Source organism: Manis javanica, chromosome 8, assembly GCF_040802235.1.
Source record: "Manis javanica isolate MJ-LG chromosome 8, MJ_LKY, whole genome shotgun sequence".
In the NCBI taxonomy this organism is placed as follows: Eukaryota; Metazoa; Chordata; class Mammalia; order Pholidota; family Manidae; genus Manis; species Manis javanica.
Window position 1 is genome coordinate 15,316,497 of NC_133163.1, and position 144,179 is coordinate 15,460,675.

The 144,179-nt window shown below is 39.8% G+C and overlaps 2 protein-coding genes across 11 annotated transcripts; one reads left to right on the forward strand and one right to left on the reverse strand.

The window, feature by feature from the left end:
* Window positions 1-10,994: 10,994 nt before the first annotated feature.
* On the reverse strand, window positions 10,995-40,903 carry GPR65 (G protein-coupled receptor 65). Of its 5 annotated transcripts, XR_012133730.1 has the most exons (4): window positions 28,443-32,692; window positions 22,074-22,165; window positions 11,463-11,594; window positions 10,995-11,380 (listed from the first exon to the last, which is right to left on the reverse strand). XR_012133730.1 is itself a non-coding variant. In XM_017658878.3 (2 exons), exon 2 carries the CDS (start codon window positions 35,454-35,456, stop codon window positions 34,431-34,433), a length of 1,026 nt encoding a protein of 341 aa, XP_017514367.3. In that variant the 5' UTR covers window positions 35,457-35,884; window positions 40,829-40,897; the 3' UTR covers window positions 32,936-34,430. The 5 variants fall into 5 exon arrangements, 1 of the variants encoding a protein (XP_017514367.3); XR_005054033.2 differs by lacking the exons at window positions 22,074-22,165; window positions 28,443-32,692 and adding an exon at window positions 40,829-40,903 and having other exon boundaries at window positions 10,995-11,364; XR_012133729.1 differs by lacking the exons at window positions 22,074-22,165; window positions 28,443-32,692 and adding an exon at window positions 40,829-40,903.
* An 11,446-nt stretch (window positions 40,904-52,349) lies between these two features.
* On the forward strand, window positions 52,350-120,591 carry GALC (galactosylceramidase). 6 transcript variants are annotated; one of them, XM_073242013.1, is made up of 17 exons: window positions 52,350-52,834; window positions 62,277-62,345; window positions 62,557-62,620; window positions 64,043-64,156; window positions 66,058-66,197; window positions 68,056-68,094; window positions 72,083-72,213; window positions 85,513-85,668; window positions 88,746-88,870; window positions 90,896-91,023; window positions 102,652-102,741; window positions 103,464-103,550; window positions 105,629-105,779; window positions 107,752-107,932; window positions 111,844-112,007; window positions 113,416-113,492; window positions 118,170-118,641. In XM_073242013.1, exons 1-17 carry the CDS (start codon window positions 52,685-52,687, stop codon window positions 118,185-118,187), a joined length of 1,884 nt encoding a protein of 627 aa, XP_073098114.1. In that variant the 5' UTR covers window positions 52,350-52,684; the 3' UTR covers window positions 118,188-118,641. The 6 variants fall into 6 exon arrangements, with proteins under 6 accessions (XP_073098114.1, XP_036847426.2, XP_073098116.1 ...); XM_036991531.2 differs by lacking the exon at window positions 118,170-118,641 and adding an exon at window positions 118,662-120,591 and having other exon boundaries at window positions 52,380-52,834; XM_073242017.1 differs by lacking the exon at window positions 118,170-118,641 and adding an exon at window positions 118,662-120,591 and having other exon boundaries at window positions 52,648-52,764.
* Window positions 120,592-144,179: the final 23,588 nt, after the last annotated feature.

A 144,179-nucleotide genomic window follows, 5' to 3' on the forward strand; every position in this document is an offset into this window, starting at 1 on the left:
TTGTGGCAGATGAATTTGAGCTAAACCTGTTTGCTCTGGAAGAAGAGGTGATTAGGATGCCCCTTGGACAATTTTGTTTTAACTATAGGACCGTGGTGCTTTTGACAGGACTGTAAAGTGGACAGACTCTGGGGTGATGTTATAAGATAAATCTATTCACTTATGATCCTGGGCCACCTGGCAGCCCCAGACAAGAGATATTTTATCTCTGCCTGAGGAAAACCAGAGCAGAATCTGGATATTGCTTTTGTGTCATGCTTGAATAATTTGGAGTATTAGCATTTGAACTGGCATGCATGAGTCTTAGCTTGTTGATTAGTGGAACAGATTCAATGTTAGAAATCCTTTGCTGGATTTCAACTTCTGCCTTGTAAGATAAACTGTAATGAGTGATTTGAGTATCTCTTAGTTTCTCTAATTGCTGAATGGAAAGCACATCTGATTCCCCAATGAGCATATAGCGCCATGACTCCTAGGTGTGAAGACTCTGTTGCCAGTCCCTGGGTTGAGAGGCAGATGAATTCACTCTTCAGGGGGGGCAGACTGCACCATTTAGTCACCAACTGTGGGTGGCAATATGCTACTTTCTTCTTAAGAAACTCTTCTTGAGAATAAACATCCCTCAAAGCCAACACAACTCTTGATACACTTTTTGTTGTTGTTGTGTTTAAACAACAGATGCCTCTGATTTTAATAGGTGGCTGTTTTGATGGGACCTGTCCTCTGTAGGTGGCTGTCATGAGGTGGGCAAGTTTTGTTCTGGGGATGTTTGTTTATTGAGTGGAAGGACTCAGGGCTACTGGTATGCGGACTGAGGATGGGAAGCAGGCCCAGGAAAGATAAATTGCCAAGTATGAAGTGCCGAGTCACTGCCATCGGATCCAGCTAAATCGAGGATATTGTGAAGGCACATCTGTATGTACCTTGTGTCTCTACCTTTTCAAGATTTCATTTCGGTTTTCAACAGCTGACTTGGAAACAGCTTTTAGTATCTGTTATGTCAGATGGACAAAGGACTAAGAAGATCATAGTATTTGATAGAGTCACTTTCTTGGTTTCTACTAAAGCCAGAGCCCCCTTGATCATCAAGTCAGCCCAGGGCCCCTGAGTGGCGCAGGTTAGTTGTTAATTCCATACTGTAAGAGTGAATCCTGGCTCCATTTTTGGAAAGGCAAACATTTTAAAATTTGTTGTTTTGACTCCTTGCGATGGCTTTCATAGTCTGTCGGGGAGGCACCTTCTCTGTAAATGACAGTGGTGAAAAATGAGGCCTCTGTGTGCACCCTAGAGAAGCTGATTCTTGGAACAATTTATCAAGATGTTACTTTTAGAAGGGTCTTAACTCTTCACATTCAGAATTCGGTAACACTGGGTCACTTTTGTTCAGCCTGATGTCATCCACTTTGGAATTTAAAGAGTTGGGGCCACATGGAAAGGGCACTGGCTGAGGAAATAATTCTTTCAAACTAAAATACACTGATTGAGCATGAATTTGAATCTTAATACCCCTACAAAGTAGCTGAGTGATAGTGATATTGTGTAAGATTTTAAGCTCTATAATCTATAGTTCCCTTTAAGGTAAAATGAGGATAAAAAGAGTACTTTCCTTTTAGGATTTTTATATGAATTAAATGAAATAACAGCAGGTTCTTAGCTCAGATCTTGGCAAACAATAAGCCCTTGGAAAATATTGGCTATTATAATGATGGCAAGTAACAATAGAGGAAGGAGAATCTATCAAATTCAGTTTCTTATAGCTCAAAGAGCTGGTAAAATGACTGTTTTCTTACTAAAAATTGTAGATCATAAGAATATTTTGGGAAAACGTATAGCCTCAACTTGGAAGACTTCAGTTTATCATCTTATAATAACAGAAAACGAAAAAGGTCAAATTTTAATTTTCTAAGAATTATTCCAACATTGGAATAAATCATTGAATATAACTTTCCCAAGGGTAGAATATGGTAAGAGTTTATTAAATAGACACATCTTTGTCTTTTAGGCATTCATTAGAAAATAGTCATTTTAATATGTCTAGATGTCCGTTTTTTCCCAGACTTTTTAACATGAAGCAGAGCTTCTCCCTCCCATATCTGCTACTGTTGAAACTAAGTCTCTGCATCTGTTTTGACGTAAGCAGAATCCCATGCTTTATTCTTGTTATTTTGAATTATGACTCATGTTCTCTTGTTCCTTAAAATTATTGTCTCAGGGTTAGATTTCCTGCAAATTTTGCTTGTTCGCTTGTTTGGACTGATAGTCTTTTCAGCTCCTGTGAAGGGCAGTGTTTTATTACCCTGCAAAGTGTAAGTCCCCAAGATATACAATCCCATCTAGACAAATTCCAGTGATGAAGGGAAGAACGTGGTCTAGTGGAAGACCCAACTCTGCAGTTGCCAGGTCTCGTCTGACCCAGATTCCACTTTGTCCATCCCCTCTCTGAACTTAATTCCTCACGTGTAAAACGGGAAGAGACCAAATCATATACATCTGAAGCAGCCAGAAGATGCCCCCGTTTATAGTGAAAACTCTATACATGTTGTCCCTTATTGTTAGGATGATAATTGTGCCCCTGATTATTGTAAATCTGGTAAGGTTAGTAAGACAACATTGTGCTACAGTAATGTGTACAAAGCAACTAGCACAGTACCTAGCTGCAGAGTAGGCGCTCAATAAGTGATGGCTATGAATATTATCAATAATTTACTGCTTGCTGACAGACACTTTGTAAGGGTGGTCCTACGTAAGTCCGTGAGGGAAGAGGAGGAAGGAGTAAGCCTAATATGTCAATATTGCCTCTTTTAGGATTTTGAACAAGGCCGCCTCAGCTCTCTTGCAAGAGGTTGATGACAATGATGATGACAGTGATAGCTGGCATTCACCGAGACTTAACTAGGCTAGGACAGACGTGGTGCTCCGTGTGTTCTCTCATTTGTTCCTACTAACAAATTTATGAGGTGAGTACTAGTATCACCCCCATACCTTAGCTTGTGCCTCTCCCAAACACATCTTGAGACAAAGAATAGGTACAAGGAGATTATCTGGCAGGTACCATCAGGAGCATGGTGAGGGACTGGAAAATGACACGAGAGAGGGAGGGGGCCGGGGAAAGGTGAGAGAGGGAGGGAGTGCTGCTGTGGGCCCCTGGCGTCTGGAAGCACAATCTCCCAGCAGGCCGCTGGATGTTACAGTAAACAAGACCACTTGTATGTCTATTCCTTAGCGCCCAGACCCAGGTGTTCTAACCATTGGGACATGGTGCCATATAGTGGTGATTAATTTAGGGGGCTTATTATATCCTGGCACACACGGTATCATCTCCAATCCAGTGCCGCAGCTGTGCATTCAGAAAGCTGTCCCATTGCCCTGAGGGTGTGGGGCTACTGATCTCAGCCCAAGGGCTCACTGCGGATACCCTTTGTTGCAAAATGGGTTCATTGGTATGAAGGGAGAAAATATTCCTGACAAAGTCCCCCATGGCCCCTGCTCACTGTATCCCTTTTGGGTCCAGGTTAGGGGGAAGCATCACACTGTACATCATTACTACCTATTGTCAGAATTCACAAAGGAGAATTTGACTTGGCAGCTGGCTGCATATAGGAAACAATTGCACAGGTGCCTCTAGTGGAGAAGAGGTGTGAAGGTGTGAATGCAAATGAGAGTGGGTTGGGCAGAGGCATAGGCATGGGGTGCTTGGCCAAGAGGGGGGATGCTTGATGCTGTTGGTGAAGAGTCCAACATAGGGAGTCCAGAGGAGGAATATTACTTATTAAAAAACAAACCCTGATACTCAAGAATACAATTGTAAGAATCTTTGCAGCCAGCACTATTCTTGAACCAAACAAAGCTGAAATAAAAAGGAAAATTTCTTAATTCATCCTAGAATTTTGTTGCAGAAAGGAATCATGTAGTCCAATTGTTCTCATTTAATAAATGAGAAAAGTGGGGATGGGAATATGGAACACAAAGTAGAGCCTATTTTAGGTACTTGGGCGAAAGTTGAGGAGGGAGGAGTTTGTGAGGACATGAAATCATCAGCTTGTGAGGTTTCCTGAGTCAAGGGATGAGGTTTACAGAACAGAGGATGGGGACTGAGCAAAGCTCAGCACAGACGGAGGCCTTATTCTGGGCCAGCCAGAATGCTTGGGACATCAGATGGCAAATGCAGACTGTTGTCACAGAGGGGGCTGGGCACAGGGGCTCATCATACTATCTGCTTAGTGCACTTGTGAAACTTTTAATAATAAACAGAAAAGCATTTGGGGCAGGTTTGTGGGGTGAAGTCGAGGTCAGCATACATCTAACTAAAAATGAGAATGCAGTACAGTTATAACTCAGGTCTGCACAGGGCATTAGGGAAGCCCAGCAGAAGGGCATCTAACCCAGTCTATGTTCTGTTGGGGGATGGGACAGTCTTTCCAGGGGAGGTCAGGACAGAGGAGTCTTGAATGACAGCACAATGGAGTAGACAGAGCCTGGCTGTGGAGTCAGCTAGATCCAGCTTCAAATCTCTGCCCCACCACTGACCTGGGTGAGTTATTTAACCTGTAAAAGAGAGTTCTAACACCTTTCTTACATGGTTCAAGACAGGGAGCTGGTGCAGAGGCAGTGTAAGGGGCCCATTCAGTACCCACTCCAACTCCTCTGTAGTTTGCCTCCAGGAACCACAATTCCTAAGCTCTCTTGTAACCTGGTTGCAAGGTGATCCAGGTCTGGTCGAGCATTTGTACTTTTGTAGGAATAGGGAGGCAGAAGTGAGCAATGTGGCTGCCACTGGGTGAAGGGAAGTAGCCTCGTGTGGCAATTGCAAATGTGGGGACATCCAGTTCTTCTGGGGTAGCTGGGGAAAAGCTTTTGGTGTCTAGTTCTTTTGTTGTAATATGGGTTCACTGACTTGAAGGGAGACGTCTGTTCAGGGTACATTTCTTCACGTCTCAAGTTCAAGAGAGCCAAGGAGGAGCCAAACAACAGCGCTCCAGCAGGGCCATGGTACGGGCACGCATTGCTCTTGACTGCTTTGTTCCTGGCTTTGAGCCTTCCAAACTGGGCTTCATGGCCCTCCCAAAGATTGTATTATTCCCCAATACCTGATACCAAATCCCTTTTTGTTTTCTACCACTAAGAACCCAGAGAGATGCCATGTTTCTTCCCCTGCACCCCTAAATCCAACCTATCCCCAGGTTCCATTGATGCAATATTTTCAGTTTGTCCACTTCTTTCCCTCTGCTGGTTCCCTGGCTCAGAATGCTACCATCTCTTGCCCAGATCCCATCCATAACCTCCTGGTGGCTCTCTCCGACCCCAGTATCACCCCCCACTCCAAATTCATTCTCCACACTGACACCAGAGGCGTCTTCCTAAAATGCCAATTTGCTCATGACACCACCTGGCAAACACTGCCTCCCCCCAACACACACTCTAGGCTTTAGCCATATGGGGTCACTTTCTATTAACATGAGTGTCCAGTTGGTCCTTTTACCACCAGGCCTGTGTGCGTTTGCTCTTTCTACCCAGAACACTCTTCTCTTCCTTTTCTAGGAGAACTTCTGTTCATCATCACTTAACTTGGGTTAAGTGGTATCTGTTCAGGAAGAGCTGACTTCTCCAGTTATGGGCCCTTATGCTTTTTCAATATCTCCAGATATATTGTACTAGCTCTTTGTTGATCTGGATTCCTTCCTAGACAAAAAGCCCTACGAGGGCTGGGATCTATTCTGTTTAATTGATAAGTATGACTCCAAAATCTGGCAAACATGTGGGCACTTGATAAGCACTAATTAAATGAGGAATGGTCTCAAATGCCCCAGTAAGTAAGGATTGACCACTGTTCATGAGTTTTGGCAGCTTAGAGGTCACCAGTGACCTCAGTAGGGGCAGTTTCAGTGGAGAAGTGACAGCCAGCTCCCTTGGGGACAAGGAGGAAGTGGACATGGCAAATCCATTGGTTTATCCCATCATTTTTCCCTCTTTCACTGCCCAAGATGGTCTGATGAGGTCAGTGGCAGGACAGGCTCTGGAAGCAGCAAAGTATCAGATGTCTGAGATTTGTGAGAAGAGGGCAATGCCCCAAAGGAGGACAAAGGTACTAAGGCACCCACTTGAGGCTGAGCCCCTGATACTTTGAGGGGTCCATTAAACCATTTCAATTTCAATTTCTTTCCACATAAAAACAACAACAAAGAAGACTATAAATCATAATGAATCTGTAGTAATGAATCCAGTCTGTATTCATTTTTATACCAACACAGTCATAAAATAGAATGTTAATGTTATTTTTAATATTATTTACTGAAGTGCCCAGGGCCCGTGAAAGTTGTAACGCAGTTCCGAGCAGCTTTGCTGACTTCGTGAGCTAGTCCAGTCTCCCCTTCCTTTGTCATGAATTGGGTCACCCCGTCTCTCAGCCTCCCGCCCCCACGTAGCCGGGCCTCTCACGCACTTCCTGGATTAGCCGGGTAGGGGGCGATCATATCCTCCAATAGCTGATACCTATCGCCAACAGGTCTGGAAAGGTCTTATCAGAGGTTCCAAAGATACAGTTTTACATGATTTTCACAAGATACAGAGTTCAGCATTTGGGCATGTCTGTTTCTGCTCAGGGTAAAGAAGGTCTACAAGGAAAGATACCACCTTCCTCAAACTGGCGAGAGAGAGAAGACCCAGCCAAACTGCCAACGCAGCACAGTTTCTGGAAACAAGAAGTGCTGACTTGGTTTGGTGAAGTAATTACCAACTACCATAAATCATTAGACAGATGAAGTAACCTGGGGAAAATACAAGGGCACCCTGGGTAATGATTACTTCCCCTTCAAGGGCACTGAGAGGAGGAGCAAAGAAAACTCATCAGAGCACATTTTAACTTGCAGACTCCTCTCCCAGCAAGTTTTGTTCTAAGTAGAGGTTTAATTGCCCTAGACAATGCAGAATATCAGACGGGGTGTTTCTCAACTTTACAAGAATCTTAGTATGTTAGGGGTGAAGTTTCCCTGAAGCCCTTGGTATATGGTGGTAGGGGCGGGGGTTGTGTTGAGGGGAGAGGTCACAACAAGGACTTTGTCTTCCGAGGCTGTTCCTTTAGGAAACCACCTCCAGCCAGCACACAGCAAGGTCCCAGTTTGCGAGATGGCACCAAAAGCATGCATGCCATCCCCCCTGCCCAACCCTTCTATGGTACAGAGCAAATATTCCATCTGATTGGATATTCTGCAGGTGGAATTTATCATATTAAATCATTAATCCATTCATCTTCTTAAGCTCCTTCAAAACTCTAGACATTGGTGATTTAAATGAATAAAACTCCATCCCTGCCTGCAAGGGCCTAAAGTCTTTTTTCATAGCCCAAAGTCTTACATATTTACTTGTTTACCCCCCACCTGACCCCTAGCCCCAATAAGATTATAATCTCCATTAGAATGGGGACTTTGCTTTTTTCACTGCTTTAAACTGAGTTTAGAACAGTGACTAGCATTGCTGAGTACATATTTGTTGCATGATTTTGCTGAAAAAGTGAAATTATTTCATTAGAATTCTTGATCCTGAACAAACTGCTAAAAAGAAAACTCCATGAGTTCTATTCAAAGCAGTTTTTATTACCATTTTTCCAAGAATTTGGGTTTGAAAGCATTTATAAAGACATGGTAAAATTAACATGGAAACATCAACAGTTTTCTTTAATAAAAATCTGATACAAATATAGAACGGGGTATTAACGAGCTCTACATAAACCTCTTATAAGTTATTCACCTTGAGGAATTTGAGCTTCCCTTGAACTAGCAATTGCCTTTAGTAACTTCTAAATAGCATTTGCCAGCTCAATAATGCAATATGCCTTTTAGTTGTTTATGATATTAGTTCCTTTGCACAAGGCTAAATTCCTTCCTAGGAAAGATTAGTCTGTTTACAGTAATCTCTGCACATGTTCAAAGCAGGTTGACGTGCATTGACATTTAAAAAGAAAACAGACTTGGGTTCTGAACCAAAAGGAATGAGCCATATGGCTTTGTAAAATGATCTGATAGATGGAGTTCGGTCCTAAGAGCCGCAGGAACAGGAAGTTACTATGTGGAAGTAAGGCCTCTTGATGGCTGGGACTCCACTGTTAAAGAGTCAGTCCATTGGGTCTCAGAATGTCAGTCTTTTGAGTTTTCCCCTGTAACTGGAGGAAAACTGAAACGCTCTAAGCCTTTATCTGCTAACCATAAGCCCTGAGAACCCAGATAAGATTATGAATTAGCAAAGCAGGGAGATGTATGACAACAGGGAGCTGGGGGGACCTTGAGGTACAGATGCTCATGCCAGTAGCAATTTTTAAAGAGGGATGCCAAGTTTCGGGTTTTTTATCTTTAAAAGGATGACCATTTATCTGGGTGTGGGGCTGAGGTGGGGGTGGTGGGGGTGCTTGAGACTAAGTTTGTAGGGCAGTTTACATAAAATAAACAAAGCATCTATTGTTTCTGTCCAGAAGCGGGAATGAAGTTACTGATGGAAAGCATATAGGAGGATTAACTAGAGCTCCCCTAGTTTCTATCTTGGTTCTTCCCCAGCTCAAGTCCATTGCTGCCCTGTGAGAAGTGGGTCCAGTATTGTCACAGCAACTGCATTTTCTAAAGAAGCTGAAAATGCTAATTTTTATGGGAAGTATCCTGGTAGTGGTGATGGTTTAGATTAGGTAGTCAGAAAAGGCCTGTTTGTAGAGTAACATCTGAGTAAAATCTGGAGGAAATTGAGAGACTGAGCCACAAGATAATGGGGGCAAGAGTCTTCCAGGAAGGGGAATGGAACAAGCTGGGGGAAGATGGATGGAGACCAGGGAGGAAGAGAAGCAAGGAGACCAGGACACTGAAGGGCAGACAGGCCAGTAAGGGCTCTGATGTTGCTGTGACGGGGATAGCTTGGGAAGCCACTGACAGGCATTAGCCAAGAGCAGAGCAAACCAACAGAGAGATTGTTCTGGCTGAAGCTGTGAAGAGGAATTCATAAAAGGAGCAAGAACAGAATCACAGAAAAATAATCAGAACTGGATGAAGTTCAGCAGTAACAATGTTACCCAAGTAGCAGTGGCTTTAGAAAACAGTTGATTTCTCTCTCACCCCGAAGTCCAGGGGTCTCAATCCAGTTGTAGATGGCAGCTCTGCTCACCAAGTCCTCAGGGACTCAAACACCTTCCAACTCATTGCTCTAAGGACTCATCGAGGCCATGAATACAGACAGAAAAGAGGAAACATAAGGAGTCATCTGTGTACCAAGAAGCAGGATGAGGAAAAGATAGAGGAAGCTGCAAAGGGTAACTTACAGCTCTGTCTTGAGGAAGGTTCCCAGAAGTTCCGTAGTTTCTTGGACATTTCTGCTTAGATTTCCTTGGCTACACCAAGCTGTGAGAAATGCTAGGGAGTCTACATTCTGGAAGACCAGGTACTCAGCTAAAATTGCTATTAGTATAGAAGGTGGAGATACAGATTTTGGGAAGGAGTAAGCAGTTTTGACCACAGGAAGCCATTGTAGTAATCCAGGTGAGAGACTATGGTGATGGAGCCGGCAAGAAGTGGTGGGATTCTGCATGTAGTTTGAGGTGAAGGGCAAGAGAATATGCAGACGCACTGGTTATAGGGTGTTAGGGAAATTGAATGGTCAAGGATGCTGAAGGTTTTCGTTTAAGCAGTTGAAAAAGGAAGCTACTTCAATGGAGCAGGCTTAAGGATAATCAGGAGTTTGATTTTTGGGAAAGTTAACTTTGACACTCAAGGGCAGAGCTCAGGAAGGTAGTTGGATATACAAGCCTGGGGTTGTAGGGTGATGTCTACCTTAGAAATAGAAATTTTGGATCTGTCTGCATAGATATGTCATTAAAAGCTGTAAGTGTGGATAGGAAGGAATAAGGAAAGATACAGGGCCCGAGGCAACATTTAGAGGTTGGGGAGATGGAGGAACGGCCGTAAGAAAAGCAAAGAACCATGAGAAAGGGGTCCCTGGAAACCAAGAGCATAAATATTTCAAAAAGGATTGATATATTGTATCAAATTATGGTTGAATGAGGTGAAGATTAATAATTGACCATTGTGTTTGGCAACATGAGGCTCATCGGTGACCTTGATATGAGTGGTTTCAATGAGATGGTTGAAGAAAGCTTGCTTAGAGTGGACTCAAGAGAGAATGAAATTAGGGAAAGGGAGACTGTGTGTAGCCAGTTTTTTTTTCAGAGATCTATCTATAAAAGCTAGCAAAGAAATGAGATAGCAGTTGAAGTAGGGCATGGAGTCAAGGATTTTGTGTTGAGATATGTTGCAGCATGTTCTGTGTGTTAATGGGAAAGATCTAATATAGAGGGAAAATTTGATGCAGGAGAGAAAGGAGAGAGTTGCAGCAAGATTCTTGAGTAGATGAGAGGAAATGGTGCCCAGTGCACATATGGAGCTTTTGGCTTTAGAAAGGAGCGCAGATAATTCACCCAGGAGGAAAGGCAAATTACATGGGAACAGATGCAGGTAGGCAGTAGAGGCAGTGGTGGGAGCTAATGGCAGTTCTCTCCAGATTGCTTCTCTTTACTTAACTGAAATAGAATTCAAGCTCATCAACTGAGAGTGAGGAGGAAGAAGGAGGAGCTGGAGATTTATGGAGAGAAAGGAAAATATGAAATAGCTCTGTAAGAGACTGGACCAGTGAATGAAATATGCAAATGTGATGAGACTGCTGGACAGCAACATGGACCTAAATTCAGCAGCTATGAATTTAACGTTTGTGAGTGTGGAAGTAGGTAAAGAGTTGGATGTCATCAGAGTTGGAGATAAGGAGAGACACAGAGAGGGAGAGAGAGAGAGAGAGGTGGTGGGAGAGGGAGAGAAGAGACTGAGTGCACTTATTCAAGGGAGTCAGGAGAGATGAAGAGACTGTGAAATCTAATCTGGTCATGAAGAGATGGGATGGTAGTGAGAAACAGCGCAAAGGTCTTGGATCAGCTATAATCTTTCTTGGAGAACTTTTCAAATTGTACAGAAATAGATATTGCTACTTTTTAATATGAAGTGTTAGAGTATGCTAAGATACAATTAAAATAAAACCCAAATTTCAGTGGCATAAAAAACAAAAGGCCATTATCAGAGGATTCACATTGATGGCAACTTTCCTCCATACAGTCACTTAAGGGCCCAGGTTGGTAGTGCCTCTGCTGACTTCAATATGTGACATCTGGGGGTCATCCAAAGCCTTGTCACATCAGTCGGCCAGTAGTGAAGAAGGGGATGGAGGGACAAGGTGAGATGCCTTTATGGGCCATGCTTGGAATGGCATGTATCCTACCACTACATTCCACTAAAGAGAATTTAGTTGCTTCTTTGCAGGGGTGCTGAGAAATGAAGTCTTGCTGTGTGCCTGGAATAAGAAGACACTGGGTTTTGGTAGACAGCTAGCAATCTGTATCATGATCAGCCCCTTTAGCCACCATCATCCCTCACATAAAATATACTCACAAGCTCCTTAAGGAGAAAATTCCAAATTTCATCCAGTTACTACATCTGTCTCAAAGTCTAGGATCTTCAGGAGATGGTGAGATCTCTGCTTCAGGTTCAGATATGTTTCCTGAAGGTCCAGCATCCTGTGAACTAAAAGACAAGCTATCTGTACTCCAACTGCCCATCTGATATACAAAAATGGACAGGATCACCACATTAAAAACTCCCACGGCAGTTCCTGGTCCCAGCAATAAAGGAATCCCATTGGAGACGTACATGAAGACCCTGACGTCCAGAGAAAATGTCTACAGACTCTGGGTCGGTCCTCTGCTAGGAACTTTCTTGTCCACTGTTTTTAGTAGCCCTAGGCTCTGTCCTTCTGGAGAATATTCTTGTCCATTATCTCCATGGCCACATATGGGGTAGATATTGTGGAGTATTTTATTAGGAATTGTACACCCTTCAGAGCCCACTTGAGGCTTGTGCATGAGAGTAATTTTACAGATACAAGCTTGTGGTTTCTGAGCAATACAGTTTGCTAGACCTTGATACGCTACTGACCTACTTGTCTCCAGTTAGTTTCACATAGTAGCAAATAAGCCCCAAGTTCTTTCCTAGGCCTGTCCTAGACTCTGCTTTTCTTGATCAGTCTGTTCCACCTCATGGAATCTACAATGACGTCTGAAAGATAGGCTTGGGTGGCGAGGCAGCGTCCTGAGTAATATCTTTGATGCCACTGGTCTGGGTCTCCCTTTTTTTTCAGTTTTTTATGATCTGCACATCTTATCTTCTAGTATCTGCGGTACAGAAACCAGTTTTACCAGCACTGAGAAGTTCTGAATTTTTAAAGTCTTTTTATTCCGTTCCACTTTAGCTGGTGAACCAGTCACTTCTTGCCTGAGTTCATCTCTTTCTTGTAATACTTTGCTAAAAGAAATAATAGCAGCCAACACACACATTTATTTCCTTCTCTTTCCAAATGCTTTCCTTAAAGTGACAGACTTACTAGGTTCTTGGTCTGCCTTCAAGTTATCATATATGATAATTTTGTTTTATTTTTTTCTGTGCATATTCTGGGGCTCTAGCTTTCCAGACTTTGATATCCATTTTGTTTTCCTTCCTTCAGCTTGAACGCCATGCATTTTAGGTGTTGGTTATAGCTCACTTTTGGTACTGATTTCCATATTGATTAGGGAAGATGATAAACAAATGGACACCTAAAATTCAGTGTTTTATATAAAAACGTGTTCCTGTCTCATGGAGGGACTTAAGGTCAGAGCCAACGGCTAAATGAATAAATTCTTTTTAGGGATTAATGATTAGAACTAGTTATAACAAGTACCTCATAAAGATAAAACTATTCAATTTCATCTGATTTGCAGCAATGGGGATAGATGAGAACTATCTTCTGAAGGTTCTTGGTTTTTCCATTTCTTGGGATTTCCTTTGTTTTGACAAAATCACAAGATAGGATTTGAGAAAAAAATCATGACAGTGAAGCTATTTTAAAGGAGAAAACGGTGTACCATACATCTCAATTTATATTTCAGAATAAAATGATAATGCTTTGCTTATAACATGATTTAAGGTCAGCCTTAACCTAAATATGCTTTTGAAGAACAAAAGAAATGATTTTTCCCTAACTCTGTACTGGGCTGAAATGGTGGTATCCTCCATGTAGTGTTATTTATATTGAATAACTCAGACTTTGGGAAATACCCTAACAGCCATCATGATAACTGTGTTGCTCTGAGGTCAGATCACCCCCTGTAGGTGGAGGTGAGTGTTTTCATGTAAGGAAACTGATGTGAAAGGGTGGGAAAATGGAAGGCTAAAGAGGCTTCAGTCTTTGGCTGTGTTCGATTTGAACTTGTTTTTCTCTCCTGGAAGAGCAGAACCGAGAAAGGAATGCAAAGGTCAGATTTTGGCTTATGATTCCCCCAAACTAACTGTGGTAAGGTAGGGGCATGGAATGTAGCATCATGATTAATTTTCCTGCCTATGATTAAAAATGCTGAGATATAAATAGTATAGTAAGAAGAGGAGGGACTCCGTCTTAAGGCTAAGATTCCATTTTAAAAACCAGGGAGGTAGGAGATAATTGCTAACATATTTTACAGTAATCAGACAGTAACTGACTCTATCTTAAGGCAGGGCAACTAGTCCTAAATGATATGTCCCCATTGCTTGAGGGTAACCACTCACTATCTTGGAGAAGAATAGTATCAAGAAATTCCTTGTGTTAAGTTTATCTTAGCAGAATATCTAGAGGACAGACTGTGGATGGTGACACAATGTCTTTCACTGGAGAAAGATATCATGTGACCACATGTCAAGCCTATGTCCCCTCCCCCACCCCATTCTTGAAAGCCTTAAAAGACATAATCATAAGCCCTTAAGTGCACCTCCTCTCTGAGGTTGCTCACACTCCCCTTTTTAAGTGTGTACTTTTTGCTTTAAATAAGGCCTTCTCACTGCTCAACTTCTTGCATTTTGTCTCTGTGCTCTTCCAGTAGTAAGTGTCTTTGTTACTTGGCTATTTCATACAATTTTGAGACTTAAGCAGAAATCTTCATTCTCTCTGTCCTACTTTAGAAAAATAGGGAAGGGCTACTAAGATCTCTGATGTGGGCTTGCAAGTTCCTGTTGCCTGGGTGATCTGGACAGGACTGCAGCTGTATGATCTTTCTCTTTAGTAGCCTGCCCCCAAAATATCCTTTCCTTCTCTTTGGGAAGTTGTCAGACCATAATCTCACTCCATCTAGTGCTCTGCGGCTGCCCCAGTTCCTGGGGTGGCAGGAGCTTAATTCCCATCCCATGCAGATTGAAGCAGATACTGGACGCCAGGTGACCCTGGCTTCAGGAGTTGGCAAGGGATCTGCCCTACACCGTGCAGGAGTTCAGTGAGCTCTCCCTTCCTCTCTGCTGCCTGTACAGCTGCTGCCATTCACTGCTCCTCTCGCTTTAATGAATTCCTTCCTTATCTACACTCATCAGACCTGTTCAAGAATTCTTTCTCGATCTGAGTCAAGAACCCTCCCCTGTCCAAGTTGAGGTTTCACCGAGTGCACAGGGGGAGACCTTCCCAGATGCAGCTGCCTGACAACATAACTAATTTGGGGAACACTTAGTTATGTTTCAAATGGTAGTTCTATCATACCCTAAACAACCAATAAAGATTTCTAAAACCTTTTTCACTGTAACCATGAAAAACAGATACTGAAAACTCTATGATGCAAAATTATACTTTAAATTGAGTTATTAAAAGGCAAATATTCTTGTAACCACCACCAAGTCAAGAAATGGAACTTGGTCAGCTATGGCAGAAGCCTTCTACATACTGGAACCCTCTTTCCTAAAAGTAACCATATTCTTGATTTTCACTACAATCACTTCCTTTTTAAAAAAGATTATTTCACCATTCGATTATGCTGTAATTACACTGCAAGAGCATATAACTGTTACACACTATAATCTTTCTTGCCTACTTAACTTCATTTCAACTTAATTCTTTAACTATATGCCAGTGTTTTCCTACTGATGTCTCAAAATGTCTAGACTTTGTTCTCCAGCAGATTCAAAAAAGTTAAGGGAAAAATATTGCCTAAATTCTTACGTGTCAATTAGTTTGTTTGAAACCTTTGACATTGGAGGTCAGTTTGACTGGTTATAAAACCTTTGGCTCACGTTTTTTTCCTTGAGTATCTTAAACATATTCATTTTCTTCTGGAGTGTTGTAAAAGTCTGACAACAGCCTAATTTTCTTTTCTTTGAGTCACTTCATCATCTCTCAATGCTCACAAATAAGTTTGTTATATACAAAAGCCTGCTCTTAGCATTGCTTTGGGAATTATGAGAGGGTCATGTCCAAACTTGGAGGGAATTGAGAAGGAATACATTATGAGGTGGTAAGAGGATATCTACCTGGCTTTGGGGAAGCAGTGGTTTACAGCATGGACTGCAGGAGCAAGTGCATGAGCCCAATGTGCCTTCTATATACCAGTATTGACTCATAAGACTGTATAATAAAATAGAGGCCTCAATCACAGTACCAAGCAAAAACAAAAAAAAAAACAGTTTTTTAAAAGAAATAATCCAAGACTTCTGATTTAAGTCACTGTCCATCACTGTAGTAAGATGCCACAGAGTCACTACTTGTCTTCTCTGTGCTACACTGTCTTCCCTGTGACCCCCACACACCATGTGTACTAATCATAATTCTCCTCAATCCCATTCTCCCTCCGTCCTCGTCCACCTTCCCCTCCCCCTCCCCTTTGTAACCCTAGTCCCTTCTTGGAGTCTGTGACTCTGCTGCTGTTTTGTTCCCTCAGTTTTGCTTCATTGTTACACCCCACAAATGAGGGAAATCATTTGGTACTTGTCTTTCTCCGCCTGGCTTTAATAACACTAATTGTTAATATGACGGCTGATTCATAATAGAAACTTAAACAAATTTCCTTTACCTGAGAAAGGAAACCATTAAAAATCCAAGAGCAAATATTATACCTAACGGTGAGACCTGACAAGGATGTCTATTAGATTCCAGCTTTATTCAACATTATTTTGTAAGTCCTAGTTAGCACAGTAATATAGGAAAATAGATAGAAGTTAAAAGGCTAGGTAAAGAAAAGTTAAATTGTCATCATTTGTGAGCAAAGTCAATATCTATATAGAAAACTAAGGCTATTGAGAGACAAATAGCTGGAACTAAAAAAGAGACTTTGTCAAGGTTTCTAGGTACTAGATTATCTTACAAAAAATGAATTCATGCTTGTATATCAACAACAAAGGATAAAAATTTAAAAATACCACTTAAAGTATAAAAAATCTGTAAGTGACAATCTAGAAGTGACCTAGCAATAAATCTAGTATAGAAATCAAAGATCTTTATGGAGACTATGATAAAACTTTATTGGAGGGTATAAAAAAAGAGATTTACACAAAATAGAAACCTATGCTAACTTCCTGGGTGAAAAGTCAGAAACATGTAAAATTTCCTAAAATGTATCCATAAAACTCAGTGCAATTCTAATTAAATTTCAACCAGGGTTCCTCACAGAAATTTATAAATTGGTCCTAAAAGTCCAATGGAAGTGTAAAGGACCAAGAATAAAAAGAAAATTTTGAAGGAGAAAAATGAATTAGGGGAGGCAGACTCTCCTTACCAGATACAAAGATTTATTATAAAGCTTGCATGGTAATTAACACAGTGTGATAATCGTGTAGAAATAGGCCCAAAGGCTCAACAGAAGAGGAGAGAGAATAGATACAGACTCAGGTGCAGGCCAGAACTAGGACACGTGGGAAAAGTGGCATTGCAGAGGGAAGGAGGGATTCAATAAATGGTGCCCCAAATGTTGGTTTCTCATGTGGAAAAATATAAAAATTTAAGTTGAGTGTTACCATACCACTCATTAAAATAAGTTTCAGACAGTGTTCTAAGTATTAATCATAGGTTCCCCAACTTAAGGAAGTGGCATACTTGTCACCTACATGATGATTTATAATCGATGACATGAAGAAACAGGGCAGAGAGGGTCTGAGGTTGAAGGACCAGCATTTGCCCAGATGCAGAAAGGAGCAAGACATGACAAAGGAGGCCCGCGTGATGGAAACTTAGGGAATGGGGCCAGGTGGCCAGAGTTGAGATTTGATACAGTATTAGGGTCACTTCAGACCTCAAAGGTCTTGTGAGCCGTGTTAAGGGGTCTTAGAATCTCTCCTAAGGGCAAGAGAAGCCAAGAGTTTTCAGCAAGTCCTGATCAGACTTTTTTAAAGATCCCTCCAGCTGTTGTGTGAAGAATGGATAAAAAGGGACAGGAGTGGACATGGGAAGGCCACACTGGAAATTTTATCAGTTGTGCGGGGGCTTGGATTATGGAGGTGGCTGTGAGATTACAAGAGAACCATGTTGGAAGGATTGACCTCAAATGTGGAAAGGTCACAGGAGCAAACGCATGTTTTGTTACAGTTCTTCCCATCATTTTACCCAAGAAGATTAAATCTCCAAAGGCAATGAATCTCTCAAAAATTGCTAAGGCCAACAAAAATGACTTTTGGAAACCCTACTGTTCTCACGTATACTCCAACTCTCAACGGGGAATTTGAGCTCCCTCAGTGAAATAAACCCTGCAGAGTTGTTACACCACGTACAGCCTTTGGGGGATAAACATCCACAGAATACGCACGATGCAGGCTATCAGCTTGTTTTGAAAAAGTCTTGTTTCTAGAAAACAGATATTGAAAGGGAAAACAACATTTTTAAATTGTTGTTTTAGATTGAAAAAAAGGGAAATTTAAAATGTATCAGTGCTAACTCATCTGCAGGCATACCTTGATTTGTTGCGCTTTGTAGATACTGTATTTTAGGAACTTAAGATCTGTGGCAACCCTGGATAAACTGAGCAAGTTTAGCAGAGCCATTTTCCCACAACAGTTGCTTAGTGCGTGTCTGTGTCACATTTTGGTAATTCTCACAAATTTCAAACTTTTTCATTATTATATTTTGGTGACCTGTGATCAGTGATTACCACTCGCTGACAGCGCAGATGATTATTAGCATTTTTTATCACTAAAACATTTTTAAATCAAGGTATGTTCATTATTTTTTAGATATAATATTGCACATTTAATAGACTACAGTGTAGTGTAAACATAATGCTTATATGCACTGGGAAACCAAACCATTCATTTGCCCTGCTATATTGCAGTGGTTTGAAACAGAACCCACAGTATCTCTGAGGTCTGCCTGTATTTGTGTCTCTGGTCATTGCTTGCAAGAATAGCCATGTCACCGGCCATCCATTCATAGGCCTGTAGTAGTGTGCCCCAAAAGGACTCTCAGGAAGTGTGGGTTTTTGAGGTATTTCATGAGCACATGCAGATCATGCCAAACGCCTCCCTCTTGGAGTGGCACCATGGCTCGTTAGCACATTAAAGGCTTTGGAAGTCCTTTTACTTCATCTGCCAAACTTCTCTGACCAAGGCACACTCTTTAATGTTTTTCATTTAGCATCCTTAAAATTAAAAGTTGCACAGAACACCCTCTGGGAGGTGCTGGTTCACGATTGCTCACCTGGCGCTTAGCTCTCTGGAGGGGCATTTTTGCTCACCATGGCTCTGTGGAGCCTCGTCAATGTGCTCTAGCTGTGAGCCCACTGCCATGGTGACCTCCTGACATCAGCAGAGTCTTTTCCGTCACAATGTGACAGTTTCTTTCAACTTCTTTTTGCAATTCCTGAATGTCTAAATTAATCCCAGTGGTACCAGCCATTACCAGGGTTGAGACCCAAACCTTGGCAGAGACATTCCTGGCTCTCCAGCTTCTGATTTCATACTGATCATGTCACCCAGGCACCTTAGCACTTGCTCTGTGTCAACAAGATGTCCTTACCCCAAGCGCAGGGGGTTTAGTCCACCGGCAACTCGGAGGTTCACAGCAGGCCACGTTGCCTGGCTCCTTTCCCGTCCCTCTTCTTCGCCTTCACTTCTCTAGTCCCTCACAGGCCATCTAATTCCTCTCCTTGTCATATTCATGTGATTTTGGAAACTACTTTATTTTGAGTATATTTTTGGGAGGAATCATATTTTACCCCAAGCATCAAATACTTAAAAGGATTTCTACCATGTAATGGCATGTTCCTACAAGAATTTTGATTACAGGTTCCCATTTCATTGTTTTTGAAACTGCGTATAGATAAAAAAGAGTGGGAAGATGCCAATAATAGAACTTGCTCAATGAATGTAGGTTCCTCTTTCCCTTCCCCTCTCTGTTGGTCAAAAGTCCCATAATCAACTCTGGTTGCACATTACAACTATGTGAGGAGCTTTTATAGTACAGATATTTGGGCCCTACTTTTAGAGAGTCTGGTTTAAATGGTGGAGTCCATGCACCAATTTCTCAAGCACCCCAGGCAACTCAGTTGTACATGTCAGAGTAGGGTTTCACTGATATAGAACACGGAATCAATGGAGGTGAAAAATGCCGTCAGTTACCAAATCATGAGAAAGAAGAAGTGCTGAAATATTCCACAAAGAACTGATACACCTGATCACCACAGCACCTAGGGAGTTATTCACCTGATCACCCACAGCTCTTCAGATACACCTCTCTCCCCAGAGGCTCAGAAAAGCATAACAACAGAGTAACTTACCTCTGCTCCTGTCCATCAGACTCCAAGCTTGTGAGAATGGGAAAATAATTCTAGAACTTTTAGGCAGTTTGCCTATAGCTGTCATTAGTTAGATGTTACACTTAAAAGTTTACTGCCTGGGATAAACATTCAACCAGCTCCCATACAGTCAATACAGGACATTAATAAAAACCACTAGCAATATAGCCGGGAAATAATCCTACCCTGATGGTTTGATTCTGAGAAAACATGCTAAAAATATGTGCTTCTGAGAAGTGCCTGGCCTTAAGGCTTAGGTTATCTAAGAAAAAGACCTGATTTGTGGTCTACAGGGTAAGCATTGTACATCTACTTTGCATCTGAATAATTTCACGATATTACCTTGTGCCTAAGTAATGATTTAAAAAATACCCTGTATTGTCAATTTCTGTACATACTAATGTGTAGAATCATCATTACTTATATCCTTTGTTAGAAAGCATAGGTAACCTTGTGAAAAAGCTCCCTTCTCCACAGCACTTTCCTTCAGAAGAACTGTGTTTCCCAGGCAGCTGTTCTAAACTTGGGCTCAAATGAAACTCTAATAACTCTTTTCTGGAGTTTTACTCTAGGATTTTCTTTTCATTGACAAATCCTAGGTCCATTCCTCATACCTACAGTCTTAACCTAGGATCCCTTGGAAGCACAGCGTAAAGCAAAGAGCTTCAGTACAATCCAGAGATCAGGAGTGAAGGATAAAGAGAAAGTCGGAGAGACCTATGGAGAGTCAGTGTGAGGATATGTTACTGAGCAGGCTGCCACTGGTTGTGACCAATGGCTCAGTTCTGTGGGTCCATCCCCTGAAAAGACAAAAACAACTCAGTGCTGTCCACTGTTCAAGGCAGCGATAGGAATTACCCAGTAGGGAGCTCATGAGCAGTTAACTTGCTTATCCATTTTGGATGGATGATTGGTCTAGAGTCTGTAAGAGACAGGATTGGAAAACTTGGGACAAGAAAGTCTTGGGAAGAAGTAGATGGACCTATGGGGTTTAGCACAAAGTGTGTAGGATTATTGTCCACGAGAAAGAATCACCGGTGGGAACGGGTGACTGACCTTGTATATGTCAGCCAGTCTCTCTCTTTGACAGCCTTTGTGCTGGACAATGGGCCCAAGAACAGAGAGGTCATGTGGCAGAGATAGAGGCTCCGTGGGCTCGCTCCGATCCAGCTGGTGCCACTCTTCAATGCCCACCCTGCCTGCCGGCTGCAGAGACCGCAGAGATCAGCCAGCCTTTTGGTAGCAGATTGATTACAACAGACATCTTCCCCTTTTGGGGGATGGAAATTTGTCCTTAATAAGAGCTGATACCTGATCTGAGTATAGGTTTGTTGTTATACATACAGAGTTTATACATAATTGCATTGCAACAACCATGGTCCAACAAGAGCAAGGCAAGTAAGGGCTCAGACTCCTCAGAGATGAAGGGAAACGTCGCCCCACCAGGACACCGGCCCCGCCCGCTGTCCTCTTGGACACTGAGACAAGAATAATCTGCCCAGAGCATACATGTGATCATGTCATTCACTTGCTTAAAACTTTTTAATGGCTACCTATTGACCTCACTATACAAGTCCAAGTTATTTATCGGAGCCAGGAGACTAAGATGTAGCTTCTTTCTGTCCTTTATCTTTTGCCACTTCCTCCCACACCGTCAGCTCTAACAACACTGAACTACTTTCATTTCCTTAAAATGGAGCCAGGCCTTGTGTGAGCTGCCCCTTAGCCTGAAATGCCCTCCTTCACTGGATTAGTGTCTCCTCAGCCTTCAGAGCCCAGCAATTCTTGGATTCTTCCTGGATCAAGATCGAGCTAGTAGTGGTCATGCCACCTGCCCTTCTTAACTCTTACTGTAACACTATGTTGTATTGCTTGTCCTGGGTTCCTTATCAGACTATATAAGCTTCCCTAGCACTTGACAAAAATTAGGGGAAAGAATTAATAAATGAATCAAGTGCTTTTCTTTCTATTAAATTATTCTCTATCCTTATAATATCACTTAAAAAAAAGATGGATGTACTTTTCTCATGCACTTCCTCAATGGACTTAAAACATAAAATGAAATGGAATATGAACAGCATGAAATTGAGAAGTTTACCAGGGGGTAAAATTTATATCATTGGGCTTCTTACAGTCATCGTTTAGAAAAATTAAATTCCATATACAGATTCTCAGTCATTTAGCATTCTCCTTCTACATTTTTGTATTTAAAATACACTATGTTGTATTTTTACCACATCAATGTATTGCAAAGCTGAATACACTCCCTCTTGACCATTTATCTCATTGATGGCCTTGAATTTTATGTGATCCTAATAATTAGCATTTAGACTTCATAATAACTGACAGGACAGCAATTTGATACTGGTAGTCCCTTCTCAGTTGTTAACTGAGTCCTCAGGGGCTAGTGGCAGTCCCTTTCCCAGCAAAGTATCTGCAATTTATCTGCAATGCGTACATGAGTGTCTCCTAAAATCAGACGCGCCAACTCCCTCTGCATCTTGACTCAAGTAAGACGCTCTCCTCAGTGGAAATCAATCAGATTTTATCCTAAGAGAGAAAGAAAGAAAAAAGCCACTAGAATAACATGCAAACAGGCTTTAGGGCAAAGTGATTAGGGTTATAGGCTCTGGACTCAGACATTTGGGTCTAAATTCTTGTTCTGCTCTTAGCTTCTTTAGCCTTCAGTCCTCTCATGTGTACTGGAGATGATGACATTTACTTCACGGGACTGTTGGGGAAATGAAGGAAAATATTGTATGTAGAGTGCTCAACACATAGTACATTCTCAATGTACTCAATGGCAGCTATCGCTGATGAGTTCCCAAGAAACTGGGTCCGTAAGGGAATCTGGTCAAAAGAGTCACAGGAACCTGAATATTTAGAGCAGGATTGGGAAGGGGGGCGACAGGGAAGGAGGAGGTGAGAGGAGAAGAGAGGAGTGTGGCCTTTTTCTAAAGTAGGTTTTTTTTAAATCAAACCAGGACTTCCAATCTGGTGTTTGGAAATCTAGGCAATCATCCGAGGAGCTAACAGTGCAGAAATGAACTGATAAGACTAGTTACGGTATGGAAAATAATCTCAACAAACTGCAGGGGAGAGATAGCAGGAAGGTCCGTGGCTAATCCACTGCTTCTAAAGGACTTTCACAACACGTGGGGACACATTTTGTGCGTCTGCCCACTCAAAAATAGGTAATAAGCATGGTGACTCACGAGTCAGCAGAAAACCTGGTGAACTTTTTTCTTTTAGCAGTAAGTAGAATCACAGTAAATAATTTCATTAATGCAAGCCTGAGGTAAGCTGGAGATTAATTTATCATTAATTCATTTCAACTTGCACATGGTAAAAAATACTGACACACGTAGAATGAGTCAAATGGGCTTTAGAACTTTTCCTGATGTAAGAATTACAAAAATTCATGCCCATAAGTAAAACATATTAATATATTTCTTAGGCTTACATATTCAGGTTGAAGTAATTGATATAAAACGAGTACCTTATCACTCCACAGACACTTTTATATACAGTATTTCATTTGTAGTGAATAACAAATACCATTAGATGGGCAGGGGAAAAATATATATTAAAGTTGAAGAAACTCAGTCTAGGAGAAGTTATGATTTGTCCAAGTTCACATTGCTGGTAAACAAAGGAACGGGTCCTGTGAGCCCAACCCAAGCAGCCCTAGTGGACCTCACTGACACTGTTCTACGTATGTGCACAATGGGTTTTTACTACAGATGTTTACCTGACGATAGTGCAATACAGGCATTTAGACAAGAGCATATGTTCACACTTTTTGTGGCCATTTCCATGATTTGGCCCATGAGCTGAGTATCAATTTAACTGAGAAACTGAATATTTAATCCTTTTTTGGACCCACTCTTCACCCTTCTCCATCTAGCTTTGAGCCCGGAGAGGATGACCTTTTGAATCACAGTGAGATTCCTCTCCTCTGGATTCCTGGTGGGGTTCATCCAGCAGGAAGTTCCGGCAGGAAATTAAAGGACCAAAGGAAGGTATTGGTCCATTTCCCCAGCTCCCATTTTGAAGCTGTGTCCTTACTAAAGGTCACAGCGTTGGCCTAGCCACCCTCCCCTGACCGTCCTCTGTGACTCTAGGTGCCTTCAGGGCCAGGGGTGTCGGGGTGCCCAGAAGTTACAACCCCCATGCTCTGCACCATCCCTGTGGCTTCCTTATACCCTGCCCTCGCCTTTGCAAATATCTCTTTATTAAACTCTCCTCAGATTTCTGAATGTGAGTGAGTCCTCTGCTGTCTGCCAGTATCCCTCCCGATACTACCTTCCAGAATGAACATTGTAGAAGGCATCTGTTGTCTTTGGAAAGAAGTCCAATTTTTCTCCTTTTATAAGATTAAATAAACTAACATCTCTCTCAACTCAGAATAAGACAAGGTGTGTATCTGGTGTCACAGGTGTATGTGGACCACACAGCCTAAAGGGAAGAAGTCATAGGAACAGACTCCTTTCCCTCCTTTTGGGAACAGCATTCTGGTTTTCCTGGGAGAAGCCACCTTCTCTCCTTTCAGCCTCTGGGGTCAGGGTCTTCAGGAGCAGGTGTGGTCTTAGGAGGGACCTGAGAACTCTACACCTCTATCGACAGCGACTGGTTTAAAGTGCGGAACAAAGGCAGAGAAACCAGAATCATTTCTTTTTTTTTTTACTTTTGTTGACTTTTGCCAACATTATCACGAAGAGATTCTCTCCTCCCATTGGATTCTCTAAGCTGTGGCATCTAAGCCTGGGGATACCAGTAGCCTTCTCTGAAAAAAGCCAAAAAAAGCAAACGGTGCAAATGGAAGATGCAAGAACATGGTCCTGGCAACATGTTTTGAGCATTTGAATTCAGCCATACCTGAAATTTCCCCTGGACTTTTCTTCTTTGGACCAAGAATTTTTTCTCTGACAGTTTTTCATTTGCATCCAGAAGAGTGTGCAATAAAGGATAAACTCCTCATCTGGGAGACTTGAAACTTACTTCAGCCTCGGTCATTTAGAAGTTGTATGACCTCTAAGTTATTTTACCTCTCTGGCCTCAGATTCCTTGTCTATAATAGGAAGATTTTGTACTAGATGTTCTTCAAATGCAGCTCCATATGAGCTACATACACATGGAGGAGAAACAGGAGCCAATCTTCCAACTCAGCTAGAACAAAAGTGATGCCTCCCAGTGAGTTCATTCTTTGGTCCCAGCACACTCAGAACAGCAGACAGGCAGCCCTGCTCTCCACCCAACAGAGGCTACTGCAAAGAAATAGCCCACACAACCAGCCCTTGTTAGCCCCTTGGTGTCCCTAGGAGATATTGTCTCATCTCACCCACTTCAAATCAATTAACCAAGTGCATCATGTAATTTTCATATTTCTCTTCAAATCTAACAAGCACATCAAATGACCAAGTAAATACTCAACACCTACTATAAGTAAGAGGTGGTGCTAGGTACTGTGATTATGAGTCTTGGGTCTTTATGAGTATCCTCCTTGCAAGACACTGAATTCATTTTCATCAAATGAATGCCAGAGAAACAAATGAGTTTTGAAGTAAAGAGGAAGAAATTTCTTTGGAAGAGTGTTTAACCCTCCTTATTCTCATTCTCCGAGCCCCCAATGACAAGGATGTTGTTCAGGGGCTATTCACAGTAGCTTTATTTTCTGCTATTGTTCTCCAGTGGATGAAATTTTATCTTACATAAACTAGGCTTGTGTAAAATGAATGTAACAGCATAATCCTGAACAATTTGCCAAATGTTGAATCATGAGGTCACATTTTTCCATCCTACATTTGGATTTGGGAAAAAAACTATCATCATCTTGCCCTGAAAACCCCATTCCCACTGATGGTGGAAAAAACCTTAAATTTGTGCATGGAAGTTATTTCAGTCTCTGCTAGCTTAAACAGCTTTTTAAAGATTTGTTTAGTATATTTTAGATAAGTACTCAGTCAAATTCAAGATTCATGTCCCCTCTTAGGATGCTTCTTAGATATGCACGAGATGGTGCCTTCCGTAGCGTGGTTCCTGGGTGGAAAGCATATCTTAACCTGTCCTCTTTGTGCTGAGGAAAGGGGTGACATCTGCCTTCGGGTCCTGGTGCTGTCCTCCGGACCTCTCTGGCCTTTGATAAGATGTCCGTCCCGTCTTTTGGACATCCTCCTGGCAGAAGCTGCTGACCTCTATAGTCACCATGTCTTGTGTTCTGGTGGCCTTGGGGGGGGTCTAGTGGTTCCCCCTTGTGCTGGTCCTCACTAGAATGGCACATCTTCCAGGTTTCAGCAGCCACCTCCATCCTGCCCTGGGTCTAGGTGGTCTGCTCTGCAGCCTCTGCCATAGGGTCACGTTTCCCCCCAACACTAATCCATCATAGGCCCACTGGCCTGCCTTGCTCTTCCTGCCCTTCCACCTCTGGGAGTGTGTGAAAATGTTGGGATACCTTTTCTGTACCACACCAGCTGAATTTTTCCCCAATATCTTTTTGCATAAGCATGACATAACAACGCGTCTATTTTTTGGTTCTGTTGCAGTTTCTCCATTTTGGAGCAGGAGGTCCCTGATGGTGGTCTCCTCCTGGAGCCCCAGACAGCAAATGGGGCAGGAGCCCTTTCTGCTTCTGGCTTGCTTCCCTGACTTCTCTTGCTCTGACCTAGGGGTATGTCCTCTCTCTTTACCAGCTTTCTTTATCTCATGGCTCCCTCCTAAAATCAGAAGGTGTATCTGGATTCATCTTTCTGCCCAATGGGGCACCACCAAGTAATACCTTCATTTATGAATGAGGACTTTTTGATGCCTCCCTCCTTTTTCCTGGGCGATAAACTGGGCTTTACTGATAGAAGGGCTTTAGGAGAACATCATGTCTATAAGAATAGAAAGTGTAACCATTTAATATCTTCCTATTATGATTCCTATTACATCTAGAAAATGTAAAGCTCTATGCTTGTTTCTAGGAAGGGAGATGAGTATGGGCTTAGAGGAGATGCACAATAGCCCAGGGTTTCTGCTCTCAAGTAACTTGACGTGGTGGAGGCGACACAGATTAGCACCACTGGCTAAGGCCGGCAGAAGAACCCAAAGGAGCCCAGGGCCCAGCTCTCTGTTTGAACAAGCTCTCCGGGTGACTGGTATATGACCTCTATGTGAGAGTCTGAGAACCATGGCTCTGGACCCTAAAACTGTGCAACCAAACACCTGGATCTGGGCTTGGAAGCACTGGCATTACCTGGGAGTTCGCTAGAAATGCAGTAACTCAGTGTCTACCTCCGTTTAGTCAATTAGAACCTTTTAAACCAAGACATGCAGGTGATTCTTAAATAACATAAGTTTTAGAACCTAGTGATTGGACCTATAGTTAACCTGGTTGTAGGTCACAGATAGATAGGATTATTTTAAAGAAAAGAATGTTTTCTTCTCTATTTCAGTAGGCCACATCTAGATCAGAGCTTTACATCTGAGAGACAATGATCAGACTACGATGCACTGCACACACGAAAAGTGGTTTTATTTTTAGTTATTGGTCTACTTCCTGAATGACCAACCTGCTAGGTAGCAAGCTGCAAAAATTAATTTTGCTTGTGAATTAAAAGATGGCTCCATCTCTTCCTGTGTAAACTGTCTCACTGGGTTAACTTAACTACCTTGGGATAGATGCTGTATCTTTCAGATGTACTCCACCTATCCTAGCTCCTCCCATGATGCTTCTTGGGTTGGGAGAGGCTCTAATAACCTTCTGGTGGCAGGGGGAGAGTCAGGGTTAAACTGGTTCACATGGCATTCTGTACAAATTAGGAAAAGATGTGTCTTCCCCAAGACACTTCCCTTGCAGTGTTGGAATTGTGACACTAGTTTTGTTAGGACACTTTGCTGCAATATACTTAAAACTACCATAATAAATGTGCACATCTTCGATGTCTGTGAAATGAATGGTGCCCTGTGGACACGGATTTCTTGGGCAGTGCTCAACCTGCACAACTATGCTTATCCCTATTCTGGTACCACATTGATGAATTTTCTACAAGGATGAATGAAAAGGGGTTTCTCCTAGAGGCTTGCAGTTGCCTGCAGGGAAAGCAGATCACTAGCATTGACTGTTCTCCCTCAGCCAGCCTGGTAATGCTCCTCAGGCCATGAGGTTCAACAGTAGCCTCTGATGTCCTCATTCTAACTATTCCTTGTCTCCTCCTCACAGCCCACTGGGGTCAGGAGGCCAGGCATTTGCACTTTCTTGCATAACAGGAGTTTCATTTACATCACAACTGAATCCTCACTTCCCTTGGCTTACAGAAAACTCCAGATATAAGTCATCCAGGTCTGGTTCTTAATATGAAATGGGAGCCTAAGCGATTTAAAAAATCCTTTCTCCATAATGTCTGGCTTTTGAGACTCTGCTCACTAGTGACTCACAAATAATATTGATTCCCTTTTTTTTTTAGCTACAATTAACCCTTTTCCTTAAGCATGAAAACATTGCTTCAGTGAAAGGGCCCCTCTGGGCAGCAGTATTTTCTGCATCTGCAAACATATCAGGAAAGCTTTAACAAAAATTGTATTAGTTTACCTTTCTCTTGAGGGACCTTACTGAAGCTGTACAAAGAAGCCCAGAGACTCCAACGTCTTGAATTTTTCCTAACAGTTTCCTGATGTGAGAGCCTTGCTGGGCACTTTCTGAGTCCCAGGACGTAACAGGAAACAGCTTAAGCAGTCGTTTTGTTACGGGTTAATGACCAGGGCAGCTAACTTCATGGGCGAGAGGTGTCCTCACGCCCTCTCCGTCATACCTCTTCGGCCTGATTCAACAGTCTCGTCTGTAACTTACCTCCCTCTTCTGTGATACATGTTCCACCAGGAGCCTTCGGGGTTCAAGAAAGAAAACTGATAAAAAGTACACGGCGTTTTGTTTGGTCCATGTAACCACAGGGACGTGATGAGGTGACTCATCACGTAGAAAGACCCGGCTCAGTGCTCTTTGTTTGATTCCCTGAGTTCTTCTTTCTTCCATGTGTTGACTATTTTGTAATCACGGAACGACCACAGAGATTCTGGGCATCTCATTGGCCTAGCGCGTCATCCAGAGCCTTTGTCCCAGCATTCCAAGCAGGTTAGGTCACATGTCCACCTCTGACCCAATCACTATCACTGGTCCAGGGGATTGGCCTGCTTTGAGGGACTTGCTTCAGGTACAGGCTCCAGTCCTGAATCCAAGAACCACATCAGGGTTTCCAAGTTAATCTTCAGGAGGTGTCAATAGTCTTGGAGCCAAGACCAGAAATTTTACAGTAATTTTGAGAAGGACCCTTTTAGGAGGACGTTTACAAGTTCAATCACATATCTAAGAAGGATCAATTAAATGATGAGAACTGAAGGCAGTATTTTTCATAGCATTGGCAATTAAAATCATTGAAGAGGGATTTGTTGATTGTATTTGATTTGAATTTAATTGAGCATACATCTTCTAGACCACAAAATTTTATTTTCATTCTAAAACTTGCATTGGAACAATGATATGGAGACTTTTCTAGCTCATTCCTTTATTGGCTTGCTTTTTGAATATCTAATTGCAACAGTATTTGGGAAATTGTAATCTATTTGTTAAATGTATAAATATCCACTTGTGTTTCATAAGGGGCTTAAGAAAATTACAGGCAGAAGAAAAATAGATTATGGCCTGTTATAAGTTTAATGAGATGCAAATGCTATTAAATTATGATTACATTACTTTTCTTTGGGGAAGAGCAGATTTAAACAATTCTAAATAACATGTAATTTTTTAGTGCTGAGATCTAACAATAATAAATTAGAAATTAAAAATCACACATATTGAATTACATCTTGACTTTCATAGATAATAATTTCATTGTAATAGACCAAATTGCAGACTGCTTATAGCTCAAATGTTCTATGTTTCTCATTATGTGAAAGGTGGCCATTATTTTTTTTGTATGGGTAAAATAATGAAATAAAGACAAATCGTCCAAGTTATATCGACAGTCCTTCAGAAATCACACAATTAGCTTCTTACAAGTGGACTGACCAGTTTTAACCAGTTGGGAAAAAAAATCCACTGGAATGGCATAGGGAGTTTAAGCCAAGTGAAATTATCTGATGATTACTGAGCTTTCTAGGGAAATAAATGGTACAGACTGGATCTCACCAGTCCCCTTCATTCATTACCAGTTCCTGGGGGAGATATTTTGTCTCTGTAATAGAAAAACGTCACCCTAAGTTGCTCTTTGCTCTTTGGGAGTGGCAGCTGGCCAAGAACTTCAAGGTCTGAATAGGACATGATCGCCACCTAGTGGCCACAGACAGGGCCCCGTGTGTGATTTTTCTTGGCGAGTATCAAGTAAATGATGTAGTAAAAAGATCTTTGGAGAGAAATCTTAACGCCCGCATCACTTCCCCCTCATCCAAGTTTGATCCGATTTTGCCATTGTCAGCTAATTCCTGCAAACATTCAGCTAGTGCAACTAAATAACATGAACTTAATCACACTGTTCTCCATCCTGAAGCCCAATGAAGCGCCAAAGAATAAAATAAAAATAGTGGTCAATGTTTTTTGACTTGAATGGAATCAAGTGTTTATGCTATGAACAAAGAATAAAACAGGACATTCCTACTTTCTTTTAAATTAGCTTCCTATTATTTTTCCCCAAAGGTGTCTGCCCAGGAGATGCAAATAAAACATTTCAGTCAGAATTGCATTTTTCCAGAATGGTCAAGGAGTGAAAAAATGCAGATACAAGTTTTCTTCCTTGGCAGCCACTTCTGCTGGGAAGGAAGAAAGGAGGAGGGACAAGCAGGGAGTAAGTATCTTAACAATGTCCCCTGGTTGCAGATTTAGTGAACAAGAAAATGAGAACACCCACATGGTGCATTTTTCAAAAGTTAAGGAGGCAATACATGTTACCTACTAGTTGGCATTCTACTAGTTGGTTTAGACATCTTATAAAGCAATACAAGCATATGCTAACAGATCCCAGGGATTGTTGTCTGTTTGTTTTTGTGAGACGGGGCAGGTGGTCTTTGTGTGTCTGTGAATATGTGTTATTTGCGTGTGGGTGTCTCTGGTGGAGGAACAGGCCTTCTGATTCATTGGCAAGGTTACCCATGGATCTAGACAAAGAAGTCCATTATCACAAAGGCCTTCCTGGGTCGGGTGTTGTGTTTCCATAGCAACCCGTGGGTGGGTTTAGCCAGAAAAGAACAGGGGCCCTACGCAGAAAGGACAGTGATGACAGCGATGGCTGGGCAAAAGGAAGCCCAGGGAAGATGAAAGTGTTGTAATAAGAAGTGCCTATATGGCCTGCACCAGAAATTCTCTTTTAAAATTAGTACTAATTAAAAATAAATAAATCACATTCACGAGGTTAATAGAGGCAATTGGCAAATAATTGTTTGATCATAACATTAAAGAATGGAAATACAATGCCTTGGGGAGGACTTTCAGCTCACACTGAAAAGAGAAAAGGGAGTAAGTCAGGTTGGGGAAGCAGATTTGCTCAGGATGTTCCTGGGGAGAGGTACTAGATAATTCGAACCAAATGGGGTGGTAATTTTTGATGTCTTTTAACTTCTCCTTCACCCATGAAGCCTCCCTTGACTAGGTAAGGAGAATGGAGGTTTTAAAAACCTGTTACGAGTCCTTTTATTGAGATGTCTATCCAAGATGTCAGAGTTCGTTAAAATTAAAAATAACATTCGATATAAGGAAATAAAAAGTCAAAGATGTGTACAATTTAAAAAGGGGTATCTGTCTGTTTATGGTCATGTCCATAGCACGCGTCTTCTTGGAGCTGTGAGCTCCTGGGAACGGGTGCTCTCGAGAGCACCCCGGGACCAATGAAGGGCCAGAAGTTACCTGAGTGGGTGCATTTGCCCATTGGGAGGAGGCTTCCCCAGCAGCGACATGCTGGAGCCAGCTCACATTGCTGCACCACTACCCACAATGTCCCTCCTTCCAGGGACTTCTCTCTCTTGCCCACTAATCCTGATAAGGATGAGAGTAACTAGTAATAATGAACATTTAGAAATCTCATCACCATTTACCAAACATCTTCACCTCTACTTGTTGAACGTAGTTGATACTACTATTGGCCCTAGAGGAGCAACCACATTTTTTGAGGTCAAACAGTTCACCTGTGGATGATGAGTGGTGTTCCCATCTCCCTCTTCTGACAACAAAGTCCTGGGTAATAATAGCTACAAGCTCCTATTCCTTCCAAAAGTGCTTTCAGTTTTATGGGTACCTTTCACCACCGACCTATAAGCCTTTTGAAACTCAAGGATTCAGTTTCCAATGTTGGGACTGTAGATTATTTAAATCATGTCTAGAGTTCTTTGCCCTAAATAATATGAGCACCCTCCCGACATGGCTTCTCCGTCATTGGCCCTGCTCTCCGAGGGTGGATAGGCTGCTCAAAGCTTAGCCACGTGGTTCAGTTTGGAACATATCTCACAACATCCAGAATCAACGGTGTTGCTGTTAACCATTAAGTAGAACATTCTTCCTAAGGATGCCATGAGTTTGTATTTGATGCATCTCATCATATAACCAGCTGAAGAGTCCTACTCAGTTTTCTGCAACAGATCAGTTTAATTACTATCTATATGCTTTATTATATTTTGAAATATTAATTAAATAACTATCCTTTCCCCCTTCATTCTGATCTAAATCCAATGACTATCCTGACTAACTCTGCATGCATAATGCATATATGTCTTTTGTATTCCTAGGGAAAGGAATGATGGAAATGTTTAAAATATATATGTGTATATATGTGTGTGTGTATATATATAAAGCAATAGTAGTATCTGCTTTCAACAAATAGAGGTGAAGATGCTTGGTAAATGGTGATGAGATTTCTAAATGCAAAAGCCAGAGAATGCATGTGGCCTAAATACAGCCTCAAAACAAGATGGTTTTCTGTTGTATACCCAGACTGTTACAGAAGGTTTAAAAGAAAATGTGGTCAGTTTGTGCACTCACTAATTTTTTGGTGTGTTTCTCAAAATTCATTATTGAAAGGATATTAGTCTTTCTTATTATTGGAACTTTTTGTTTTCTAATGTTGAGGTTACCAAGTAGTACCAATACATTTGCTATCCGATCATTTTGGGGGGAGGAGAAAGAATATATATATATATATATATATATATATATATATATATATATATATATATATATATATATATATATATACATATATATAAAGGCATAGCAACTCTGTAAGGGAGTCAGGATTCTTGGCTTCCTGACCTGGCTCTACTTCCAACTAACTGGGTGATCTTGGGCAAGACACTTAACCTGCATCTGAGTTTCCAGATGTAGGTGAGGTTGTTTCTGGATCTTTTACTTTTCAAGTATTCAACTCAAGGCTGCCATTAATTTATGACTAATTAATCAAACAGTACAAACAATGTAGTTACTCTTCATTTTAATAGTGTATCTTTAGCTTTTTAGCATAGGTAAGTGTATCTCAGAGTGTCCAAACAGATTCTATTAACTCTCTAGAAACTTTGTGACCAGAAAAATGCAAAGACCAGAGAATGCACATGGCCTCAAATATGGCCTCAAAACAAGATGGTTCTCTGTTGTATACCCAAACTGTTACCAAAGGTTTAAAAGAAAATGTGGTCAGTTTGTGCACTTGCTGATTTTTCAGTGTGTTTCTCAAAATTCATTATTGAAAGGATATTAGTCTTTCTTATTATTGAGATTGTTTGTTTTCTAATGTTGAGGTTACCAAGTAGTACCAATACATTTGCTAGCTGATCATTTTGTGGGGAGGAGAAAGAATAGATAGGAAACCAATACTCAAGAGAAGGATAAGAGTTGGGTGAAAAATCTTTAAAAATTGGTTAGGAAATCTTTACCTAATGCATATTTAAAAGTAGAGTAATTTCCATAACGATAAAATAAAAATTTTAAAGAATATATTATTTCAAATTCTTTAGTTATTCTAGGTCCAAAAAGAAGTCTCTGACTATAGTTTTAATATAATAAATGCCTTTTTTGTCAATAGTATGTCCTTTTGCCTAGACATTAACCTTCTGATAATTTCAACTGTGTTGTACTCAACTATAAATTTAAAAACTCAAAATGAAACAAAAATACTATGATTTGAAAAAAAATGAAGGTTTTTGAAAAACCTTTTACAAAGCTCACGTGCTTCATATCATGGAAGAGATATTCAAAATCTCATTTGGAGCCTGTTTATTTTTACTTTATAAAGAGGTCTAACAAGCTCAGTGACATGTTTTCCAAACTGATGTAAGCTTCATAAGGCTTCCTGAGACCATTTCTTTTGTAACTCAAATATTTAACACAAAACCTAGTATGTAGAGTGTGCTCAATAAATATTTGTTAACTAATGAGAAGATTAGAAGCAGTATTAGTTGGTAAGGTGGTGGGAGATAGGCACAGACAGTTGGAGAAATGATAGCTGACAGCTTGAAATGCATAGAAAAAGTGAGAAAAATCATGGGCTCCGGACCTACACATAAATCATAAAAATCATGCATCTTACTAACCTCTGAGGGATGATGGCATAGATACAAATGCAATTTCCATCAACAATAATGATCCCGAGTCATTAGGAAAATATTAAGTTTTGTTTAATCATCATTTAGTAAAAGTCAGGGATCTATACAATGTACCTTAAAAATATTTTTAAAAAATTTCCATATGAGAGTATTAAAATGTTCACTCATTTGGACAACTTAGTCCCCTCCCTTGCTGGATTTCTTTTTCAAAATGTAATCTTGATGGTATGATATTGTGTACCTTAAGGAAAATCCCCTGGTTCTATTCCAGGATGTCTAATTCGACACTATCTTTTGTAGACATAGAAAGTATGTTTTTACCTTGCCTTGGTGACTTATATAGCTTCCCAGTACAGAATTTTAATATATTCCACATATCTGATCTTCCTGTCTCAGTTATAAAACAGTACAGAATTGGATCAGCAATACAATTTAAACTTGTTAATGCAACTGTGATTCTATACAGTTTATAAGTCTGCTTCCCAGACTTGCTGTGGTCAAACATATGCTCGTCAAAGTTCACATTATGCTCTAAAATGCTGCGAATCAGTAACATCACATGAAAGGGAGTGAAGCACAAGATGAAAGTCAGTGTGATGCTAATAAGTAGTTTTATGATTCTCTTCCTTTCACTGTTTTCTGTGGCTTGATTACGTCGCACAGCTTGGTAGACTTTCCTGTTGCAAATCATGATGATGACCAAGGGTACTGCATAGCCTATAAACGTCCTAAACAAGTTGAGCCTGATTTGCCATTTCTCCAAAGGGTATTTGTCATAGCATAAAGTAAAATTGGACTTTCTGGCACCACAATATTCTACCGCTGTTTCATCTTCCCACAATATGATAGCATTAGTGATGGTTTCCAATACCCAGATGGATAGGCTGACCATGAATGCAAATCTTCTTGTTCTCAGAAAAGAAAACTTCAAAGGGTAGACAACAGCTAAATAGCGATCAACAGCGATGCAGGTGAGGAATGCTGTACTGCTATAAAAGTTCATGTACATGAAGAAAGAGCTTACTTTGCACAAGGCAGGAGAGAAAGTCCAGTTGTCTCTATTCCAAGTATAATCGATCCATAGAGGGAGAGTTAATGTATACAGCAGATCTGATAATGATAAACTGAAGAGGTAAATTCCTAGTTCATTTTCTTTCTTTGCCTGCAGGAAAGACACACATAGAGATCCAATATTGGTTGGAACACTGGCTATAACCACAAAGATGTAGACAACTGGGAACAAGTAGTGATCCAGTTCATGCTGTTCTCCGATACATGTGCTGTTCATTTTTTCTTCTGAAGGTACATTTGTTCCTACAAGGTAAATAGCAAAGTAAATCTTGCCTTGTTGTAGTTTGTTTTCAACATCTCATACACTTTTACCAGGATGTCTTCAATTTTTCTTTGCTTTCAAAAGTTCCGATTAATTCATCGATGCTTTTAAAGGGTGGGTGTAGATCAATTTTCAGATGTCAGTGGTGGAAGTCAGAATCCAGGCTCCTGGCAGTTAGCTGAAGTGGTCAGTTGATATTGATGAGCAGAAGTCAATGTGCTTATTATCACAGAATGCTGGTGAGAAATTTTCAAGGATCAACTTTCATATAGTGTTTTCCCAATTTGTTTTTCTTCACGAAATTCAGAGGAGATTGGTGCGAACATGAGTATAGAAAGCTTTACTTTCACAGAGATTGACATCTTTTTAAAATGCCTTTGTTTCTGTAATGAAAGATGAACTAGAACAGTTTAGATGTTTAAAAGATACACCATGATTTTGAAGCAATCTTCTTTTGTTTCATTTATTAAAGATACCACAATGCATTAAATTACAATGAAAGTGTTTAAAACGGGAAATTATCTAATTGATTTCCATAAGTGAAATCAAGCTGATAATTTTTACCTATTTCAAATATGATGCTAAAGTAGAGGGAATTGTATTTCTCATTGGATATGATCCTAGACACAAAGCTAAGGTTAAAAAGTCATTTTAGGCGCTAATAAAAAAGCGCATTCAATTGTTTGTAATCAGCAAAAGATTTTGGGTGCATGAAAAACTGCAGTTATATGATTATATTAAATCTCATGTGCAATCGAGGTGTAAGGCAGTTTCAAAGTCAGCTTATTAGCCAAGAAAATGTCATCAGAAGAAATATGATAAGGTGAAGTATTTTAAAATATAGCAACTTGCTGAATCTTCATAAATAATTAGGCAATACTACCTGTTGTTTTTTCTGTGTTTCCTTTGTGGGCTAACTCACTTAACCTTTCTCACTCTTTTGTGAAAGAGGGCAGCGTGTTGTCAATTCTGGGTAAAATCTTCCGTTGTGGGCTGACTCACTTAACCTTTCTCACTCTTTTGTGAAAGAGGGCAGCATGTTGTCAGTTCTGGTGACCATCAGTTTCCACCTTAATGCCTGATTGTTTATTGGGTTAGTTTCTTTTTAAAGGTCTGATGTAGATTTGCACAGGAATAGAGAATCCATCGTTCTCTTCATGCTGAAGTAGAGAAGTACTCTTGCCTATATCCCTCTGCTAACAAGGCCTGGTGGAGCTTTGAATGGTTTATCTGCTGGGGGATTGTCACAGAAAGCTTCATAGAGCCACTCTGCAGGGGAAGATCTGCCTTCTTCCTGTGTGTTGTGGGTCTAGCGGCCATCAGACCCAACCCATCAGTGTGGTTGAGCCCAGAACACAGGAGACCTGCCACCGCAGAGCACAGGCATTCTGCCAGTAGGGTAGACCTTATCCTGAGTACATATTATATGTCACTCTTAAAACAAAAAGGAGAACTATAATTCTTGAAATCTTCTAGTTTTATCACACCTAAAAATGTGAACAAAATGTGAAGAACAGCCTTTCAAATCATTAAGTGAACCTTCCAGAGAGGAAAAAAAACAAGTGGTTGCTGAGATGAGGGCCTTCAGTGAAAGGAGAAGCTCTGCATGTCTTGGAAGCATGTGGATCTGGAGGAGTTAACCAGATTCTCTGAAACTAGGGACAGAGTGGGGCCCCTGCAGGTGGGAAGTGGTCTCAGCTATCCCACACATGTCAGCATCTGGGGACCCTTGCCATCAGGCCAAGGGTTAATTAGAAAATAAACAAAATAAAATAACAAGCTTTACAGATCTCTGCAGGCAGCAGGGCAAGTTGTCAAGTTCCCTGTCTGAGCTTTGTTTCTGTGAAGAGCTCTTGAAAAAAAACCCCATAAACCCTGAGTACTCATGGCCTGTGGTTGTTCCTCACCTGGGACTGGGGTCTAAGTCTACACTATTAGCTGGGTCTTGAAAACTTCCGACCAACAATGAATTCACACTGGATCTATGCGCTCAACTTCATTAGTCATCAGGCAAATACAAACCAAAACCACAATGAGATATGCCTACACACCCGCCAGAATAAACAGAATGAAAAAGATAAAACATATCACATGTTGGCGAGGATGTAGCACAATGGAACTTATCTACCATTGGTTGGAAAACTGTTTGGTAAGTATGCGTTCCATATGGTTCGGCAACTCCACTGCTAGGTCTATTCTCAAAAGAAATGCATACATATGTTAACCAAAAGACATGCGGTAGAATTTGAGTATTCACACTTAGACTATTTGTAATAGTCCTCCAACCCAAATGCCCACTAACAGTAGACTAGATAAATAATGGTATTAACACAATTGAAATCTATACATCAATGGACATGAACAAATTATTGTTACATGCTGTAACTCAGTTGAAGCTCAAAAGCACAATGCATTGAGACAGAAAAAGGCAGGCACAAAAGAGTATTTACTATCTGATTAAAAACCAGGTTAAAAAGTTAATCTATGCTGTCAGAAATCAGGGTAGTGGTCCATTCATTGAAGGCTTTCTATGTACTGGGCACCATATTTAATGGCATGTATATTCGTTATAATTTCTATCTCCCCACAACTCTGTGCTGTTTATTATAACCTTATGTCACCAATGAAGTACCGAGCCACATACTAAGTAATAAACCCCAAATCAACTACCTAATCTTTCAAATTTACAATCCCAGGTTGTAGCACCAAAGCCTTAAGTATTTTTGTCTTCTGCCTTTTGTACAAGACTCTTAGTATTTTTTCTTCTGCCTTTTGTACAAGAAATCTGAGGTATTTTTGCAATAGTGCAGACTCGGTCTGTTGAGAGGGAAGAGAATATTTTCTTTCCAGCTAAATAGTATAGTGCCAGCAGATTAGCACAAATCTCCACCTATAATATCAGTTATAATTAAAGAAAATGACCTGAAAATAATCATTTCTGCAAAGCAGATATAAAATAACCCCACATTATCTAGAAGACGTCATTCTTATGTTCTCTGTTAGAGTACATGGGCTTCAAATAGACTTGTAAATAACACCACCTCACAACATGTCCTCACACTCAGGGACAATGTGTTGTTAGGTTGCCATATGTCTGTCAACATCTTTGAAAGGTTAAAAGTGTTTCTTTTCAGTAAATTAAAGTGGATAATATAACAGTATTACTTAGGCTTTTATTTTTCCTACACTCGATTTTAGAAATACATGGCTAAGATGAGAGAGTATCCTGCTACCACACTAACAGAAAACTGTCTCCCAGATTTTAGAGTCATGAGTCTGAATTTTGAAGAGTCTATTGTTCAGTTCACAAATCCTCTGTGAATTGTTTTAAAGTTGAAGTTAGTCTTTCGTCACTCATAGTAATGAAGAAAATGTGAATAAGACTGTGAGATACATAATATATATATATATAATGACAATTAGGAACAACTACTGTGAATTTCTCTTCCTTCTCAACAAAAAGTCGCTCTGAATTGTTGCAAACAAACATGGGGAATGTAATTATTAAATATTTAATTGTTATTAAAAAATAAAAGAGGAATCAGACAGCTGTTACCTAGGAGGAGGAGCCAGGTAACGACTGGAAGAGGATTATGCTGATTACTTCAATCAAATTTTGAGAAAATTATTTTTAGGACCAGTGTAGAGAAATTTGTATATTTAAAAATTTGATTTTTACCAAATGCCAGAAGAAGATAATCCACAGTATATTGATTACTTCTGAGAATTTGGTAATGTTCTGTTTCTTGCTGTGAGTATTGATTCCATGACTAAGTTCAGTTTGCCAAAAGTTATAAAGCTGTACACTGAGGATATGTGCATTTTTCTGCATATGTTATATTGTGATTAAAAGTTAAAAAGTGAAATCAAAAGGCCCTATTGAGATGAGATATGGAGAATCTTGACAGTCAACATCTGTAGTACCTACAGGTTGAGCATAATGTGCCTTCTTAAGAAATGATATTTTACTTCTTTCCTCATATATAAAAAGTCACTTACAGAAGCAAAACAAAACAAACAGTAAATAACATAAATATAAGCATGTCCTGTTTATTACATTTCACTTTATTGTGCTTCACAGGTTTATATTTTTTACAAATGGAAGGTTTCTGGCAACCCTGAATCAAACAAGTCTATGAGCACCATTTTTTGAATAGCATGTGTTCACTCTGTGTGGCCATCTGTGTTTTCTTACTTCTCTGTTTCAGTTTTTCCTGGTGTAAGTTAACATCTGGGTCATAGAACTGTTGTGAGGATTAAATGAGATGAAGCAAAGTACCTAGCACATGGCACATGGTAAGCCTTCACTATATGTTAGTGGGTATTACTGTTTTAACGGCAACACTGTGTCCTTTGTGCTGTCACCTACATTTCCTGAAAGGTGGTCATCTTTGGCCATCTACCTCGAGCACAGCAGAGAAGCTGGAGGCACTCAGGGTATAATTTGTACAGGAACATTTCACATATGATACCAGGCTCAGCAGATAATAGGTGTTCACTTCATTTGTATGAATCTGAGATTTTAATGGAATATGCAATTCTATTATTCATACATCTTTTCAGAGATTATTTTGACTACTTTAATCAAATCTTGAAAATACTATTCTGAGAACCAGTGCTGAAAAATGTGCATGTTCTTAATTTTGATTTTAATTTTTACCACATGACAAAAGAAGATAATCCACAGCATATTAAAATACATCTATTCTTAACTAGCTACTAAAATAGTACAAGTCTCTGATGACAAAGATCAAAAGATAGGTTTTCCTACAGTGTTAGAAGAAATGTTCAACTTCATTTATCAGTTTAATAGCTACTTATTAAGACTCTACCATGTGGCAAACAATATGAAAGACACTAAGAATTACTTATTAATACTTATTAATACTGGAAATATCATTTCTAAAATTCACATTATTTCTGATGCTATAAAAAGTAGCACTTAGACCATTGTATGAGGAAATAGTGCCAGATAGCGTGATGGCCAAAAGATGGTAGATTTCTTCCTAAACACTTCAGTTTGCCAATGTACTGTTTCCTGAAGAGGAAATAGAGCATGAACAGTCCTCTTTTGTATATTGATAATTTTACCTATTTCTAAATGTAAATTTTGACATCCTCTTACCACTGTTGAATGAAAAGGAAACCACGTGTCATCCTCATTTCTCTTTCTTTTATAATGCTTTGATTTATATGCATTTATACAGTATTTTAAATATCACATTTATCACACTACACGTATTAAATTACATAAAATGTTGCAAACATTACAATCAAGCAAAAGTATGTTATCTACTTAAAAATTTATATTTTAATCTTTTACTTACCCATGTTTCTTGGGGTGATGATTTTGTCAACTGAGGAGCCAGATAAATATGCTTGCAACAAGATGAGAAACCAACACTGTGGAGGGGACAGGAAATTGCACTCATATTTCATCATCAACCAATGAGGAAGTAGCATCTCAATGAAAAGGATGTACATTATCTAACTTTGAGCAAAAGAAGTCTCCTAAATATTTTTAACGTTTTTATCATTTACTGTAGTATTTAACTCACTCTTCTCTTTAATCACAGTTGTATAGTGATATTTCATGTGCTTTATTTAATAGAATATGTACTGGAATTTCATTTATTCATTTTCCCACTTAGACAATCACTTACTCCGTCAATACATTTACCTATTATACTCTTAGGGCATTGTGCTGGGACATGAATAGGACCTGGCTGTATCCCATAAGGAGCTTATCACCTAGTGAAGGAGGATGAAACGTTCAATAATAACCATGCTACAAGAGCAAAAATGGATAAGTACTCCAAGAAAGGTACAAAAAAGAGAGGATGAGTCATTGGATCTATGAGGTAGAGAGGGCGTTGTAGATGGATTCAGGGTGGATTCAGGGTGATCGACTTCCTAGGAGGAAAACAGAAAAGGGGGAATGAGGGTTGGGTATCTAATGAGCATGTTTCCTTGCTTAATGGCAGTGATGGTGGGGTTAACATAGTCAACTTTGTAAAGTCTTTTTTTGTTGTTGTTTTAGGGGACCAAGGGGATTAGCTATATAGTATTTTGCTGTAAAATCATTTTCTCCTTTGAGTCTCCTCTTGGGATAGAGGACAGAGATTGCTAAAACTGTTGAACAAACTGGCCTAGGCAAATCAATAATTTTATGAAACTTGAAAATTTATTTGAGAAAGACATGATATAATCTAGACTTTTAATCTTGGGGTTAGTCTGGATATAATAGTGTGAAAAACTGGGAGGATTGGAGGCATTTTAAAATGGAGCTAGAGTGGCCACTGTGAGAAGCTGCCTTAGTCGCCTTTGTTTGAACTGGGCCAAAACTTTTGGACAGTGCAAAACAGCAATTGTTTTGAGCAATTGTTTGAGAAGTCAGCAGGAGCATGGGCATCCTGATTATGAGTCTGACAGGCATGCATTTTCGGAGGATAGAATCAGTGGTCTGTCAACATAACACTCAGAGTAGCTTTGCTTGTTGAAACACCCATAGAAAACTCTTTTTCTTTTCTTAATGCATGTAATTATCCCCCATCCCTGTCTCTTCCTCCTTACAAACCTCTTGCTTTCACCCTACATGTGGGACACTATTTAGGTACGGGCCTGAATCTGTACTCCCCAAATTGAAATTTTAAGACCCTAACTAAAAAGCCTTTTTCTTTTTCATTCTCACCTCCTTTTCTCATCAATACAATTTCTTTATTGAACGCAACAGGTTTTCTGTACTTCCTTTGTAGGTCTTGCATAGAGAATAATAAAAGCGATAACTTGCATTTATAAAGTACATGAGAGTTTACAAAGTAATTTAGCATACAGTCACTTACAAATTCATAATACTGATATTTTTACTGAAACCATGAAAAATGTAAGTCTAACATGGAAAATTAATAATAAAACCCTTAAGCCTTTATAAAAATGAAAGTAATGATTTCAGTTTACTCATGACTCTAATCCAAAATTCTCATTTCTGCTTAGTTTTGTACATCCAGTTATCTGTGGCTTCTTTACATGGGTATTTCAAGGCTCCCACAATCTCTTATTTTACCCAGATAGACTAAACTTCTGCTTTTAGGGAAAGTATATTTTCATATCTGTATCAAATATTTATGTATTTTGCTCTTTAAAAACAAAAAAAGGATGTAGTTTAAAAAAAACATAAGAAACAAAAACTTTCACTTCTGATTAAACAGAAAAATCATAGCTGTACTCTGCTAAAACCTTGCCTGTTCTACACAGTAAGATATTGAACAACTTTTAGTAAATTTGCTTCTTTTTTAGTCCAGAATATGTGGTAATACTGTATTTCCAACACGGGGCCATCTAAGGGTGGATTGGAAATGTCAGACCATTGAGTCTGTGACATTTCACGGCCTCCAAGATGGAAAAAACTCATTAGCAAGTTATTCAGAACACTGCCCTGAGGGGGTTGGTGTGTCACTTATCCGGTCTTCTGAGGCCACCAAATGGACAGCCAACACTGGTCAGTGGCAGGACGTTTGGGCCACCTCTGGGGAAAAGGGGGAGAGAGTGTGGTTCTGCCCAGTTCCAACTTCTCCATGGGGCAGGCAGTGTCTGGGCCTAATCTGCTGATGAAGGGTCCTTTGTGAGACCACATTGTCCTGTCTGTGTGATTTCACTAGCTAAAGCAGAAACCAAACAGGGCAGGGTATGTTCTGAAATACTGATAGAGTTCCCCACATTTCATTTTACCCCAGCCCCGTGCCACACACTCAGCCATTTTGCATTTATTGCCTCGGAGAAGGGAGTCTTGGCAGAAAGGTCAGAGGTGGGGGTGGAGGGAGAAGACAACCTTAAATTTGGAGTTTCAAAAGCTTGAGTCAGCTCAGAACACAAAGACCCGAGGCACAGACAACAACAGTCTTAGGAGAATACCTGTTGAATTATGTGAAAACTTCCTGTCACCAAGAACAGAAAAGGGTTTTTCTGCCTGGTGGAGGTTGAGCTTAGGTTGTAAGAAAGGAAGTCTGGAGAGCTCAGATGCAGTGGTCTGAGATGGCACTCTGCCTTCTGACTGCCTCTGCAGAAAACCCTGAGGTGGGGGTGGAGTAACAGTTACCCCAGTGAGTTGCACGGGCTGGGAAGGAGAGTGGACTGTGAAGTCCAGGTAGGTGCAAGACTCATGAGTGCAGCTGTGACAGGCAAGTTCCCCGTGCTCAGCATAGTCCAGGTGGAGCAGAATGATTTCTTGAAGGTCTTGGGGGGCACACAGAAATGATGGAAGGTCTCAGCCTACCTCCAGGTGCTGCCAGTGGCCCAGGGTGTCACAGAAGTGACACTATTGATGAAGGACAACTCAGGTTTCTGACTCCTAGAGACCAGAAGGGAATGAGGGCATCTCAGGACAGGTCAGTATTGATGCAGGGGCATCTCTGAGAACCAGGGGTTGAGCTCCTGACCTCCAGCTTTGGCAACATGCAAATGCCCTGATCTTAGATGGTGTTATGGGCTAAATTGCGTCTCCCCACATGTCTGCCAAAATTCATATGTAGAAGCCCTAACCCCTAGTACTTCAGAATATGATTATATTTGAGATGTGGTCTTTACAGAGGTGGTTAAGTTAAAATGAAACTGTTAGCATGGGCCCTAATGTAATTTGACCAGTGTCCTTATCAGAAGAGGAGAGTTGGACACACACACACAGACACAGGGATGCACATGCACCCAGAAAAGTCCATGTGAGGACATGGAAAGAACGCAGCCACCTGCAATCAAAGGAGAACTGCAGAAGAAACTAAACCTACTAACACATTGACCTTGGATTTTCCAGCCTCGAGGACTGTGAGAAAATTAATTTCTGTTGGCTAAGTCCCCCAGTCTGTGGCATTTTGTTATGGCAGCCCTAGCACACCAATACAGGTGGAGCCCAGAGGAAGAAGAGATTGGACTCTGAATTGCCCATGACCTTGACAGAATGGTGGATGGAAACAGAGTTTTAGTTGAGTTATAGAAAGACAAACAATGTTCTATATCTTGCATATGTGGTTATGACCTGAGACGAGAAACCACAGCATTAAGATCACACATTTGATCCAAGGTGTGTAATTCAACAAACATTTGTTAAGCTCTTGAATGCGACTACTGAGCAAAATATTTTTCTCAATACTTGGCAAGAAGCCTAAAATGCAACTATTAGAAAATCTTTCTTTTGGTTCTTGAAAGCTTTATCTTCAGGTTTCCTTTCTAGAGATGCAAATATTCCTGGGAGGGGTAGGGTATTCCCATGCAAAGCCTTAGCTGGCTGCTACAGGATGGTGAAGCTTGCCAGAATCCATTCACATGAGTGGTTCTTCAAGTGGTCCTTAAGATTAGCAGCATTAATGTCATCTGAGAATGATTGACAACTATAATTCTGGACTCAGCCCAGGCTCAGTGAGTCAGAAACTCCGGGGCTGGAGTCCAGTGATGTGTATTAAAACAAGCCCTCCAAGTGCTTGGATGTTCCAAACTTGAGAATAACGGATGGCATTGGTACTGGGAAAGGGGAAGAGCTTAGAAGCACTTTCTATTCAAATTTTTGCCTACTTTGGTCACTTTAACCCTAGAGACTCCTCATCAGTAATTAAATTCCACTCTGCATTAGTATACTGTTAGTTCATTTGGTTCCACCTTTTAAAAAAATGAACTAATACAGCTTCTCATTTCATACTTGCAAATGTTTTTGACTTGAAGGTTAAGTGAGAACATGCTTAAGATTGTAAAAGTTAAAATGGAAATATGTTATCAAACCTAAGACTAGAGTTTTTAATATTCTAAACAGTTTTTTAGAAGATTGAATACATATTTCTTGATGTCTGTTAAGTTACACAAATACATTTTAATGCCCTTCTTGCACCTATGTATTGAAATAACTTAATCAAATGTTAAGAAGTATATTAACTCCAAATAGTTTCCTCTTTTGCATTGTAGGTGTGCAGAACTGCTGATCAGCTTGATTTTTGAAGTCAGGATAGTAAGTTAAGTCCTTAAGGAAGTGTCTGCTCTGTTGAATTTGCTTATGGTAGGGATAGTTCAGAGTTAACAATTTAAGATTGAAGATCCAAAAAAGTGTCTCATGAATACAGATGCAACCAAGACATGCAGTAAAATTTAAGTCAAGGGACAGGGCAAAGAAGAAGTACAGATGACTGGCAAAAAAATTGAGTCAGCTGAGGCAGTGGGGCCAGGGACAGATGGGAAGGAGGATCTGTAGCCAGCATGACTGGTGTGGGTTTTGTGGCACTCGGGCTGGTGAAGGCAGGTTCTGCTAACCCTGTGGGTAGCATCAAAATTCACACAGTGGGCACAGCAGAGATGATAGTGAAACTCCAAGAGTGATAGGAAAACCTGCAATTTTATAGGAAATATTCTGAGAGTCTCTAGTCTCCGCAGTGCTTTTTTAGAGGATGCTAAAATACTTTACCAAAAGTATAGTAATGGAGTAAATTTTTATGGTGTGTTATAATACCTATTCTTTAAATAAATCCACCAGGTATTGGTTACTACAGTACTTAATACTATGTCATATGAGTAGGTTAATGTATCATGGGTAAGTGTGGTCACTTTAAAATGCGTTCACAAATTCTTTGATGCTCTTCCTTTCGAGGCAAAGCCTCTTTCCCTCTGCTTGAGTGTGGGCTAGACTTAGTGACTCACTTCTAGTGAAGAGAATAAAGCAGAAGTGACTGTGTGCTATTTTGGAGACTAGGTCAGACCTCTCCCATGACTTCTCCCCTCTCTCCGATCACTTGGTCTGAGGGAAGCCAGCTGCCATGTTGTGAGAAAACTCCCACATGGTGAGCATCTGAGGGAGCCACAGTATGGGAGTGAGACGTTCTGGAAGTGAATCTTCAGGCTTTCTGATGATTACAGTTCCTTCTAACATACTTACTGCAACCCCAAGAGAGAGCCAGAGTTAGAAGCACCCCATGAAGGTGCTACTGAATTCATGACCCACAGAAATGGGCAGATTCTAAAGATCTGTTGCTTTAAGCTACTCAATTTTGGATACCTCGTTACATAGCAACAGATAACTAAGTCAGTTACATATAGTGTTGAGTCACTGTAAATGTGACATGGAGACTAGGGGCCCGTAGTCCCATGCAAGAGGAAATCATGAACTCAGGGTTAATTCAGGCAATATTCAAGAAATATTCCTTTATTCAATATTCAAGAAATTTTCCTTCTTTTATAACCAAAATATGCTGTTAACTCTCTGGGTTTATGGTATGTTCTTAATCACTTTTTAAAAAGTTTCTAATACTTATGATTAGTTCTGCTGATTAAAAAACTGTTTTCTGTAAAAAAAATAAATTTCAATTCTATGGGTTGGACATGCAAGCAGTTACAGACACAGTGGAATTTTGGCAGCAGGTTAAAAACATTATTTTGAACTTGGCGTTAAACATTCTTACAGCGAATCTTTATTTTGTATTATGTCATTTATTCCACAAAATTTTTCAACAGACATTAGGTATTTATTATGAACAAACACTGTGCTACAGGATAACACTGTACCACTGTAATAGAAATTATAATGAATCAGACGTGAGACTTAACTTTTGTCCAACCTTTGAGTCTTGTAAAGAAGATACATGAGAGATTAGAGAGAGGGAAGATTAAGCATATAAATCAAGAAAAACTTAAGAAGGAGGTAGCATTGAGATGTATCTTAAAGAAAGAGAATACTTTAGACATTTAGTTATGGAAGAAAGGATATTTCCAGATCATGAGAGAAGCATGAGGTAAACCGTGGAAGATAGCACCTGTCAGTTGTCTACAGAGAGGAACAAACGGTTGCTTTTAATGCACAGTCTATAAAAAGAAATGGAGAACTATCGTTTCCCATTTCCAGTCCTGAGTATTCACACACAGTTGTGAGCTCCCAAAACATACAGTGGTTATGTGGTTTATGCAACAGATTTCCCCTCGGACACCAAAGTACACTGTAGCTCTTGAGGGGAAGGGCGTTCCTGGCCGAGGGCAAATCACATGTGAAATCGGGGAAACTGAAGGGGGTCAAGGGAAAGAGCAGGTTGGGAGAAAGGCTTTTCATTGCTCACAGCTTGCTCGAATTTGCTGAGTAGGCCTGGCTCTGTCCATCTCTTCTGGCCGCTGCTCTCTCTCTGCTGCCTTGGTATGCTCTCCACTTCCCATCCACTTCCAGGAAGAGCTCCACTGTGGGTCGTTGGTGACTGAAAGATGCCAGACCAATTACGTACCAGGAATGAACAGAAGAAGAGAATGGCCATTTCTCCACTCCTTGCCCCAGAGGCTGGGGCAGGCTGCAGCAATAAATACCTATTGATATGTAAATAGACTAAGGCCAGGTAGAAGATTCTGGAAATTCTGCAATTTAACCAACATATACATTTTTTGAAAACAATTCTAAATTTTCCTGATGACTTTGATTATAAATTTATTGATTGGGGATCAACCATATACTCAATAGTGTGCTATTACTGAGGGCTCTGAATTCTTCTGCTGGTAGCCATGCAGAAATAGGTACTGACAATTCAAAGAGCATTCACAGGTGAAACATAGGAGGATAGCAAAACTTCCTGGAGTTCCTTTATCTGAGCAGTAACAATCATCAGCAAAAGAGCTATAGGTGGTAAAAGCTGTGCTTACAACAGGGAAATGCAGATATAGAGGCCGATAATTCTTTGCAATTATCCCCTCCATGCTGGACTGTAATTTGGTGTATTAGTCAGGTTCTTTGTTGCAGGTAATAGCACCATCTGTGACTAACTTGAGCAGGAAATGGATGACTTAGAAAGAAATCAGGAGGTGGCACAAAATTGCTGCTGAGGCTGCAGAACCCAGCTGGTGAAATGGGCTGGAGTCAAAGGACCAACGGACCAGGAAGACAGCAGAGGTCACCCTACCTGAGCAGTAGGCTAGGATGGCACTTCTGACCCCACTGCTCTGGGCACTTGAGGCCCCTCTGATAGAGCCTTTCTGTGGCTGCCTCCTCTGGACTCTGACGTGACTCCAGCGTTTTTTCTTATAACCAAAATACGCTGTTATATTCTCAGCAGCACCATAGTCTTCCAAGATCGAAGTTGCAGGTTGAGGGAGCCCTGGTCACCTCCAGAGCTGGTGCTGCTGGGGGTGGGAAGAGCATTAGGCACCTTCACTCCTGAAGGAGGTGGAATCTGCCTTCCAAGGCTCACACCATGGGTGATCCGCCATGTGGGATGATTGCAGACAACAAGAATGGGATAAAAACATTCAGACCAGTACACAGACAGGAATAATCCTTTTCCCCAGTATGATGTAAAATAATGTTTTAATGCTCTTCCATGGTGGTCCCACAGGCAAGGAGGGCCATGCAAGCTATGGAGGACCTGAATCAGCCAGGACAACTCCGGCTGTTCTGTGACGAAGCCATACAGCCATTGCTGCCTGTGTGAGCAAGACTGAATAGCTCCTCACCTATGGGTGAGAAGAGAAACTGCCTTGAATTTTCAAAGACACACTGAACAGGAACCTGGTTCTCACATCCTTGATAGAATTCTGTAGGAGAATTAGTAACAATTCTAAACCTCGTCTCCTCACACGAAGATAGCATCGGAATGTGCATAGTCTGTTCTTTTAACAAACTAACCAAATGTACCCTTGACGCGCTGCTCTAATATGTTGATTAATGTATCCCTTGTTATAAAAAGGCATATAAACTATTTTTGGACAAAGGGCTGGCAGAACAGTCTGATCAGAACTCTTTCTCTAATTAACTGTTTTTGGGCCATGGTCCTAAGTAAGGCTCTGAATAAACTCTTAATATAATAGCCGTGCTTATTTCTGTCAGCACTGGGATTATCTTAGCTTTGTGGAGAGCAATAAACTCAAAAGTTATACTATAGTTAAGTTTGTATGTCATTTCTGTTATTATTAATGTAATACACATTTCTATAGCATGTAGTATGTGTTGGTTACTCCTCTAAGTGCTATATAAGTATTAAGTCAGTGAACTTCATATAAATTACTATCATCACCTCTATTTATGGATGAGTAAACTGAAGTCTAAAGAAGTAAAGTAACTTGGCCAAAATCACACAGCTAAGTAGGAGCAAGGAGAGAGTTGAAGCTGGGTCTCCAGGTATGATATTTTAACTACTATACCATATTGCTCCTTGCTTTAACAGTTTTTATCTGTAGTTATACTTAATGCAGTGTTTAGTAAGCAATGTATAATTTATTTCATTGTGGATACTGTCTGCTGAACTTCTTAAAATAGTCTTTATATAAAGCCCTGAATTAACAGAACTGGTGCTCATGATTTAGAAGTCACTGAACAGGGTGATACAATTAATAATTGCAGTCAAGCAACTTATGTCCAAGTTGAAAAGATCAGATGAACAACAGATGCTACAAGATAGTTCAGGAAGAGAAAATAGTGTATATTCTTTTATGTCCCAGGGGACTCTTACTTTAAAGAATGTTTCCAACTTCTTTTGTAAATAATCCATTTTTCTTATCACCTTATATGAGATTATTCAGCGATTTTTTAAAAGAAACAAAACTTTTATTTCGTTGTATTGAGATATTGAGTCCTATTTAGAACCCCAAGTTGCACAGGAATTTACCCATGTTTAGAACTTGGAAGGATTCATTTTCTTTTTACATCTAGAGCTTTATCCATTTGGAATTTATATGTAGTGTGAGGTGTAGATCTAAAATTTGACCTTTTTCCAAATAGTTTTCTAGTAGTCCCACCACCATTTTAAAAAAGTCCATCTCCTTTCCCCAGTGATCTGAGGCACCATCTTCAGTGATTTTTTTTTAAGTTCAATTCAGCTAATACATATTGAGTACCTACCATGGCTTGGACGCTGCACTTAGGGAGTAGAAAGAGGAAGACTTGGCCTCTGCCCTTGAATTCCTGAGAGCCTAACTCAAGATTTCTAAAAGTAAAAGCCATTTCCTAAAGTGAGACTACAGATTGCTATAGACTCTATCACTGACTTTATTTAAAGGCAAGATCTCTCATCGTTCTCAAGAGACCATCTAATTTTTATCACATTTTTCATTTTAGAAAAATGAGGAATTTGCTGCGGCTGAAGTAGTTATGATACTCAGAAACACTGCTTATTTAAGAGAGAAGCTGTCCTTACTTTTTAAACTCACCTGGAATTTGAGATCCAAGATACCTTCCTTTCTTAATGATTCATTTCTTTTAGGGACTCTGAGACCACAGAAACAAGGGCAGTTGAACACATGATCACTTATCTGATAACTGTCATTTCACTTTATCTCACATCTTGACCAAATTTGAGGGTTGTGCCCAGTAATCCAAGGATCTTTCTCAGCTTGCACTTAATTGCTTTTTTATTAGAAACCTTGTTTAATGGTTTCCTGAGCATAGATTAGAAATTTGTAGTGAGTTACTGTCTCTGGTAAGGGACTACATTGCTATATGAATTAAGAGGAATTAGTGATATATCCTGGGTGCGAAGACACTTCTGCTTAATATTCTGTTTCCTCTTCTACAGATATTACACAATGCACCAATACTTTTGGCATGCCTTCAAAATACAAGGTGCAATGGTACTACATGGTATCTGCTGTTATGGTTTCAACTTCCCAATTTCACGTGTATGGTATTTTCCTCTATTTTCACCTTGGTACTTCTCTTCTAGCCATGTTAATATGCATATCACAAATGTAAAAATCTTTGGGTAAGTAGGAAGCTTAGCATTCACTTGATTTTCACCTTGGCTTACACCCAGTGGTGCTTCAACTCATGCTTAAAATATTGTGTTAGAGTGGATGAATCATTAAGTTCTGGGAAGGTCAGTCTATGCAACTGGGTATTTATTGACTTGTCTCACAGAACTGTGGTAGTAGGGAAGGTAGAAATTTCAGATATGTGCTGTACTGGGAAAAGAAAAAAATAGTAGAAAATAAGTGGTCCATATACAGGGGACTGTATAACTTACTGCCCAGGCCAGAACACTTTAAGGGTGAAAGGGGCACTATTAATAATTACGTTAGGACAATAGACATAAGCTGGGATTGTCCTTGGTAAACCAGAATAGATCTATCATACTTTAAGAAGACATAAAGAGGGAGCAGAGCCACTGTTCATTAAGAATTTAGAGGTATCAGAAGGGCCTCATGAGGGTGTTTATGGCATTTCCCAGATAAAAATTTTTCTCCTAGTGTAATTGTGGCCCTGAAAAGTAAATTTAGGTGTGTGGTAAACTGGCAAAACAACTGACTTCAGATTGGACCCTGCATATCAAGGCTCATGAGTGCCAGAGCCTTTGGGTCTTCCCCTTGCCCTTTTGGTGTCTCAGGGGCTTGTGCAGACACTGACAACCCATTTTGTGGCTCTGCCTAGGGAGAGTCCCGAGATCAGAAATGCTTTCTCTGCAGCCTCTGAGTCTCTTCAATTTGCTCCACATCAAGAAAGTCAGAGATCTCAGAACAATGCAGGATGTGGACGAAACCTCAAGATAATTCACAACTTTCCTACCGATTTAGGGTTAGCTGCCTGGCAGGGGAAAGCAGTTTATGCAGCTAAAAGCTGAAGACACAGATTTGCTGCCAGAACGCAGAACCTTGTCAGTTAACATTTGCCAAGTGTGAGACGCGTTCAGCCATGATTCAGGGTACCTATTACTGTACTAGTATTTTAATTATATTCCCCCATGGCTACTTTTCTTCATCTTACATAAAAGGGAACTCAGTCTCCGAAAGCTAAATGACTCGACCAAGGTGACATCTGAGCTGGCACTTGGTGGGGGTCCGCAGGTGAGGTCGGTCCGCCTTCTTGCTTTGCCGCAGACTGGCGGGAGGTGGCTGTGCAGTGAGCTGCTGGGGAAGATCTAGTTCCCTTGGCAGGCGCTGGGCATCCACCTCCTCTTCGCTAAAGTGCTCCAGCAGGCGAGGCCATCACAGAAGCAGGGAAGTGAGAAGCAGTGAAGGCCAGCCCGATCCTGACAGAGGCGCCACCAGAAAAAGGTTCTTAGTCTCACAACACTACGGAGGCTGCCTCGAAGACCTGTTGCCCGCATTCAAGATGGCGTCGCCGTCGTCAGCAGCCTCGCGCCCTTTTCCATCATGGCGGCGACAGGACCCGCCTCCCTGGGGGCCGGAGTCATGTGACCCGCAAACCGGCTGAGAACCTGCTCCAGGCGTCCCGGCAACGGCAAGGGAAAGCCATGCCGACGGCTGCCGCGGGTTCGACGGGCCGGGCCGCGGTGCCCCTGCTGCAGTGCGCTCTGCTGGCGTTCGGCAGCACGTACGTGCTCGACGACTCCGATGGGCTGGGCCGGGAGTTCGACGGCATCGGCGCGGTTAGCGGCGGCGGGGTGAGACACGCCGTTGGCCCACCCGGTCCCGCCCCACAAGCCCCCGCGGTGTGGCCCCGTGTTTCGAGGCACTCGGGGTCGGACCCCCTTGGGGCGGGCGCCTTTTGACTCGCGGGGTGGAGGCGCCTGCAGTGGGGCTGGGACCGGTGCTTGCTCCTCTAAGATGAACCTCTAGAGCACTTAGATTTACTAGGTGAGGACTCGGAGGTCCACCAAGTGACAGACAGGTCTAGTTAGCGACGAGGCCTGACCCCTTTCCCTGGCAGCGGGACCTGCGCTGCCGTAGGCGGTGGAGAGGGCATTTCAGGAGGGTCGCTCCAGAGGAGCATCTGCCCGCGGAGGAGGATGCCTCACTGGGATGCTTAGGCTGTGCCTCTCCTGTTTTCGGAAAGCGGATCGTGGAGTCAGTAGCCCAGGGTCGCTAGGGCGCCATGGTGTTGGACTCTTCAGAGGAGACAGTACCGACTAGGTCTTTGTTTGGAGGCTTGACATGTGCCTTCAGGGCTCTTTAGGAAGCTTAGAGGCCTGAAACCATCTGCGACGTGTGTGTGTGTTTATTTAATGGCAGACTCCACGAGTATCATCGAAGCTTAGAGGCCTGAAACCATCTGCGACGTGTGTGTGTGTGTGTGTGTGTGTGTGTGTTTATTTAATGGCAGACTCCACGAGTATCGATTGATGGTCTAGAATTGTTTACTGATGTGTTGCCTGAAGATGCTCATGGCCCAGGGTGGGGGCGGGTTGCCCCCTGGGATGGTCAGTGCCTCATTGGTGGCTATTTTTGTGTGTGAGGGGGAAATACTGGGTTAACAACCAATTTAGTGGCTCGCTGTTAGAACCAGGTGTGCTAGTTAGAAAGCAAATTCTGGCCTCCCTCAACTCCCATTCTGACTTTGCAGTTCTGGAACTGGTTGGAGAATATGCATCTTAAGCAAATTCACTAGTTAGTTCTCATCCTAAGTGTTTAGAGACCTTTTCCCTCATTCAAGGCTCTGGAGCAAGAGCTGAGGGTTGGTTGGTTTTGATTTTTAATAAACTCTTCTAGAATAGTTTTGGATTTACAGAAGAGTTGCCAAGACCAATCAGTTTTCATATACCCTGCATCCAGTTCCTGCTATCAGCATCTCACATTAGTATGGTACGTTTGTCACACCAACACTGATAACAGTAATGAAAGTCCATAATTTCCTTCATATTTTCTTAGTTGTTACCAAATACTCTTTTTCAGTTCCATGATCCCATCCAGGGTGTCAGTTACATTTAATTGACATGCGTCCTTCATTCCTTTCTTGGCTGTCACAGTAGCTGTGAATTCATGTTATTTGGGTATTCCAAAGGTTTACGTGAAGGAAGATATGAGGGCCATTCCAGCTTTATGCAATATTGAATGGGCGTAGCTGCGGATTTCCTTAGTTCCCTGTTTGTGCTGCAGGTGGCCTCCAGACCTGGGAGCTTGCATCAGTGGCATAGTTATTCTTGGTTCCCAACACAATTTACTTGATCCTGTCCTGTGCTCTCTGTAACCTTTGTCTTGTCTTTGCTTTATTCCCTTCTGATTGTAACCTTTGGGTCTATGAGGTTTAGGTGACAGAGCTTTGGGTGAGAGGGATATTTTTATTTTTGCACCCAGATCACAGGTAGAGGTAATTTTATTTGAAAATGTTAAGGCTAAACTCTTGAATGGATTGTTTGTTGAGCAGAGTTAGAAGGAGCTTGTATCCACAGATACAATCAGGAGCCTGCTGGAATGCTTGCTTGCTGAGTGGGTGTTTTGTGCCTGCATCAGCCTGTGACTCCCATCACAAGTGCTGTGGCTGGACCTGACCTTTTGGTTTTTATTATGATTGTTAAGATACCCTCAGCAGTAACCATAAGGGGACTGGGACAGAGGCTTATTACAAATTTTAGAAAGCATGCAGCACACCTGACAGGTTTGGGGCTACACACGGAACACCTGGGGCCACACAGGTGTTGGGTGGAGAAAGAAAAGGTGCCTGCCTGGTCCTACTTTTCTTGTGGCCAAAGCCGAGGGCAGAGAATTTTGTGGGTGCACTCTTACTGGAGAAATTAAAACATAAGAGTGGGAATTTAAAATACAGGAAGAAAAAAAGGAATAAAAAAAGAAATAAGTGGCCCAAATGGTTAGATATTGAAATCAACCAACATCTCTAAAATAAAGGTGCCTCAGCGTCCTTCCTCCCCAGGCTCTTCAGTTGTTTATTTGAGATAGCCATCTTTAAAGTAGAGATGTCTTTGAAGTGGATATCTCTTTAAAGTAGATGCCTGAAATAGTCAAAGCTCAAGCTCTTGCATTACAAAAAGGAAATAACTAGCGTGGCTCACACTTTAATCCACCCTTCATACCAAGGTGGTAGAGTCAAAGGTGAAGACAGTAACTGCCTGGGTAGCAGATGGGTTGAAATGGGTAGGGCACATTGTAACCCAGGAAGTACACATCTAAATAGAATTACAGTAGCACTTCTGTAGTGATTATACAGGCAATAGCCTGAAATTTAGTTCATAGCCATTGTCCCAAGCTTGGAGGGTTTTGTCATTTGATCTTGGTGCCCTAGGAGTCTATTCAAAGATTTGGGTAATATTGTGAAATATTTTATGTCTTGGGCCATCTGGTTTAAGTAGGTTTGAACCTGTCCTGAGTTGGTGAATTGCTCTATATCTGATCAAACCAATCAGTCTCTTAGTTCTGAGAATAGGTCAGTTCAGTTAATGGGTTGTGTCTCATTTCAGGAGGTGTGATGCAGGTGGGTTCCTGAAGTTAGGCCTGCATGCTGCAAGAATTTGCATCAGGTTACTGAGTAAGAGGCATTTCTATGGAAACAAAAGAAAGAGTGGTTGGTGTTTGGAGCAGGTAAAAAAATCCAGTCTGAGTCCTGAGCATGGCCAGTTTAAAAGATTTCTAGATAAAGGGCCCAGAGCATCTTCAGATGGAGTGGGGACAGACAGTGGTGACCTGATAGGTTTTCTTGGTTTGAAGCTTGAATGTCTCTGGTCATCTTTCTGTGTGGTCCACATAGCAGTAGGCATGGGGTGTATTCTCTGAAGTTTGTATCAAGTTGTTCCTCTTTAGCTTACATGGTTTCAGGAAAAGGGCATTTTTAGTTCTCAGTGATTTCAAGTTAGAAGGGTGGGAGGAAAAATGGAACAGTGATGTTTGGAGAGTTGTAGCCAGATACTGGTGGAAATGAGCAGAATTCAGGATCCAGTTCAGTTTTCAAGTAGAAAACAAACCTCAAGGACAATTAACAGGACTGGAATCTGTTATCCATAAGGGTATACTGTAGTTTTACATTGAAACATAATTTTTCTCTGTATAGTCAGCCCCACTTCTGTAAGACTGATTTATTTTCAGACTAACTCAAGTTTCATTAAACTTGGCCTGATTATTTACATGAGGGCGTAAGAATAGTGATTGACCATGTAGTCTCTCTTAAATGCACTCTGCTAGACCTTTTTACAAGGAATCTCAGATTGGACTCTTAAAAGTCTCTAGAGGCTAGGAAGCCAATCCAAGAACTTCCCATCAGATTGCAACACTTGCAGATTTGGGTGAATTCTTTTCTTCTTGAGGTCCCCCAAATATCCTGACATTCCTGGACCTGTCAGGAGGTGACCTTTCTTACTCATCTGGTAAGGTTGACAGGAGCCCTGTAAACAAGGTATCAGGCCAGTTTTTCGAAGGGACTTTATTGGCTCCACAAAGTAAACCTTAGTTCCTTTATGCTGTCTGGTCTTCTCTAAGTTCTGTGCATGTCTCTCAAATATGACATTATTGTCAAAGCCTTGGTAATATAACCAATGTTTTCAGTTGTGTCCTGTTACAGGTGTTGGGGGGGTGGAATTTGAGCTTATTTTCCTCAGTTCTTGTCCCTGCTGCAACAAAGAATTGAAGGGCAGAAACACAGTAGTGAAGCAGAGTAAAAGTTTTATATGAATTCACTCCAGGAGAGGAGTGGGCCAGAGTCAAGAAAAGGCAGGTTTACTTGAATAAAGCAGAGAGGAAGGGAAAATGGAGGGAGGAAAGGGAAGCTCATTGAACTGCTACTCGGCCTAAGGGCATAATCCCTCGCCAACTCCTGAAGCCAGTGTTGCCTGGCATCCAGTGTCCACTTGGATCTGCACGGTGTGGGAATTAAATCCCTACCACCCCAGGATTTGGGGGAGCCACAGAGCACTGGGTGGAGTGAGGTTATGTATGAGCACTTCCCAGAGGTGAAGAAAGGAGACATTCAGGCAGGCTGCCAAGGAGCATGATTGTACAGCTACAGTTCCATCTGGGTCACCCAGGCAATGGGAGCTTGCAAGCCCAGATCAGAGCTCTCAGGAGCCCCTCCCTGCTTATCTGCAGTAGGACAGAGAGAGTGACACATTCAAAGCAAGGCAACTGTGGGCAACCTCAGAGAGAAGGAGGTGCATGGTGTGGGGTTTTAGAGGGCTTTTCTGGGTAAGGGTCAGCATAAGGCATGATGTATTAAGGCGATTCAGAATTCTTTTGGAGTTTTGTCTTAAGAATAGGGTTATTTAGGTGACTGTTGGTTTGGGAGTTCAGCATTCTTTGTCCACATAGGTTTATTTATACTTCCGAAGTCTGTCTCCTGCCCTCGTTGCAAAGTTACTTGATTAAGGGCTAGAGAAAGAGCTAAAAACAGCACATAAGTTAAGTTAAAGAGTAAGCTGGGCTTTTTAGCAGGCTAAAGTATATTTTACAATGGCATGATCTAATTGATACAATGAAGACATGGGCTGCACTTGGATGGTTTTTTTTATCTGGGCAATATCCCAACATTTCCAAGTTATTCTTGGCCTTTGGAGCTTCAACTGATTTAACTTGTTAAGTCAGTGAGTCTTTTCTGACTCTCTAGTTTTATCTGGTTAACTCTGAGTCCCTTTTAGTGGGCTTTACATAGCATGGCTGGGAATTTCTGGAACACTACTTACATTAATGACATATACCCATACAAATACAAGCTAAAGAAGGTTTAGCATTACTTATTTGACAATGCTTCCCATGCAGTTTAACATATCAAATATACCTAATTTGTTTAACATCTTTTTGTAGGTAGGAATTTCTGAACACATTTCTTTATTCATTCCAGGGATTCTCTGGAAAATCCTGAAGTTAGTTCAATGTCAGAAAGACTTAATTTAGAATTTGATTTTGGGAAGTTTGTCAAAAACATCAAAAGTTTTTAAAACACTTGATTATATGGAAGCATAGGTCACAGTGAGATAATACTTATTTATCCATTTAGCCAAAATTAAAATTAAAGACTTCACAGGCAAATACAGAAAGTTACGTAGTTGCACCAAAAAAACACCTTGGAGCTTTATTAATAGAGAAGACATAGTTTTCTTAACTAATCAAAGATGCGATAAAGACAACAAGAAGCACAGGAAATTATTTTGAAAAAACACAGAATCTTTGTTTCCTAGCAGATTACTCAAAAAGTTAAAAAAAGAAACCTTTCACAATCTTACCAAGAGCAGACCAATAGTCCAAGAAAACTTTATCTTCTTAGCAGATAAAAGAAAGTTAAGTTTTAGTTTTATACAAGTACACTATTTGTTATATTAAAGCTTATTTAAAAAATCTTCATAATTAATTTATTTCATTTTTAGCCAGCTTGACTATACAAGGTAAAATTTTCTTTCTTTTCCTTTCCTCCCCAACTTTCTATATCCGTTTAGTCTGTCTACTTTAGGACAACATTACTTTCACTTCCCTTAACAAAAATGCATTTCCATACCTTATATTTTTTCTTAGCCAAAATACAGACTATTTTCCTTGCATAGATATGCTCCTTTTGTTACTTCTAGTATTACATATATTAATTAGAATTCTTAACTCTTAGAAACCTTAATTTCTAGTGAAAACTAGGAAGCAAGCAATTGTGGACTGTTATACCAGCATTCTGAATATTGGCAAATTTATGAATACATTTTATAATTTCTAGAAGCATATGCCTCTTTCTTTATAAAGTACAGTTTTTCAGTGTAGCACAGGATATGTTTACTAGCAGATCCAAATATCTTTAGTTTCTCTGTAATAAGAAACCAAAATTAGATAAACCTATGTTCAGTAATTAATGTTTCAGTATTTTGTATTAGTTGGCAATGATCTATATAGCCAATGAATTTTCGTCATTTAACTTGCAAAACTCTAAGGTTTCAAATTACCAAAAAGATTTGGGGGACTGTTTTTAAGTAGACATACCATAAAACATCATTATTGCTGAAAAGTGGATGCCTTGACAATTAAAGCTTGCATTATGAAAGGAAAAAGCCAACTGTCAGAGTTTATATGACAGGGTATTACTTGGTCTGTCGCCTGATCACAGATAAGACTGTGGAAACTGTTCCCCCCTACCAAACTTCCTTGACCCAACTGATTCTTGTTGATTTTTATACTTTTATTTCCTAATGTTGCAACCTTACTCATAGGTGTTGGGACACATTTCAAGGTAACCTGTGGACTAATGGACTAATGTATTTGTTCTTTACTACTGCTGTTCTCTTTATTTCTGTGGTTTAAACCTGGAATAACCAGTATTTCATAAAATGAGGGCCCATTTATCTTACTATCCTTATTGGTGATAATAAATCCAATGTTTAAATCTGCTGAAAAATGGAAGTATTTGGTTATTTTTTTTATTAACTCATTTAAAATTATTAAAGTGAAAATTTTCATAACTCATATCTATCCTGATATTGTCCCTGTGTAGAGTGCATTACTCATCTTGAAGCAGAGTAAATACTGAATGAAAATGGCTACATTATTTGTGTAACCCCTTTAAATAACTTATTTATGGAGTCCCTGGTGTCTAGCTCGGTCTAAATCTTCATTTAATCTTCATATCTGATAGGGAAGGCGGTATGGTGCAGTAGTTGATAATGTGGATTTAAGAGCAGATTGCCAGGGGTCTGTTCTGGGTCCTGCCACTTAGTGTATGGACATTTCCTTCAGGAGGGCCCTCTAGTGGCTGACCTCAGGGCTGTGTCCAGGTTGAGCCCCCACCACAGGCAGGAACCCACAGGATTTGCCCTGAAGTCTTTGCCAAGAAAACACACCCTTTCCTCTCTAACCACATGTACATTAGCCAACAGTCTGATTTAACCTTCTACTTAATTTAATCCCTCTTTGTCTCAGGTACTTGCCTGGTAGGGGCTAAATTAAAATTTAGTATTTAATGGATATGAAGTACTTAGAATGGATCTGGAAGATGTCTTATTTTGGTAGTATTATCCTGTTTCGTAGGTAAGGAAGAGAAAGTTATCCCAAGGACGTTAAATGAAATTTTTTCTGCCCATTTGGGTATACAATGCTTGCTTGGATATTGAGAACTTACCGTGTGCCAGATACTGTGCTAAGTCTTCTTCCTGAGCTGGTTGTAAGCCACTCCAGGACTTATTCAGGGAGTGTAATTGGTAATTTGGTAATTCGGTATGTATGGACTACTGTGCTAAGTCCTTCACTTACCTCTTATTTTAGCTTTAGAACAGCTGGATGCATAAGATAACCATTTTACAATAATTTGCCATTGGTCACATAGCTTGTAAATGGTGGAACCTGGAAGCCAGCTCCGTCTGGCTCAAACCCTCTTGTACTGGGTCACCTGTACCAATGTAACAAATGATAATACAGAAGGTAGTAAATGAATGTTTATTGAGTAAGAGAATAAATGGGATATGAACTTGAATAAGACACAGTACCTGTCCTTAAGGAACTTGGGGTGAGACAGGAAAGTAAAGCGGTGATGATGAGGGGATAGTGTTAGAAGAGTTGTGGTGAACTTGTGGACTGGTGCACGGGAGACACAGGAAGGGCACCTACGTTAAGCAGAAGGTTTCCTTCCTTGAAGAGATGGAGCTTGAGCTGAAAGCTGAAGGATGAGTGGGAAGTGGCCAAATGAGGGTATGGGATGCATTCCATACTGAAGAAAGAGAAAAAGCCATTTGATACGTTTAGGTAAAAGGTGTGATAATGATAAACAGTAAAGTGTTAGAGTTAGGATCCAAATAATTAAGGGATTTGGAAATAAAACAGCAATTTGAACTTCATTCTGAAAGTTCTTTGGGGAGGGAAGGTCTAGGCAGGCTTAAGCAGAGTGCCTTCATGGTTAGATCTGTGTTTTGGGAAGACTAATCTGACAGGTAGTGTGCAAGGTAGAATACAGGAGACAGGCAGGAGACTCTGAGACCATTTAGGCTGTTCTGATAATTGAGGAAGGCCTAGATGAAGTCAGTGGGGGTGAAGTGAGGGGATGGATTTGAGACAGATTAAGGAGGTCTTGGTGTCTGGAGATAGATGGGAAGTTTGGTGGAAGGGTGACCCTAAGTTTATGGTTTAGGCAGATGTTCTTTACTAAGACAGCAAATGCAGGAGAAGGAACAGATTTAGGGAACAGTGTTGTTTGGTTGGGGTTGTGTTGAGCTTGAAGTGAATAGAGAATAGTTCCATTGGTCTGTGTCACAGTGGCTGGGGTTTGGGAGGTTCTAGGTTGTGAGGTGGATATTGGGACTGCCAGAATGTCAGTGGTAGCGTATATGACAGTATAAAGCAGGATGTTGAACTCCATACAAGTCAAGTATCTTGCCCTTGTTGTACACTTGTCAGGGTGTCAATAGCTTAAACCTGGTGCTTTTCAGGCTTCCAGGCCTGGGGACATGCCACTATTTCATGTTAATTCATCTCCTTTATTTCTCTTATATTGCTTCCCAAAGGATACATTATTGGTTGGTTACTGGTTTTGCGATTTCTTCAAGCATTCATCAGCTGTTGGTTAGGTGTGACCAAGTGTTGGTCCCTGCAGACTCCATCTCTGTGTTTCCGTTTATTCTGATGCCATCTTTCTGAGGTTTCCTTAGTACAACTTGGCCTGAGGATCATTGTGTGGTCATCCTTTAAATCCAATAAACTTTAGTAAGGATGAGGAGAGTAGTAAGGATGAGAAGAATTGCTGCTTATAATTTTCCTGCAAGATGTTGAGGGGGAAAATTACCTGAGATTCATCTTCCCATCTCGGTCCCAGATATGGTTGTTGACGAATGATCTTAAGATAGTGAATGTAAGTTTCATTTCTTTTAATGACCGCTCTCTGAGTCAAGGTCCTCAAGATCAATCATAATCATGAGATCCATCAACAGACTTAGCAAGCCCACCTCCCAGACAACCCTCACTTCAGTAGAGGAGAAACTTGCTTGTTGTTTGGAACCCGTGTTTTAACTATCAGACAAAAACAGGCTAATTTGTCCACTGATGGGCAAAACATAGGTGGGCAAACAATCTGGAAAGTGACTTTGCATAGCTCAGTTTTGCCCAAGAGCTGGCTAACTGTGGGCACACAAGGGGTTGTGCATAATCACTATGAAAAAGTGTTCATGACTGGATTTGTTTTATTCATACTTCTGAAAACTTTTCTTCTAGGCAACGTCCCGACTTCTAGTAAATTACCCAGAGCCCTATCGTTCTCAAGTATTGGATTATCTCTTTAAGGTAATGAAAGAATAATTATTTAGTAGTACCTGTGATATTTTAGAAATTGTGGTGAATTTTGCTGATAGAATTTATCAGCAAATTACTTTTGGAGTAATCTGCTATTTGAGTTTTGCCTTGGTTTTCTCATCTGTAAAACCAATGCAACAATTAGTAATTATCTAGAAGTGTTTTGTCCTTCACAGCATTAATATGTTTCTTCTTTCTCCAGCCAAACTTTGGGGCTTCTTTGCATATTCTGAAAGTCGAAATAGGTGGTGATGGGCAGACAACAGGTAGGAGTATTTGGGAAATGGGATTTTTTCCCCCCAATATTTTTAATCTCTACCTAAACTTATGGGCTGTGATGTCAGAACCTCAGTGATACCAACATTTTTTATGTTGATGTTGGTTATTGCTTAGGAGACTATTCCTTTTTTACACCCATTTAAAAAATATATCCAAATATCCATTTTTTCCATAAAAAAACAGCAGGACTTCATATTGCTTATTTAGTTGAAATAATCAATAGTAAACAAATGCACGGTTTTTAAAAAACTATAATAACTTAGACAAAGCATAAGGACAATTTGAAATTTAGTTAGAAGTTAAAAAAAGAAAACTTTTAATGTGTAAAGCATTTCAGATATTAACTTTAAACAAAATATGTGGGAGAATAAATAATCAGTATTTCAGAAATAGAGCTTTTTTCTCTTAAAAGCAAAATTATTTTTAACCACTAAATTTTCAGTCTTCACTGTGAACCATTTTGGCTGGCTTTGCGTAGTACATGTAGTCAGTTAAAAGTTCTGAATGATTATTAGCTCATTATTTATGTCAGATTCTATTATAGTGACCTTTAGAGTATTGTCTGTGTATCCATTGTCTTGAAAGTGACTTGGAAATAATATTTGTTAAATAGATATATCTGTGTGGTGCCATTAGTATTTATGTTGAAAGTAAAAAATGCAAATCAAAAACAAAACTCCGTAACAAAAACTTTCCCCAGGCTCTTCCTAGAGGACATGTATTTTATTGTCAAACCCTTTTATTTAGAATTGTTAATGACTGGCATCTTTATTTGTGGAAGCTAAGATAGAGGCAGACATACAGAAGCAGGTAGTTCTTGTGAATTCTGGTGTTCACCTTTAAGAAGAGCAGGGCAAGCTCCCCTTTCCGTCTTAACAAGGACAGATACTTGTGAAACGTGGTAGCACATAAGGACTGATGTCAGTTACCTCCCTTGTCACACTGGGGATGTGAACTCATTCCCTTTTCTTCAAAACTCTGTTGTCTTGATATAACAGACATATTGTGTAGCTCAAGACTTGGGGTGTCAGAATTTGGGGCTTTGGTGCCTCAGGATTCACATCTAGGACCAAGAAGCTGGAAATGGAGGGGATCTAAATTGGATGCAGAGATTTGAAATCCACAGAGACCGGAAGCCCAGAAAAATATAATCCTAGGAATTTTCAGTTACATGAGTTGATAATACTTCTCAGCAGTGCTTATAATAGAAAGTTGTGGTTTTATTAAGATCTCTGCAATGCTTAGAGTAATGAAAAAAGATGAATATGCTTTGATCATCTGTCCTCAAATTATATAAGATTATTCTTATTTGCCCTACTTCAGGATTGGAACTGGAATACTACTCTGAAGTGTGTGTATGTATTGTGAGCGCCAAGAATACATAGTGTGTCTTTTGCTCTCCCATTCAGATGGCACTGAGCCCTCCCACATGCACTATACATTAGATGAGAATTATTTCCGTGGATATGAATGGTGGTTAATGAAGGAAGCTAAGAAGCGGAACCCTAATATTACACTCATGGGTAAGAAATGTAGTTTGCCATGCTCTTGCCATCTATTTTCCTTCAACTTGTAAATTTGGAATCTGTACTTTTAATACTTAAAGTACCAGTAATGTTAATTTACCCATATGCTCCCAACAGCAAAGCCTGTGCTAGGCAGGGTCCTTTCTTTGCCCTTCTGTATTATGTCCGACCTTATAATTACTCTTCCCATTTTACAGAAGCAGTGGAGGTTTAGAGAGATTATGTCACTGACTTAAGGCCAGATAATTAGTTAATGGCAAAGTCAGATACAGAACCTAATTCCATTCTGGCTGTGTATGTGTGTGTGTGATGCTAAATTGTTTTTCTCAAGAAAATTTCTCATCAAAATTTGTCAAATAGCAATGTGGTTTATAAAATTGTATATTGTTTGTAGTAGTATATCCCAGCTATTTGAAAAATTATATATACATGCAGTCATAGACCCCATTTCTAGAAGAGGCATATACAAAAATGGTCTTTTTCTTTACTTTGAACTTCAATGATACAGTGTCACTGTTCTAGGTACTGGGGATACCAGACAGTTCAACCCCTAATTTCCACCCCTTGTGGAGCTCAAGTTCTAGTAGTAGGATTATTGGATGACTGCTCAAATGAGACCGTATTCATTTCACAGTTATCCTGTAACAGTGTGCAGACCTGTGAAATATTTCAAACATACATAGTGGTGGCATACTTTTATTGGAAATGAGTAAGTTTAGTGAGATTAATAAGATCCATATAGACTTGATTTCAAGTTATTAAAAATTTTTTTGACAATCAAATTAAAGGGCAAGTATGTTTTTGTAACTTTAAAAAAATGAGTCAGTGTGTTCTTTCTAAATGGACTTTCGTAAGAGATTTCAGAAATGTTTTGAGCAGTAAAAAGCACCACTGACTTCAGCACATATACTTGCCCATTGGACTGCTTCCAAGGTCAGTTCTCATTTGAATGTAGAAAATCTAGCACGCTGAACCGTGTCCTAACAAGGACTTACAGACTTACACGTGGTGGGCCTTCAGAATGTATTTGGCATTTCATTGTTTTACATTTTCCATTATTTCAATGTCACATTTCTTATGCAGATACACTTAGGCATTCTTCCTGAGTTTAGAAAAACAAGCATTTTGTCATTTCGATTTTGATTTTTTTTTCAGTGGTGAACTAGATTTGGTAATATATATTAACAGTTAAGTTCCTTAACTGTTGAGCTTCTATTAGTGTATTAGTAACAGAATTAGATTTTGAATTGAAATTAGTGCTTCTCTATGCCTTTTTTTTTACTTAAAATAATAGGGTATTTGGAGAATGTGGATTATTTGATCTGTATCATATAATAAAGGTCTGTTTCCCTGTTGAGTCATTGGCATTTATACCAATATGTGGACAGACTAGTTTAGCAGAATTTGACACCTAATAGTACTTTCAGTAGCCATACATTGTAAGATGATGAATCAGTGAATGAGGAATTTGTGTTATACTTATCTCATAGGAATAGTTAAGCCAAAAGCTTTCAGAACTCTTTGTTTTGATCTCAGAGAAAAGAAACTGAATATTAAATGTCCCCATAGCAGGCCATGGGGGTATTAAGTTGTACGCTACATTTCTTTCTATTATCCTTGAGAGAGGAGTTTATTTTTGTTTTTGGTTTGTTTTTATTTCTTTTCCTTGAAAGAGCATTTGGAATTATGGGACCTGACTTTTAAGATCAATAAGGAATTATTGTGTCCATAGGCTGGAAGGGATTTTGAGAGTTTGTGCATGGTATGTATATAATCCCCCCTTTAGTTGATCCGTATTGGCTTTCTGCTTGGCCTGTGTCCTCTGGTTCATTGTGCCTTGTCTTTAGCTGGGCCAGCACTTTTGTACTCACTCCGCCTTTGGCTCTTCCGGTCTGTAGCGCTGCCGTGGTCATTCCCTGGATGGCTGGGAAAAGGTTTCAACTGGCCTTACGTCAATGTTCAGCTGACTGCCTACTATGTCATGACCTGGATTATGGGCGCCAAGCATTATCATGATTTGGACATTGATTATATTGGGGTTAGTAATAGTTTTAAAACATGGTTAACTTTTGGACATTCATTTGTAACTTTTTCAAGTAATTTTATTCTGTGGCTCATTGACTAACCATTATACCGTGAGCATTTCTATTGATGTCTGATAACAAATTAACTGCATTTGATCTTTTATTCTTCCCCTTTGCCCATCTAAATTCTTCCCACTTTGAGAACTGTGTAAGTATATACCTTCTCTGAACTATTTTTTAAAAACATTTGTTTTTGGTACCACCCCAGCTCAAATTCTTCAAATCTTTCCCTAGTTTCTCTAGTTTTTACAGTACTATGTTTACTCTGCAGTTTAATGATCAATCTCATTTTGCTTTAAGAATCTTCTATTGTCCTAAACAAGGGAAGGCAAACTCTTTCTTAAAGGGCCAGAGAGTAAATATTTTAGGTTTGGTGGGTCAAATGGCAATATAAGGATATTATGTAGATAATTATATAACCATTTGACATGTAACTCTTAAAACTGTAAAAAACATTCTTCACTCTCTGGCTGTAAAAAATAGAAATGGTGGACCAGATTTGGCAGGCTGGCTAAAAACTGTCTACCCTTGTCCTAAATTGTTAGTTAACACCTTTTCATGATTTGCAAAATGTGAAACACGGTGTCTTATCTTTCTGGCTGGTCTGTTGGTAGGCTGGAAGCATGCCTCCCACTGTTGTACCCCACAGAGCCTTACATACACACACAGGGGTATCCATACATTTTTATTTATTAATATGCCATCTGTCAAAACTGACTTTTAAAGTCTTCTTGCAGTTAGCAAGCAATTATTGAACTCCTACTGTGTCACACACACTGTGACTATTATGTTTTTAAAGATACCAAGACTAAGAAGCTCTTGAGTTCATTGAGAGTGTGTGACAGACAAACTGTAGTATCACAGGATGAAATAGAACATGAGGATGAGCCAAGGGCTGTGGGAATCAGAAACAGGAATAATACTTGTTTTTGTTATCCTTCAAATTAGAACTGAAAACTAGTTTGTATTTGAGAACTTATTTAAATGTCAGGATACTTTTAACCCATAGTGACACTAAATGTAGGTTTGTATCTAATAATATCCTATTATGATGAAGTTGTTCTTAGAAAATGTTTTCGGTAAGTAATGGGTGATTCACATTTCTTTTAGATTCTTGATAATTCTATGCCATGGTGAGGAGTTTCTTTGATAAGAAACAATTTCCTTATCATTAGGGCTAAAAAGAATTATAGTGCCTAGACTCTACGCCCATCCGTGTTTTTGAGTTTTCTCAGCTGCAAAATGAAAAGTCATGGAAGTTCTCTTTCAGCTCTAAAACCTCATGCTTCATGATTCTAAACCTACGAGATTTGTGCATGTTCCTTTTATCTGTCTTCGTTAAGAGTTTGCTTCTGTGATATAGCATATCACTGTGATTCTTTGTGTGCTAAAAAAAGAAATTATTCTTTTACAGTATATTTATAGGTGTGCCTGTAAGGGTCTTGTAAGAATTATTACAACAATCCCCATGTCTTGTAGGTCTCCAGTTTCTAGTATAGTCCTTGGCACACATTGCATTGTCAGTATTTATTGAATGATTAAATGGATATTCCATTTTTAGACGTCTCTGGAATAAATGACTTTTTGAAAAATATCCACCAAATATTTTAAGCCTTTCAAAAACAGTATTTTAATTAAAAATGTTATATTGTCTTATAAATATCTATCAGTTTAATAACAGGATATTCCTTAAAATAAGAAAAATTACTTTTTCGATGATGCAGACAATGAGCTAAGTGGACCTTGATGATAATGTTTGCTTTCTGACATGTACGAACTTTAAGACAGACTTTTTGATTTTCTGTTTTGCAGATTTGGAATGAGAGGGCATTTGACATCAATTATATCAAGGTCTGTATAACTTTAAACTCTTTTTACCTTTAAGTTATTAGTGAGTTAGTTCTTTATGGTTCCAGGGAAATTAGTAGTAGGAACACTAATTTTTACAGTTCAGTTGTTTTGCTTGTTGTGACATAAAATTCAAGCAAAATCTTAATAATGTTTAAGTTCCTGATTGAATCATCATAATTCCCTGTAAGTCCCAAATTGCATGTGTCTGAAGAGTTGTGTTAAATTTTCCTATTTTAAAATTCATTATTTATGGAATTATGGTAATCATTATAAAAACAATTGTATAATTTTAGACTTCTGGGACTTCAAAAAATGTAGCTCTTTTCTTTCATAGTCATAGCAAAATTTCTAGCATATAGTCTCATTCCTGTTTTCGTTTGAATGCCTATTATATTGGAGTGTGGTGTCTTTCTATTCGTGATTAACAAATAGGTTAGCAACTACCATTTGAAAAGCATGTTCTTTTTTGAGCCACTTTTCCTCAATATTTATCTCCATTTAATTCTTATTACCTCTCATACGAGAGAACTACTATCATTACTATTTTGGGGGAAAGGAAAAACATAATAACGCCTCATATCAATGGAAAACAAATGGCAGTTTAACTTTTCAGGTGGAGGTATTCTCTAACTTACTTTTCAGTTCCATTTGTCTGTTTTATGTGTGTTCACTCCAAGAAATACAGTTTTGTGGTTGTATTTTGTTTCAGTTTTAAAAGATTTTCTTTAAATTGAGTGTCATGTTTTTAATACCACTAAATTTTTTTCATTTGTTTTTTTCAGTAATTCAATCAACAAGCATTTAGTCCACACCTAGTTTGTCAAGCATTGTGCACATGCTTGGAGTACAAGGATAAAAAATACTGTTTCTTCCCCAAAGGAGTTTACCTTTGGGGGCACTAGAGTCCCATATGGGCAAATAAAATATCAGTCATAATTTCTCTAGCAGAGTAATGCACATACATGTTGTCAGAAGGTGCAGGGAGAAGATGACACCTCTGCTTAGGTGGGTGAGGGAAGTCCATTGAAGCAGGTGGCCTGGAGTTGAAACCTTCAAGATGCGTTGCGTAGGAGCTCCCCAAGTTGCTAAGGCAGGAGCACGACTGCAAAGGAGTGAAGATAAAGAAGTAAAGGGATTTGGGGGAAGAACAAGTGGTGATAAATGGATTAGATGGGTGGCAGCACTGAGCCATTTCTTGGCCAGTGTGTTCTCTGGAGTAGTGGCACAGTGGAACTAACCAGTTGTAGGATTTGATAGGATGGACTGTAGCCAGAGCCGGTAACTCAGGGTCACCTCAGGCTGCAGACACTACCAGGGAGGTGGTGAGAAGTGTGGCTGGGTGTTTTTGGGAGCTGGGGCCAAGAGGCTAGTGTAAGATCAAAGTGCACGGGTTGCTAGTGGGAAGTCGTGACTGCTGTAAGTACGGGTCTGATGAGAGCAGCAAGAGCACAGAATGGAAGCCAAGTTAGTGCGCGTGTCCTGGTAACCCAGCGCTCAGGTGCACGGTGTCATGGCAGCGTCTCAGTAGTGAAGAGTTAGGAATGCTTTTTCTACCTGAATTTGACATTGCACGGTTTGTTTTCCTCCGGGATTGTACATGTGTCTCTCTAGTTGTGTTCATTACATCGGAAGGCAGCCTTAGAAGTGTTAGAATCTGGTTTCCTTTTTCTTTTTTTAACCAATGATCTACAGCTGAGGTGGTTTTAATTTTCTTTTAATAATAAGAGTTTCTTGCTGATTCCATTGTATTCCAATTCAGGTTAACTTGAGAGACTAAATGGTGTTTTAAGACTCATGTCATCAGTGTTTTAAACAGTTCAGGTTTCATTTACTCTTCTCTCAATCTTTAGTTTACCTGCAGTAAAATATCCTAGGACATAAAGGCTGTAAGTTTGTATTTGTCGTTTTTGTAGCAAGATTTTATTGGAATCTGTGTTCAGTTTGTTAAAATGCCTATTGGTAAGAGTTCAGTAATGGCAAATGAATGTAGCGTTCAGATTTGATAAGCTTAATGAATATATAATCCATATAGTATAGTAAGATGGTCCCTGGAAATAATGATTTATTTTATAAGAGTAGAAGTAAGTACAATACAAACAAGTGATTTAAGTAAGGATGACAGAGCTATTGTTTCTTTTTATTTTTGCTATTTGCATTGTATTGATGATTTACTCTGGTTTTCAGTGTTGTAGTTTTTAAATTGTGTTTGGAAAAATCCCATCTAGGATTTGAGGGTGATAAGTAGAAATGGATGTTTGATTTTCTGGACCTTCACTGAGTTAAACAAGAACAGCTTTCCTTTCATTATCTTATGAATAGGTTTCCATCTAAGTTGGGGAGAGGAGAAGGCTTCTACAACCCAAACAATATTTGAAAATACATTAGATAAATACATTCTTTGCTCAAAGAATGCTGCTGTTCATATTGACTTTGGGATGGAAACTTATTTTTAAAATATAGTTCATAGACTTGTATGTTTTGGAATGTTATTTTAATATGCTGTATAAAAAAGCAAACAATTTTAGAGGTGATGGTCTAGGAATAGCACTAGAAAAACTAGGTATATTCATGATGGTAAATACTCAGTTGACTAAGTTGCTCTCCCTCCTTTCTGTAAGAATAAAAGAATTTTAGGGTGAGACTCAAGATCGGTCTCCTAGTAGAGGGATAAGGATTATCAGACCAACTGAATCTAGAGAGTTGGTTTCTATTTATTGTTAAGAATCTGTTCCAATCGCTTCCAGGGTGTCTTAGGACTCAGCTGACCTTTTCTGAAAGATGAACTTGGATGGCTATGTGAATTTTCTCCTTGTTTTCTAAAATACCATAGTACATCATTTCTCAGAAACCACCCATTGTAAAGTACAACATGAAATTGATTAAAGTTTTTATTATTTGCCTCTGAAAAGAGCACATTAATTAGAAAATTCCCAAGTTCAGGAAAGTTAGAATGCAAAAAGTGAGCTTTGAAATTCTTTGTTCTTTCTTATCCTAATTAATTCAGCTGCTATTTATTGAGCACCTACTACTTCCACATGGTTGGGGATAGCAGTGGCTTATTCATAGCCATTCACCCAGAACTACTTCTGTTTTGAAATCTGATCCGTTTGCTCCTGGGTAAAATGATGTCTCCTTTTCTCTGCTCTTGTTTTACATATTGTCAATCCATACATTATGCTGTGTACCTGCTCTCTAGTTTTCTAATTTACCCTCTTAGTTTTTGTATGTTGCTGATTTGCCACCTAGGGGTGAGATCACTGTCTTGTGCTTCTTTCAGAGTCCTCATGGGGCCTATGAATGGTGCTAAATACCAGAGTAGGCCCTCTGTGCTTTGTTGATTTATTTCTTGTTAGAATTCAGTCTTTTCATTTTTCCTGGGTGGATAGTCCTATAGGTAGAATTTATTGCTTGTCCTGTCTATAAGTGTAAAAGACTTGAGAGTAACAATGGAATAGTTATTTCTACTTTTAGTATGGTGCAGAATATTAAGAACTATAGTATTTTCAGTAATGCCAGAATATTTAAAGACATTGGAAAATACTCAAAATTTTAGGTTAAAGCATTTTACCAGTTGATATGCTTAATTTGATCCCAGTATTACTACTGAGTCTGTATAAGACTATTCCTGACAGAATGTGTGCCAAAATAATAATGGTTATTTCTGGGTAGTACTACTACGATTTAAAAAAAAATTCTACCTTTCAACTGAAATTTTCTATGATTAAAAGTCATTTAAAAGTCAGAGGGAAAATCCTGCTAAGACATTTTTACCTCATGGGGTTTTTTTTTTTTCCTTTTTACATTCCCATGAAGTTTATCTTAATGATGATCTTTTATTTCCCACAGGAGGCACATTTTTATTGAGAAATAATATTGACACTATTGTCCAGGATGCTGACTTATGAAGATACTTTAGCTATCTTGGTTGTAATTCAACAGCTGAGAACTCATTTGTAAGCTTTCCCATGTTCTGTATATCTCCTCAAAGGTGTTAAGAAGAATGCTGAACTATCAGGGTCTCCAGCAAGTGAAAATTATAGCGAGCGATAATCTCTGGGAGCCCATTTCTACTTCCATGCTGCTTGACTCTGAGCTCCTGAAGGTGGTTGATGTTATAGGGTAAGTAAGACATGTTTTATTTTGAAAACTAACAGCTGCTGGTTGCTGGCTGTGGATATTCACTGTGCCTTTGTTTTTGCCTTCTCCTTCCAATTTGATTACATTTTCAGATATAGTTTTTTTGAATTTACTTAACTAAAGTGTGTATAACTGATATTTCATTCCTTTTCTTTGAAATATATATATTTTGGGATCCTTCTATGGCAATGAAATGTATTGATAACTTTTAAATAATTGTGTTAATGTTTGGAGTAGTAAAACATGGGGCCAAGGGGCAGAGTAATATTTAATTTTAGAAATTATAAGAGACAGCTGTAAAATTAGTTCTGAGTTCTTAGACTCCCCATGGTTAGGAGGTCTCCTGTGAGCACTGATGTAAATGGTGTGGTACGATCACTGCCCATGACTTCTGTTGTGTCTCCTTACAAGTGTGGTTTGACCCTGCTCCTTAGTCCAGTTCTGCTTTTCAGTCCTCTGGGCCTTGACCTCACTATGTTCCAGCAGTGTTTTTTTTTGTCTTACTTATTTTATTTTATTTTCTAGTTTTATTGAGAAATAATTGACATACATCACTGTTTAAGTATAAGGTATATAACATAACTTGATTTACGTATATGTGAGATGATTTACCATAGTAGGTCTAGCTGATATCTGTTATCTCATGTAGATATAATAAAAAGAAAAGAAAGAAGGAAATTTGTCCTGCAAAGAGAGCTCTTAGGATCTGCTCTCGTAACAGCTTTGCTATATATGATAAATGTGTTAACTATAGCCATCATGTCGTACATTAAATCCCTAGTACTAATTTATCTTATAACTGGAATTTTGTACTTTGACCGCCTTCCTCCAATCTCCTTCCTCCAAACTGCCTCCCTGCCCTGCCCAGCAGTATTTTTTTTAAAGTGAATTTGAATTTTATCTATCATAAAAACATATCAAACATTTGAAAACTAGTACACATATGTGTGGAATTTGTTCTTTATTCAGTGTGAAAACTCTACTTGATCTACATATGCTTTTTTTTGTGTGAAGAATTTTGAATGAATACAGAAGTAAGCATAATCATATAGTGAATACCCATGTTCCCATTGCTCATCTTCCGTAAGTGTGAACCCATAGACAAATCTCCATCCACACGCCTACCCATTCTTCCCTTCCTCCTCCCCAAGTTAATTTGAAGCAAATTCCAGACATTTTATTCTTTCTACCATAAAAATTATACATATATCTTTTTCTTTTTACCGTAAACAATACCATTATTTCATCTAACAATGTAATAGTTTCTTGATATTATCAAATATCCCTTATTATTATTTTGTAGTTTTATTTAACTGAATCTGGATCCGATTTAGATTGTTGATAGTTAAGTTGCTTTTACTGTTTTGGTTTTTACACCACCTTTTCTCTCCCTTCTTTTGTCAAAGAAAGTAGATTGTCCTGTAAAGTTTCTCATAGTCTGAATTTTACTGACTTTATCTTTGAGTTTAACATACTGAGCTATTCTGTTTCTTGTTGGAAATTGATAGAAGCATGATTAGAGTAGATTTAGGGTTAATTTTTTGTTTGGCAAGAAAGGTGAGATATATTTAAATGTTCCATGCAGTGAAATTAGAATATAATTTTTGTCTTTATTGTTACAACTTTTAGAAGTTGCTCAAGTCTTGAGGGAAAACAAAATTGTGTTGATTTTATATATATTGACTAGGAAAAATATTTAAATGAAAGTATCAGTTTTACTGTATCTTCATGAAGAAGTTGGATGTTTAATTCATTTTGATCTTTATTGCTGTGGGCATAAAATGCAATGCATTCTCCTCTGAGCACTACTTTAGCTCTGTCTCACAGAATGTATTGTTATTATTTTCCAATTTTATTGCATTGTTATTTAATGGCAAATGTATTACTTAATTAAAAAAAATTCCCAAGTGCTTCTTTTTGTCTTATTATATTAGGATGTATTCTCTATCAGGATACAAGAGTTGAGTGTATGGTATCTACCTTACTGATTGCACTGTTTAGATATTGTTTAGATATCTGTATCCTAATGATTTTGTTCACTTGAACTATCCAGGGTTACCAAGAGTGCTAGTTGCCTCTTATTAGTGGTTTCTATCTCTCCTTTTAATCTATGCAGTTTCTTCTGTATGAAGGTTGCTGCTGTGTCATTTGGTAAATAGATATTAATAAATGCTTAATCTTCATTATGGTTTGTGACTATTAACACGAGAACACATTGTTTTGTCTCATATTATGTTACTTGGATTGAATTTTGCTTTGCATGTGATCAAGATAGAGAACTCTGCTTTCTTTTCATTTGTGTTTGTCTGATATATCTTTGCCCATACCCTTTCATTCTTTTACGCTTTACTTTTAAAGTCATTTTGATTTAGGTGTATTACCTGCATACAGCATAGATTTAGATTTTGCTTTTTTAGCTGCTGTAAAATTCTTCATATTTTAGTGAGTGAATTAAACTGATTTATATGATTTACACTTATTGATATAGCAGAAGATTTGTTTTTTCTTCTACAATAGTATCTTTTGTTATTTAATGATTTATATTCTATATATCTGAATGCAAAATCTTTTGCTATGCAATTTGTTTTCTTTGTTCTTTTATAAAGGAGGTATCTTTCTTGTTATTTAGAAAGATTTGGGTTTTGGTTATATTGATTACATTTCTACTGACACCTTTATACCAGTGGTTCTCAGCGAGGGATAATTTCGCCTCCCAGGATACATTTGACAATGTTCGGTAATAGTTTTGACTGTCACTAGTGTAGGTGCTACTGGTGTCTGATTGGCAGGCCAGGGATGCTGCTAAACATCCTCCCAAGCACAGGAGAGCCCCCCTACCCTACAACAAAGACTTACCAGACAAACTGTCAATAATGCTGAAGTTGCAAAAACTGCTGTATGCTAATATTCTTCATTCTCTCTCTAGGTATTGTCTATTGGTTTACTGTAAGGGATACTAAAGTTGTATTATAACCTCCTCTCTCACCATCTCTCCCTTGTAATGGAATTTCAATTACCAGTATTTTTAAGTCTTTGTACTCTTTTGTTTTGTTTTGCTTTTCTGTTGTTGTTTTGTGTATTTATTTATATTTATTTATTTATTTCGCTCTTTTTTTTCCTATTATCTATTATTAATATACAATTACATGAGAAACATTGTGGTTACTAGATTCCCCCCATTATCAAGGCCCCACCACATACTCCATTACAGTCACTGTCCATCAGTGTAATAAGATGCTATAGAGTCACTACTTGTCTTCCCTGTGCTAGACTGCCTTCCCTGTGTCCCTCCCTACATTATGTGTGCTAATCGTAATGCCCCTTATTCCCCTTCTCCCTCCCTTCCCACGCATCCTCCACAGTCCCTTTCCCTTTGGTAACTGTTAGTCCATTCTTGGGTTCTGTGCTTCTGCTGCTGTTTTGTTCCTTCAGTTTTTGCTTTGTCGTTATACTCCACAGATGAGTGAAATCATTTGGTACTTGTCCGTCTCTGCCTGGCTTATTTCACTGAGCATAATGCCCTCTAGCTCCATCCATGTTGTTGCAAATGGTAGGATTTGCTTTCTTCTTATGGCTGAATAATATTCCATTGTGTATATGTACCACATCTTCTTTATCCATTCATCTACTGATGGATGCTTATGTTGCTTCCATTTCTTGGCTATTGTAAATAGTGCTGCGTTAAACATAGGGATGCATACGTCTTTTTTAAACTGGGCTGCTGCATTCTTAGGATAAATTCCTAGGAGTGGAATTCCTGGGTCAAATGGTATTTCTATTTTGAGTTTTTTGAGGAACCTCCATACTGCTTTCCACAATGGTCGAACTAATTTACATTCCCACCAGCAGTGTAGGAGGGTTCCCGTTTCTTCATATCCTCGCCAACATTTGTTGTTGTTTGTAGTTTGGATGGTGGCAATCCTTACTGGTGTGAGGTGATATCTCATTGTGGTTTTAATTTGCATATATCTGATAATTAGTGATGTGGAGCATCTTTTCATGTGCCTGTTGGCCATCTGAATTTCTTCTTTGGAGAAGTGTCTGTTCAGATCCTCTACCCACTTTTTAATTAGATTATTTGCTTTTTGTTTGTTTAGGTGCATGAGCTCTTTATATATTTTGGATGTCAACCCCTTATCGGATATGTCATTTATGAATATATTCTCCCATACTGTAGGATGTCTTTTTGTTCTACTGATGGTGTCCTTTGCAGTACAGAAACTTTTTAGTTTGATATAGTCCCACTTGTTCATTTTTGCTTTTGTTTCCCTTGCCTGGGGAGATATGTTCATGAAGAAGTTGCTCATGTTTATGTCCAAGAGATTTTTGCCTCTGTTTTTTCCAAGACTTTTATGGTTTTATGACTTACATTCAGGTCTTTGATCCATTTTGAGTTTACTTTTGTGCCGGAGTCCAGCTCCAGCCAAAGTGTGGGTCACGAAGCAAAGGACAGCATCGGCGAGTGAGGCAATGAATGAGATGAAACACCCGATCAAGGTTGAAACATCTCCTCATTCATTTCTTCACTCGCTGACACTGTCCTTTCCTTTGTGACCCGCACCTTAGCTGGAACTGGACTCTGGCAAGTGGCGCCCAACGTGGGTCTCGAAGGTAAGCTCTTTATACTACAGTATTTGCAGGGACAGACAGGATTCTGCTCATGGTGCTCGAGACCCCTCTGTGAAGGAAGACAGGGTGAGAAAGGGCAGATAGAACAGAACTTTAAAGCCTGGGCCATACTGAGTCTAAAGAAAGAGGACTCTTTATTGAAGTTTTAATGCATATGCTTGGAGGTAGGGGTATAAAAGTCACCAATGGACAATTAGCAGAATTCTTACATTTTGTCCAGGAATGTTGTCCTTGGTTTCCTGACCAAGGCACGGTGAGTCTCAAAACCTGGCAGAAGGTTGGAGAAGAAATAAAGGAACATTATGCCAACCACGGACCTGAGAAGGTCCCTACAGATGCCTTTGCATTATGGAATTTAATCAAGGAGGTTTTAGAACTTAAACAGCAGGTAGAGACCCTCCTGCAAAAACCATCCAACTCTGGGTCTCAAGAGGAAGACAATAGGCAGAAAACAAAAGCAATAGGAAAGGATGTGACACTAATAAAGAGAGAGACAGAAAGGAAAAGCCCCTTAGGGAAGTTGATGAGGATACTCCTTTAGTTACCAAAAAGGAGAAACAAACACCTAAAGTCATGCTGGATCAGCTCCTCCACATGATGATGACATCCTTGACCCTGCAGATCAGGCAAATTTGGAGGAGGAAGCTGCCAAATATAATAATGAGAATTATCCACCTAAATTAGTTGCCCCTGCTTTAAGAAAAAAAATCCTTCCTCCAAGAATCCCTTTGTAAGACCTTCTGAGTCTACTCCTATTAGTAAAACTCAGAGACCACCACCGTTCCAGTCTCCTCCCCCCAGATTTGATCAAAAGACTCCTACTTCAGTAAGCGCTGCCTTGAAGCAAAAAGAACAAGGAGGAGACATAGAATTTGTGTGTTACCTGATTATTTTTGGAGGAGAATTTGACAATGAAAATGTCTTCTGGGAGCCCATCCTATATAAATTATTAAAAGAATTAAAAGCTGCCTGCAGAGACTATGGTCCTTTGGCACCTTGCACTTTGACATTAGTAGAAGCCTTATCCGGTAGATGGATGACACCGCTACTCTCTGTAGCAAAACCTCGAGTGATGCTGGCCTCTGCCTCCCTTTATGATGAAAGATTAACTCCAGGAAAAGAAAGGAACTTAGGAGAAACTGCAGCCCAATATAATTTTTTTAGAATAGGTGCTGCTCAACTAGTTAAAAAGCCTCCAGATTCCAAAGTATCTGTAATCAAATAAGCTAAAAAGAAAGAAGGCAATTGAATATTAATAACTCAAATCTGTGTGTCAGTTTGTCTGTGTATATGTTCTTTTGTGAAAAGTATTGCTAACTGTAGTCATTGCATCTCAGTCTGTATGTTTGTGTGTCTAAGTGTGTGAATGAAAAATATTTTTTTACCTCTGGATGTATTAGTAAAAATTGATTTAAAGATAAACGCTAGCAAAATTGGGCATTCTAAAACTTCCAAAAAATTCTAATAAAAAATATTAAGCATTAATGCTAATTTAAGTTAAACTGAAACGGATGTGTCCTTATGGTTATCAGCTACCTAGGTTTACCTAAAGTCATTTACGTTGATGTTATCCGTTACATCTTTTAAGAAAAAATGCTTAAAAAGAGGTTTGATTTTGTCTAATGTTTGGTAAAAGTTTTGTGAGTAATCTAGCATGGTTGTTAAGAATGAGTAAACTAAGGTAAACATCTTAATAATAGTGTGTTACAGTGTGTATACCTACAAACAGTGTGAGAAACTGTCGAAGAATTAATATGGTCATGCTATATAAAATTAAAGCAAATGAGTCTCGATATCAGGTACACAGCAAAATTAAAATTTTGTTCTCAGTTATAAGGACAAAGTTTTCTTAAACTATTAGTCTGCTCTTAATGTTGAAAATTTGCAAAAAGTTTTCTGATTGTTTTATCAAAGGAGTTTCTCATGCCTAAAATTTCAATGAATTATCTGAGTATTTAAAATAATGAGATCTTAATATTAAAAGGACTAAAAAGCTAAATTTTGCTAACAACTGTGTAGACTTCTATATTTGCCTTTAAAATCTTTTATTGCCATTCTGGTTAAATAGATAAGTATTGTTTCATAGTGACTTATAATTCTATTTAGGCTGTTTAGTCAAGTGCCTTAAAATTTTTCTGACAGCTTCCCAAAGTCAAATTTAAAAAGGTGCTTTTACCTCTAGTTAACTCTGATATTTTCCAGAGGGCCACTGGAACATGTCAGAGGAATTTTTTTTTCTCATTGAGAAAATATTTGGCTAATTTGGCTTATTTATCTAATATATATTTACCTGGAAAGCACTATCAAAGAGGATGATGCTAACCTTATTACTGAATGTTTTATGTTACAGAAATATCCAAATTTTCTTCTGTCAATTATCTTATATTAAGCTCTCATCAAATCTTTAAACATTGTTATTTATAAGTCTGTTGTCATTTGTAGTCACTGATTACTCCTAAATTAGTAAAGAACTAGATTTCAGCAGGACAGGTATTAGTTACATAAGATCAAGGAAACAAAAGAACATGATTTTGTGGCTTTTTGTCCTCAACTAATTCCAAACCTTTAATAAAATGGAAAGACCTGCTTACAGGGCAATAGAAAGGGCCCAATGTTTTAATAACCTGTGGGAGAGGATATGCTTATATTTTTCTACAGGACTCAGATACACCCATGTGAGTACTCATCAGACAGGTCTCAACCACCACCTCCTCCCCCACACAACATCCCAAGATGAAGTGAAGGTCCCTGCCCAAGAAAAAACCTTGAAGAACTTCTAGTACAGCATTTACAGAGCCTCGCTCTGCAAGATTCCTGAGAAGCTCGCCAGTCGCGACAAAGTCTTCCCTCGCAGTGGTGATTAGCAAGATCAACTCGAGAAAGTGACCCTCTGACCTGAGACCAGATAGAGAAGCTGACGGAGGAAGCCGAAGCTGTAGATCGCCTTCAGAATTTGCCTGTTACTAGTAAAATTCTGTTTATTGCTGTGCTTAGGTCCCACCCATATTAACTACATCTCTAAATGAAAAATCTCTCCTACAGTCTGAATTATGGCGAGTTGTAATGTAGCTTCTGTCAGACCAGTAACACTGCATAGACCCACAGGAAAAGCTGTTTATCAACTTCAAGCCTGTTTGCAAACTTCATATGCCTTTTTGCTATCTCAGAATTATATATCTATGAATATTGGCAAAACTATAGATAAATTCATGATAAATTATAATAATTGTACTCTTTCTACCTGTATTTCTGTAAAAAATAATGCAAAAGTCATTTCTATTGTGCACCATCCCCTGTATTTGATGATTTCTGTTACTTTAAATTCTATGTGGTTTAATGATTATGGGCTACAAGCACTTGGTGATACCAGCACTCTCTTACTTTGGGGAAAGTGTTTTGTGGCAGCTCTCATTCTTGGTATTGCTGCACTCATTACCTTAGCAACTTCCCTTTCTCTTTCAGCTGTAGCCCTAGTACAAGAGACCCATACTGCCGCTAACTGATCAGTTATCTAAGAATGTATCATTGGCTATAGCCACTCAAGAGATTATTGACAAAAAATTAGAGTCTAAAGTTAATGCCCTGGAAGAGACCCTACTTACGGTCCTACTGTTTTTATGCTTGTACATCAGCTCTTTCTTATGTTATTCTTCTTGTAGTTTTGAAAGAACCCTGCTATGATGACCCAGGAATACAGGTTCTCCAGTTCATTGATCATGCTTTAAGCCGCCCAAAGTGATTTGTAGCTGCCTTAGTAATAGGAATCACTGCATTAATTACACTCATTAGCTCATTATCCACTACTGCTTTAGTACAAGAAATCCACAAAGCCAACCACGTAGACACTTTAAGCAGAAATGTTTCAGTACCTTTATATTTACAAGAACAGATTGATAAAAAGACTGAGGCATGTCTTAATGTTCTAGAAGAAACCCTGCTGTATGTAGGAAACCAAGTCCAAAATTTGAAAACTGGCTTGACCACCAAATGTCACAGTCAGTATAAATGGATTTGTGTGACTCCCTACTTATATAATTCCACCAAAACTTCTTGGGACAGTGTGAAAAATCATTTATTAGGAATTTGGGATAATTCTAATACCTCTGTAGATATGGCCAGTTTACAAGAAAAGATAAGGGCTATTAGTGAAGCTCACGTATCCTCAGCCATGGCTCCTGAAGTTGCTAATTCTTTCCTGGCTACCCTGAGACATTTCACTACCCATACTTCTTGGTTTCCCTCTTTCATAAATCTCAGAATTTCAGCATTAAGTATACCCTCCCTTCTACTCCTTTTCCCAGTCTTCATCTGACTGCTGAGCAAAGGAATATGAACAACCCATTTGGAACTGAAGATGCTTCAATCAGCTGCAAAAAATAAAAAAGGGGGAGATGGTGCGGGCCATGCTGCTCATGCTGTTTGACAAGGTCCAGGCACGAGGCGGAATCCCTAAAGCCAGGAAACCTCATAGCTGGCCCCTGCTAATTCTTGCACTTATTTTTGCAGTTATGATGTTGGTGATTGGGCTCACATATGGGAAATCTTATGTATCTAAGATTGATTCCCCTTTAGTAAATAACATAACCCAAAGTTTTGATCAAAGCAGCAATTCCGGAAATGAAAGCAGTGTTATGGGACCAACTGTTCCAGGCAGACTGCCGCAGATAAGTGAGGCAGGACAGCCCAGGCCTCTCTTCAAACTAGATGCAGTTTGTCCTTCCTTTTGTAACAATTCAAACATGACTAACCAGGATTTCTTTAGAATATTGGCAGAGAAGGAGTTATGGGAACCTGGGCCATGGAAAAACCCATTCTCCCAAGAAACTTACATGAAACAGCAAAGTAATAAAGAGAGATTAATAGTCCCCACTGCCCAGGGCCCCCCTTAATGTTGCTTATAATATTAGAGGACGCCTCTGGTATCCCCCTAGAGGAAAGAATTTATGAGCAAAATAGGAAGATTTACATTTACAAATATAGGGTTTTAGGAGGAGATTTCTGCCACCCTACTCATGCTGCCATCTTTTCCTCCAATCGAGTATTTATACTCTTAATGAGCTTAGGCCCTGCTATTTTGATATCCTCCCAGCCAGTTGGCAAATGCAGTTTACATTTCACTTTTTTCTTCCTTCTCTTATTTTGTGTCAGCTTAATACATTATCAGAACATGCAATATTTATATGCTAATAAATTACTCTTTTAGTCTAGCTGTACATTAAGCATATGCAATGCACACCTGTAAGTGTTTTGCTGAAGTCACCCTTAGTTTCTTGTGGTCAGACGCTTATGTTTGCAAATTTTTGTTTTGCCGTTACAGTACTTCTTGGGGTCTGCTCTGTCTAGTCCCCATTTCCCCTGTTGTCTAAAGCTGTCTTACATGTTCCTGCCTTACTCAGTTTGGATTCTCATCCAAGCATCTTACTCTCTACCATTCCAGAAAGGATTTTTTGCTACCTATTTCTGAAATTATTGAAGGTTTAGGCCTGTATTGTTCAATACAGTAGCCACTAGCCACATGTAGCTATTCTGGATTTAGGTGTGTTTTAAGTATAAACAGACACTAGGTTTTAAAGATTTAATATAAGAAAGAATGTAAAATGTTATTAATAATTTTTTATATTGATTGCATAGTGAATGATAATATTTTGCATACAGTGGGTTGAACAAAGTGTATCATTAAATTTTCTTTTTTATTTTTTTTAAATGTAGCTACTAGAAAATTTAAAATTACATGTATGGCTCACATCATATTTCTATTGGACAAATCTGGCTTAAACTATCACAGTATTGTGTTGGAGCTGCTAGTGAACTCAGTTTTGGCATTCACCCTAAAGTCAAGCTTGTGCTGACATTCCCAGTTTACCAGTTGTTTTTTGATGCCTCCGCTCAGGGTGGGGGTCTGCCCTTTGGGGGGTGAGACCCTTTCTCTTCAACAGTTTCCATATTTGTCTGCTGATCCTGGGCCAGTCCTGATGCTGCAGGGCTCCTGGGGATTCCCTGTCACCTGCTTTGGATGAGGATATTGTCTGTGGGCCTTATTCTTTCCTTCATCTGGTTGATCCGTTTGCTTTCAGAGGAGTACTGAGAGTTTCAGAAACTGGGGTGCCACCATGAATCCACCTTCTCTATAAGTTTTAATTTTCTTTTAATACAAATATGTTCCTCTGTTAAGATAAACTTTGGTTTACTTTCAGTGATTTTAATTTTCTTTGTTATTTGAAGTTTGAAAAATGCTGTGAAATGATAGAGGCATTTGCTTCATTATATACATTTAAAAAATTATATTCTGAAGAACCTTGACATGTCGTTCAACTAGCAGTGGGTCTGGACATTGGCAGAGATTTTAGTATTGGCTCTACTCTCCTGTTTTCAGATCATTTAATCACTCAGGTTTTAAATGTAACATAATAGTGATGTTGTTTTCTGAATGAAAGATATAAAACCTACCTCTATAACTTTAAAAGGGACACTCATTCACATTATAAAAATGCTCATTATAGACAGTTTTGAAAATGTAGAAAACTGTAAAGCTAGAGTTACAATTTACCCATAATCCTAACATCTAGGGATCATTTGTAACATAGCAGCATACTAGTTTTCAGGCTTTTATTCTTTTATCCAATTGTATTTAACCAGAGATACACCAAACATACCTTTGGCTGAGTGACAAGTAGAGGAGTCTTAAAATTAGTATTTGGCTGAGGCATCAAAGCTGAATATCATGGTCACTGAATGAAGTTCCAGGATATGAGAATATGTAAAATGTAAAACTTTATTAAAATTCTATTATAAAGATGAATAGTCAGATTTTTCAAGTTGGATTTAATAGTGCCAGAGCAATAATTTATTTTTATTTTTATTTTTTTATTAAGGTATTGATATACACTCTTATAAAGGTTTCACATGAAAAAACAATGTGGTTACTACATTCACCCATATTAATTATCGAGTCCCCCCCATATGCCATTGCAGTCGCTGTCCATCAGTGTAGTAAGATGCCACACATTCACTGTTTGCCTTCTTTGTGCTACACTGTTCTCCCCGTGACCCCCACACCATGTGTACTAATCATAATACCCCTCAGTCCCCTTCTCCCTCCCTTCCCACCCACCCTCCCATATCTCTCCCCTTTGGTAACCACTAGTCCCTTCTTGGGGTCTGTGAATCTGCTGCTGTTTCAGAACAGTAGTTTCCTAACCCTTTTGGGTAATAGCTTGCTCCTGGCTTCTCTGGTGTATATTTATAATACTGAATAGGTGTCTGCTTTCAACTGAGTTCAGTGACTCAACAAAGTCTTGGTGGAACCTCATTTTTCTCTAATATTCCTTTTTATATTTTTATATGTTATATATTTTTTCTTCATCAAGTCCTGAATTCCAAATTGACATTGCCCCTTAATTTATCTTCAACTAGGTATAATGAATTCCTAAATAGGACTTTTTCTTAAAAGATTCATGACCTAAGTGGTATTAAGTAACTAAAAATTGAAACAGTTCTCCACAATCTCTCTTTTAATGTAATGACTACTACCACACCAAACTACAAATATTAGAATTGTGGTACAATCCAGTCTCCGTTATTCTGCTTGCACATTTTTTTGTAAATAATTGTTGACCTAAAAAGAACAATGTGCATTGTCCCTAAAGTTATGTAGCTATCTGCTCTCTTTTTACCATATTAACTTTCAGTCTGTTTTCTGTTACATTTGAAATTTCTTAATCGTTTTTATTGAATAATCAGTTGTTTCCTCAATCATGATGGCAGCATTTTACTACTGGAGTAAAAAATATACTTTGACTCCTCTCTCATGCTAGAATAAGGGAGAGGTTTATTCCCCTGGGGCAGGGTTTCTCAACCTCTGCACTTTGATATTTTCACTGGATAATTAATTCTTTGTTGTGGAGACCTGCCCTGTGAATTGTGGGATGTTTAGTAGCATCTCTGGCCTCTACTCACTAGAAGCTAGTAGGAAATCCTGTCCTTCCCTGGCTTCTTCTCCAGGCAGAGTCATCCAGGTTGAGAACCACCATTGCTCTGGGATAATAACTTGTAGTCTTCCCAAGTAGTTTATTCTTTTATTTTCAAGAAAGAACTACTTGTGAGTTTTGTTGTTTTGTTTTTGTTTGTGTTTGTCCGAGGTAAATGCCAGGCTGTCTTTCTTTCTGCTAGGGGCGGGGGTAGAAGAGGAGGTGCTACTTTATATAATTGATTCATCTGTCTCATTTTTGGCTTCCTTTTTACTCCTTCCTTCCTCTTGTTCCCAGCTCTCTACTTGCCCTGGGAACTCTGAATCCTGTCCCTACCTCATTCATCTCTTCGAGAGTTCCAGGCTGTGGCCTCCTCTGCTTCCTCCAGCTGTCAGCACACTTCCGTCCACTTAATGGTTTCCAGAAACAGACAGAAATTTCTCACCCATTGATAGTCTTCCTTCCCATTCTATATGTTCTTATAGGTTTATCTTATTTCAAGGGCATCCTGAGATACAAGGACGAGAAGCAGATGCTTATAATCATTCGCACATCATTTGGGAAGTCGCCCATTGTTGTAAAATAAAAAACTCTGGAGAAGACATGTATTTTCATTCACTCAACAAATAGAAATAAGTGCCACATTCTGACCTTTTCCCATTTCCTTCTGCCTTTTCTTTCCTAGAGCTCATTATCCTGGGACTTGTACAGTAACTGGTGCGACGTTGACTGGGAAGAAACTTTGGTCTTCTGAAGATTTTAGCACTTTAAATAATGATGTGGGTGCAGGCTGCTGGGGTCGCATATTGAATCAGAATTATATCAATGGCTACATGACTTCGTAAGTTACTAAAACTTCTAAAGCATTCTCTTCTGAAAAATTGCAAAACATCTAAGTAGAAACAAGTACAGTGGGTTTCCATATTCTCACAAACTCAATTCAGTGATTGTAAATGCTTTGCCTTACAGCTTCATCTATACCTAAGCTATTGTAAGATAAATTCTAACCGAAATAAGCAGGCGATGAGAGGCAACAAAGGGCCAGGCAGTTTATTTGAGCACAATTCCCAGGTGACGTTATCACAGGCTGGGGAAGTCACACTCAGCAGGGCAGGCAGCTGAGTTTTTAAAGAAGGCAGGGGGAGGGAGAGCAAATGTGTACAGTGGCGCGGGGATTGGCTCACCTAGGGTACGTGGGGGCCTCTCATTGGCCTTTAGCCAGGTACTGGAAAGTTACCACTACTCTTCTAGCTTGGGGGAGAGCTCTAGTTAGGAATGTTGTCAGACCGGAACCTGTTGGTCTCTTCGCCTTGTTTGGTGAGGCCTGAGCTTGTCCAGCAGGCTCACCCCTTCCCCTGGAGCCTCCAGCTTTACAGCTATTTCTTCCTATTATTCTGTATTTGAATATAGTCTGTATTGAATAAAATCAGGCTTAGTGAGATGTAATTTATATTAGTAAAATTCATGCAGTTCTATGATTTTTGACAAGCTCTACACATTTTAATCAAGAAGTATGGATTACAGATACGACACTTCACCCTTAATTTTTAGTATCTCTAAAACATAAGGATATTCTTCTATGTGATCGTTTTGTCATTTTGACACATGAAAGCATAAGAACATTAAAAAATATTTTTAATAGCTAGTCTATATTCAAGTTTTTCTAATTATCTCCAGAAATGTCATTTAAAGCTTTTTTTGTTAAAGCTAAGAACCATTCAAGCATCTTGCATTTCATTTAGATGTCATGCCCCTAAAATCTCTTCTAATCTAGAATAGTTTCCTTCTTTCCTCATTCTGACAGTAACCATTTGAAAAGACCAGGCAAGTTCTCTTGTGAATTATTCATTTGTCAGTCTGCCTGATTGCTTCCTCATAGAATTATTTAATTTGTGTAACTGTCTGTTTACAAAACAGAGACTGTTGTGAGAGAACACAACTCTTTTTATTTCTTAAGGAAGCATTTCTTAAATGCAGTGAGAAGCTTTAATTGTAATTTGATTCAAAATAGCTTTCCAAAACAATGGTAGATGGAACAAAAGCAAGCCAGTGTGTACTTTGTGCTATTGGGGTAAGCTCATATATTCTTCTACAGCCTTTGTTCTTTCTCTTCTTTTGAAAGAAAAGATGCTTATCATGGGGAATTTGGTTCCAGTAGTTTAATTTTGTATTAAGGGTAATGCATGCCTTACAGAGAATATGGTAATTGCATATAAGGACAAAGATGGAGACAAAGTCACCCATATATTTACCCTCTGGAAATAACTGTCCTTAAAAATTTTGGTGTATGTCCTCCTGTTAATATTTATATGATAAAATTTTCATACAACATTGAAGCCATACTACATAATGTTTTATAAATAAGTTGCTTTTCATTTAACAAGGAATTACAGATTTTTTCTCATATTTAAGTATCCTCCACTTCATCATCTTTAATGGATATGTGTGTTTTGTTACATAAAGCATCATTTCCCAAACTTGCCTTGTCCTCAGAAGCCCCCGAGACACTCGTGCTGATTCCTTGGCAGCTGCCCTGACTGACTGAATTCGAATCTCCAGGACAGGCCCTGGGACTCTGGGGACCCAGTCAGTGCCCCAGGTGATTCGGATGCCACACAAGTTTGGGAAGCACTGATGTGGAGATTGTGTCACACCTAACTGAATATTCTCTTCCTAGAAATGGAGCTTGTGTCTATTTTAATTAACAGCTTTGTACACACTAAAATGATCAATTGTATACAAATATCTTTGATGCATCTGTGATTATTTCCTTAGGGTGTATTCTTAGGAATGGAATGAATGTCTGGGTCAGAGGTAAATAGATTTTGAAGGCTTTTGTATATCTTACAAAATACTCTCAGTTGGTTTTAATTTATACTTCTATCAGCAGCCAGAGAAGATACCATGAATCTTGTAATCCATAGATAAAATCATGAGAACTCTTAAAATTTCCACTGGTAGAAGGTATTTTTGAAAAATGGGTCTATTATTTCTACTCTGAAATTAGAATTGAAGGTTTGATTTTCTAGGAATGTCAGTCTGTCATTTCATGATGGATGAGGACCTCATAAGACAAATAAAATTCTGTAGGTAAGCTCTGGTTTTTTTTTTCAACTGTGAGGAACCCAGCAGTACCAGGATCCAGTGCTTCCCTTTTGCTCTTGGATTTTCCTGAGAACTATAGAGTCACAATCTTGGGGTTCAGCACCAGCTGTGGACATGTGAAAGAATGGGTCAAAATACAGATCAACAAGCTGACCCAATTAGTACCTATAGGTGGAGCAGAATCATGGCAGTACTACAGCCCAGATCTTGTTCTGTATTCTTCATATGCATTAGTACATTTAATTCTGACAGTAATCACACGAGTTGGGTATAATTATTATCCTCATTTTACAAATGAAGAAACTGAGGTCCAGAGAGGTTAAGTGTACCATGATTTGAACCCAGGCAGTCTGACTCTATAAGAGTTATCAAATATAAAACTGCAGCAGCTCAGAGTCAAGTTCCTAAAATTATGTCATGAAACTGGGGCATTAAGGAGGCTGACTCAAAAGGAAAGCAGGTGTGGGCAAAGAGTTTATTTGTATTTGACTCAAATGTGTGACATGTTTGGTATAGGTAGGGCATGATTCATCTTCTGGCTACACCACTGTTCAGTAAAAATTGTACATCCCATAAACACTGGTGTTTTTAAATTATGTGATTCATCATTAAAAATATTTAGACGTATCTAGTACTGGATTTTTCAAAATGTCAATGAACTTATGACTTAATATTTTTTTGTTTTGGGTGATCATTTTTTAGTCATTTACATGCATTTATATAAATTCTGATAAGCTCTTTTTCCTAGAGGCTTGTAGGCATTCATATTTTTATCAGGCTGTTTTGGTGTTTCTCTTTTATCAAATCTTTTAGCACAATTGCCTGGAATTTGGTGGCTAGTTACTATGAACAGTTGCCTTATGGGCGATGTGGATTAATGACTGCTCAGGAGCCATGGAGTGGACACTATGTAGTAGAATCTCCTATCTGGGTATCAGGTATGGTTCTGATTCTTTCTCTCACTTCCTACATTTCTCTCTGAGACAAAACAGAAAACACTGGCAGGGTTTATTAAAACTCCATATGTGTGTGTGCATGTGTGCATACTTAAGTGTGTGTTTCTGTTGTAAGCAAGATTTGCCATAGTGGATATTTTTAAGGATCTTTTAGGTAACTAGATGACTTTTTCCATTCTTGATTATTCTAAGACTAGGCTGTTAGAAAAGTAAGGCAAAGGGGGAGGAGGAGAGGGACAGAGATTAATCTAGTGACGGACAGAAGTAATCATCTAAATATGTAATTACAAATTATGACAATTGCTAATAAAATGATGTGTAAGTAAAACTGCGTACAACTCAGAATATCTAAAAGTTTTAAAATTAGTCTTGGTGATACTTTATTCATTTATATTATACTTTTGATGATTAGGATAGTGTGCTAACAAAATCAAAGGTAGATGATTGACAAATGTTAGGTGATTAACAAATATTATATTTATTGAATTATTAAATGAAGTCAATGTAAAAGTTATGTGAGATATGGCTTAGAGTGTGCTCAAAATCTACTGATGAGTGTTGTTAGAGATTAATTTTTAGAAAAAGGTAAAATCATGGCTCTTACACACACACAAAAATGAGCACATGTTAAAGATTTTATATTACTTATATGATATGAAGGAACCAGGCAGATGAACAACTAATTCAAAGGAAAAGTAAAAACAGTACTAATTTACTTGGATTAAAGGAATTTGAGGTGAATTGCAGATGGAGACAGACTGAAAGGGAGGGAAGGTAGGCAAGGAAGGAAGGGAATCAATCACAGCAGAGAAGGGAGGAAATGAATGAAATCTTTACCAGGCAGGATATAATTTACATATACATATTATCTGTATATTTACATGTATAGTTATCTACAGCTTACATGTTTCAAAATGATTTAATGACAACAAACAGGGCAATAGATAATGTGCCTTTTCCACTGAAATACAAAACTCTTTTTATGGTATCATTCATTAGTTGTTGCAACGGAAGTAGAGATCATGCAGACAACAGATGGCAGGGTATCACTTTTCCACGAAGGGGGATATAACCATACTAATAATTAATGTAATTTAAACAAAATAAAAGTCCTGTTGAAGAATATTCAAGTTCTTTATATAATATTTTAATAAATAAATTAAGCATTTAGGACAGTTTTGTTTTCACATTGTAAGTGTGATCTTAAAAGAAACCCAATTTCTTCAAAGGTTGAATGCTTTCATAGGAAAATCATGAATCTGAAGTGAATTTGTTTCCATTTTTAACCTTTATTTTGGTGATTTTCTTTTTGAGTTTGTCTTTTTCCTCAGAGAGATTTGTAGTCATGATATTAGTCATATAGTGGAGACATTATTCCAATATCCCTTAATCGTCCTCCCAAAAATATGAAATTTAAGTTGGACTTGTATATCCTCACTGGATAACTAATAAGTTGAAATGTTGAAATCATTGGTCCCACATGATATAGATGAACTAATTTACTCTTCTGATTTTTTTCACTGTTTTTGCGGAGTGGAGTGGGGACATGGAATATTGTTCAGTACATATTCAGGGCCAGCTTTGGAAGTATCCAGTAAATATAATAAACTTTGAAACCATAAAGCTTAGTTTTTGAAATGCATTATTAACTTTTTTAAACATTCTTTTGGGGGGATGGGTTAAATAGAGATGAAGAAAAGGATTGGGAGAGGATAACTTTATTTTACTTTTAGAAAAAAAAGACAGTGTTCTTAAACTGACAGAATGTGGTTCATATATTTTTACCAGTCATTCTAAGAATCTTCCCACAATAATCATGTTTGACTGGACTAATTCAAACATTGTAACATGAGATTGGTATTTCCTCCAAAATAGAAAATAGTTTGTTAGACTCAATTAGGCTCAAATCAGTAATTAGACTCAAGATCAGTAGTCAGCTTTTTTTTTTTGAAGAAACCCTATTATTACCATTTTTATCTTATTGGGTCTTTCTCTGCTTTTCTATAGCTCACACCACTCAGTTTACTCAACCAGGGTGGTATTACCTGAAGACAGTTGGCCATTTAGAGAAAGGAGGAAGCTACGTAGCTCTTACTGATGGCTTAGGTAACCTCACCATCATCATTGAAACTATGGTAATTCTTGTTGTTTTAACTCATTTTGGCAGTATTGGAAAAACACCATAAAGCACAACTGAACACTTTAAAAAGACAGCTCTGTTTCTGAATAATTGATATATGATAAACACCATGTAAAGGGGAAAAACCTTTTTTCTGTATCTATGTAGATTTAGTAGCTGGGGCCCCAGAAATTAAACTGGCAAAAGAAGGATTCACAGGAGAAAGGAAAACAGAATTTATTGGTATGTGTGATGCACATGCATGTGGGGGAAACTGAAAAGTAACTCAGAGGGGTGGTTAGAATTTGAGTTCATATACCTAGCTTACCAGGTAATAGGGAGAGGGAGAAAGGGCACTTATGGGAAAATAAATGACTTTTTGGAAAGAAAAATGGGTTTCAGGAGAACAAATAGATAAGATAATTTATGATAATATTTGTCTACTAGTATGAGTGGTCTTTCCATCTTCAGGGCCATAAAACTCCCCTGGAGAAAGGATTTGGGATCACCTTTGTTCCCATTCTTCCTTTCTGAGAGTAGTTGCACCCAGAAGAAGAATTTATGGCAGTCTTATTTCCCAGATCTTGTTGCTTTTAGTCAGATAATTGAACTCAGAAAAGACTTTTTCTGCATCTGTTGAATCTTGTATGTCTTGAACTTAAAATAATCTTTATACCAAAGTGACATTTTGTGGAGGCATATTCTGATTCCCTTCAAACACATACTTAAAGTGCACCATTTCGTAAGTTTAACAGGTATATGCCCCATAAACCATCATCACAATTGTTGGTTGAAATCAATATGACTATTATATTAAGAAAGAGATTACTGAGAATCTTACTGAGGACCATGACCCAGATCATGAGAGTTCTAAGTGAATGCTCAGTAGCTCTTTGGAGAAAGCTTACATGCATTTTATAGCAGGGGATATGTGTAGGAAAGGGTTTGCATTAATCTGTAGGTCAAGCAGTGTGTCAAGGATATATTTGGTTAGTCTCCTAAAAGAATAAACTGTGTATATTCTGATGCTGTCTATGTGTGAAAGGAGGAAAGGTTTAGAATTGTTACTCATTCTCCTACAGAATTCTACTAAGGACATGAGAAGCAGGCCCCCATTCAGTTTGTTGTCTTTGAACATTCAAGGCCATTTCTCTTCTCAGCCATGAGTGAGGGCTGTGCTAATCTTTCTTACTCAGGAAGAATGGCTGTACGGCATCTTCACAGCAGAACGTGAGTTGTTCTGGCTGACTTAAGGCCTCTACAGCTTGCATAGCTCTCCTGGCCTGTAAGATCACCATGGGGAGCATAAAAATTTCATTTTATTTTACACAATCAAGATACTGAATGTATCCATCACCACCCCCAAGAGTACTTGTGTCCTATGTCTTCTACTAACAAATTTTCTTATTTTTTAATTTATGTGGAAATTTCTTCATTTTGCTTTTGTTCTTTGAAAGATAATTTGGCTGGATATACGATTATTGGTTGACGCTTTTTCCATTGAATGTGTTCTCTTCCATTGTTTCTGATGAGAAGTCAACTATTAATCTTACTGAGTTTCCCTTCTAAGTGGTAAGTCAGTTTTCTCTTGCGGTTTTTAAGATTTTCTTCTTGTCTTTGACTTTTAGCATTTTTACTAGATATCTCTGTGTATATCTCTTGGCATTTGTTGGAGTTTGTTAAGCTTCCTGGATCTGTACAGTGTTTTTCATCAAATTTGGGAAGTCTTCAGCTATTATTGCTTCAATATTTTTTCTGTTCCTTTCTCTCTCTTCTACTGTCCCATTGAACATACATATGTCAGTATACTTAATAATCTCCCACATTTCTCTGAGTTTCTGTTCCTTTTTCTTCACTTTGTTTTTCTCTCTGTTCTTCAGATGGCACCATCTTTCTACATCAGTCTGTTTTCAAATTCTTTACTTCCGCAAGTTCAAATCTGCTGTTGACCCCCCGCACCCAGTGAATCATTCATTTTAGTTGTTACATTATTAATTTCAGAATTTCCATTTAGCACTTTAAAAATTTTCTATCACTTCATTGACATTGTCTACTTGATGAGACATTGTAATTACACCTTCCTTTACATTCCTTATTTAAGCCTTGTTTCCTTTAGTTATTTAAACATATTTATATTGGCTACTCTGATATCTTTGTTAAATCCATAATCTAGTTGCTCTCATAGGCAGTTTCTGTATTGGTCACACTTTTTGATTTTTTGAATGTTTCACAATTTCATGTTGAAAGCCAGACCTTTTATATAATATATCGTATCAACTCTGAGTACTGGTCCCCTCCCGCTCTGGGGTTTGTGGTAGCATGCTTGCTTGTTTGTCTTGTGATTGTCTGGAGTATTTTAGTGAGGTTTATTTCCCCCTGTGCTGTGAAAAGCCTCAGTGTTGTTTCTTAGAAGGTGAAGCTTTGGACACATGTGGCTTCTTAGAGGGTACAGCTTTGTACAATCACCCTGGGCCGACTGAAGTCTTCCCAAGGTCCTCTTTGTCTCTTTCCTTTGTCACACCTCTCTGTTAGTTGCTTCACTAATTGCTGGTGGATTGCCCTGTTTTTTCCAACAGTGCCCAAGGGCTTAAGTTGCTCCACAACCTGGACCCAATTAAGTTCCAGCTTATTAGCAGAGGTCTATTTTGAGGTTAGTGTTTTAGGTTTATTCTGACGTCCAGAGGGTTTTTCTTGGCTGTGTCTCTTTGTGGTTCTCCATGGCAAACTAGTTGGGCTGTTTAGCTTATGTGTCAAAGGAAGCTACCGCACTCTTCTTATTTGCTTCCCACAAAACTTCTGTTATTTCTGAGTGCTCTTAGTCTTCAATGTATCCATGCTCTGCAATTAATTCCTTTGGGGAGACTATCTGAGCTTTCAGTTTTATGTTCTGTCTCTTTCCCTGAACAAAAATCCCTGAGCCAACACTTGAAACTAGGAGTTAGGACAAAGGTGTGTTTCTCTCTTCATGACTGCTGGTTTAGGAGCAGGGTACACGGTAGATATTTGGGAACTCAATATTCTCAGTGTGCCTTGCACAAGATGAGCCCCTGAATGGGAGCTGGGCAGTGGGAAGGAGCCCCCCAGCCTCTAGGCCACACTCAGTGTTATTTAGCCTTTGTACCCAGTAGCTGAGGGGAGGGGGTATTAGAAATGCAGACATCCTACTTCTCCCAGAAAGATACTATAGCCTTCAACTGGTAGCCTGTGGGGAGGGAGCCCTGTGGCTTCAAACCCTTGGCATGGAATTTATGTCACTCTGGGCTAAGAGAAAAAGGGTCATGGTTTAAATGTGACAGACTTGCTGGCCTTACTGAGTTTTAGTAGATTTTCTGGAATAAATGTTTATTTGTTATGTGCCCCTAGGGCGAGCCTTTGATTTTTCTTTAAATAATTTTTACCAGTTTTGCTAGGAGCAGGCTCATGGAGCTCTTCACATTGCCATTCTGGAAGTAGAACTCTCCTTCAGTTCCTTAGATGTGGTTTTCTTTAGTTCTTTTTTTCATTGAAGTATGTATAGTTGTATACTTGATACACACTCTTATATTGGTTTCAAGTATACAACACAGTGGTTAAACAGTTACACGCATTATTAAATCCTCACTCCAACTAGAACCTTTACTATCTGTCAACATAGGAAGATGTTACAGAGTCACTGCCTATATGCTCCATGCCGCACTTCCATCCCTGTGACCAACTTATACTATGATTGAGAATTTTTGTTCCCCTTTATTCCTCTCACTCTCCCTGCTCACCCACCTCAACCCTTTCGGAAACCACCAGTCACTTCTCAGTGTCTATGAGACTACTGCTATTTTGTTCATTTTGTTTTGTTTTGTTTTTAGATTTCACAAATAAGTGAAATCATATGATATTTTTCTTTCTCCACCTGGCTTATTTACTTAACCTAATACCCTGCAAGTGCATCCATGTTGTCATAAATGGCAGGATTTCTTTCTTTTCTATGGCTGAATAATACTCTAATGTGTATATGTACCACCTCTTCTTTATCTATTTATCTGTTGATAATTTGATTGCTTCCATATCTTAGCTATTGTAAATAATGCAGCAATAAACATAAAGGTGCATATATCTTTTCAAATCAGGATTTTGCTTTCTTAAGGTAAATTCGTAGAAGTGGAATTATTGGGTGCATGGTATTCCTAATTTGAATTCCTAATTTGAATTTTTATATCTATACTACTTTTCATAGTGGCTGCACCAGTTTACCTTCCCACCAGCAGTGTAGGAGGTTTCCCTTTTCTCTGCATTCTTGCCAACACTTGTTAGTTCTTTTCTTTTGGATAGTGGCTATTCCGACTGGTGTGATGCAATATCTCATTGTGGTTTTTATTTGCATTTCCCTGATGGATAGTGATGTGTAGCATCTTTTCCTGTTGGCCATCTTTATTTCTTCTTTGTAATAATGTCTGTTCCACCCATTTTTAAATTTTTATTTCTATTTTTTTTGGTGTTGAGTCATTTGAGTTCTTTATAAATTTTGTACGGTAACCCCTTATTGTATAAATCATTCATAAATACATTCTCTTATACTCTAGGTTGCCTTTTGTTCTGTTTTTGGTGTCCTTTGCTATACAGAAGATTTTTAGTTTGATACAGTCCCACTTGTTCATGTTGATTTTGATTCCTTTGCTTAAGTAGATGTGTCCAGGAAAAAACTGCTCATGCTTTTGTTCAAGAGATTTTTGCCTATCTAAAAATTTTATGATTTCATGTCCCGTATTTGGGTCTTTAATCCATTTCAAGTGTATTTTTGTGTTTGGAGTTAGACAGTAATCCAGTTTCATTCTTTTGCATGTAGCTGTCCAGTTTTCCTAACACCAGTTGTTGAAGAGGCTGTATTTTCCCCACTGTATAGTCAAGGTTCCTTTACCACGTACTGATTGACCATATATACATGGGTTTATATTTGGGCTTTCTATTCTGGTCCATTGATGTATGGTCATGTCCTTTTGCCAGTACCATAGCTATGTAGTAGAACTTGAAGTCAGGGAGTCTAATACTCCTAGCTTTATTCTTTCTTGGGGTTGCTTTAGCTATTCAGGGTCTTTGATGGTTCCATATGAATTTTAGGATTCTTTGCTGTAGTTCATTGTAGAATGCCATTGACATTTGATAGAGATTGTATTAAATATGTAAGTTAAATTTCTTTGGGCAGAATGGCCATTTTGATAATATTAATTCCTCCTATCCACGAGCATGGGACAGAGGTCCATTTATTTGTGTCTTTTTAAATTTCTCTTATCAGTGTCTTATAATTTTTAGAGTGCAGGTATTTTACCTCTTTGGTTAGGTTTATTTCTAGGTATTTTATTCTTTTTGATGCAATTGTAAATGGAATTGTTTTCCTGATTTCTCTTTCTGCTAGTTCATTGTTAGTACATGGGAATGCAGCAGATTTCTGTGTATTAATTTTATATCCTGCAACTTTGCTGAATCCATTTATTAGTTCTAATAATTTTTTTAGTAGAATCTTTAGGGTTTTCTATGTAATATCATGTCATCTGCAAATAGTGACAGTTTAACTTCATCCTTACCAATTTGGATGCCTTTTATCTTTTTGTCTTGTTTTATTGCTGTGGCTACAACCTCCCATACTATGTTGAATAAAAGTGGTGAGAGTGGACATCCTTGTCTTGTTTTTGATCTTAGAGGAAAAGCTTTCATCTTTTTTGCCATTAAGGATGATGTTAGCTGTGGGTTTGTCATATATGGCTTTTGTTATGTTGAGGTAAATTCCCTCTATATCCATATTGTTGAGAAATTTTTTTATCATGAATGTATGTTGAATTTTGTCAAATGTTTTTCAGCATCTATTGAGATGATCATGTGGTTTTTGTCCTTCCTTTTTTTTAATGTGGTTTATCACATTGATATATGAATATTGTACCATCCTTGAAACCCTGGACTAAATCCCACTTGGTCATGATGGATGATCCTTTTGATGTATTTTTGAATTTGGCTTGCTAACATTTTGTTGAGAATTTTTGCATTTATGTTCATCAGGGATATTGGTCTAAAATTTTCTTTTTTTGTAGTGTCTTTGTCTGGCTTTGTTATTAGAATGATGTTAGCCTCATAGAGTGAATTTGGAAGTATTCCCTCCTTTTCTACTTTTTGGAATACTTTGAGAAGGATAGGCATAAGCTCGTCTTTAAATGTTTGGTAGAATTCAGCTGTGAACCCATCTGGACCTGGAATATTTTGGGGAGTTTTTTGATTACCAATTCAATTTTTTTACTAGTAATTGGTCTATTCAGATTTTCTCTATCTTCCTCAGTCAGTTTTGGAATGTTGTACTTTTATAGGAATTTGTGCATTTCTTCTAGGTTGCTCAATTTATTGGCATATAATTTTTCATGGAATTATCTAATAATTCTTTGTATTTCTTTGGTGTCAGTTGTGACTCTTCCTTTTTCTTTTCTGATTTTATTTATTTGTGTCCTCTCTCTTTTTTTCTTGATAAGTGTGGCTAGGGGTTTGTCCATTTTTTAAAATCCTCTCAAAGAACCACACCTTGTTTTCATTGATTTTTTCTGTTGTTTTATTCATTATTTTATTTGTTTATGTTCTGATCTTTATTAGTCCCTCCTTCTACTAACTTTGGCTTTCATTTATTTTTCTTTTTCTAATTTCTTTAGTTGTGAGTTTAGACTGTTTATTTTGGATTGTGGTTGCTTCTTGAGGTAAGCCTGTATTGCTATGTACTTTTCTCCTAGAACAGCTTTTGCAGTGTCCCACAAATTTTGAATTGTCGTAATCTTTTTCTTTTGTCTCCATGTATTGCTTGATTTCTACTTGGAGTTGTTCATTGATTCATTGATTATTTAGAAGCGTGTTGTTTAGCCTCCATGTGTTTGTGTTTTTTGTTTTGTTTTTTTTATATAGTTTATTTCTAGTTTCATACTATTGTCTGAGAAGTTGCTTGATACAATTTCAGCTTTTGAGTTTATTGAGACTCTTCTTTTGGTCTAGTATGTGATCTCTTCTGGAGAATATCCCATGTACACTTGAGAAAAATGTGTATCCTGCTGCTTCTGGGTGGAATGATATGTGGATATCTGTTAAGTCCATCTTATCTCATGCGTTGTTCAGTGCCTCTGTTTATTTATTTTCTGTCTGAATAATCTGTCCATTGATCTAAGTGGTGTTCAAGTCCGATTGAGTTGCAGTCAATTTCTCCCTTTAGTTCTGATAGTATTTGTTTTACATATTTAGGTGTTCTTATGTTGGGTACATAGATACTTATAATTGTTATCTCCTCTTGTTGGACCTGACCACTTTATCATTATATAATGTCTTTTTTTTGTCTCACTACTTTCTTTATTTTGAAGTCTGTTTTGTCTGATAGAAGTAGCACTGCTCCTTTTTTCTCCTTATTATTTTCATAAAGTATATTTTCCCATGCCTTCACTTTCAGTCTGTGTCTCTCTTTAGGTCTGAAATGTGTCTCTTCTAGGAAGCCTATGATCTTGTTCCTTTATCCATTCTGCCACCCTCTGTCTTTTGATTGGTGCATTCAGTCCATTTATATTTAAAGTAGTTATTGATAGTATGTATTTATTGCCATTTTATTAAAAGTTTTCTGTTTTTTTTTTAAGTTCCTCTCTGTTACTTTCTTCTTGTCATATCTTCTCTTGTTTTTCTGATGTTTTCCTTTAGTGTTGTGATTGGATTTCTCTTTAAAAAATTTTTTTTGGTGTGTCTGTTACAGGTTTTACGTTTGTGGTTACCATATGGTTCATGGATGGTTTCCTAAATATACAACAGTTTGTATTAAGTTGATGGTTGCTCTATTTCAAACACAATCTAAAAGTACTTCTTTTTTATTCTTCTTTCTCCCCCACACATTTAATTATTATATGTCTTGGTGTTATCTTCCTGGGGTTCTTTTTGTTAGGGGCTCTCTGAGCTTCCAGGACCTAGGTGTCTGTTTCCTTCCCCAGATTGGAGAATTCCTTTGCAATTATTTCTTCAAAGAGACTTTGTACCCCTTTATCTTTCTCTTCTCCTCCTGGTACCCCTATTATGCAAATATTGTTTCATTGTTGTCACACAGCTGTTCTAGCATCCTCTCATTTCTAGAGATTCTTTTTTCTCTCTGTTCCTCAGCTTTGTTGTGTTGCTACCCTTTAATTTCCATCTCATGGACTGTCTCCTCTACTTGCAGCAATCTCTTATTCATTCCCTCCATTGTATGTTTCACTTCAGTTACTGTATTTTTCAGCTCTGAGTGGCTCTTTTTCAGCTCTTCTGCCTCTTTTTTGAAGTCCTCCCTGAGCTCCCTGAGATCTTTAATATTTTTCTGCAGATCAGTGAGCATACTTACAAGTGTTATGTTGATATCTTTATCATGAAGATTGGTGATCTCCATTTCATTTAGCCCTCTTTCTAGTGTCTTATCCTGTAGTTTATTTGGAACATATTCCTCTGCCCCCACATTTTGTCAGGGTTTCTGTGTTTCTCCCTTTGTATTAGATGGGTCTGCTGTGCTTCCTGGTCTAGAGAGTAATGGCTTTATGAAGAAGGCATCCTGTGGTGCCCAGAAGCTCAGGACTCTTTACTCACCAGTGCCTGGTTCTCCTTTGCAGAGGAGCTCCCGTTGCTGTTGGTGGGCTATGGGCAGGGAGACCTTTCTACCTGTCTGTCAACAGTAGCTGATGTTAGTCCCTGGCTGCTCACCTCAACCGGCCCATTGTGAGCTGAGCATCAGTGCTTGTGCTGGGTCTGTCATGGGCAGGGCCACCCTCTGCCTGCCCTGCAGTGATGGCAGTGCTGCTGGGCTGGCAGGGTGGGTGGGACAGGTACTCAGGTGAGTGTGGCATGGGTCTGGGCCATGAGGATGAAATAGCAATTGGAGCTGGCTCCTGCAGGTGCTTCTCTAATTGGGCTGAGACAGGCCTAGAAAACTGGGAAATCCTCCCTCTGCCTGCAGGGTGGCAAGGTCTGATACTTCTGGGCGGAGCAGGAAGGTGCGCTCACAGTGCACAGGGAAGCATGTCATGGCTGAGCCACTAACCTTTGAGGCTTCTGTGACTGCCCAACCAGTGGCTGAGGGAAGGCTGGGGAGCTGTCTACCTGCCCTTTCCCCTGCCAGGAGAGCTCAGTCCTGCCCTCACCTCTCTGGAATCCTTTCCACTGCTGGTAAATCTTTCAAACTTCTGCTTCTGTCTTGGGTCTCAGTGGGACTGACAGAGCATACCTTCCCTCCACAAGCAGCTGAAGCCTCAGCCTCCATCTCTCCCTTGTGTCCAGCCTTGTTAATCACCAAAGCCTAGTGCAATATGGACTTGTGTTCCCAGAGCAGATCTCCAGGGCCAGATGTGCAGAGTTCCTGACACTTATCCTCTCCCTGCTTCCTCCACTTGTGGTCTGGGGTGGGGGAAGGGCTTGGGTTCTGACTGATTGCAGCTTTGCCACTTCACCCTGTGTGGTCTTTTCTCTTCTTCACCGGTTGTAGATGGTCTGTTCTGCATTCTTCAGGTAATTTTCAGGGTTAGTTGCATTTGCTGTAGTTGCTTCCTTGGTGTGTGTATTGGTGATTTGCAACCTTGCCCTCCTATTCTGACATCTTTTTTGAAACGTTCTTTTGTTCTTTGAACATCTTTAAGCACCTGATTTAATGTCTTTGTCTAGTAAGTCTAATGTCTAATATATAATGTCTGGGCTTTTTCAGATAGTTTCTGTTGATGACTTTTTTCCCCATCTATGGACCATTCTTTCCTGTTTCTTTGCAAATCTTATAATTATTTGTTGAAAACTAGTCATATTACATATGTGATGCAGCAACTCTAGAGTTCAGATTTTCTTCAGTCTGTAGCATTTGTATTTGTTCTTTGTTGCTTATTTGATTAGTGAATTTCCTCAATGAGTTCTATAAAATTTATAAGCTTTATCATGTATTACAACTGAAGCCTCTGCTTAGGTAATGGTCAGCTCATGATTGCGCAGAGGTTACCTTAGCTTGAGGACCCTGACCTGTGTTGATGGGTTTTGTGTACATGTGGGGCATGATTTTTACAACTCTGACTTAGCTTTTACTTCCTATTTGAGTTATACTTTAATTCAAGTCTTGAATTTCCCAGTAAAGCCATCTGAGGCTACAGTTTTCTTTGTGGTAATATTTTTAACTATAATTTCAACTTCCTTTACAGATACAGAGCTATTCAGTTTGTCCATTTCTTCAGTGAGCTTTGGGTTTTTGTGTCTTTCAAGAAATTTTTCCATTTCATTCAAGTTGTTTAACTTTCAGGCATTAAGTTATTGATGGTACTCCCTAGTAGTCTTTTAATATCTGTATAATCTGTAGTGATATCACCTTTCTTACTGATGGTAATGATAATTTGTATTTTCTTTTTGTCCTGATTTCCTGATGAGTGTAGATGGAAAGTTATTAGTTTTATTGATTTTCTCAAAGAATCAGCTTTTGATTTCTTGATTATTCTCTTCTGTTTTTCTGGGTTTTGTTTAATTGAGCTCTTCTTTGATCTTTATTATTGTCTTTGTTCTGCTTAGTTGGTTTTAATTTGCTCTTTTCATAGTATATTAAGGTAGAAGCTGAAGTCTCAAATCCTTTCTTTTTCTAATCGAGGTGTTTGGTGCTAAATTTCTCCTGTGTAGTTATTTAGGGGCTCCCACAAATACTGATATGTGTGTTTTTTATTTTTATACAGCTCAAATTTTTTTCCAATTTCCATTTTTATTTTAGTTTTTTCTTTGAGCCGTAGATTATTTATAAATTTGTTAGTTTCTAGTTAATTTGTAATTTTTTAGAGATTTTTCTGTTATTTATTTCTGCTTTAAATTCCATTGTCAGAGAGCATACTTTGTGTAACTTAAATCTTTTTGAATTTATTGAGACTTCTTTTATGGCAAAGAATATGGTGTACCTTGGGAAATGGTCCTTGTGTTTGAAAAGAATGTGCATTTTGCTGTTGCTGGGTGAAGTGATTTATAGATGACAATCCAGGTAGTGTTGTTCAAATTATCTGTATTCTTGTTGATTTTCCTGTTTAGTTGTATCTCAATTACTGAGAGTGAGGTATTGAAATCTCTAATTATAATTGTGATTGTCCATGAAGCCTGGCTGAGAACCTTGTACTGTAAGTGCTGTGTGATTGTTGAATCCTCTAAAATTAGGATTATATCTCACACTTATTTTGATTCTAGTGCATAATAGTGTCAAGTAAAGAAAGTTGTGTTGACAGTGCGATTTGTTATATATATTTAGTTGATTTTAGTTATGTATTTGAAGGCTATATTTAGTGAGAGTCCTTTTCAGTGAACATATCACAAGTGTTTGCTTTTTGTATTTTACTTGGAAATCACTTAAAAAAGTGATTTTTATAAGTGTGTGTGCCATAGATGACTCTGGGATTTAGTCATAAATTTGAAGTTTTATTCAGCCAGAATGCCACTGAGCTTTATTTTGATGAGACACAGATAATACACATTCAATAAAAGTGACACACAAAAAAATCTTTAAAAATGTGAAGTAAATTTATACTTCTCACCTAGTGGGTGCCATTTCTGTTAGTCTTGGGTTGTTAAATGTTTAACTACTTTTTCCTAAGGTGGCTTGTATGTTATTTGCATAACTTATGTTATTTTCTTTTTTTCCCCTCAGAGCCATAAACATTCTGTATGTATACGGCCACCTCTTCCTTATTTCAGTGTGTCTCACCAATTTGCTACCTTCGTTCTTAAGGGTTCTTTTGTAAGTAAATATGTGGGCCTTTTATTTTGGTTTTGATTAAAGAATTTGTATATTTTATCATGGGCCAGCAATTCTTAAGTGAGGTTTTATGTTAGGGGCTAATAAGAGTTTGCATATGAATGGATAAGTGCTCTGGCATCTTCCCTCTGCTGCCAGGATTTAGTTAAACTATACAGGAGCCACTAGGAGGTAAAGCTTTCTGTGGCTTTAAAGAACACTTAACAAAAGTCACTTGCAAGAAAGTTGTTCTTTTTGGTAGTAACAACAATTGTGTAGTCTAGGGAACTTTTGAGCATTGACCTTTACAGTACTCTGTATATATTAAAAAAGGCACCAGACTCTTGTTATTTCTGCCTTTTTAGATTTGAAACAGATAATAGTGTGCCTTTCTGACTACTGATTGTATAATACTTGTTTTTTACTACCAGACTATTCTTAAAAAGCATTTTATACAGGTATAATAATGAGTATTTTTGAAGCAGAGGCACTAAAATCTTCTCATTTACCAAAAGTTTATAGTATTTATAGGAAATACACTATTTGCTTGAATAGTGTCTTCCTATTTTCAAAATGTTATTATTTAAAATTTGAGGTGGGTCTTTTGGTAAATAGAGTACATGATGTCATTGGTTCATTCTTGCTGGTGCTAATTTTGGAAATCCCCCAAGAGGGTATGATGAGTCACTCAGCTATGCATTTTTTTGTGTGTGTTTTGTCCTCAGAGTGAAATACCAGAGCTACATGTGTGGTATACCAAGCTTGGAAAACCATCTCAGCGACATCTTTTTAAACAATTGGATTCTCTATGGGTAGTTTTATAAAATACACTCCTATATTTTGAGCCTTGTGACAGTAAAAGGGAACAGAAATATGATCAATGAATTAAGAAGTTTTAATTTTATATTTGATTTTATGGCTGAGGCATAATAGAGAGAAAGTTGTCCCCAACTGGTTTGAAAAATAGAAATCCTCTTCAAGCAGTAAGAAGTCTATATTTATAGGTGTGTTTGTTTTTTAGGTATTTAGTTTGTCTTGATGAATGGTACCACCAGCACTTGGCTGCCCAAGTCAGTAATTAGTCTCACTTGAGTCTTTCTCACTCACCCTTTATGTAGGACCAGTGATCAAGCATAGACGATTCTGTCAGGCACGGATTTCTCTCACCCATTCCTCATTCTCCATTCCGCTGCCGCTGCTCGTTTCAGTTCCTCATTACCTCTCTCCTGGGTTGCAGAGGCTACCTTCTTTTTCCCAGCCTTCAGCCTGACTCCCTCCAGGTCACCCAGTGCACTGCTACTGTGGTATATCTAGACGCAGATCTGAGCGTGGTCGCTCCACCGCTCAAAGCACCTCTGAGTTTTCCTGTGAGTTCCCATCCCTTAGTGTAGTACAGGACCTTTGTTATCACCTTAAAGGAGTAGAAGACGGCTTTCCTTTTTGTATGCGTGTCCTACTAAACTGGCCTCTTCTCACAGACGATACTTGAATTTTTCAAAGCATGGCACACAAATTTACGTACCTCTGTGACTTTGTCCATGCTTTTTCTTCCTCCTAGAATGTCATCTCCTCACGTTTGTTATCCTGTAAGACTCAGCTCGGGTGTCTCTTCCTCTGGAGCTTGCTCCGCCAGACTTAGCTGACAGCCCGCTGGGCATATATGCTCAGCTAGTTAAACGCCTCTGCTACAGTGGACACCTTGAGGATGGGGGCCCTGTGCATTTAGTTTTTTATCTCAGGTGGCGGCTATACTGCTTAGCTCCTGGCGGTTTCTCAGAAAGTGTCAAAGAATGAATTGGTCTAAACAAGCATATCCCTTCACCTAATTGACATGAATCTGTTCTTTTTCTTATAATTATTAATGTTCTGTGATTCAACTAGTTACTATCAGTGATTGAACCCATTTCGTATTAATATTAAAGAAAAGAAAGATTTCCACCTTTTGTACAACAAATTGCTAGAAATAGCATAATAAAATGATTTTCTCCATGGGGACATGGGGAAAATGATATCATTTGGGGTTATTCCTGAGCCAGAATATGGTGTTAGATATTTCCTAGATCTGACTGATGATTTATTATTAAAGTGAAGATATGATATAAACTCCTTTCATTCAAAGTAGGAAAAAAACCTCAAATTTCATAAAATGGGCATGTATGTAATGCCTGCATTAAAATTATGCAAAGGATTTCAGTGTCTTCAGAGGTCTGCATTTATCATAGAAGAGCTATGATATAGAGAGTGTTTCTCAAAAGTCACTCACTGAGCTGAGTACTTTATAAACATCATCTCATTTAATTCTCACAAGGGCCCTGTGAGGTATGTATTTTCTTTCTCTTTTTGTAAATGAGGAGATTGGGGTTTAAAGAGATTAAGTTGCCAAGATCATAAATGTGGCATAAGCCTAACTTGCTGACTGAAATATATATTGAACGTATAATGAGTAGAACCCTTTTTCTTTGTGGTAAAAGGTTTTCCGTGATTAACAACTGAGTAAACAAAGAGCCTTTATGGATTTTTCTGCTTAGTAAAATCTTAAAAAATAAATAAGCAGATCTCTTTGTTACCTGTATTGAATAGACACAAGCGTTGAGGAGTTAATGGAAAACAATTGACTAATAGAAATAAAATTTGGAATCATCTAGTCCTCCTTCCCTCCACGTGTGAAATTCTTTTAAAATCCTTCTTATAATGTATGAAATTTTATAAAGTCTTCTAAATAATTAAAAAAAGATTCCGAGGTCAAAGATTCCGTGTCACCCCCAGAAGTACTTAGGAAGGTCTGGCAGAAATGAATTAGACCCTTCTTTAAGCTTATTTTTAAAAAGCTATTTTCACAGATGTGATGAGCCAGGGCCCCTGGCCTTGACCACAGCCCTTCTTTCTTCAGCTCCTCAACAGCAGCGGCACCTTCACACTGGAGCTGCAGGAGGATGAGCTGTTCACGCTCACCACCCTCACCACGGGCAGCAAAGGCAGGCACACGCTGCCCCCCAAATCCCAGCCCTTCCCTCGTAGCTACAAGGATGATTTCAATGTTGGTAAGGTTTTTTCACTCAAACTTAACTTGGTTCCATTTTTAGTAGTTGTGGGCAGATTTCTGCCTGCCGACCCGGTGCATGGTGGAGTGGCTGCGGAGAGCGCATCCATTGAGCTGTAAATCTCCATGTGGAAATGTGGCCTAGTCTTTACTTCGTGGTGCTTCAAGGTAGATCTCAGCTTGAGGACCCTGTTTTCAGGGCCTGGAAAAACACAGACTGCACTGTCGGGATGGAAGTTACAATCCTAACTTGTTTTTGTAACACTGCTACTGCCCCATTATCCGTATCTCGTGAAAGCCCTTTGGACACTTTCCTCTTGTGTGGAGGTTAAGGAACTTGAATACCTGTCTTTCCGTGTGCTGGCAACCAGAGTGCCGAGGGCCCTTGTGCTGTCCTTGGGTGATCCAGCTCACCTTCCACCCTCTAGCTGTGCCCGGGAGTTTTGTATTTGTACTCTGCCGGCTTTCTAGTAAGATCCATCCTAAAGCTATTGGAAAAGCTTTTGACAACAGGTAATATAGGAAAACTGAACAGTTAGGAGGTGTGGTCATGTGGTTATAGTCCTCAGTCTCTCAGTAGGTGACAAAACTTGTTGACTGGTAGGTGTAGTTGTATAGATGGTGGACCTCACAGGCAGGGTCAGGTGGCTCAGTTCTCTGCCCCTAAAACCTGTAGCTGGAGGAGACAAGGAGGGAAGGAGTCCCTTGAACCCCCTGTTGCTGCAGGGCTGTTTGTTCCACTGTGGCTGGAGACTCCTGCCAGCTGCCTGCTCACTGCTGCAGGGTCCCGGCTCGGCTCCTTCGCCCGGGAAATGATCTCCTGGTTGGTTGGAGTCCAAGGCTCTTTGGACTGTGTGCTGGGGTCCTCTTATGTGAGGAATAATACTTATTCCTTAAGGATTCAGGTAGTACAGATGGCAGTGAACCTCAGGGGACCTTGGTGCTGTGTTTTCTTACAACTCTGAAATGGTCTCTTTGATGGACCATTAATTTTGCCAACCATGATTGCCAGCCATCGCAATCAGTCTCAGGTCTCTGCTGGCAAAAGCAGATCTTGCCTTCATGAAATCTATGTGGGAAGTGATCTAGTTACGGGGTTGAAGGACTTCTGTCAACACCCAAATTCTTCTGTGACCTGAAGACCAAAGGCATTTCTAAACCCTAAATCTAAATTTCTAAATTAAATCTATATATGATCTTAACTGGCTGTAAAATAAACTAAAAACTAAAGGTATAAACTATAAGCCAAGCTTTAGAACTACTTAATAGGGTTCTTAATTTCTCAAATGATGTGATGATCTTGAAAAAGCATGAAGCACAAAATAGCTGTAAGATGCATGTCTAAATTGCTGTTCTCTAGCCTTTGTCATTGCAAGACTGTAATGTAATAAAACTAAGAGGAGGTTGATAGATAGCTTAGGCCCCAAACTGGTTTTTGCTTCATTTTAGTAAAAGAAGAAAATTTGTGATTTATAAATTCTGATATAATGAACCTTTTCTAATGTTCTCTCATTGGATAACTGTGACCAATGATTTAGAACCATGTTTGACAGATGTTAGAAATGAAACTATTCTTACAGAGTCCTTGCTAGGTGCTGTCTTATGTACATGATTTATATACATTCTTTCATTTAATTCTCTTCTTGTCTACTTGGACATGAGGAAACTTGAGGCAATTGAGCAACTTGCTCATGGGGAGACACTGAGCTAGAATTTGAACCCAGGTCTACCTTACTCTGAAATTCATGATCTTTCCTCTTAAGCAGTTACATTGATTAAATATGTAACACTGATCATATTGATTTAATAGTGATGATATAAATATCAATTATCTCTTTATTAACCTAAATCCAAAACTTTGGCTGTAGGTATCATTTACTTATTTAAAACTTTTCAAATACAATAAAATACCTGAGAGGAGAGACTCTATAAGGATTGGGTACTAAACAGAGAATTCATTTTGTTCTCAACAGTTGACCCATTTTTTAGTGAAGCCCCAAATTTTGCTGATCAGACTGGTGTATTTGAGTACTTTGTGAATACTGAAGACCCTGGAGAGCATCGTTTCACGCTACGCCAGGTTCTCAATCAACGACCCATCACTTGGGCTGCTGATGCACACAACACGATCAGTATTATAGGAGATTACACATGGTATGTAGCCTTGATGTCATTAATGTAGATCTCACTGAAATAACGTAGCTCTGGCTTGTAATGTTGATGGGTACATTCTGAAGGTGAAGTCTTTCAATGATCCCTTCTTGTCCAAGAACCTAACAGGTATGGTGCGTTGCTGCCTTGGTGTTCTTTCCTCAGCTTTGCCCAACATAATAGTGATTATTGCAGGAGAAGATTGATTCTAATATAAAAATTGAGGACTTTTGGACCCAATTGTAATTTCATATTTGTTTATAAATAGACAATGATTTGCGGGTTCTTTTTGCTTTTGCGGAAGAGTTGATTTATTGGTCTGGTGTTGCCATCTGCTGGGTCCAATCTAGAATTACACTGTTTTAACCTTAGTAGGAAAGCCATTTACCAGATGACAGTAGATGGCAATAGTAAAAAGCAAATCAGCTTTTAGTTGGCTCGTGAATTCAACTCTTTTCTTTACACATTTAATAAAGAAACAAGTTATGCTTATTCTTAAAATATAATGACCAAAGCAAAACTTCCCCTTATCCTGTTAGTTGTGGAATTCCTGGGTACTGACTTATTTTACCTGTTTTAGGTGTTTCTTTTCTATTTTTTTTTTAACTAGTATAATTCTACTGTGAAACATAAAATACAAGCATTCCAGCTTTAGTGATGGTAGCTATTAATGCCAAGTGACCAAACAGCCGTGTCTGTTTGGAAATTCAGCAGGGAAGAGAAGATAATTCTGAGAAGAGCCTTGAATGGTGTATCTGGGGAACGCTATGGAAAGTCTTCATCCCATCTGTATTTTCTTACACCCTGTTATAGATTGCATTTCTAGTCCCAAGCTCTGCCAGAAGTCTTGAGAACCTTTCAGTTACCCAGAGTTTCTGGATCCCTTGGCGCTTTCAGCACTGTGGGGAGTTCTTGCCTCATTTAGGAGAGCTCCGGTGGTGTGTCTTTTTACACAACAGAAATGCCGTTTATCCCAGCATCTCTGTAGTGGACATATTTCTGGTCATGTCTCTGGGGTCTGTGATTTCCTCATTTGAGATGGTGGTCTTGTAAGACAGGTGTCTGGGCTTCAGTGTCTAAGGGATGGGCCCCATTATTTTGGTCAACAGTTTGGAAACAAGCCACCATGGGAAACCTTTAACTTTCTGCAGTAACCCTTATCTCTCATGCCCATGAATAATACATAGGGCTCTTTCTGAACCTGTTTCTGGCTGGAACTCTAGAAAAATTGGGAGACTCTTTAACTGCAGATGTAGAGGTGAGGTAGAGTACCATCCAAAGATTAACAAAACCTTTCCGTAACTTTAAAGATTTTGCAGTATCTAAGTGGCAGTTCTCAATCTTTACTGTTGTACTGGGTAAAGAGATGTGGAAGAAGAGCACAGAGAAAGTGGAAGAGAGGGAAAGAAAGGCATGTTCTGGAATAAAAAGAACCCAGACGTAGCAATTATGCATGCCAAGAAAGGATTGTTTCATCCTCATTAAGCCCCACTTTCTTCATGTTACTCCACTGCCTAGGAGTGTGCAGTGAGTCCTGCTACTGAACCAGATTTACACTTGTGTGCCTGACTTCCAAGACCCTTTCACATTTGGTCTCCTCTTATTTATTATGTGCTAATTCCCAGTGTTTCATCCTGGATTTGAGGCAGCCAGATCTATTCAGAGATCCACACACATCCCATGTTCATTTTTGTTCTCCAGTTGCACTGCCCACTTATTGTGGGGAAAGGAGAGAATGAAAACTGGGTTATCCCTAGCCAGCTATATGCATCCCACAACCACCTTATGGGGTAAGGGTCATCCTCTCCACTTTACAGACTGAGAAGTTGAGGCTTCAGGGAAAGACTTGCCCAAGATCCCATACTGTAAGTTCCAGAACCAGGGCAAGAGGTCAGGTTTCTTTGGCATTGTAGCCCATACTCTTTGGAGTATATTTCACAGCCTCATTTTAATCATTGTCTTCTTCCTAATAGTAGGAAGAGAAAAACTAGTGTAGTTTATGGTGCTATTTTAATATATCACCTCTCACTGCAGGCACAGTTCTATCAGTTCTTAGAATAGTGTTTGTGGTAGAACTTCCTCTCTCAAAGCTAGGTTTAGTTAAGTACCAGCACAGTAATTTGACTGCAAAAGCTAGACTTTACCAAAGTTCCTTAAGACCTTTCTTCCTGTGGGTAAGCTTCGATTAGGATCTGAAGACAATCACAAAATTACCTTTCCTGCACACATCTAAATTCTGCATCCCTTTGATCAATTTGCTTAATATATTGGCTTGTTTTTGTTCTCTCAGTACTACTGAGAGATTATAGCTGTGGAAGACTAAAGCTAACTTTTCTATTTCATTCATTATCTGTAAAATTGCCTGCAAGTTCTGATGCAGGAATCGCTTATTCTGGAATGTGACATAAAAAAGGAAGTTTGATCTTCTCTCACTCTGACTCTAAACAGAATAAATTTATGGTGCTGACAGTATCTGTAGCACTTTCAAGCCTTAGATGAACCCTAAAGGACAGGAGGAGCTATAAGAATAATGCTGATCCTTTGTGGTTTCATTCAGATGTTCATCTGCAGAGAGAAAAGCTCTGTCTACTGTGGGAGGACATATGAGAGACACTGGGCTTTAGTTACTTAGCATTTGATTTTCCTGCATAGTAGCCCAGCTTTGATTAGATGATTAAATGTGGATTTTCCTGATTGTTGTGCATGTCTTGTAGGTACTTCATTTTTATATTTAACTTTATATACTAAAATTTCATTGTATAAAATTCACTGATAAGAAACACTATGGCATGTGAAAACCACATAATTCTATATCCAATTTTCCCACATTTCCAAAATATATTTCTTGGCATTCTTGGTTTTATTTTAGATGAATCACTTGATTTACTACTGGGCTGTGTGCAGGCTTTCTTTCTTTTCCACTTGCAATTATATTTTGAGTAGGAGGTGAGTTATTTTCAGAGACTGTGTTGGTTTGGGGTGGTTCTATCATTGCACAAATTATCTAGTAGCACTTGTGAAAGGAGGCTTGGTCGACAGCTCCTTGTTAAAGCTCTCATAGTTCTTAGGGTTGAATCTTTTCCCTCCTTCACTATATTCCTGTCAGTTATCCCAGAATCACAGTTTTGCTGCCTTTCTATAGACAGAGATGCTCTTTTGGGGAGAAGTTCTCCAAGAGGGATTCTCAGACCAATGGAATCAGCATCACCTGGGAATTTGTAGGACATGCAGATTCAAAGGACCTGTACCAAACCTACTGAATAGGACACTGTGGGGTGGGACCAGAAGTCCGAATTTAACAAGACCCCCTGGCTGATTTCAGTGCTGCTCAAATTTGAAAACCCCCACTGTAGAGTCAATAGAAAGTTGCCTCTGTCTTTACAGAGAAATAATTTTAGGTCTTTCTTCTGGAGCTTTTAAGTCTTGTTAGGGTTAAATGTAAAAATTAGCCCCAAAGTAGCTATTGTTCTCCCAGAAGCTCCTGGCTTTGCCTTCACTGCTTCTCTTTGCTGATGGAAATTTAATGAACCATTTGTTCGGAGTTGTGTGGACACTTACCTTTCATATATTCCTAGGAAGAAAAGGATACTTTTAATATTACATTCTTAGGATGAGAAGTTGTTTTATTTTAGAGAAACAAGAAATACGTTCTTAAGAAACTCAAAGCAGTACATACTATTTTCCACTAATTCATTAAAAGAGGCAATGAAGCAACTTGACTTCAGTCACATGAAACTTGCAACCATCTGATCAATGAAAATTCTCAAAGCCCATCTCTGCTACGAGTGCAGACTTAGCACATCACATTGTGCCCTCAACTAGAGATTTGGAAGCATATGGCTGTGAAATGACACATTTGTGCTGCATTCAGAATGGTATAATTGAAAGCACTAACTAACAAGTTCATTCTGCAGGTCCAATCTGATGATAAAGTGTGATGTTTACATAGAGAACCCTGAAAAGGGAGGTGTCTTCATTGCCGGAAGAGTAGATAAAGGTGGTGTCTTGATTAGAAGTGCCTGGGGAGTTTTCTTCTGGATTTTTGCAAATGGAACCTACAGGGTTACAAGGGATCTAGGTAAGTGACTTCTTCTAGAGCACATGGCCTACTATGTGGTATGCTACTGTGAGCATCTGCTTGTTACCTAGGGTAGTAATGAAAGAGCTTTACCTCAAGGTGTTGGACATCTAATTAGGAAGAGATTCAATACATGTAAGCAAATACCAAAGATTCAAAATTGTACAGTTAATTAGTACAGAGAGAGGCAGTTCAGTAAAAGAGAAAATCATACAAAATGTTTTTGGGTGTTACAGAGTTGGACTAGGCTGCCAGGGTAGGATTTGCACAGGCTGGGGCGAGTGGTAGTAATAGGGAGAGAATGCTCAGGAAGCACCGTAAGTCAAAGGCTAGACTGTAAGAAAGTTGCTCAGGTGCTGATGGAAATGCAAGGAAAGGGAGGGACCCGCTTAAAATGGGAAAATCCTATGTCCTAATTAAGTTAGTAACTTGAAAGCGTTTGACTTTTATCATCTATCTTGACAGCCTCTGTCTCATGTAGAAGTATTTTATCTAGAATGCATCCTTAGAATAAGTTCCAGTTGAATTCCATCTGATACCCTTTGGCTTTGGTATATACACCACTCCACTGAGCCTGACCTTATTGGTGGTGACTCTTGTTGGTTCTCTGTCTCTTGACTTCCCTCTTGCATTAATGAAAAAAATCTTCTCTCCTATAATTTGCTGCCCTTTGCTTCTTCCTAAGAGGAAAAGGGCTCCATAAATAAGATAGGAATTAAAGAGCAAATAAGAACATTAGAGCAGGAATTGCATAATCATACCTTGACCAATCTAGAAGGTACCTCGCTGACTTTACAATCCAAAGCAGACAGCCAGAAAGGTTAATCAATTTGTCCGAGGTCTCAAAATGAGTTAGCGGCAGAACTGGAGCTAGGAGTTTAAATTGGCATCATTAAACTAGGCCCCCATTTATCTGTGTTTTAAACTTCCCACTCAACATCTCATCCTGGGTTTATCTCAGGCATGCATATAAAACATCACCAAATCACTTCATTATTTTCTCTCTTTAATTCTCAGCTCATGCTATTACCATGTGATCCATTACATTAGCTGTGAATCTTATAGTGTCCTTGACTACTTCTTATCCTCAATATTCAATCCAATCATGTATATATACCTGAACTATAGAAGCTAGCTCATACTACGGTTGGTCTCTAAGTTTACTTCACTGATTGTCTTGTGAGCTCACATACAGTAGATAGCTCAGAGTGGGATCTCAGTACATGCTTGCCTGAGCAATGCATGCCTGAATGAAGGACATTTTGTTTGAAATCAGTTTGGATCTGGAAACACAGAAATTTATTAAGACTTAATACAAATGCCACCTGGGAACCCCCACTGAGTTATGTGATTCTACGATTTAGATTTTTAAAATATACCAATTAAGATAATCTTATTTGTGTTTCAGCTGGATGGTTCATATATGCTTCAGGACATGTTGATGTTACGGCCAAAAAGTGGTATACACTCACACTCACTATTAAGGTAAGAAATGCTGATCAGAATGCCTGGAGGTAAAAATGTTCTTTTCCTGTGCCTTTCTAGCATTTTCTCTTATCAAATGAGAGGGGAAAGTCTGATGAGTACAATAGTGGAAATAGGCAGAAAATCTGCTGTGATACCAGCAAACCGGCAGTGCCCAGCCTGGCGTGTGTCAGAGTGAGCGCACGTGAGAACCATCAGCAGCTGACTTTATCATCCCACTGTTCTTTAAAAAGTTGTTTCTGTTTTTTAAGCTCAGGAGTAATTGTCAATAAAAATGGTCTGAACCAAGATTATAGTTGGAGTTTATAGTATTAAGCAAAGTCACATAAATTTATTTTGGATGGTTGAGAAGCATTTGGTTTTCAATTATAAGCACATTTTTTTAGAAGTTGGTTTCTATGAATATTTTTGTCAGAGAAGATACCAGATTAATTGTACTACCATGCATCTAAAATTATCTATAAAAATCTTTGGTTGATCATGAGTTATTGACTGATATCTAAGGGATACTGTGTAGAGAAATTCATAATATACTGCCCTCTGCCAAGATAGTCCTGTCATCATTTTGTTGAGGTCACAACAGAACAGATATTAAAAACCAGAATTCAGATCACTTTTTGAATTTGTTCTCATCTCTTACTGAATCACCAAAAATGACAATACTAATTTTTCAGTCAGTAACAGACTTTATTGAATATCGGATTTGGATGTAGCATAGTTTTTTTTAACTGTACCACACTTGATGGGCAGTCTTGTCCCCAGTTCTTCCCTTTTGCAGTGAACTGAGGCAGTAAGGACTGGCTTACTTGCCGAGAGGGGAGAGAGATCTTGACATGCCGCTTAGGGTGCCCGTGTGTGTGACTTTCTAGGCAGATATTCACAAGTGGAGTTGCATTTTAAATTTTAACACATACTGCTCTACCGTCAGTCAAACTGTATCAATTTTTGCATTATGTTAATACTTCATATTATCTATTTTTAAGTTTTCTTTCAAACAGTTTATTTCCCTTGGTAATTAGAGAATTTGTACATCTTATTATATTTGCTCTTCTTTGAAGTTACCCGTCACATCTTTCTTCATTTTCCTATTGTGTTTTCTTTCTCTGATGAATTTGTATGAATTTATTATATACTCTGGGCAGTAACCCATTATTTGTTTCATATGTCAAAATATTTTCTTCCATTCTGTCATGTGTATTTTAATTTTGCTTATGGCATGTTTCATAAATAGAAGTTTAAAATTCTGGTACTATGAAATATTTCATTTTTTTCATTGCTTTTTTATTTAATATTTTATTTAAGAAGGCTTCACCTTTCTCAAAGTCAAGAACATTTTTGCCCCAATTTAAACAAAGTTTAAGATTATTTTTTTTTATGTTTTAGTCTTTAATCCATCTGAAATTTATTTGGGAATCATAAGGGGGAGAGGCCAATATAATCTTCTTTAAGCAACTGGAGAGCCATCATCATTTATTACATAGAGTGTCCTTTTGTTCATGATTTAAAGGCCACCTTTTTGATATAACAAATCATCATATGAGCATAGTCTTGTTTCTGAACTTTTCTCTGTTTTTGTATTGCTTTGTTTTTCTATTATTATCCAATATCACACTTTACATTAACTTTCTAAAATCTTTGATTGCATGGTTTAGTCCCTTCCTTCAGAATTCTCTCCTGACCCCCTTAATATAAAATAGCTCCCTGTTTTGCTCTCTGTCCCTCTTCCCTTGCTTTATTTTTCTCCAAAGCTCTAATTACCTTCTGACACTGTGCATATTCTGTTGATTGTTCATGTGTTTGCCTACTCCCTTCACCAGGGCGCGGCTCCTTTAAGATGACAGGTCTCTGTCTCACTGCTGGCTCTCCAGCACCTAGAAAAGTGTCTGGCACACACACCATCAGAGCAAGAGCTCAACAACTACTTGCTGAGCGAGTGACTGGATATCCAGGGGGCCAAGTTCCTCATTCTTTCTTTTTTAAAATTATCTTTGTGCTTCCAGTATATTTACTCTTTTATTTGAATTTTTAAAACATCCATGAAAAATGGTGCCAGTGTTATACTAAATTGATACATCAACAATAACATTTTAAAAATAATAATGTGTTTCCCCATGCAAGAGCACGGGAACCATACAGGCCATATTTCACTGTTTATTAAGATCTCCCACTATGTCCTTCAGTTCTTTTATTTTTGTAGTTCTTGCACATTTCTTGCTAGGATTATTTTTGGTAATTATATGAATTTTTTGAAATCATGAATGGGATTTAAAGAATAAGTTTCCTTCAGTTATTTTCAGGTACTTTGCATACAGGGTTAAGAAATCGAAAGGGCTTATAATTAAAAACAGCCACCTCCTGCCTGGTGGCTCGCTCCTTCTTCCTCCCCTTCTGTGCTCAGTTCCTCTGATACAGCCACTTGGAACTATTTTAGCTGTTTCTTCTAGTATCCCTTTTACACAATGTGACTTATGACTTTTAGACATTAGCTCTGGCCTTACTCCTGGGATGGATGGGGATTCTGCCAGCTTACACCCACTGCCATCCACTCCCTGCCCCAGTATTTCTTGTTCCGTCAACCATGGGCATTCTGCCTCTCCCTTGCATCTCAACTCGATGTGCACATACTCCGAGAGTCTTCTCCAACCCTCCGATCTAACGTAGTCTCTTGGGCACCTATCATCACAGCAGCCTGTTTAATTCCTCACATTCCAACCACTTAGCTCTTATTTATTGTGTCTCCTACTGGAATGTCAGCTCCGCAAGAGGAGGGACCTTGTCTTTCTTGTTCATCCTTAATTCCTAAATTGAACAGCATTTGGTATTTAAATGTTTGCTGCATAAGTGAAAAACAAAACAATATCTTCCAAGATGTCCATTTTCTAAATTTCAGCAAATATGATGACTTTATCATTTTAACATTGGCCATTTTTGAGTTCTTCCGAGCACATGTCAGGTGCTTTACCCTCAGCCCTGTTGCAGGGTGGTTAGAAATGTAGAGTTTGAAGCCTTTTATATTCTACTTGCAAGTATTTATGTTGCTCAGCTTCTGTTTTCCCATCCATAGTATCATGAAGATACATGGTATTGAAATGTCTTATAAATATTGAATAAGATTATATATATGAAAATTTGTACAGTACCTGATATACGGTAAGCACTGAATGAATCAAGTTAATATTAGAAGTAGGCATGTTTAGAACCAGAAAGACCAACTTTCATTGACCCTTACTGACCCATACTGAAGCTTCCAGCAAGTTACTTCATCTCTTTGAGCTTGTTTCCCTATCTATAAAGAGGAGATAACTTGTGTAAGGTTGTTTTAGGATTAAATGTTTTATTTTTTTATTTGACACATTCTTAATAAGCATCTGCTATAGGTACTTTTCTACATGCTAGGGATACAGTATGGTGTACAAGGCAGACAAGGTTCCTGCTCTCTTACAGTCTATATTCTTTTAGGTCAGGGTTTGGCAAACTTTTTGTAGAGGCCTGGGTGGTAAAGTTTTAGTGGTCTTTGTGGAAACTGCTCAACTCTGCTTTTGCAGCGAGAAAGCAGCTGTAGGCAATAGATAGATGAATGAGTGTGGCTGTGTTTCAAAAACATTTTATTTATAAAAATGGGTGACTGGCCAGGGAAGGCAGTATAGCACAGAGAACACACATAGTGACTCTATAGCTTCTTACTATTCTTATGGACAGTGACTGTAATGGGCTATATGGTGGGGACTTGATAATGGGGGGAGTCTAGTAACCACAATGTTGCTCATGTGATTGTATATTAATGATACCATAATTGTGGGCCATAGTTGGCTGACTCCTGTTCTAAGACAGTAAACTTGTAAATAAGTAAGTAAAATTGTGAAGAAAAAAGTGGGATAATGAGATAAAGTGGCTCCCCTGTCTGGTTCTCTAGATAGAGAGGTCAGGGAAGACCCCTTGGAGCTGGTGATATCTGAGCTGAGACGGGACTGGTGGGCAGAGCCATCTGTGACTGACCTTGTGCGAGGAGTAGCCAGGAGGCCAACTTGGCTGATGCCTGGGGAGCGAGGGGCAGGGGAAGGGAGGTGAGGTACCTTCAGACAGGTTTGTGTGCTTAGTATGATTTGGTATGTGAGTCCCGTGGCTGGCTCAGTGTTAATGTTCGCTGTTCCTAAAGTGTCCGAAGATGCTCAGTGTAGGGATGGGAATGCATGTGGCCCTGAAGGTGGAGTTGGACAACTGGGATTCCAGTTCTAAGCTCTGCTGGTAAATCTATGACTTTGATTTTTAATCCTGTTCAGTCTCAGTATCTCCATCCATTAAATAAAAGAACCAAATTAAGGCTCATGGCATTATAATTCCACAACTTAAAAACAGATTTTGTTTGGTTCTAGACTAGTGCTTTGGCTGGTTAGCTCTTCACCCTTTGAAATTAGCTCATTTTAATGTTCTGCTTTAATTGGTATGCTATGAGTCTGTGCTCACAAACATGCCGTGACAATGACCCCGAGAGCTGGAATTTGTTCACTGCATGCCAGCACTTAGCTAAGAGGGAATGGCATCTGTTTGAGGAAGACATTGTTTTTATTTTTCTCTGTAAGCGACCAGTAGATCATTTCTCTGGAATGTTCCTTCTTCCCCTCTGTCGCCCCCCCACAATCATCAGCTAACTGATGCTTCCTATTTCTCTCGCTTAAGGCTGGGCTGTTCCTATGACTTCGAAGTGATATTCGGCACATGGGAGAGAAAGGACTTAACTAAATGGATGTTTTGGTTCCAGCAGTCACGTCTGAAGAGCCAGGGGCAGATAGCCACAAAACACGTTCACACGCAACTACTTGTAAATAACAAATGCCTCTTATTTCAGTGGGCTTTTGTCTAAATTTTTGGAATAGTGTTATGAAAAGTTGAACTTTTTTGTCAGTTTTGTAACACTTTGACAGAGTACAAGGAAATACTGAGGTACTCCTTGTACTTTGGAAGCTGCTTACATAAACAGAATTTCCTCCAAGAAAACTTTTCCTGTGTTGCAAACTTCAGCTCATCTTGTGGAATTGTGTTTTGCTGTGGCAAGTCTTAAGTAAGAAGGATATTTGCTCGACTAAGCAGGTTGGCCATACATTATTAAGAAACAGACTTGAGAAAGTCATTTTCATATGTCTCCAAGGGTTGCATTTCTCTCTCCTCCAGGACAATCTCTCCTCTGGCATGTTGCATGACAAGTCTGTCTGGGAAAACATCCCTGTGAATCACCCGAGGAATGGCTGGGCTGCGATTGGAACTCACTCCTTTGAATCTGCACAGTTTGACAACTTTCATGTGGAAGCCACAAGCTGATATTCACAGAACACTCTAGAACACTCTTTGTTTTGGGCTTTCTTTCCTTTTGCTTTCGGTTCAGAGCCAGTTTTGTTTTGGTGGATCAATATATGAGCCTTTCCGAGGCTAAAAATAATGAAGAGTAAATGGGGAGATAATATATTTTTACTTGATCCTATGGAAGATTTTTTTTGGAACTAATTCCAAGGGGAAGCAGGTGCATCTTTAACATAGCCCAGTGTGTCCCCTAAAATCCAGACTGTACACTGGTCCCACCGTTAGGAGGCGTTTGGATTGTTCAGACCTCATAGCCTTAGTGTTTATGCTGAGGTAGCTCTTGTCTAATTTGCAAGTGATCATGCACATGAAAGTAACTTGCTCATCACAGAGATGTATTTATTAATTCTCTCCTTGTGTCTAAGTGAGCTGATATGCTCGTTTTACGATAGTGCTGCCCTAATGGAAGCTGAGGGACACTGGAAACACTGCTTTTTCGAAACCACTTCAACATGTTAATCTTACACTCTTTGAAGTACTTTTTCTTTTCTTTTTTAAGATGATGCTTTTAAATTTTAATAGAATGAGTAGGATGATTTGGAAAATGCCTCATTAATAAACTACCTCTAAATCTATTTCTGCAATAATAAATATTAGCAGATTAATTAGGTTATCTGCAATTTTTATTCTTTCAGATCCAGCTTTTCATCTTGTAACCCTTGTAACTCTCTGTGAACATTTTCCCACATTGCCAGAAGGAGAGAGAAAATCCCATAAAACTAATGCCTTAAGTGGGTCTAAAGATGAAATTGTACCAATTTTCTTGCATCTCATTTCATTGTGCTTTTCGTGGTTTGTCTTCTCAGGTGTCACTGGTGACAGGCTAAAATAGTTGATGACTTCTTTTATCTCCTTGTGGGTGAAAGAAGAACACAGCCTTTTGCTACTTAATAGAATTGGATCTTCCTCTAATATTTTGTGTGGTTAGATGCATTTATTTTGTTAAAGTACAAATGTGTTTATATTTAAGTGAACAGATTTCTCATGCAGTATAATTTATATGTAAGCATTAGTGGATACAACTCAACTATTCAAGTGGATAAAGTAAATTCTGCAATTCTTTATAACAAAAGTTCAACATTTCATTGAACTAATTCTTCAACTTTGGAATTTCTAATGGTTTAACAGGCTAAACTGACATGTAGTTTTGTATTACTATTTAAGATAAGAAACTACATATTAGAGTAAATCAGATTATAGAGAAAAATTTTAAATTATAACCAAGTCTATGTGATTTACAGTTCAGGTCTGTACATATTTTTTTAATTAACTTAATTGCAGTATAATTTACATACAATAAAAATGTTCCCAATTTAAGTCTACAGTTTAATGAGTCTTGATAAGTGGATACACCCATGTAGCCATCACCCCAACCAAAATATTGAACATTCCCATCACCCCACACAATTCCCTTGTACACCTATGGACTCATTACTCTCACCCCTTATCTCAGGCAACCATTGGTCTGATTTTTATCACTTTTGATAAGTTTTCTTTGTTTCAAAACATTGTAAAGTTGACATCAAACACTGTATATTCTTTTGTGCATGACTTTTTTCATTTGGCATAATGCTTTTGTGATTTGTCTACGTTGCTGTGTGTATCAGTGGTTTGCTCCGTAAATCTTAGACTCACCTTATTTCTGCACTTCAAACAGCATTCCGTTGTGTGGATATACCACAACTTACCTCTACTCCACCACCCCATTTTTGGTGTTACAAATAAAACTGCTACGACAACTGTGTATGAGTCTTTGTGTAGACGTATATTTTCATTTCTTCTGGGGAAATACCGCTGAGTAAAATTGCTGGATCTTTTGGTAACTGTAAGTTTATAAGCAGCTGCCAAACCATTTTCCAAAATGATGGCATGATGTCACACTTCCCTTAGCAGTGTTTGAGAGCTACATTTGCTCCATGTTCTGGTCAATGCTTCATATTGTTATTCTTTCTGATTTTAACCCTTTCTTGTGGGTATGTAGGAGGTGCATCAGATATTAAACATCTTTGTATAGGCTTATTCATCACTTGTATATTTTCTTTTGTGAAACATCTGTTCAGATCCGTTGCTCAGTTTTAAAACTGGGTTCTCATTATTGAGTTGTAGGAGCTCTTTATGTATTCCAGATCCATGTTTCTCTTCTTTGAAATTAGGTATGTATTTTTTAAATTGTTTTCTCCAAGTCTGTATATTTTGAAAAATACATTTTAATTTGGAAGTTCAACTTATCATTTTGTTTTCTTTTATCATAGGTGTGTTTTAGTGTCCTAAGGAGTCTTTTTCTATCCCATGTTCACAAATTTCTCCTTTGTTTTCTTCTAGAAATGTATTTTGAGCTTTTACATTCAGGTCTGTGATTTTAGACATTTCTTTTTGTATATGCTGGATGGTGAGGATTGAGATTCATTTTTTTCTGATATGGATATTCAAATTTTCCAGCATCACTTGTTGAAAAGAACATCCTTTGTCAAAAATTAATTGACCATATGTGTGTGCATCCAGAAATAAACTCTCTATTCTGCTCTGTTGATCTATATGTCACACTGTCTTCATTACTGTAGCTTTATAGTAAATTTTGAACTCAGTTCAAATCCTCCACCATTTTTCTTCAAAATTGTTTGGTGAGTGGGAGCCAAGATGGCGGAGTGAGTAGTTCAGTGGAAATCTCCTCCCAAAAACCTATATATTTATGAAAATACAATAAATACAACTATTCCTAAAAGAGACACTAAGTGGATACAGTACAATAGCCAGGCTACATCTACATCTGCGAGAACTCAACATCACAAGGGGGTAAGATACAAGCCGCCGCCTGGCGGGACCCGAACGCCCCCCCCATCCCAGAACCTGGTGGGAAGAAAGGAGTCGGAACGGGGAGGGAGTGACATTCCAGGACTGCTAAACAACCAGCTCTAGAAATCCACACGCGGAGTGCAGACACATGGTGCACGGGGTGCTGGATATTAGAGAAATGGAAAAGCAAAACCTGCGGGCAGGTCCCCACAACCGGTGCTCCTGAGACAAAAGAAAAGCGAGTGCTTTTTGCAAGTCTTAAAGAGATAGGGACCCCACAGCTGGACCCAGCACACTTAGCCAGCAGTTGGAAATCCCGGGGAACGTTAGGTGCCCTAACCCCCAGGGCGGCAGTGCAGCTCTGAAGCCCCTTATCGCACTAAGCAGCCTGCCAGTTGTTCCCCCAACTGGCGCGGACCATGACACACAGGCTTAGTAGTGGGAGAGTGGTAGTGCACACAGGGGGCGGCCCATGCGAGCCTGCCATGGCGGCGACCGAGTGACCCGGGAGCGGCCTGTGTGCGCCAGCAACCGTGGTGCCAGAGGGGCCCAGGAGAGGCCTGCGCAAGCCTGTGGCGGTGGCAACTGAGTGATCCAGGAGTGACCCAGGTGTACCGGCAGCGGAGGTGCCAGAGGGGCACGGGAGAGGCCCGCGCGCACCTGCAGCAGTGCCAGAGGGGCCTGGGAGCAGCCCGTGGGAGCTGGTGGCGGAGGCGGAGGAGCAGCCCAGGAGCACCCGCACTCCCAGCAGCTGACCGGAATCCCAGTCCAACGCACAGCTGCCTGGGCCAGACCCAAAGGCCACTGCTGGCACACAGTTGCCTGGCAGGGGTGCTACTTTCGTGGGGGAGCGCACCTGGCATGCCTGCCACTCCCCGCAGGGCTCTATACTGCTCTGATGGAGACCTCACCCACAGCAGATTAGGGAATTAACCTGGTGGCTGCTCCAGGAGTGTGGGTAACTGACACAGGCAGAGCAGAAGGGCAAGGCATCCAGCAAGCAGGAAAGGACTTTCTTCTCCCAGTTGACATACCCGCAACCTGACTACAGCCACTGCTATCACAATGAAAAGGCAGAAAAATTTAGTCCAGTTCAAAATAGTCCAGACAACACCTGAGAGAGGGTCTGCAGAGATAGACCTAACCAGTCTCCCTGAAAAAGAATTCAAAATAAAAATCATAAACATGCTGATGGACCTGCAGAGAAGTATGCAAGAGATAAAGGAGCCAGTACAGAGGGAGACTGCAGAAATAAAACAATTTCTGGAAGGACTTAAAAGCAGAATGGACGGAATGCAGGAGGCCATTAATGGAATAGAAATCAGAGAACAAGAACGCATAGAAGCTGATGCAGAGAGAGATAAAAGGATCTCCAGGAATGAAACAATATTAAGAGAACTGTGTGACCAATCCAAAAGGAACAATATCCACATTATAGGGGTACCAGAAGAAGAAGAGAGAGAAAAAGGGATAGAAAGTGTCTTTGAAGAAATAATTGCTGAGAACGTCCCCAACCTGGGGGAGGAAATAGTTGCTCAGACTACGGAAGCACACAGAACTCCCAACAGAAGGGACCCAAGAAGGACAACACCAAGACACATAATAATTAAAATGGCAATTAAAAATTCATATGGATCCGTCAAAGACCCCGAATAACCAATGCAATCCTGAGAAGGATGATGAAGTGGGGGCGGATCTCGCCTCCCAACTTTGAGCTCTACTACAAAAGCACATTAATCAAGACAATTTGGTACTGGCACAAGAACAGAGCCACAGACCAGTGGAACAGAATAGAGACTCCAGACATTAACCCAAACATTAATATATGATAAAGGAGCCATGGACATACAATGGGGGAAATGACAGCCTCTTCAACAGATGGTGCTGGCAAAACTGGACAGCTACATGTAAGAGAATGAAACTGGATCACTGTCATGAGCATATTACATTTCTACATTTTTAGGCTTTCCTTAATTTCAACAATTTCTATACTTTTCATGTTAAGTTTTGCACATATCCTTAAATTTGTTTTTCCAATGCTATTGTACATACATTCCAATGCTATTTGTTGCATGCACACTGAAATACAGTTGCTTTTCTTATGTTGAGCTGCAATCCTACTGCACTGCTAGATTAATTTATGAGTTCTACTAGTTGTTTTTTTTTTGTAAATTCTTTAGGATCTGCATACATAATGTCATCTGTGAATACAAATAGTTTTACTTCTTCCTTTCTGATATATCTTCTCTATTTCTGATGTTGTCTCACTGTTGTACTGGCTGTGCCTTTCAGTATAAGGTGGGGGAGAAGTGGGAGAGCAGATGTTCTCATCTTTTCCTGATCTTAGAGGGAATGTGTCTTTCACCACTAAGTGTGATGTTAGCTATAGTTTTTTTGACAGATTCCCTTTGTCTAGGGGAAGTTACCTTCAATTTCCAGTTTGCTGAAAATTTTTATTATAAATAGAGATTGAATGTGTTAAGTACTTTTGTACTAATGAGAGAGTTAACATGATTTTTGTCCTTTATTGTTTTAAGGTGGTCTGTTATGTTTGATTTTCAAATATTAAAACAACTTTACATTCCTGACATGTATCATGACCAAGTGGGCTTTGTTACCCTGTTTAGATATTAGTGGATTCAATTTGCAATATTTGGTTAAGGGTTGTTTTTGTCTTTGTTTATGTAGGATCTGGGTCTGTTTTTTCTTTTTCCTTGTAATGTCTTTGTCTGGTTTTGGTAACAGGGTGATGCCTTATAAAATCAGTTTGGATTTTCTATTTTCTGAAAGTTTGTGAGGTTCTTAAATCTTAGATAGAATCCATCAGTTGTATTAGTCAGGGTCCAATCAGAAGACTGGAGCCATACCAGGAAAAACAACCTGATGAGTCATTAACTAGTAATGGATTTAACTGCTAAGGGATAACGCAAACTCTAAAGAATACAGAAATAGTAGATGTGGAGACCAGCCACTTCCTTGCCTGGAGCAAAGGGTACTTGTGGATGGAAGGACTGGTCCAGTTCTGTTTATTCTCTCATGGCTGGAGATGGAATTCTCTACCCATTTAATTTAATTTAGTCTCATGGACCACTTCTGAAATCTTTTCACACTAACAATTTGAGCTACATACCATATGACTTTGCTCCTGTTTTAGGTGGTATCTATTTTCTCAAGTAGCTTTTAACTCTTCGGGCATAAAGAATATTTACTGTACTTCTTTGTACCCTGAATTGGTGCATATTTATTAATAGGTGCAAGGACTTGGTTTCTGATCAAGTTTGATTTGATATACTATATTTATATATAGCTACTCATAACTAGGAATTTATTGAAGCAAACCTAACAGAGCCTCCAGATGAAACCACCTTGTTAATTGCCAAAGTTAACTTCATGAAATTTCTGAATCTGTTCAGGCTGCTTGTAACAAAATAACACAGATTGGGTAGTTCATAAACAGCAGAAACTTCTCACTGTGTCCTCACATGGTGAATGGGACTAGGGAGCTCTCTGGATCCTCTTTTATAAAAGCACTAATCCCACTTATAAGGGCTCCACCCTCATGATCTAAGCACCCCCCAAAGCCCCCACATCCTAGCACCACCACACTGAGCATTAGGATTTCAACATGAACTTGGGAGGACACAAGCATTTGTTGCATAGCACACACCTAAAGGTAACACTGGGGGAGCACCATGGTAAGAGCGCTGAGCTTGAGTCCTCAGGTCTGGGTTGAACGCCAGCTGTGCTATTTATCTGACTTTGGTTGAATCACTGAAGTCTTCTGGACTGAAGCTACAAGACACCTTCCAGCTCTCACTGTAAATCTGTGACTTATAAAACAGTGTTTCTTTATTTAATTCAAATCTTGCTTACCAGAAAAGGCAACTCTTTTTCTAAATCAATATGGCTTGCCATCCGCTGTTCACCGTACTGAAGGTAATCATACAATGCCTTTTATATTTTCACTCTGACAAGATGACTTCATCAAGTGAAATCATTTTACAAATGGCATTTTCCTTCATTTTAAAGGAATACAGATAAGCCTGATGGCAGATTCCATTCTTCTAGGTATGTGAGCTGTGTAAGCAGGGCTGTTTTCATCACTCTCACAGAACTGTTAATAATATTTTACGTTATCATGGTGTCCAAACATTGTGATAAATTAGGCTGGAATCAAGACGTATTCAAGAGACATGATTTAGAAACCACAGTGCCCTCTGGTTTTTGCTCATAGGTGGATTCTTTCTAATACTGGATTTCTCTTTTGTCTTATTGATACTTTAGTTTCCCTTGAAAGAAAGCTTGGTTTTCTTTATATGTCAGAAATATTATAACTCAATCATATAGCTTTTTTGATTTTTCGAGCCCAGGGATAATTTGGAACTGTTCTAACATGCATTTTCCTCCTCTCTTTCCCTCCTCCCTTCTTCCTCCCCCTTGCCTTTCTTCTCACCTCTTCCCTCTTTCCTCTTTTCTTCCTCCCCCAATAAAATGTAACTTGATGCTCCTTAGAATTGATCATTGTTATTCAACTAGGAAAAATGCAAATACTTTGAGGGATTGTAGGGGGTTGTTGGGCAAGAAATTTGAAGTGATTTTGTTCTAATAGGATATTTACAGTTTTCTCATTCCTGGGGGTAGGAAACATTATAGAATTAAGTGATTTGAAGATTATGTTGAAAAGACAGTTTATTACTTTCTGCATCTGTTTAACAGATGCCCTGATTAATGTTTTGAATTGTGTTGTATTTGAATTGTGTGTATTTGAGACAGTGTGGTACATGTTTCTAAGCCCATGTCAACAGATTTTATATGCAAGGCACCTTGGGAATCTGCATAGGTTTTGCTATGTATGGTATCATGGCAGTGGGTTTACTGCTCTATTTGATAACAGGCTGTCAGCCACTCAATTGGAAGACCCCACTAGACACAGGCAGAGGGTACATTTCCTTTAATGCAAGTAAAGATACTAAAACTTAGCTGATATTGATGGCTCTTCAGTCTAGGGAGACACAATGGCATCCGCCCAGGTGGGGTTGCACAATTACTAGTCCTGAAGTCTCACAAGATTTCTCAGCTACTCACTGAAGAGGGTAGGAATTGGCCGGATTGTTTGCAAATGGAGGATTCAGAGTGACTCTACCCTCCTGCATCTTTGCAATTGCTCTAGAGACTCTAGATGTGTGCATGGCTGCTCCTGGGGACTAAGTGGTAGCAATCCCAGGGCAAATTCAGAATTTACTGCAAGACTGGGTGAAGTGAAGGCCAGTTTCTCAAGAATAGCCTCCCCTGTCAGTCCAGGCCACAGAGCCTACAGAGGTCTCTTCCCCCATGTATGATAGCCTGTATGACAGATTCACACAGACAAAGATTATCTTTTTAAAGCAAAACTATGTAAGTTGTTTTGATGGTTAATTTATAGATGGGCCACGGTACCCAGATATTTGGTCAAACATTATTTCAGATATTTCTGTAAAGGTTTTTGTTTTTTAGTTCAAATTAATATTAAAGTCAATAAACTTCAAGTAAAGCAGATCACCCTCTGTAATGTGGGTGGGCCTCATCCAATCAGTAGAAGGCCTTAATTTAAAAAAATGACTGACCTCTCTAGAAGGTCAGCCTCCACATTCATGTGAGCCAATTCCTTAAAATAAATGCTCCCCCCTCCCAACCCTCCCACAAATACCTTGGTAGTCTTTTTTCTCTGGAGAACTCTAATACATATACCTTTATCCTAGAAGTGCATCTTGGAATTCTTACATAAAAGTAGATAAAATCTTCTATTTGGAGTACCACATTACATTTTCTAATAAAAATTTGTAACTTAAAACACAAGTCCTCTAGAGAGAATGCATATGGCTTGCTATATTATGGTGATGTTTAAGTAAAAAGTTGGTCAAGTAAAAAGTTGGTTTTTGAAAATTCCTCTTTTGCACATTTCAGTAGCATTTTTCTTCCCACATTCTCCTTTTGTTTACAGATGTTCATGAGGGAAAAAAAGGCTTGACCCTTCCCATTTGAGAAGATATGCTGAAAAGAGCAATTCACATGTCATTGACTAGAGTTCAGTAAAATTTTAGCTGGAGTCAAGAGTGTCTTTTACCTGGGCACACTGACACTTCAAATAAAACTGGGGTTCAGTTACTAAAGGGGAAGGGGAAAATGGATGCTGGAGTAGGCAGATAGCAGCCACTGCCTCAAGGTGCCTATTTTTGTTTGTTATTTAAAATCTCAATTTGTGGAAAAGCATTTTGCCTACAGTTATTTTCAGTGCATTACTACTGGCAGGCCTGAGTCATCATTGTTTTTAGGGGAAACCCTCCCCCAACTTATTACTGGAAAATGTTGGAGCTGCCAAGATCTTAGACATACTCTGGCATAGCTCTTTGATTTTGCAGAGGAAGAAACTGAAGTCCAGAAAGGTGAAGGGACTTCAGTGCAAGTAATAATGCATGAAGAGGACTTCTTGGGAGCAGGAAGTTGGGCATCTCAGGCTGGACCTGCATACCCCTAGTCCCTGTTATTTCAAGTTTAATCAAAGTTGGAAAGCTCTCCAGCCTTCCATGCTGTGTTGTTTCTTTCCCTGAAACTTAACTGTCTAAATGCCTGCCATTTGGGAATCGACAAGCTCAGTAAAATGTTGCAAATTCATGCTGTACCCCTCACACTGTGTATTTTTAACCAGGATAGGATCATTCCCATTCTTAGTATCTTGAAACAATAACAGCAGGCATCTATTGAGAATTAGTCTGTAAGCTCCATGGAAGCAGAGATCAAATTTGATTTTATACACCACTGTGTCCTAGTGCCTACCTTAGTCCTTGATGCCTAATATAGAATACAACAAATAAATAGCTGTTGGGTGAGTGGATGTGGTATTTATGAGGTGGCAGACGCTGTGTTAAGCACGTTGCATGAGTTACTTCATTCCATCCTCATAACAATCCCACGAGACAGGTAATATTTGAAACTAGAATTTGAAAGCTTGCCCAAGGACAGAAACAGTGAGTACTGGGACCTGGGCTAGCCTTAGCCTATCTGACTCTATTCAGAATAACTAGGGAAGTTGGAGGTTTGGGGTTGCCATTGATTTTCATCTGATATGCATACAACTACTCTTAAACATGGGGCATTTGAAAAGTCTGACTAGCTGATATGTTATCCAGCACTAAAGATAAGTTACTTAGCCTTACAAAAAATGGAGGAATAGAATAGGACAAATCTGGTGTGCTGGGCTAGCCAAAGATGATTGGGAATATTTTTGGGAGTGGGGTGAGGTTGAGTGGAAAATAGTTAGTCAATAAAGTTTCTAGCCTATCCTTTTTGAGATATTGAGAGACTTTCTTCTGAGTCATACATTCGATTTGAAATGTCATCCTGTGTGGAGAAAGACAAGTATCAGATGATTTCACTCATCTGTGGAGTATAAGAACAAAGAAAAAACTGAAGGAACAAAACAGCAGCAGAATCACAGAACCCAAGAATGGACTAACAGTTACCAAAGGGAAAGGGACTGGGGAGGACGGGTGGGAAGGGAGGGATAAGGAGATTAAGGGGCATTATGATTAGCACACATAATGTAGTAGGGGGCACAGAGAAGGCAGTATAGCACAGAGAAGACAAGTAGTGACTCTATAGCATCTTATGCACTGATGGACAGTGACTGTAATGGGGTATGTGGTGGGGACTTGATAATGGGGGGAATCTAGTAACCACAATGTTCATGTAAGTGTATATTAACAATACCCCCCTCCCCCCAAAAGAAAGAAATGTCATCCTGTGGTGGTGTTGTGTCTGTATCATGGATGAGAGACACTTAGATTGTACTTAATCCCAGGATTTATTTCTACAATGCTAAATCTTTTTCAAAGAAAATGGTGTATTTGTGCAGTAGCAGAGAAGAGCAGTGAGCGATGAGAACTGTCTTTCTGTGGTTTCTATGCCTCAGGCACTGTTCTTCCACCTCAGTGGGACAGAATTCTTGAGTTTTTGTCTATGCAGTTTTTTTTTTCTTGAGGCATTTCTAATGCTAGAAGCTGTACCACTCACACTCTGTGTTAGGTGATAAGCATGTGATCCTTTTTCTAGGATCCCTGCTGAGAGACCTAAGCCATTTCATTTGGGACAGAAAGTCTAAAGCAAACTCGTGGGACTGATTCGGTCTAAAGGTCAAATCTGAGTGGTGGATGGGGTTAGAGGCCATGTGGCCACCTTCCTTTAGAGGTTTTATTTTCTCTCCCTCAGTATTTCTACAGCCTAGTTCCCAGCCGTGAGTAAACATTACAATCAACTGAGGAGACCTAAAATACTGATGCCTAGGGTCTATCCCAAAAGATCTGCTTTAATTGGTTTGGGGAGGGGTCCCAGCATTGGTGGTTATTTTAGAAGCATCTCAGGTGATTCTGAATGTGTAGTCAGGGTTAAGAGTCATTCTTGTAGCCTCATAAAGGCTCCTGCCTAAGAATCACTGTGTTTCTTTGCCTTTCTCCCCTCCTGTGTCCTAATTTGTCTAGTATGGAGGCTTTTGCTTATAATGATGGCCTTTCTAAGGACTGTCACTGACTATTCGACAAGGGTAGGAGAGGGCAGGGAGGGGATGGCTTCTATGAAAAGCACAGAGTGAGGTGTATATCACAATGAACTGTTTTTCTTTTTAATTAGAATTAATGAGTAAACCTAAGGAAATAAATAATAGAAGCTGAACAAGTGTGAACTGGAAAAGATTTATGGATTTTCTATAACCAGTAAGTCTGAGTGCAGATTATCTTATAACAAATGGAAAAATTAGGCTAAATGAATGCTTTTCTAAGAAAACTTTAATAAAATTGACTCAAGAGGGACTGAAAGAAAATAAAATGACCAATTATCATGGAAGAAATTGAGTCATTTACCATAAAACATGAGGTGTAAACAGTTTCCAGTTGGATAATTTTCAGTTACTGAGGATCATATGGTTCTTAGGCTGTTTAACTGTGTTCTAGAACAGAGAAAAAGAAGGAAAGCTTCTAAATTATCTTAACGAAGCATTGGTATAAAATAATGGGTGAGAGTGGCACTTAAAAACAGTTAGCTAAGCAATCTAATCTTTCCTAAGGACATTGATGTGAAGTGCACAAAGTATAAGCAAGTGGAATCTAGCAGTGCATAAAAAGATATTCCATGGTCAAATGAGGCGCATTTTAACAAATCAAAGATGGATTGATAGTGGAAATCTGCTAATGTAATTCTCTATTTTGATGAGCAAAGCAGGGGGGAAAGTATGTTGTTTTTAATAGATGTGGCAAAGGTATTTGATAAAAGTCATATACATTCTGGATACACAGAACAGTAAAATAGTGATAGATCAGATTAGGGATATTTCCTGAATTATTTCATTTTGCTTAATGGTGAAACACTAGAACCAGTTTTTAAAGTTAGAAATATTTGGGATGCCTGCATGCTTTAACAAACATACCAAGTTAGAGCACCAAGTGAACAATGCTATCTGCTCCAGGAAAATTGTTTAATCCTTCCAAAACCCTGCAAGTGAGATACTATTATTTCCATTTTGCTGATGAGAAAATAAAAGCACAGAGAAGTAACATGCCCAAGTCACACTGTTGGGAAGTGACAGAGCTAGGATTAGAATCTGTGCCTGTATTGCCCTCCTAGCAGAAAATTTTTGTTAATGGGAGACTTGAGTAAGAGGAAATTGGAAGACAGTTTTTTAAAGATAGAATTCCCTCAAAATGTATTTAATGAATTAATCTATAATCCAACTATATAATTCCAATAAGATTTTTCTTAGCTTGAAAAAATGATTCTAAAGTTCCTCTAGGGGAATGGGTGTTCAAGAAAAGCCAGAAAAACAATCTGTCAAGTAGAATAAAGAGAAAGGACTTAAAGTTGTAGTCATGCAGTGAGCATGGTTAATGTCCCCAAGAAATCAAAGGGAGGACATAGAACAGGGGTCAGCAAACTAAGGCTAGCAGCCAGCAGGCCAAATGCAGCCAGGCCCATCCTTTTACACATTATCTATGGCTGCTTTCATGGTACAGTGGCAGGGTTTAGTTGCAACAGAGACTGTGTGGCCAGTAAAGCCAAAAATTTTTACTGTCTGTTCCTTTACAGAAAAAGTTTGCCAACCTCCTGGCATGGAATAAAGTCCACATTCAAGTGTCTATAGATGACATAAAGAATCCATGGAACTATTTAATTACGGCAGTTGTCTTATTTCTTGCACCAATATATGATGCAAATTGCAAATAGTAAGCAGTAATTGTACTGAAAGAAAATATAACCCTTATCAACTTGCGGCGGAAGAAGTTTTTCCAGGGATGCTATAAACAAGGATATAAAAGAAGGAGTTTTAAAATATGACTGCAAACAAAAAGTTTAATGACAATTTAATTTAATTTAAATATGATTTAAATGACAAATTACAGACACAATGTTGAAAGTTGAACAGCAAACTTGGGATATTTGTGAGAAGTTAAGAAGTGTTTAGTGGGGTTTGGCATTCAGTGGTCAGAGTTCAGTTGCAGATTACAGAACCTGCTCTGGCTCGTTAAACAGGAAGGGGTTTAACACCAGGAATTAAGTGGTTACTGAATTTTTGGAAGAGCCAAAGGAGGAGATCTCAGAGCTGGCCTGCCAGGGCAGCTGCTGCTCTGGCTCCCCAGGAAGCTGCAGCGTAAGCTGCTGTCTTCCCTACTGGTCACTGGGTCCCACGGTGACAGCTGTGAGCCAAGGATCAGGAAGCTTCAGGAAGAACCGGCAACTCGTGAGCCCACTGAATGCAGTGATCCCACAGCAGTAAACACACATCCATATGCGCCTTGTGTGCTGGCTCAGTTTCTCACTGACACCCCATGCCAGAGCGTGTCCCAGTAGTACAATGACATCACGTTTGGAATCTTCCTGAAAAGTGTGGTTTTTAGCTCTCCTGCCACAAGAGGAGGTTAGGGCAGGTGCTGAAGGAGCCAACCTGCTGTGCTGCCCATAAATATGCACATTAGGGTGTACTCAGGGAGAGCTGTGAGAAGATAACCAGGAAAAAAATAAGTGCCCTAATATAAAAAGCAGGCAAGCTGTAACTCAGAAGAAAGGTCAATAAAAATGAAGGACAACCTTCCTACGGTCAAGAACTGCAACTGAAATGTCCAGAGCTACACTTGGTGCTGATGTGGGGGCAGGGGCACCCTCATGCCTCTGTAAGGCCAGAAAACCTGGAAAGGGCAGAGTCAAGCCTGTGATTTTGCCATCCTGTTTCTAGGAGTATCTGCCAAGAAAGGAGATAATCTCATGAAGTTAAGAAGAGGCGCATCCATCCCAGCACCAGAGTACTGCTATCAAAATACTGTTCTTAACTGTGGAATACTGCAAACACTCTATGCCCGTCAAAAGGTGACAGAGGAAATAAACGATGGTACATTTATATCACAGGGGGGAATTGCTCTGGGGCATTATCATGTGGCGATTAAGTGCACAGGCTTCGGGAACTAAAGTACCTGGGTTTGAACCTTGATTCTCTCTCTTACGAGCTGTGTGATCTTGGGACAAAATCAGTTTTGCCATTTGTAAAAGAGAGATAATAACAGCAAAGTAGGCATAATAACAGATAATAACCTTCTTGGCTGGGGCTTAATGAGAATGAAATGAGTTGTTGTGAAGCCTCAATGAATATTAGGTGTTATTATGTTTGCTGCTCAAGATTGATGACCATGGCGTGACATTTTAAGGTTTCAAAAGATCAAGTACATTATGATCCATTTTATATAAAAAGCAGTGTACTTGTGAGCACCCATACATAAATGATAGAAGGAATGACAGAATTTTCCAGAGCACCTTCAGGATATTAACAGAAGTCCTCTGGGATTTCAGGTGATTTTACTTTATTTGCACTGTCTTATATTGTGTGTGTGTATGTGTGTGTGTTTCTAATATACCATGGAGCATTTTTTTTGGAATGTATTAAAAAAACCCTAAAAGCCAGGGTTTGAATTCCTTCCTTTTATTATTTTGACTAAAATAAAACACAGCCCACCACTGTCAGACAGGGCCCCAGGGTCCCAGAAGAGAAACTGGGAGTGTGAACCACGTTCAGAAACACGCTGGACCACAACAGGGAGTCGGGGCCTCCCAGCAGGCGTTAGGCACCAGCTCCCATCACCATGGCAACCACAATGGAAAGTTCAAACAGCAGTTTTGAGAGAAGAAAGTGCCTCTCCTTGTCATTAGGGGCATAGAAATAGGAAGCTTATCATTTTTACATTTTTGACAGCAACTTTCTTTCCTCCATCACCAAAGTCCCAAAACAAGAATTCCAGTCCTTTGACCATAGTTTCAGATAACTAATGAATGACTTGGTATAGAAGCTCTTTCCATAAACAGTCCTCTTTGGCAGACTTTTGCTGTTCTGATGACCTGTGGGCTCTGCAGACTATTGCTCAAAAAACTTGTTGGAAATGAGGCTTCCAAATGAGAGGTATCCTCTTTGAAACAGAATTAACAAACCTTTGAGTTATTTGAAAGGTGCTTTGGAGGCTGGATGAGGGGGGAATCCCTATCTCTGCAGCTCTGACCTATGATGGTCTAGCTTCTGTTTGAGCCCTCCAGTGACAGGTGTCTTCTCCTTGTCTGGAGAGATGTCTTGAGTGTAGGAGAGTTGTAATCATGAGAAATTAATTATTTTGAGCCCAACATCTGCCTTTCTAGAATTTCCACCAATTGATTCTAATTCTAGGTCAATCAACTCCCAGAAAGTCTAATTCTTGTCCCACTTCCAAGCCCTTCAGATAGGTAACGATCACTGTCATGGACCATTTTTTTGGAAAGTGATATTTATTTTGTTGTCTACATAGGGTACCTTGGGAGTTAAGCAGTAGGGGTATAAAGGCAAGGCAGATCACACCCCCTCCCCACTGCCCCCTCACCTTTATTGTCTTGTTTGAAAAGCTGCTGTAGTTTCTCCTTGTCTCTCCTAACATTTCTCTTTTGATCTAGCTGTGCTTCAAACATCAAGACAAATGTTCTGCCTCAGGAGTTTCCCATGCTCTTGGGAGCTGCCTGCCTCTGTTGCTCTCCCTTCCCCTCTGGTAGGGGGTTGTTTGAAGACCCATTTCCTCCATTAGATTGACGGTCACTCAAGGGGGGAGGAATGCTGTCCATCTCTGATTCCCCAGTGCCTGTCCTGCTCTCGGACTCAGTGTCAAATGTCTGGCGTGGCTCATGCCATGTCCGGTGCCCCTGCTAGTGCCGCCTAAGCTGGCCTTCCCTCCCTGCCGTGTTGGTTGGTAGTAAGCATGAGGACCCACTGCTGGTAGACAGAGCTGTACTCCTGTCACCAGCTGAGTCGAGAGCTCAACCAGGGTACCAGGTCCTGTCTTGGCCTTTACTCATCCTTTCAATGCAACATTTTGGAATTTTGAAGCTCTCACCCCGATTTGTCTTGAGCTGTTAAAATGGTGTGATAGGCTGGGGTAAGGTGTGGGGGCAGTTGTTTCTCCCTAGAATCACCTGCCAAGCCCCACAGGGAGGCCCAAAGATGCTAAGGAGCCATGAGCTCCCTTATGAGGACTGCCAGTAGCTGGGGCCTGGCTGCTGTCACAGGGCTTCCTGACACCAGCTAGAGGACCGGCTGCATCCTCTTTGCCCCAACTTTCCCCTGATGAAAGAGGGCTGTGGTCAAGGGAGAGAGAGAGTGGCCTGGCGCATGGGTGCATGCATGCATGCGTGTGTGTTTGTATGTGTGTGTGCATGTGTGTGTGTGTGTACCGTTGGTGAAGAGTGGCTATTGCCTTTGCTCTTCTCCCCAAAATAAGGGACAGGAGGCACCTGAACCATTCCTCTTCCACCTAGTCTGGGAGCTAGTGGTCCCTGCGTCCCCTCCATCCAAGCTCCGATGCTGCTGGATGTGGCATGAACTGGAGCAAGAAGCAGGGCCGGGGGGCTGCCTGGGGAAACTGCCTGTACTACTCTACCTCCCCCGTGGTTCTGGAGCGTGCTCTAGAAGGGGGGCTGGCTGCCTTCCAGGTCTCCCCCTTGAGAGGGCTCACTGGGAGAGGGGCTGCTGCAGTCTCCTTTGGGGGTGCTGTGGGAAGGACAGGATAGACAGCGGGGCTTCCGGGGCCAGAGGCCCTGAGGACCACTGTTCCTCACAGGAGACTGCAGTGTGCTCCTGAGAGTCCGTTTTGAAGCCCTGTCCCCTGGAGGGGACTGATGTGGAGTCAGGGTCAGACAGAGAAAGAGGGCCACCAGCAGCTTGGCAGGGGGCACTGTGCCTCCCAGCAGGGACTGGGCAGAGACAGAGGGGGTGCGGGGGGGCGGGTGCACAGGGCCCACGTCCAGCCTGCCCTGTGGGAGCGCTTTGAATCAAGTGAGTCTGAAGAGCTTGAGTGGAGAATGGGTCTTCAAGAACTGGAGTTATATTGTTCTAGTAATAGAAAGTGACCAAAAACTGGAATTAATTTAAACTGTGTCTTCAAAAACTGAAATTATATTGTTCCAATACTTGAAAGTGAAGGAAGTGGGTTGAGATATTACTAAAGTCCGTTTCTCTCCAGCAGGAGGTATCGGCAGAGCAGATTCCTTTGGGCAGGGCAGTTACTGGGGAGAGTAAGTACCCTCTGTTTGTACACCAGTGAGCGAGCCCCCCAGTGGGTCAGCTTCTTTGGCTGTGCTTGTAAACGACGAGGCCGTGCAGCTGTACCAGCGTGGAAGCTGCTGGGAGGTGGGCAGTCACCCAGAAGCCGCCTGGCTGGGGAATAAGGCTGTGAAGAGACAGCCTGCCCCTTACCCTCGGAGTGTGGTGCAGTGATTATGTGGAACTGGAGACTTTTTTCCTGACCAAAGGGAGGAGACTCACTGGGAATGTAAAGGCCCAGTTATCCAGCCAACCAGCCATGAATGCGGCATGTCCATTAGACGGGAAAAATCATAAAGGATTGAGTGGATTGAGGAAGGCAGGGAAGTTGGAAAACCCATTCTTCCTCCCCTCCTCCTCTTTCTTTCCTTCCTCCCTCCCCTCCCCGTCCCTCCCCTTCCTTCCTTGTCCCTTCCTCCTCCCTCCCTTTTCTCACCCTTTCCCTCTCCCATTCTCTCCCTCTGCTTCTCCTTTGTATAATTTGTAACAAGTGCATAAGTATTTGATTTCTGTTTGTCGGTGGCCTCTTCCACTAGACCGTAAGGCTCTAAGAACACAGCCATGTCTGCAGTGCACCATTCTATCTCCATTACCAGCCCAGGATGGGTGCATGGCAGGCCCTCAGTCAATACTGATTAAATGAATGAATATATGCTCTCCACAGTGGTCATTAAAATAATGTTCTTTAAATTTCTGATTTTACTGTAAGCTGTATGTCCTGGTCTTGCTACGCTGTGATCCAAAGTGAGATCATGTTTCCTTTTTAAGTATCTGCATTGTAAGTTTCTGCACTGTTTTGACCATAGGAATCTTCCCCAGGAGAATTCTGGGAGTTGTCTGAGGAGCTGTCTCTCACCTGTGCTCAGAGCTGTACCCACTCTCCCCGTTGTTCCCAGCCACTCTCAAACCCCATAATGTGCTTATTCTGGTGCCTTAGCTCCTGGTGTCCCTTGGAGGGAGGCTCTCCAGTGCACATGGCTTCCTGGTTGGTGGCCACCTCTGCACCCCCATTCTGGCTTCAGGGAGTGTGGGCAGCCCTCTTCCCTTTGCTTCTTCCGTGCTAGCCTAGGCCAGGCGCTTCCTCTAATATCCAGGAGCACGCGGGGGACCCAGAAACCACAGAGTGATCTAAAACCAGCACTAGCTGGTGGTGTACCCACAAACTACGGGGCCCAGACCTGTCTTTAGCTGGTCCCTCTCAGGGACACCTCATGGCCTGCCTCGTGGCCAGCCAGGGCAACAGGGGCTGGCTCCTCCCTCAGGGTCCAGGCCAAACACCCCTTAGCATCTAAACAGGAGAGTTGTTTGTTTGTTTGCTTTACCTGAATCTAAAGCTCATACCTCTGCTGAAAGACACAGTCTGTTTGCAATATTATGTGAAAGAATGTGGAACACCAACATTCTCGTTATTCCCCTGCAGAGAGGTCTTCCCTCGGGCAACAGGTGGGAACCTGATAGTATGCATTTTCCTAAACCAAATCATAGTCTTTCCTGAAAGTAAATTCAATACTCCTCCCTCACCAGGCAGAAAACATTTGCAGCATTAAAAATGTTTGGATCTATTTTCAGTGAGATCTGCCCTCACTTATTATTACAAATAGTGTCTTTTGCAGGTCGGCATTCATTTGGATGTCACATTCTGATAACTTTCTTAGAAACCCAGTCACTATTTTGTACTTTTATGTGTTTATTATTTATTTAACAAGTATTTATCAAACATTTACAAAGTTCTTGTTTCTGTGGGGTTGACAGTCTTATAGAGTGGATCAGCAAATTTTTTCTATAAATAGTAAATATTTTAGACTTTGAGGACCATAGGCCTCTATGTACAACTGCTCAACCCTGCTGTTTTGGCATGGAAGCAGCCATTGAGAAGATACAAATGAGTGGACAGGGCTACCTCCCAGAGAACTTCATTTACCAAACAGGTGGCTGGCCTGGCTGTTGCTGCTTGCTGACTCTTCTGGACAATAAAACAGATATATAATATGGCAAGTGTGGCTAAGAGCCAAGTACAAAAATAAGACATGGTGAACAGCAGGGGACCGATCATATAGGAATTTATGCTGAGTGAGACTGAAAATCCTCGGAAGATTTGAACAGGGAAGTGGTCCAGTCTGACTCCCAGCTCCAGGGGAGCATATTGCAGGAAGGATGGAGACTTGGAGAGCAGTTGGGAGGTTATTGCAATGGTCCAGATGCACAGAGATGCTGTTTGGTGCTGGTGGGAGGGATGAGGTGGTAAGAAGTGGTTGCATTCTAGATAGATTAGAAGGTCCAACCAGTGAGTTTTGCTGTGGCCTATCCAGAAGATGTATGAGAAAGAGAAGTTCAAGGGTGACGCTAAGATTTTTAGTTAGAGCAGTTGGAAGAATATCTTTTCCATCTACTGAGAAGAGTAAGGGAGAAGGAGAAGCAGGTTTGGGCAGGAGATCAGGAGCTCTGTTCGGGACACGTTAAGTTTCAGGTGCTTGTCAGACACCCGGGTAAAGAGGAGTAGGTAGTCGTGGGACAGCCCAGCAGCACGTGGATGTTCCCTCAGTATGGATAAGATCAGCTAGGCAGTGAGAACTGAGGTTAGGAGAGAGGTCCAAGGAGTGAGCCCTGAGATGTTCTGGTGCTTGGAGGTCAGGGAGAGGAGAAGCCAGCCAAGGAGCCTGGGAAGGTATGGCCAGCGGGGTAGGAGAGAGGCAGGGGGGGAGTGGGCTCAGGGCAGAGGGTGTGACCGGGAGTCCGGGGCTGCCGGGCGGTGGGGAGGGGGGTGCACAGGTGACCAGGCTGTGTGCCGAGGCTGTCTTCTTCTCAGGCCCTGCACTGGGGTTGCCTGTGACGGGGTGGGGAGGGGGTGGCTAGAGCTCAGCCGGAGACCTCTCTGCCGCTCCTCTGGGGCCGTGCATTTCATTTCCCGCGGTCCCCTGCTGCTGGGCTCAGTGACCTCGCAGGCCGTCATCTTTCCTGGTCCCTTCATCACCAGACAAGTTGCATTTTCTTTGCAAAGAGAGACTCAGCATCGGCAGGGGAATCGCACCTCCTGAATTTCTCAAGACTCTCGGCTAAGCCTCTCCTTTCGTACTGAGAAAAGAAGCCAGCAGTGACAGAGAAAGATTTCCGGAGGGAAGAGGAACATTTCCTGACAAGAATACCGGCACCTCACACGTCCTCTGTCCCTGTTCCTGTTCCCTGGGGCAGGAGGAAGTCTCCTCGCCGAGTCAGCCGTTTTCCTCCCAGGGTGAACTGCAGCTGCTGCTGAGAGGTGTGGGAGATTCTGGCAAAGCACCAGGAACAGCCTCTCATGAGTGAGTGTGCATGTGCGTGTGTGTGGGTGTGGGGGGGCAAATGTGTGGGAGGGAGGGTAGGCCTGGAGGTGAGAGGATGGTCTGAGGGCCCAGGGAGGCTGGCTAGTGGAGACGGAAACGGTGGAGAAGGAGGTAGCAGGCTTTTCTGTGCATCACCTTGTGTGTTTTTTGACCAAGAACTGGCCCCATGATTAAGGTTATGGATCCAGGAAATTGGTCCCCTCCTTCCTCTCTCCTTTCCTCATCACAGCTCAGAGACACCTGGCCCTCTGAGCTGGCACCTGCTCATGCCTTTGTTCTATTTTTTCCTACTGTCCAGTTTGGGTGTTTGGCATGACAGACTGACATTGGAAAAGGACACTCCAGCTGTCCCTTTCTGCTGAATCATCTTGAAATGTCACCTGCTGGGCATGGCTTTCTTTGGTTCCTGCTAAACAGAGTCTTGGTCAGACCTCTCTTTTGACACAGAATCATACACTTGGCACCTCGCTGCAACAGCCTTCTTGGATTATTGAACAACTGTTTTCTAGGCTTCAAATCTTGTGGTTGATAGAAGACCAGCTGGCTCTGCACAGAGCTGAAGGCGGCGGAGCCGATGGGGCCTCAGTGTGGTTTGGATCCCAAGCCAGGGACCACACAGATACGCCCTGTGTTTCACACATCTCAGGCCAGGAAAGTCCTTCAGACTAGTGGGTTACCTGTAATGTGTGTGTGTGTGTGTGTGTGTGTGTGTGAAAGTCCTTCAGACTAGTGGGTTACCTGTAATGTGTGTGTGTGTGTGTGTGTGTGTGTGTGTGTGAAAGTCCTTCAGACTAGTGGGTTACCTGTAGTGTGTGTGTGTGTGTGTGTGTGTGAAAGTCCTTCAGACTAGTGGGTTACCTGTAATGTGTGTGTGTGTGTGTGTGTGTGTGTGTCTAACTAGTGGAATATTTTGAAGTTATTTAATGCTTCTTTTTTTACTGGGCTTTGTCAAACCCAGAATACAGCATTTGTGCATGGTCCTGGCTACCAAGTAGCAAGACGTGAAGAAAGTAGGCAGAAGAGAAAGAGGTGTGTGGGTGGTAGAGGAATCTATTATTTTAACATCTGCTACCAGAAACATTCCTAGGAAGGGAGCTATTTTAGGAAAGTATCTCGACAAGCCATTTGGGAATGGGAGGGTGAACACCGAGGCTTTCAGAAATCAAAACAACCAAAGGGATGTCAAAAGTGCTGTGCACAAGATATTAAGACCTGGGGAGAGGAGAGAAAGGGGGCCAGAGCCAGTGAGGTGTGAAGTGCCTCGGTTCTGTTAGTCAGAGTTTTCCAGAGAAAAAGAACCAATAGATTGTATTGGTATGTGTGTGTGCATGTATATGTCTACATATCTACAATATGTATGTGTGTGTGCATGTATGTGTCTACATACATATCTACAATTATATATGTAGGTATAGAGAGACACATAAATACAGCTATACCTACATCTGCATATTTATTGTAAATAATTGGCTCATTCAATTAAGGAGGCTGAGAAATCCCATGATTTGCTGTCTGTAAGGTAGAGACCCAGGAATGCTCATGGTGTATTTCAAAATCTTAAGAGCTAGACAGTACCGATTCTAGTCCAGGTCTGAAGGCCTAAGAACCAGCAGCACTAACTGCAGGAGAAAAATCAGTTTCTCAGCTCAGTCAGGCTGAACTAATTTACCTTCCTCCACTCTTCTGTTCTAATCAGGCCCACAAAGGATTGGGTGATGCCCACCCACACTGGGGAGGGCTGACTGCTTTACTCAGTCCATGGATTCAAATGTTCATCTCTTCAGGAAACCCCCTTACAGGCCCACCTAGAAATGATGTTTAACTAGCTATCTGGACATCTTGTGTCCCAGTTCAGTTGACATATAAAATTAACCATCACAGTGGCCCTGCTGGTCAAGAGCTCCAGGAATTTTCTGCACAGATACTCGATTTGAAGGGGCTGCATTTAGTAATGTACCTCCCCCAGTTTTGCTGAAATCTTTAGTCAAGTGTATTGTGCACACAAATGTATGCCTTTTCTAAGTGGTGGGCTCATGTGATTGTGTGTGTGCATCATGCATGTAGATGTCTGTGTGAGAGAGAGAGAGGATAAATAGGAAGAGACAGAGACACAGAGAGAGTGGTTTGCAGAGATGGAAGAAACTGAAAGTCCCCTGGGAAGGCTGCTACTATGCAGAACAAGGATTGGATGAGGCAATAATCCAGAAATTTAGCGAATTCAACAGAAGCAGGACTCTTAGGTCAGAGGTGATAGAACGCACGAGTAGTCAGAGGTCTTGTGGATAGTTGAAATGAAGAGGGAGTTACAGCTGATCTTGTCTAGATTGTAGGGGACATGATAACACAGTGATGTGATCTGCATGTATTATGGAGGTTCCATTAATTCTTGGTAAAATATCAAAGCCTGAGGCTGATAGATTTACAATCCGACTGTAACTGCCCTCCACTCTCCACAAAGCAAACGATCTGGATTTTGTCTTTACCTCTGTAATCCTCTCCACTTGTTGTGTGACCACGTCCCACCCTCTTTATCAAAGGTACCTTAACCTAATTTTAGCAGACAAAGTTATTAGGGGGGAAGGTGTGATTTTCTGCCGTGGCTTGGGATATTGGGCCCTTTCAATAGGATTTCTATTCAGGGGCTTAAAAGTATAATTCAATAAAGGCAACTTGGTTTACATAGAATTTCTAGGATACTAATTATGTAAGATCAATTATATTTTCATGCAAGTTTCTAAATAGACAAATAAAACACAAGTACAGCATTTTCCTGAGGTCTTAAATGGCTTTGCAGGCCAAACATGAATTAATCTGTGATACCACAAAGGACTCTGGAGTGTGCAGGCAGCACCCCTTTCCTGGGCCACTGTGGTAGACAGCCTGCATCATTAGTATGTGTCAGTGACTGAGTTTGAGTCATCAAATACTAATCAGAAAAGAAAAGTATTAGCGAGGAACCATATAAATATATTTTCAGAGTGGAAATAAAGGCGGTGCAAATTTAAAATTCACAGGGAAGCAATCACAGCTATTTAGGATGCAATAAAAGTCCATTTTAATAAGTATCACACAGTTTACCTGTAACCCATTAAGTGCATTTTAGAGATAGGCTAAGTGGAAGTATAATCTGCTTTTAAGTATTTTCCACTAATACAAATTACCCAAATGAAGTATTTGGGCATGCTTGTATTACTAGATGAGACAGGAAGTTTATCAAACTTTTATATTACTTATACTCCTTACATGCTCGGTTCCGTTAAGTTCGAATCATGCTACGTAAGTGAAAATCCCTCCGTGGGTTTAATGCCAGACTTTTCTCACCTCTGTCTCTTTCTTGCCAGTTCTCTGTTCTTGAGTATTCCACTTCCCTTTTCTGGGCTGCATAAAATGCTAGGTTAATTAATCCAGTGAGTGTTGTTGTTCAGGTTAAATGAGATAATGCATGGAGAGTTATCTAGCTCAGGCGTGTACTAAGTATTCCATGACTGATAGCCATTATCCTTACAAGCTTGCAGCATTTAATGCAGCACTGTTTTTAGAGTCAGTTCTATTTACTTTATTTCAGAAGGAAATGTTTAATAAATTTTGCTCTTCCTGCCTCTTAGGCTGAATTTTATTGTTATAAGAACATTGTTACATTATAACAATGGAAAAGAACACCTCACACAGGAGATTTTAAACAATAAAAAGAATTCACTCATAACCCTATATCCTAAGAAAACATTGATTTTTCCTCTTTCTATATTCCCTTGCTCATGTATAGGCACATTTTGACATCATTGTAATCAGGATTCATTGCATTGCTCTACAGTCTGTATTTTCATAAAATGTACTGTAACTTTTTTTATATGGTCATAATTATAATTTTAGCAACCATATAACATTGGTTGAGTATGTACACCTTAACAGTCCTTGTTTTTAGTCATTTTGGCTGCTTCTAGTTTTCATATACATTGCACAAGTGAATGTCTTCTGTGGAAGGAGTCAAGGGATTCTCGATTTGGACAATTGGAAGAGGTGGGTGTGTTTCCTTGGGGCGAGGAGGGGCTGTATAGCTGAGGAGCTTGAGGATGGAGGAGTGGGGCTTCTGCGTGCTTCTGGAGAACCAGCAGCCGTGGAGGTGGTGTGGGGGGCCCGGCGGGCCCCAAACGGAGAACGCCGCCAGCAGCGCCACACAAGGCTGATTCAGGCTGTATGGGAGAGGCAGTGCGTTGCCTTCTGGAGGGACCTGCTTGGTTCAGCGCGGAAGGGAAGAACTCAGGGACGGGGTGAGAAGTGCCTTCTACCAGGGAGAAAAGGGAGCCAGCATTTTGAAGGCAACCTCTGTGCTCTGTCTGACTGATGTTGTGATTTATAATAATAAGAAGTATGTATTTAGGCCCTGTCCCCTTTCTGGCTAAAACCCCTGGAATTTCCTAAGTGAGCAGAGCAGGAAAGGCGCCTTTCTTGTCTTAATGAGTGACTTTGGGGCCACCCCTAGGTCTCCTAAGGAACGGGGCTGGTTGCCAGGAGAACCAGCCCTGTGGTTAGAGGGTTGGATTAGTTCTGCCCCCTCCCCAGCCCACCACTTCCTGGGAAGGGAGGGGGCTGGCGGTGGAA

Excerpts from the sequence above, each read along its gene's own strand:
- GPR65 (XM_017658878.3), bottom strand. The coding sequence starts at position 35,456 with ATGAACAGCACATGTATCGGAGAACAGCATGAACTGGATCACTACTTG.
- GALC (XM_036991531.2), top strand. The coding sequence starts at position 52,685 with ATGCCGACGGCTGCCGCGGGTTCGACGGGCCGGGCCGCGGTGCCCCTG. Across the intron at positions 52,835-62,276 it reads GCGCGGTTAGCGGCGGCGGG|GCAACGTCCCGACTTCTAGT; the intron begins GTGAGACACGCC and ends CTTTTCTTCTAG. Across the intron at positions 62,621-64,042 it reads TGGTGATGGGCAGACAACAG|ATGGCACTGAGCCCTCCCAC; the intron begins GTAGGAGTATTT and ends TCTCCCATTCAG.